We start from the raw sequence: 121,896 nt of genomic DNA, 5'->3' as shown, positions 1-121,896 counted from the left end.
CGGTGAGCGTTGGGGAGCAGACAGTGTGGCTATTTTAAGTAGGGCGGATGGCAACACTGAAAGCTGATCTGCGTGACAGCTCTGTAAGACAGATAATACTGCTATCCTCATTTCACAGATGACACTGAGGCTTAGAATATAAAAACTTTTTCTCAAGAGTAGATCTACCCGCTCTTCTTCCGCCAGAGTCTATCTCTCCCAGAAGCATTTGCTATAACTTCCTTCCTAGCTGTAGAATGCAAAGCAATTGTACACAGTTGAGGAATTATATCAGCAGCGGCTATGCCAAAAGTGTGAGAAAGAGGAGATGTTCCGTTTCTTGTGGCTCCTACAATCACGATGGTTTAGCTGACTTGCTTACCTTGTCTCCCTCTTGAGATAGAACAGACCTCTCTGCGTGATGCTCGGCAGGGTTCTACGGCCATAGAACTAAGACTTCAAAAACAAAAAAATCTCAGCCAATTTTAAAAAATAGACTTTCTTATTTAGAGCAGTTTTAGGTTTGCAGCAAAATTGAGCGGAAAGTACGGAGAGTTCCCACACCCTGCCCCCATTCCCACCCTGCCAGCCTCCCCCACTACTGACATCTGCCTAGTCTTTTATTTACAAGGGTAACTTCTTCCCTGTCCTGTTCCTTTCTCATGTATTGAATCTTGGCTGCAGGTTCAAATACTATCACTCACTGGGTGCCGAGGCCCCGATTCACACCTGGGCTGCCCCGTCCATCAGGGGCCAGCTGTTCTCTCTCTTCGCAAGGAGGACGCAGTGCAGGCAGAGGAGGTCAGAAGGACATGCAGGAAACACGGACGGACAGATGGCTGCGTTCCTGAGTGCTTGCAGGGCCGCGAACTGCTGCAGGTCTGAGGCCATCCCCGCCTCATAGCCCTGTCAGTTCCACCAACCTTCTCCTCCCGGCCAAGGTTGTGCAATTTTCTAGGAATTTCTCAGCCCTGGGTTTCCCCTTTTGCTTTTCAGTTTCTCATTGTGAGTCAGCTCATCTTGCCCTCCAGACTTGCCTAAAAACTCCATATTGGATGTTGAGCGGTGAATAAATTCCTGCCTGCTGCCACGTGCTGAGTCACCAGGGACTCCTCACTGACTCCTGGCTGCCTTTTGGGCTGGGGGGCTTGCCCTAGGGCTGAGAGGAAGCAGCGGGCAGCCGGATAACCACACCTTCAGGCAGAGGCACTTCTGAGAAGCCGTCCTCCATCCTCCGAGTGAAAATGTGTCATCAGCCAGGCGGGTGGGAGAGGTGCGTGGGCTGGCGTCGGGGTGGGGGTGGGGGGGGGGGGGGTGGGGGGGGGGGGGGTGACATCATGCCCGATCTTTCCTGCCAGATTGGAGGGGAGGTCATGCGTAAGCTTGACTTTCGAGGGAAAAGGAGGTGGAGTCATTGATGAGTTTCTGTACTTGAGAGTCAAGGGATGAGGTCACATCTGGGTTTGTCTTCTTTGGAAGAGTGAGGTCATGCTGCTGTTTCCCATATTTTGGGTCCTGGAGTGAGGAGACAGGGTACACTGTGCTAGGATTTGCCTTCTTTAAGAGGCTGGGGAGGTTAGGAAGCTGCAGTGCCTTCACAGGGAAGAGCTTGCTTCTCTCTGGGAAGGTGCCTGAGGAAGCAGCCCTCTGGGGCAGCACAGAGTTGGAGAGCTCTGCTGTTCTGCTCGGGAACACCCAAGGCCACACTATGATTTTCACAGGCCCCTTCCTCCATGAAAAAAAAATTAAGAATTTTCTTTTATGACTGTGTTGGTGTAGAGATGAATAGAATCCAGACTGGAATCATTATTACATATGCCTTATTATATTCATTTTCTTCTGATTTTAAAAGAAAATGAAAACATTCTCATGGGTCTCTAAAAGGTTTCATGGGCCTTAGGCTCTCTCTGCCTAATGGATAAATTAGCCCTGAGGTTAGGGGTCTCCTCTTCTTCAGAAAGGAATCTGGGGCTGGAGCAAAACACACAGGGCACCGTCAGCTCCCCACCCTCACTTTGCCTGACTGAGATGCTCTGCCGGGACCTGGGCTATGAGACCGCACAGAACGCAGCCTGTCTTCTTGTGCAGACAGGGACTGAGCAGAAGCAGAGTGGTCCACCAGGCAACAGGCTTGCTTAAGAGGACTGACGTCCAGTGAACTGCCCTCACGCTAAGTACATAGTTCATCCAAGAGCAGATACTAGTCATCTCCTCGGGCAAAGGCAGACATCCACGGGGGCAGGATTTGGAAATTCGTGTCAGGTGATCAGTGCTGAGGAAGCCATGTAAGGTAAGAGGGATCACATACTGTATTCACATTCATTCATTCAACAAATGTTTATTGAACATCAGCTATGTGCTAAGCACGAGGCCTTGGGGGTTACAAGTTCTGACACTCATGGAACTTTCATAAATATTATACCCTGTACATTCTCCAAGGCATCTATTATAGCCACAGATAAGTGGGGATAAAGGGGAGGGAGAAAACCATTAAGTTGTGAGAAGCCATGTCACCTGCTACCTGCCAGCGGCCTGATGTGCGTTGTCCCTTGATCCTTTACACAGATGTAAAGGTACGTGCATGCCTCTGGTTGAGATACGTGCAGCGTCACGATGGGTGCCACACCTGAAGTGTGATTGTCTGCCCCAGACACACTCAGCAACTGGGCACAGCAGCCAGTAGAACATGGAATGAGAGGTCTGCTGGGCAGGAAAGTTCTGCAAATGGAAGTCAAGTTTCAAGGAGCAAACCTAGCTGGGGTCAAAATCCTGGGATGTACAGAACAGGAATCTCAGATCAGCCAGTGTCCTTCAGGCGGGCACCAACGATCTGGGCACACGCAGTTCCGGAAGCAGGGAGTCAGAAACCACGGCCCTGGAGGCCTGGACCCAAGCGAGGTGAACACCAGTCCTACAGAGGGAGCTGTCTGCTCCTGACTTGTTTTTGCCATGTGCTGGTGTGTGTGTGTGTGTGTGTGTGTGTGTGAACATCAACTGGGGCACAGGGAACCGGATTCCAGGTATTCACAGGAGCCAGGAATCTAGCAGTTTCTGGATGAACCCTGTTGCCTCCTGAGGCAGGGTTAGATTATTGTGTTGACCTCTCAAAAATGTGAAATTGCTCGTTCGTTTTACACTGCCATAGCATCTACTGATTGAAATGATCGAAAATGTACTTAAAAATAATACGAACAGGTATTTTCCTTCACAGGCTTCTTCTACTGTCCTTGTTTTTCTCTTATATACTGAGACTCACGTATAACCCAGTCCTGCCCCACCTAGGCTTGGTCACATAATAGTAACTCAACGGAATAATATGCTGAGACCCATAGTTGCTATCATCTGTCCATTAACTAACCTCTATTTCTGCTTCTAAGCCCAAACCCCATTACCCACCCAAGTCACTTTAGAAATAGATTATTTTTTCTTCTTTCCCCTCTAAGTATCTGACCAAACCAAGAGCATGTGAGTCTTTGGATGAGATCCAGTCTTCCCAATCTGTATGGTCTTCCCTCCCTCCCTCTCTCCCTCCCTTCATTCCTCCTTCCTTCCTTCCTCCCTCCCTCCCACCCTTCCCCCCTTCCTTCCTTCCTTCCCTCCTTTCCTCCCTTCCTTCTGAGTAGTAAGTAGAGTACATAGAACGTAATTTAATCTGTTTTAGTTGATAACGAAAATCCTTCTGGAAATTCAGATTCACCATTAGGAATTATTTTCATTGGATAGAATGGTGAATGTTCATGTATGAAGCCTATAGACTAGTCTGAATTGATAAATCCTTGAGAAATGTCCTGAAAGTTGGTGATGAGCAACCCTCAATTTAGAGTCACTTTTTTTGTGATTTCCCATTTTCTCCTAAAAATCAAAGGCAGAAGAATTTCTGATTAACTGAAGTTTCTGGTTATTTGGTCTCTGGTTAAAGCTTTCTTTGCCACTTTCTTCTTGTCTTTTCCTGATACATCTGGGTTAAAATATTAGGAAGACCCTAACAAAGGAAAAGCCCTGCTCTTTATAAACCATCCACATATTTGTCTGCAAGATCATCTTCATGTTCATAATTATCTCTAGTTGAAAACATTTTATCTTGATTAATTAAAGCACTTCTGCTGCTACCAACAGCAGGGAAGAGTCTCTGGAAAGGACTACAAAGTCACTTGGCCTCTCTAAAACCTCTACTGTCCACAAGTCTAGACAAGCACGTGTCTACCACCACTTTAATATTTTATCTAGCATAGCAGAATTGTGGCAATTACATACTTTCAATTGCTTCTGTCTCACTTGAACTCTACCCACATAATTAACAACCTCAACTTTTAAAAAATGCTTTTCTGTTTTAAATTCCATATATTTTCATTGTAGAAAATTATAAAATACAGAGAAACATAAAGAAAAGTACAAAGATCACCCTTAATCATACTACTAAGTGATAAACATTAACATTTTGGTGAATACCCCTCAAGTATTTTTTTTATTGACACAATTTTTTATATTCAACTTAAGTCTTACATTTTAATAGGGATTTGTTATTTTTCCACTAAGAAATATATCACAGATATTTGTTCCATGCAGGTAAGTATTCATATACAACGTGACGTTTAATGGCTATGTAGTGTCCAGTTGTGTAGATGTATCATGATTTAGTTAATAAATCTATTGGGAACCACAATTAGGTTGTTGTCATTTTTTTTTTTCACTGTTGTATGTAATAGAGACATAGACAGCCTTGTACATAGATCTTTGCAAGAAATCCCAATTACTTCCTTATGGCAAATTCCCAGAAATGGAAGAGTTGGCTGACAGGGCTTAAACATTTTCAAGTCTTTTGCTAAAATACTGCCAACCTTGTCTCCAGAAAGAATGTACCAATACTAGTGAGGCTGAACACTGTTTTACATGTTTAATTGGCCATTTGTATGCGAGCCTTAGGGAATGGTTCATTAATGCCATCTACTCAATTTCCTAATGTGATGGCTATCTTTTACTTATTGGTTTGTAGGTGAGCTAATTGTTATGTAGTTTCCACTGTCAGATCATTTCCAAAAATAAATTTTATGGCAATGTTTGTTTTATACACTTCTTTTTTGTCACCTTCTCTAAGAAGGTTATGGAAAGTGAATGCATGTTAAAAACCCGCCAGATTACTTTGCTTCCAAATTTGCAAGTAATGTTTCTCCTAAGTCTACGCATATAATTATTCCGTTTTGAAATTTTGCAGTGACTCCTTTTCACCTTCAGGATGAAAATGAAACTCACCAGAAAAAAGCAACATACCTGATCTAGCAGCAGATTTCTTCTGGAGCTGTGCTGTTCAATACACACTAGATCTGATGTTAAGCATTCTCATCACACACAAAAAAGAATAACAGAGTGCAGGAGGAAACTGTTAGAGATGATTGATATGTCTGTGGCATAGACTGTGGTGATGAGTTCACAGCTATACACTTATATCCAAACTTATCAAGCTGTATACATCAATTATGCACAGCTTTTTGTATGTCAATCATACCTTAATAAAGTGGTTTAAAAACACAGTAGCCACTAGCCACATGTGGCTACTTAAATTTTAAAAATGAAACAAAATTAAAATTTCTGTTCCTCACCTGCTCGACAGCCACACATAGTGAGTGGCTAACTTTTTGAATAGCGCCGATATAAAACTTTTCCATCACCACAAATGGTTCTGGACACAACTGATCAACAGTTTTAGCTTTTTCCAGTTCCTGTATCTGCTCTCTTCTATACCTCCTAGCCTCAACGTAGAATGCCCTTCTCCTTTTCTTTGTCTGATTCCCACATACCCTGCAGATCAACTTTCACCTACTCTGGAGAAGTGTCTCCTAACCACTCATGTCTCCAGCCTGGATTGCATGCCCTTCTGTGGCCCATTGGAGCCCTGGGCATAGAATGCCCACTACAGTCAACTGCAGATGTCGGTTCACTGGTCCTTGTCCTCTACCAGCTCGCCGAAGGAAGAGTATGTCTTCAACTTCTGATTCCCCAGGACCCAGCTTTGTTTCTGAAAAATGGACAAAGCTTAGTGTATGTTGAATAAATGGTCTGCCCATCATTTGCCCCCATCCTGTACAAATGCAGTGGTTTATTCTTAAAAATTCTCAAGAACTAAAACGTATACCAAAAGAAGTAGTTAAGGAACAATGTATTTATTTTAGGAATACAGTTATTAACTGTAATAAAGTAATGAAATCCATGGGCATGCTTTATGAACCGCTTCATAAAAGATAGTTACAATAGCAATACTATAACCTTTCTCCTGATAGAGATATAGACTTATTACCTTTATACTTCAACAAATATACATCATTGGAATAATTACAAACCATTTCCTCTTAATAATTCTCATAAAAAATAAAAGCTTTTCTGTTATCCTTAGTCTTCCCGAATCTCTCTGGGTTCTTCATCTCCTGTTCCTTCTAAAGTGACAGAATATTGCTTGAGAATGTACATTTGTGAGCACCAGGTCCAGTGTACTTTTTAATCTTTTAATTTAAAAAATCACAATTCATATATATTTCTTAGAGAAAAAAATAAAATACTGATACAGGTAAAAACTAAAGGATAACTCACTCATAATCCCATCACCAGATGACAACCTCTGCTTGCATCTGACATATAATTTCCTTTGATTTTTCTCTATGAAAAGATTTTTTTTTGTTTCTTGCAAAAGTGAGATCATACTGACCTTAGATTTTAATTTTTTCAATTAACACATCATAAATAAGTTTATTTATCAAGAAATATGTCTGTAACATTATTTTAAATGTCTATCTAGTATTTAAAATAACACTGTCCGCTTTTGGGAAGCTTAGATCGTTTCCAATCTTTTTTTTTCCTTCTTGTTAATAGTGCTGTGACGGCTCTCCTTCTGACTAAATGCTTTCCAGGGATCTATAGATCTGAATGTGTTCTCCTCCAAGGCAGAAACGAGGAAGGACCTTCTTTTGGGGCTGTAGAGAGAAGAGGTGATTACAAACCCGCCCAGGCCAACCCAGAAACAAACCAACCAAATTAATGGGTCAGTGGACCACTGTTGGTGGATTCCCTAGAAAACCGTCTGAGGTAAAGCTTACCTGCTAATGCTTCTCTGGGAGGTGCAATGGCAAGGTCGTGAAAATGAGGGAAAAAGAAAAGCAAGGCAGGGAAGGAGGAAAGCGAGTACTTGCTAACGAGTTGGTCACAGCTTCATGGTAAAGCACAGCTGGCTTCTTGGTGACATGGGACAGCTCTGGCAGGGCATAACAAACAACCGAGCCTCGGAATGGTCCACAGCAGGGAGGATCCCTGGGTCTCCTTTCTCTCTTTGGTTCAAGTAAACCCCGCCGGCATGAACTCCCCCTCACTTCCAGGTTGTGTCACCTGGTCAGCTCTGGACAGCGGTCACTATGGGGCGGTGTTTCCTCTAGGTCTGAAAGTGGTTGGAAGAGCAAGGGACTCCCTGGGTGTAGTCAGGGTGAGCATGGGTTACAGAGATGCTTCCACCATGGCAGGCTCACGGGGTCCTGGCAGAACCTGAGCCTCACCCTGAGAGAGGCAGGAAGTGCAAATAAACTAAGAAGTGGTACCAGCAGAGGAGGCGGATAACCTCTGGCTTTTCAACCTGTAGCTTTCCCAGTAGGCCTATGGTTTTGAGAAAAAAAGGGATTCTGCAGAGAGCTAGCCACGTGAAACACCAAGTCCCATTCCCCCCAGGAGGTAGGACAGGAATGCAGCATTGTGAAGAATGGGGAAAGGAAATTCAATTCTGTGGGCAGGAAAGCTCCACCTTTCCTCTGGGGACAGAAAAAGAGCAAGAGGTCAGACGGGGACACTCGGCTGAGTCCAACCACGTCCTCCTCTGCATCTTCTGGTCTGGACCATCCAGCCCACGTGACTCAAGCCAGCAGCCGGGCTCAGCCAGGAGCCGGCTTCGGAGAGGGTGGGCAGATGCAAACTGTACACCTTGTTGTGCCCTGAGACCCACAGCACCTCCAAATGAGCAACCCCAAACCACAAGGGGCAGAGGCAGAGGGGGGAGGTTTTGACTCGAGAATGACACTAAGAGTTCAGTTTAATTGAGTGGTTTCCTTTATGACTTTCCAGACTCTAAACAAGGCAAGTTTCCCACAATCAGCTGGTCTATTAAAAAAATGGCAGCAAAGGAAGAAATTAGGGTGTGAAAGAAGAGGAAGAGGCAGGGACAAAGGAGAATGAGTCTGGGTGGTTTCCCTGAGGTCTCCCATGCCAAGGACAAGTTAAAGCAACACATTACTGTTTATGAGTCTCATTATGCAAGGCCAAGTTTGCTCTGGGCATTGTCAGTCTGCCCACACTTGGCTTCTCCTTGCAGCCTTTGGTTTTCTTCAAGACCAACCAGATGGTAGTTTTTTCTTTTTACAAGGATTTGAAAACAGAGAGGAAGGTCTCAGACAGCCTCTGTAAGATTATCCAGGCTTGGAAAGTAACTGAGGATAGGCTTAAATTCCTTCCTGTTTCCCACTGCCTGAAGGATAAACCAAAGAGCTCTCTGGTGTTGGTGGCATATCGAAGGCACCCTCAAGCTGATCTATCCATCCTCACTTCCCATGCATTTCAATGGCTCTTGATCCTTCCCTGCCCCTAAGACCTCCAATGACAACATGGGCCTCTCAGGCCTCTGTGCCCGCTCAAAAAATCTCTTTCCCCACAGTGCTCTCAATTCTTCCTGGGCATCACCTGCATCAGGACTCGGCTCAGGTTCACCTCCTGAAACCCTTCCTGTCATCAGGTGAATCTGACTGCATCCTCCCTGTGCCCATGTGTAGTGTGAATGGACATCTAGGTGAGCTCTTGGAACACACTGTAGCTATTGGAGACACGGCTGTCATTTCCTACTACATTATGAACAATTTAAACACAGGGATCATATTCATTTTTGAACTTTCAGCATCTAGAACAGTGTCTGGCACCTGGAATGTGCTCAGAAAATGCTGGTTGGTGGAGAAAGCGCCTGTGTTTCCAGCGTAGTACAGTTGGTCCTGTGGATACAGAGGGCTGACTGTTCTACACTATTTTATATAAGGGACTTAAGCATCCATGGATTTTGGTATCTGCACAGGAGTCCTGGAGCTGTGAAAGGAAAATCAAAATGGCACCAGTGTTGGTAAGAGAACTCTCTAAATGGAGCTGGGAGGCCACTGAGGAAGTGTGACTTGTACACATCTCGCCCGCATAGAATCTGAACTTTTGACCACTTATTGTCTTAAATGCAGGCACCCAGAACAACTGCCAGAAACTCACGATGCTTACCCGACCCTTACCTTAAAACAACTGGTGACAGCCTATCCCTTAAGGACGAATATTTCTTTTCTTTTGTCAGAGTACAGCCTCATGGCTTTTGCCTTTATAAGCCCCTGACTCTTTCTTTTCCCTGGAACACTCTTTGGGCTTTACCTGAATCTGTCTCCCAAAATGCAATTTTTCAGACCCCAAATAAACATTTTTCCTATTTGTAGCCTTCTGGGCTTTTTTGGTCCACAGAACCAGTCCCCTACAGATATCCAGGGACGACTTAACTGCATTTACACGTCTGCTACACCACTCATCATGCTGCCCAATGGTAACTGCTTACCTGTGGCTCTCCTGGGATGCTTCAGCTCCTTGAGGGCAAAGACAATGCCTTTGAGACGATGCCTAGCACATTCTAGGTGCTAAATAAGTGTTGGCTTTAGGAAAATATGCAGTATTGTAGGCTACTTTTTACATTATCCAGAGCTCAGTACATAGTCATAATAACACAAGCAAATTTCTTGAGTGCAAGCATTGAGCTAAGCACGTCTTACACATTACACAACTAATCATCACAACAGCCTTTAAGATGGGTACCCCTCCCCCACCACCCTCCATTGTATGATGAGACTATGACTCAAGGAACTAAGTGATTTGCTCTAATATACACATCCGGACAGTGGCAGAGATGAGATGTAAACTCTGGTTTGAATTCAGATGCTATGAGGCAGCCAGCATTTGGGCTCTAGCCCTTCCTCCCCATATCTCCAGTTACCTTTCAGCATCTGAACTTCCAAGAAAAGGGAACAAGCCTTCCTTCCCAAACTCTACCCACTTCTCCTCACAGCCCCCACTAACTGCTCTCCATATAGCTAACCAGCCACTTGGTTGATTGCATTATTACTACATTGTCATTCCATTTTACTTTCTGGCTATCAAACTTTAGGTTGTATCATAGAGATGTTGAAAATAGCTATGACTTGTGGCTGAGGGTGCAAGAATGGAATACTATGCAGCCATAAAAAGGAATGAAATAATGCCATTTGCAGCAACATGGTTGGACCTAGAGATTATCATACTAAGTGAAGTAAGTCAGCCAGAGAAAGACAAATACCATATGATATCACTTATATGTGGAATCTAAAATATGATACAAATGTACTTATTTATAAGACAGAAACAGACTCGCAGACATAGAGAACAGACTTGTGGTTGCCAAGGGGGAGGGGGAGTTGGGGAGGGATGAATTGGGAGTTTGGGATGAGCAGATGCAAATTACTATATACAGAATGGATAAACAACAAGGTCCTACTGTACAGCACAGGGAACTATATTCAATATCTTGTGATAAACCATCCTGTGATGAAAGAACATGAAAAAGAATGTATATATACTTGTATAACTGAATCACTTTGCTGTACAGCAGAAATTAATAAAACATTATAAATCAGCTATACTTCAATAAGATAAAGAAAAAGAAGAAATTTACAACTTAGTAAGGACAGACTTGGTACCAGCATTAGGATATATAACATCTTAGTACTTCCTGAGAAGGGCCAAAATATGGATAACTTTAACATAAACAGAGGCCAGAGAGTTTACATTAACTTTCCCAAAGTCATACATCAGGTAAATGGTGAGTGAGGATTTGAATTCACGTTGGATTCCAGGGCCTGTATTGGAAAGGCAGGTCAGGCCTAGATTGTGGTAGATCTTGAAAGGAAGTCTAAGACTGTATTAAGAAGACAGCGAGAAGGTTTTTGAACAGAGGAGCAATAAGATCAGAGCTACACTTTGGAAAACTAGTCTAGTAATGGAGAAAAGAAAGTGAGGGTGAAGGGACCAGAGGTCTGCGGGGAGACCGTTTAGGAGGCTGTTGCCACGACTAGTTATGCTTAGATGAGCTTTGCTCTCAGACACATTAAGGTGTGTCTTGAGATGACAGGACAAGTGGAAATGCCCAGAAGCTAGCTGGAGGTGAGAGGCAGAAGAGAAGTGGTAATCAGAGGCAGAGATCTGGGAGTGGCTACAGAAAGGCTGCAGACAAAGCCCTGAAAGTGCATGAGGTCACTAGTGGCTGGGAAGAAGGAAGGGGGCCAGAGGATGAGGATTAAGCTTGGAGATCTGGCATTTTCAGAGCGAAGGAGAAAGGCAGGATATTTTGAAGACAGGAGGAATAGTCAGAGAGGTGCAGCTCAGAGCAACGACTTGTGACAAACTGGCTGATAACACAACTTAACAACAGACATGAGAACTCCTCTTATGGGATGGAAGTGTGTTGAGAAAAACTGTGATAAGCTGCCAGGGTGACAGGGGTGAGAGCGAGGATGTAGATAGCGGGAGAACGTTAAACTACCCGGTGCTGGAAGTGAGGAACTTGAGATTAGGGCTGTGGTGGAGCAAAGACCAGAGGGCTGGGGAGAGGGAAGGATGGGTGTGGGGAGGGGGGAGGGGGAGGGGTGATATGAAAGGTAGAGGGGATGGCCAAATCTCTTCGTAGACCAGCTGAAGGGCTGTTACAAAATTAGGGCCCTAAAGTGGCTTTCATGAATGCTCTGTATCTCTCCAAACCTTTGTTAAAATCTGAAAGGCACCGATGTGTGCACTGGGGGAAATAAAGGAAAGTGCAGATTGTCTTTCAGGTGTAGAACAGGGATCAAACAGGGGGAACAGTGAGTATGAGTGGAAGACATTCTATAGAAACAGAGGTTCAGAGCCAGTGGCCTGAATCCATAACCATACCAGAAATTTGTGAACTTTGGGGAGGACACTGGACTTCCAAAGGGCATGGAATGGGGGAATAGCCAATTTCATCTAAATCTTGAGACATTCAGACTCCAGCTGACACCTGTGGTACAACCTTATGGTGGAAGACATGCCCTTCAATAGTTATTCCTTCTGAATGAACTAAATATGCTGGTGGATTTTAGAGAGTGAACATGAGCGAGGAGAGCCCTCAGGGAACTGGTTTGGAGATTAAGTAGGATGCAGGGAGAACACAGATCTTAAGGCAGCATTACATAGACAGCTCACATCAGCTGTAGCAGGCAGGCTGCCCAGCTGTGAGTCATTAGTTTAAATTGTCTGCTGGAGAACATCTCTGGGACTTTTCTGGTCCATTTGCTCATGAGTAATTGTTTCCTAGAAAACTTTTCCAGCCCCCAAATGTTCTTCCTGAGCTAGAAGGATAGGACCTAACAGATAAGGCTGCTGCAAGCAAGGGGTCAGAGGCTTCAGAGATCTGTTCTTGCTGCCCGTCCTGCAGTCACTGTGAGGGTTTGTCAGGAAGGGAGCTAGGGAAGGAGACAGCTTCTGTGCCTGGAAAAAACGGAAGCTGAGGAACTTGGCTAAGGGACCACGCAGGGCTCTGCACTTTTCCCCACAGACACTGATAAGACTTTTCCTCTTATTAATCTGTGTAAGTAACAGACCCAGGGTGTATGCATGTTTGTGTCCACATGCATCCCTGAGCAACTGAGGAAATTTTGGCTAACACTGGGAGAAACATATGATAATCAAATAAAATTTCTGAAAGCACCTTACTTATACCCTGTCAAAAAGTTGACGATTTTTAAGATGTGATTCAATAAAATGATACGATGGCTTTCTTCCAGTTATTTCATAATAGTTATTCTACCAGGCTCTCCCAGCTTGCCCAAAGAAATTAGGAACAAAAGGAGTGAAGAAAAGACTAGCTTTCTCAATTCTCTGGTTTTTTACAGTAATCACCAGATATGCTGAAAGATTGTATGAAGTTTGTGAGTGTACTTGGCCTTTATGGATTTTGTGTTTCTTAGCTACAATTGCTCGTGAACATCAGTTATGGAGAGGTGCGGCCCAGTGGTTGAAGAGGATGGTGTATATAGTGTGACAGATGATATTTTTCACAGGTGCCTCAACACTATCTCCGGCTCCACATATGCTTCTTACAATGTGACACGGACACTCCTCCCATTGAAAGGTGGGGGTCCGTGTCCCCTCTCCTCTGCCCTTGAACTGGACAAGATTTATGGCTATTTCAACCAATGGCAGAAGTGATATCATAAAGTGTGAGGCAGTGTACTTTCTGGCTGTTGGAATAGTCGCCTCGGAACCCTAAGCTATCATCTAAGATCTCTGACTACCCTGAAGCTGACATCCTGTGAGGAAGCCCAGGCCGTATGGAGAGGCCCATCTGAGGTTCCAGCCAACAGCTAGAATCAAATGCCAGACATGGGAGTGAAGATGTCTCCAGAAGATTCTAGCTTCCAGTCACCGAGTCTTCCCAACTGAGGTCCCAGACATCATGGAGCAGAGATAAGCTGCCTTTGCTGTGCCCTTTCCGAATTCCCTATCCACAGAATCTGGGAGTGTAATAAAATAATTGTTTCACCCTATTAAGTTTTGGGGTGGTTTGTTACAAGGCAATAGTAATTGGTACAGATATGAAACCAGGAGCCCTATGTGGTCCCCAAGTCCTCCTGAGATAGAGATCTGGGAGTGGCTACTTTGTGGAAGAGTTAGAGCTTCTTGGAATACTATTTGAAAACCTCTGGACTAACCAAGGGCTCCAAATTCTGTGTTGCTAAGAAAGCTGGAATTTAATAGCTTTATCAAGAAAGAGAATTGTCTCGTTCAGTGTTATGAACTGAATTTTGTCCCCCCAAAAGATGAAGTCCTAACCCCCGGTACCTGTGAATGTGAACTTATTTGGAAATAAGGTATTTGCAGACTATCGACTTAAGATGGCAGCATCAGGGTGAGCTCTGATCCAATATTCTGTATCCTTATAAAAAGGAGAAGTTTGGACACAGAGACAACACACACAGAGATAACGCCATATGAAGATGAAGGTAGAGATTGGGTGCTGCATCTATCAGCCAACGATTACCAAAGATTGCCAACAAACCATAGACTATGGAACAGATTCTCCCTCACAGCCCTCAGAAAGAACCAACCCTGCTTTCACTTTGATCTAGAACTGTGAGACAATAATTTTGTTTGTTTAAGCCACCCAGTATGTGGTAGTTTGTCACGGCAGCTCTGGGAAAATAATACATTCGAGAACCAGTTTGAACAGGAGTGATAGCCCTTTATAGCTCCAAGGTCCTCAGTTAATGCAAGTTAGGCCTCTTGATTCATTCAGCAATATCTTTTCAAGGTCCATCTCATAGAAGTCACAATGGGAAGCACTTTAGAAAAATACAAAGATAAATTAAGTCTTGGTTTCCACAATCATTGGAACACCAACTCTGGAAGGAGAGATATGATAAGTCCTAAAATAACCATAGTACAAGTGATAAGGGCCCTAGATAATGAGGCATGTAGAAAGTGTTAAGAGAAATTCTAAATAAGCCTTAAAATTCTTTTAAAAAGTCTCAGTGATCTTAGTATAAGTAGAGCCAAAATTAGATTTGGATGGACAGAGTTGAAGGTAGAAGAGGCATTTCTATGAATGTCTAACACTCAGTGGGTCCCTGGCTAATCAATTAAAGTACATAGGTAAAGTATAACTCCTTTATTGTCAGGTCTATTTAAAGCATTTATAGAGTCCTAGATACATTTTTGTATAATGATTGTTTCCTCCCTGTACACATGAGAAAAAAAATGTGTATGAGTCTAAACATTTTAAAACAACCTAGAATGCAACTTCTGTCTTACAAGCATTTACTACAAGGTTTTAGAGTCAACTTTCAGGCATTTTTGATGCAAGTTCTTTTTTTTTTTTTAGTTTTTATTGGAGTATAGTTGATTTACAATGTTGTGTTAGTTTCAAGTGTACAGCAAAGTGACTCAGTTATACATATACATATATCCACTCTTTTATTTAGATTCTTTTCCCATATAGGTCATTACAGAGTACTGAGTTGAGTTCCCTGTGCTGTATAGTAGGTTCTTATTACTTATCTATTTTATATATAACAGTGTGTATATGTCAATCCCAATCTCCCAGTTTATCCCTTCCTCCATCTATCCCCTGATGCAAGTTCTTGATCAGATTTATAATTAATGCTCTCAAGAGTCACTAGTAGTGTCTTTTTTTTTTCTTTTTTTTTTTGCGGTAGGCGGGCCTCTCGTTGCTGTGGCCTCTCCCGTTGCGGACGTGCAGGCTCAGCGGCCATGGCTCACGGGCCCAGTCGCTCCCCGGCATGTGGGACCCTCCCAAACCGGGGCACGAACCCGCGTCCCCTGCATCGGCAAGCGGACTCTCAACCACTGCGCCACCAGGGAAGCCAGTAGTGTCTTTTTAAAAAATTATTTTTATTTGTTTTATTATATCAGTTTCTGAGTTAGGAAAAGTTATTTGAAAATAATGGTCTAGTTAGTTTTCCATACTTGAGATTTGATTGTTTTCACATTGTTGGTAGAACTGAAGGGCAACAAATCAGCCTGAAGTTTAGAAGGTGCACTGAGCATCCTTTATCAGGAGGTTCCCCGTTGACTCACACCTCTACTCCCCATACTACCCCGCAACAAACAAAAGCCTTATGTAATATAAATCAGGTATTTAATCCCTCTGACATTTTTCATATTTCCCATTTGAAACCAATTCAGTTTCTTTAAGAGGTTATCTGGACTTAAAATATTTATGTAGCTAAATGTTTTGACTGAGTAGTTTTGACTGAAGCTGAATCTCTAGTTTTCAATTTCACAAGCAGAAACTCATTTTAAACACTTCCTCACTTCTCGTAATAACCTAGAATGGAAAATAATCTTAAAATTATATATATATATATATATATATATATATATATATATATAAAGTACTTTCCTGTACACATGAAGCTAACACTACAACGTAAATCAACTATACTTCAATTAAAAAAAAAGCAAAGGGGAAAAATACTAAAGTTAGGGCAGTCAACATCCTGTCTTTGTTTCTGGATGCATAAAACAACTACACCTGTTAGCCTGCTGATACTGTTAAGGCTTAGAATGTGACTCCCAAGAAAATATGCAAGTTGCATGACCAGAGGCTAGAACCTGGGGAGAATTAAGAAGAAACCCTGAATAAATAATAAGTCCTGAATAAAGTCTTCCTTACCATTCTAACAAGTATCAGATTAATTTTCTCTTTAACATCACTTAGAGGTCATTAATGTACATGGCCTCAGGTTTTTGTTGAGATTGGCTACATCATAAAGTATTTTTCATAAAGCAATTTAAATCATTAAGAAATATAATTTATACATACAACTCAATGGGCATAAATGGAACACATCAACTATTTCATAAACTTGTGGACATTTATTTCTCAAACTTACAATGATTGTAGCTTCACATTTTGCATTGATTTTATCTATACTTGGACTGAATCAGCCTGAGATGTTGAAAGCTGTTCAAATGTTACTTATTTATTTTTTTTTTTTTTTTGCGGTATGCGGGCCTCTCAATGTTGTGGCCTCTCCCGTTGCGGAGCACAGGCTCCGGACGCACAGGCTCAGCGGCCATGGCTCACGGGCCCAGCCGCTTCGCGGCATGTGGGATCTTCCCGGCCCGGGGCACGAACCCGTGTCCCCTGCATCGGCAGGCGGACTCTCAACCACTGCGCCACCAGGGAAGCCCCTAGAGTATGATTTTAACAAAATTATTCCACATAATCTATGTGAAATTAAAATGGAATCCCAAGAACCTTGTAATTCAGATTGAAGAAATGCAATTTTTTCCTATAACAAAATCTCTGCTGAATAGTTGATTTTTTTTTCTTAGAAGAACTATGGAGGAGATATAAAATGCAAAACTTGCATGTTGCCTCTTTGTGTCACTTTCCCCAAGATCTGTATTACATGAAACTAATAAGAATGGAACTAAATACTTTTTTAATGGTGATGTCTAAATGTAACCTGAGTTGAAATAAAATTAATTCCACAACAAGGACCTACTGTATAGCACAGAGAATTATATTCAATATCTTGTAATAACCTATAACATAAAAGAATCTGAAAAAGAATATATCTGTATATATTTATATCTGTATATCTGAATCACTTTGCTATATACCTGAAACTATCACAACATTGTATATTAACTATTCTTCAATTAAAAAAATTAATTCCGTAAGTGTTTAAAAAAATAAAGTCCATCTTCTAATTGTTCCCAAACTTTACAAAAGAAGAATCCCTGAATCAAAATAATCAGAATGGTCATTTCCGTTCAGATGTCTGGTAATAAAATCTTTGCCTAATGTTGTGTTTTTTATGCAAAATCTCCAAACTCTGAAAATACTTCATCACTTATGGTATGCCTGATCACATAAATGTTTACTTGTACCTTGCTTTGTTCAAAAATGTTTAAATATGAAATCTAAAGTATAGCCTGTATTCAAAGATTTACACACAAAAATAATGTAGCTTATGAAGAGCTTTTCACTTTTTCCTACTTGGATATTTAGGATTACATTCAAATGTATATTCAGAAATACGCAGGCCTTATGCTATGGCTATTTAAGTATCCCACTGAGTCTAAAATTGGCTTTAGTGACTACTCTCTTCATATACTTCTCCCTCCAAATCAAAGTGCTTATCATATCTTGCTAGGCAACAATAATGAATAACTGAATCAATCTAGTTAATTTCAGTGTTTATCTCAATATTCTGTACAAATGAAAGGACTGGAAGATGGGGCAGTGGAAGGTGGCAGTGGACAAGAGACTTTTTCTTATGTGCATATTACACTGAAATCACCAGATGTCTCTAATCTGCTGCCCATCTCAGTTCTTGTCTCCATAGTTTCTCCAGAGCTCTCACATACTCCCTCCTAAGTTTCTGATACACACATTCGCAAGGCCTCTCTCACCACACTCACAGTCTTTCCTCATCTCAACAGTTCTTCTCCAAAGGATTATCAGTAAAATAACTGAGTCATAAATAACTATGGAAAAATATGTAAAGTGACAATTTAGCTTCGAAATTTACCCATCACAATTTTCTTATGCATAAGTGGTACATAAAGTTTTCTTATAAAGGGCTTCCCTAAGCCTGGGGTGTATGTGTTTAACTAGGGGAGGCCTTCTGGTTGTACAGAACCATTCTGATTTCTTTAATGACAATCATTACCATAAAAGTATTTACGGAAAGCTGGGCTGGACAGCCATGGTACAATGTGATCTGGCAAACGCACAGAAACTGCACTCCAGATTACACAGCAAGGCACTAATTACCCAAATGAAACTCCAGGGGCACCTTGGGGAGATGCAGTACAGAGAATTAAGGAAGGAAATAATTAGTCACAATTGCAGAAACTAGCTAAATACAAAGTGAAAGAATGCATGCAGCCTATTTCCTGCAGAGTACAGGAAGCCTTAATAACAGAATATGCAAAAATACAAGAGAAATCCAAAAGAGAAACATGATTTCTACAAATGAATAAGAAAGGGACCAATCTCAATTTTAAATTACAAAAATGACTTTATTTTCTGTTCCTATGTACTACATAGCCAAATAACCTTAAGACATTGTATCATGAGTTTACACTGTGACAAATCAACTTTCAAGCATTTTCTTGACAGTCTTAGAGGTTTTGCCAGCATTTGACACAATCTGAACACATAAAGCGAGAGAAAACAAGCAGCAGAAGGAAAACTAAGTGACCACGTAAGGCATTGAGTTTCAACCCTAGTAAAAATGTTCATTAAACAGGCAGAATCGTATGGGAGAGGGAATGGTATTCAGCAGAAAGCAAATTTATTCCACATCCGAAACCACATATAGGGACTGTTATTTAACATGGCCGAGAAATTAAGTTGTTCGAAGTTATATACCCCTTTTTAAGGTCTTCTAAATAAAAAAAATTCCTTGGGGTGGGAGGAGACCCTCTTCCCTCACCCCAAAAGGAATTCAAGGATGTTACCTTTATCAGTGAAAGGCTCTGGGAAGATGGAGTAAGAGTGGACAGCTAGTTTGGAAGGATGGTATGTAATTGTATTAGAAGCATGTCACTGAGGCCTAAATCTGAAAAATCAATGGCACGTCTGGTCGAGACTGTCCAGGCTTTCTTACAATGTATCTGAATAGACAAGAAAAAAAGTGAGAAAATCTTACCGACACTTGAGGCATTCCCCTCACTAATAACTGTGCTGTTTTGCTATGGAACCCTATGTACCCTGAGTTCTGGAGATCCTACCAAAAATGTGAATTGCTTGAATGGCATTATCACATTCAGGATTTATAGCAGAATGTAAATTGAATCTTACTTTAGTCTCTAAACACAAATGGAAATTGTTTTGAGGTTTATCTTATCTATTCACTACTACATATTGCTGACAGTTTTCATAAAGATGGATCATGAGTGTTCACTGTTTTAGTAAATATATCATTACTACTGATCAGGTGTTTGGTATGAAATTAGATTAGAGAGTAAAATACTCCTTAAAAAATGGACTTTTCTTAGAATTAGGAACATAAACAACAGCAAAACCCTTGGGGGAAATGATAACAAGAGATGTAAAGATTTTTTCTTCTCTTTCTTATAACAGAAATCATAAGATAGCATATTGCAGAAATGTGGACTTTCCTCATCCCAAGTAACCCAAGGAAGATTCCAGGTTGCTTAAGCCCCTCTCTATAAAGATGGCTTCAGAGGCAGATAAGGAGGCACCTCTAAATGACCAAAGTGTTCACAGCAGGCTCATGTCCCAAGCCTTTCTGAAAAAGCAGTGCCTGCACACAGGATGCCATGGAAATTGTCAGAACTCATTACAATAGCTACATTGGAAACCTAAGGCAGAGAAAGGTGGGTGAATGAACAATCAGAAAATTTACCAGTGTAAATAACAGGTTTCACTGTATCAAGAACATTTATATTAAAAGTGTTGTATTAAAAACAAAACAAAGTGAAAACCCAACATATAACTAGTTTTCTGAGATGTGGTCTTCTTAGGTGAGTTCCACTGGGATATACTTAGATGCTCTGTTTCAACCAGACCATCTCCAGACAACTGTCTGTTCTACACTTAACCATTAAAACTGACCAAAAAGCATACTCACTATGGGTGTCCAATAGCCGTAGGATTTAAGAGTACATATGATGCTTTTATATTTACATAAGCTGTTTCTCATGAGTCTTATAGAAGTTGGAGAAATAGAGCTAGTTGTTCCTTTTTAGCAAAAGCACTTGTAAAAATACGAAAAGGATTGGGTTAATACCCCTTTTAACACTGAGTTGATTCATTAAAGAACTTTAGAAAAGTCAGCAGTTCATTTACCTGAGTTTCCCAGTTAAAGGCTAAAGAGTAATCTAATGCTTTTCACTTAAGAATGTGAACAAAAATATACAATATTAAAAAGGGTCAGGGTCAGAAAATTTAGACTCAAGATGAGGTTTGAACATTTTGAATTTTTATAAAATCTAACAGAAACCTCTATGAATTTTCCTTCCTAAACCATAAAGTCATAGAACTATACTGATTTACTGGATGTTATTTAGAACTTAGGTTAGGGGTCAGCCTGTGAAATCATTAAGAAAGCGAATCAAATTCTTTTGGCATTTTGAGCAAATTGTCACAAAGACTAATTATTAGTTACTTCAGTTATGAACACATGTGAGATTATGAGTTAACACCAGATAAAGATTTCAGCATAAATATGATTTTTAACCTGAATAGGTCCCTTTTAAGGGTGATACAGAAAACAACTATAAATTTTATCCGGAAAAATAGTGCACCTAGTGTTTTACCAGTAGTTATCAAAGCTCACCTTGCAACAGGGTCATGCTCAGCCATGGACAACCTTCCAGGTTTGTTTGTTTGTTTAAAACAGGTAGCGCTATGTTTCTAAATATAACACATCATTCATAATCAGGATCCTAACAACATTCTAGAATTGAATATTTTATCCTACAAGAAATATAACCATGTTACTATTTTAAACATTTTGTTTCAATTCCAGGGCAAAATAAACCAGCTATACAAAATCACCATTGTAACACTTAAACACAGAGCAGAGACAGCAAAGCATTTTGGTCTACATGATTCAATTATTAAATAAATGAAAAGCATCTCTTCCCCAAATCCTTTACCCCACGAAGTATCATAACATTTAAAACACAGTTGAGGTACATATATCTGCTGAGTAGTTCCCATAGCTGTGTTCCATGTATGACTCAAAGTAGCATTAAACAAAGTCACCAGGATCAAGGGGTAGATTTTAAAAGCAGCATCTTGAAACCCCAAACCATCTTTCTATTTTTCTTCGTTAAGTCACAAAACTTCCTTAGGTCAGACTAGGGTTCCGAAAACAGTGTGAATTTGGAGCATAAAACAAAATTCCCATGATAGGTAGCACTGGTCCTGGATTGAGGGCACAAATAGTGCTTTCATTTTCCTGTTCTATACAGCTTAATAGTCAGTGAAAACTTGTGCCCAAGACCCATACTATGTTGGATGTTTAAGTACAGAGATAAATAAAACTTGGCTAACCACCAGGCAAAAATTATTTCTATCTACTTAGCAATTTATTCACACTTAAAAAAGAAAAAAAAAAAGGAACAGAACCATTTTAGATGAGATACTTTTTTTTAAGCCAAAGAGAGCAGACTTTCTGTGCTTGCATCACTAGCATTTGCAGCAAGGACAGGCTTGAGGGAGATAGATTTATATACGTACATATACGTGGATTATTTCGTGTAACAGGCAGAATTTGAATAGAGATCCCCACTTCCACACTACCCAGAGGAACCAGTGTGCCTGCCTGGAGTGCATCAGCTCTTTAGCAGAGTGCTTTAGTAGCACATTTTTTTTTCTTCCATCAGATGTATTCACATATCAAGATATCAAAGATGATTAAGTTACTAAAAAACAGGCTTCTGATTTTTAAATTTAATTACCTATTTTAATTAAAATAAATTAGCATTTCTAAGGTTGTTCACCAGTACTACATACAATATTGATATTAAATGGGAGGAACCTCTGTATTTCTTTTTCAATGATATTTTTTAAATGTTGGTAAAAATGTAAATCAGTTAAATTATAAATGACCAATTCAAGCAAGCTGACCACGGGAGATTATTGTCTTTACTCACTTACAAAATCCTTGCCTAAGGATAAATAACTGTCAGGTATGTGAAAGAATAGAATTTAGGGTTCTGTTGGAGGCAAGGGGAAATTTCGCAAATAATAGTCTATGACAATGCCCTTATGTGAGTTTACACTCCAGAGAAGTGTTTTCTATAGAATGAAATACTTGGCCAATGGAGAAGGCAGCTGGAATTAAAATAACTAGCACAGATTCCTTGGTACACATACAATGAAAACAAAAATAAGGACCCTGTACAGGTGTAAACAAGCTAAAAATGACCTTGGCAAAATATCTTCATGGATTTAAAAAACACCAAAAGCATGCAACTTAAAGTTCCCTTCCCTTCACAAGAATGAACTGAAAAACCAAAACAAACAAAACAACCAAAACAAAAAAACAGACGGAACCATCTGTTTCTGTCAGTAGAAAACAGTAATAGATACATTAGGTTCCAGGACAAATAAAACTTTAAAATATTAATATTGAAAAAATACAATTAACTTTTTATTAAAAATACATACTCCTTACTCAGTCTTTGTGTACATTTTGTTTTGTGTGAAAAAGAAAAAAATAATAAAATAGGAAAGGCATTAAGACTACCTAATTATTTATACTGTATTTGGTAGAAGCATGTTTCAGTCAAACTTTAAACAAAAATAAGTTATTCTGTTTTCATTTGCTCCCGGACATCAGAAGGCAGGGTTTCAAACAGAGCATCTTCTACAACTAAACCAGCTCGCTTCAGAGCCCGACAGTCGCCCAGTTCGGGAGGGAGAATTTCAAAGTGATTGCCTTTGACATCTAAATAGGAGAGAAACAGTAAATTTCCAATTTTTGGTGAAAGTACTGATAGGCTGTTTTTCCCAATCTTCAGAGTTTTGAGTTTCTTACAGAAATAGAGTTCATCTGGAAGGCTCTCCACTTTGTTACAAGTGATGGAAAAATACTGTAAACTTTGTAGAACTCCGATCTCAGGCGGGATAAATCTAATGTCGTTGTAGGACAAGTCCAGGTATCGGATCTTGTTGCATAGGAAGAGGTGGGAAGGCAGCACCTCTATTTTGTTGTGACTAAAGAAGAGGCGCTCCAGGCTGGTGAGTTTCTTTATGTGCTCTGGGATGTAGGTGATGCTGTTATGCCACAGTTTTAGCACTGTCAACTTTCTCAAGTGCTGGAAGCTAACGATCTCCTCTATAGATTTCAGATTATTTTCCTTGAGGTCCAATTCCTGGAGGCTCAGCAGGCTGAACACGGCGTGAGGAATGCGCTCCAGGTCACAGTGGACCAGCTCCAGCTCTGTCAGGTTGGTCATCTTCTTCAGATTGTTAAGCATCACCAGCTTGGTGCCATCGTTGTGTATGCACATCTTCTGGAGATGGCTGGAAACGTCAACCACTGCCTGTGGGATTTTGGAAACATTGCTTTTGATAGAGAGAATTTTAAGGCTTTTGAGATCCCGCAGAGACTCAAGGGTGATATTTTTGGAAATGTCGTGACTTAGAGAGCCAACCAGGTAGAGCTCCTCCAGGTTCCGGAGGCCATACATCCAGGGGGGCAGCTCCCTCATATCATCAAACTTGACGCTCAAGACCTTGAGGTTCTCCTTCAGGAAGGAGAGCGCTGCGCTGTGGATTTTGACCGAGCACTGGTGCAGAGAGAGCTCCTGGAGATTGTCTAGCTGTGCGATGGTGGCTGGTATCATGACATTCTTAATGATTTCAAGTTTTAGAGACTGCAACTCCGTGATTTCAAAAACAGTGTCTGGAAGGCCAGAGAGCATGATGAGAGGCAATTCCAGGCGGTTATGGGCATTCGTCTGCAGCTTCTGCCTCAGTTTATCTGGAGTCCACTCGTTGTTTAAGTTCAGCTGCTTTAATTTGTTTTCACTCACTTCAGATAGGAACACTGCAAATCTCTTGGAATACAGAGGGTCGTACTGATCTATCATATGAAGCATAAAAGCAAAGTCATTTTTCACGTCTGGAATATCATCAATTCCAGTTTCCTGCCGGACGTACTCAAAAGAGTACTCCCTCAGAGAACGGTAGAACAGCCAGTATAAGGTATAAAGGCACGTCAATCCGTAGATACTTACAAAGCACAAGTAGCAAAAGGAGAGTTTCGAGAACAAGTGTGCCATGGTGTGATTGCAGGAAAAGTTCTTATATCCAGTCATGTCCTGAATGTCAACATTGCAGTCCACTGTAAATTGGACTTTGGAAACCAGGGCGCTATTATATGCAATGATGATTAGGAATTTTATAACCTTAAGTACAGTCTGACGAACATACATGGCGTATAATATATCACCTTCTTCTACATGCAGCCTGAACTTCTTCACCTTCTCAAATAAAGCCTTCGCTTGCTCACCCTCCTTCTTATCTAGAGCCCCTGCAGTGGATTTGTCAACCACAAACTTCTCAGGAATTGACTTTAAAGACTGAGAGTTGACCAGGCCGCCTTCCGGACCAGACGGGGTGGCGTTGGACCTGCTCACGTTCTTCCTGTTGTCCTTTTCTTCTGAATCCTCCCCAGACACTTCAGATAAAGCCCGTGTGGTCCAGGGAGAGTCAAAACACTTCCCCAGGATCGAGATGAAATGTTCTATTTTGGAGCTGGAACCGGGGAATTTGAACCAAAAGTTGCTACAGAGCATGAAGACCAGGGTATGGATGAGGACAAGGTAAGGGAAATACTTGGCGTACCAGTGGAGGGCTCGCTCATAGCACATCTGGTTAATGAAGCTGTACTGCTGAAGGTCCAAATCCGTCTTCAGTCCTTTCATTTCCACAGTGACTGGGTTAGTGGGAGACGGTTTCGGTGGAGGCAGTGGGGTGGTACTGGCCACTGCTTGAGAGACATTCGAAACGGAAGACTGGTTCTGAGAAGCCTGCACTCTTTTTGGAAGGCAGATTATCTTGTCTTGCATGACCTGAAACAAAGAAAGAATATTTTCAAATTATATTACTCAAAGAGCTTTCATAATGTCATTAGTGCGAAGAAAGCAGCAATACCATCCAATAAATGTCCATTTCCTTTGCCTGGAGAATACAATGTTCAATTCCAGCACCGAGATTTTTATTCTTAGCCCACATGTTGGAAAAATGAATTGTATCGATATATCTTTGTTCACCATGTCTAACTCAGGACACAAAACGCAGCAGTTTTTTAGGACACAGAACGATTCACAACAAAATAAATAGTTAAAGAACATTCATGTATTTAAAAAAATTTGCATTTCTTCTCTCACTGAAGCCTGGGAGAATCAGTCATTGGTCTGGGAAATACATCTTCTTATCAGACTCAGTCTTGAATTGGATGGCTCCCAAGACTGATATTAGTTTCTGTACGAGAAGCATTAAAAGGAGGAAATACGGGAGAAATTCCCGTCTTTATTGTTTCCTCTTTTCTTTCTATCCATATCTTAGACATGCGTAGGTGAACGTGAATGGCTTTAATAAAATGGGAATTTACTAAGCTTTTGTAAAAACTATTTCTTCAGAGAGAGATGAAAAAACACAGAAATGTTCGATAGTAAAATAGTTATGTCTAAACTTGCTGCTTTTCACACAAAATATTACATCAACTTCTATCCCTCTACCAATGCTTCAATTTGTTGAAAAGAATATTAAGCCCTAAGAATGTCCAGCAGTCTCATAAGATTGCAGTTTGGGTAAGAGAGAACACATTCTTTCTGAAGATGAGGGAGGATGAGGCAAAATACTCCTTGAATCAACCTGGAGGAATCATCCCCAGGAAGAAGTACACGTAAGTGGAATCATCTGGACAATAAGCAAACAGTTCAGAGAAAGAATAATAACCAAGAAATTGATGGTAATAACATGGAATTGATAACGCAGGGGAAGTCTATTTGTACCTTATTAGGTCAAATGGCTGAAAATCCATAGAGTATCATGGTTTTGCAACAGCAAAGCTCTTTACGTTGATTCTAGAAGTAGAAACTGACTCTATTACAAAGTAGACTGCTATGGCATGAGAATATGACCATAACCTGGTGACATGGGAGATATAGCCCCATAGAGAAGAGTATTTACAAGGTTTGACAATGCAGCGGAGCACCCAACCCTTAGTTGAGTGTCCGATACATAGGAGACCATCAGTATTTGCTGAGAAAGTGAATGAATCTAGAACTGACACTAGTCCTTCCAATTCAGAGTTGCATAGGTCTGGGTGTAGACCACACGTCTCCTAGGGATGAAGATAAGGATGGTGATTATAGTGATGACAGCAACAAACTTTCTGTCGTATTTAATATGCAATCCTGTTCCAATAATGTCATGGGTATTAATTATTTTAATTGTCACCTTCACCTGATAAGGCAGGCACTCCTTTTATCCCAATTTCACAGATGAGGAGACCAAGCCACAGAAAGGTTAAGTAACTTGCTTAATGTTATCAAGCCCAGGCCACCTGGACCCAGAGCCCACATTCTTATTTTATTTTATTGAATTTCTAGGATTAAACCAAAAAGATCTCAATTTGACTTTATCCTAAGTAACAAATTACCTTATATAAATTATACATATTTTAGGGAAAAGCTTTTCTCTCCCCATATCCTATGCAGATAACAATGAAAGAATGAGGTTAGGGGAAGAGAGGAAGTTTCATTTATAAAGATTTATAAAGGCTCCAGCCTAAAAGATATAGCAGGGGGCTACTACTTACTATGTAAATCAAAAGAAGGCAGGGAAGAAAAACAAATGTAATTGCATTCAGAGGGTTCAATGGCTACAGAGGTGTGAGAATGTTTGAGAATGCCTTCAAACATTTTAATCACTTACCTGATGTTAAACATGCCCACGTTTGTGGACATATATATGTCTACTTATAATTATACCCATAAAGTATTGCCAATCCATATGTCAAATATTAGAAAACTTAATTATTTTTCCTTTAAGTTTAAAATAAACATAAAGCTTTCATTTTAATCTCATCTCAATGGGGCATCCTTTATATTTCTTGGAGGTCAAACACTCTACCTTGGAAACCTCTGGAACAGAAAAGAGTAAGAGAAAGTCTTGACAGATACCGGATTATCGTGAAGAAATATCAAAGAGAAAAAGTAAGAAAGTCAGTGTTTGGGGCCATATTCTAGATGTTTTCTCATTCGTGGTCTCATTTAATGCCCCCAATAATCTGTGAAGTAGGCATAAGGTAGGGGCTAGAGACCAGCATGGAAAGAAATGCTTCCCCAGCACCTTCTCCAAGAGTGACACCTTTGAGCTAGTATGTTAATATGACATTGTTAATGGTGTGAGGAAAATAGAGACGAGCTAGAAGGTAAAAAGGCAGGCACCTTCTGGAGGTGCTAAGTCCCTGCCAAGCAACCAGGTGGCCCCATTACTGCCCCCTGCCCAGCCCTTCTCCAGGCTTGCTCCTCATGGGGAAAGACGATAAACCTCTGGAGCTTGGCTGCTACACAGGGTTTCAGGTTATGTCCTGCACCAGGGTGCCCAGCTGAGGGGCAAGTGTGGGCTGAAATCCTGCTTCTGCCCCCCTCGGTCAGCTGTTCAGCCTCATGGGATGCCTTTTTATATTCTGCACAAAGGTACCTGACTGGCTCGCATCTGCCACGCTAGAGAGGTAGGTCATCTTCTCCCCATTCTACAGAAGAACCCAACTAAAGTTCAGAGAAGTTCAATCACTTGCCCACGTTCACGTAGCTAGGAAACAGCAGAGCAGACTAGTATATTTCCACCATTCCAGATAGTCTCCGCATTCCTCCGAGTTTCTGCTACGATGGCTTTAAGAGAACAGCCCAACGTAGGAGGGGAACACGTAGACAATCTCCAGAAGTTCCTCTCCGCCTTCTGATGTCATATTTCTTTCAATCTTCACAAAGATGTAATTTTTAAAATGTGCCTATTTAAATCCCAGGAAGGTAAAGACAGTGCTCTATTTTCCAGAAGCTGTTAACTACTCAGAAATGAGCACAGAGTAGAAAAAGATGCTGGAATTTAGTCACCACGAACAATTGCTGCTCATGCTGCCAAGAGAACACATCCTAAGAAGACTCCAGCAGACACACAGCTCATAGTTGAAGTCCCAAAGAATGTGATGGCCGGTTATCTATCCAGGACTACGAAAAGGAAGAGGGCAGGTTACGGAGTCCAACAGTAAAGAGTGTGAGGACTTAAACAGTGAAATAGCCACAGGAGAGAGGAAGGAAGTTATCTTCCATGGTTAATGGAAACTTTGCAACACTGAGAAGAATTGGGAGAAGCATCAATATTTTCAAGGTAGAGTAAAAAAGAGAAAGAAGACAGAAAAAAATAAGGCAGATAGGTTTCTTTTAGAAAAAGAAAAGGGTAAAGGGTGTTTCTGGGGGATATCTGTAAATAGCAGCTTGTAAGAACTTGAAAGTTTCTGCTTCACCTTTTCTGCTCTTTTGAGAAGCTTGTCTAATTAAACCTATACCTCACTTCTTTTTGCCTTTACCCAGAAATTTAAAGATTAAAGTACAAAACAAGCCTTAAGGAAAGGCTGCAAAACAAATTGCAAAGGCATAATGGTAGGGTTCCAGGCTGCCGGTGCAGGGCTAAAGGAGAGTGCTTGGGGTAAGACCAGGGAGAAAGCCACCGCCCACATCCCATCCTACAAACCATCGAGGCTCAGACCATCACCACCAGCTCATACACACACACATGTCATTATGACGAGGAATCCCATCCTTTTCTTCTAGGGACAGCCCTCAGACTGCCTTTGGACGAAAAAGCATTGAGACTAGAGATACACAGAGTCTTTATATAGGGGGAGGGCGAGAAAGAGGGGAAAGAAATGAGAGTAGGGGGAAGAGAAAAAAATTTAAAAAGCAAGATGAACAAGAGAATCTGATCCACAACATAGCAAGGTGAGAACGTTACTCTCCTAAAAGCAGATACGAGAATAATTCTTTAAAAAAAAAATTTTTTTTTTGATGTGGACCATTTTTAAAGTCTTTATTGAATTTGTTACAACATTGCTTCTGTTTTATGTTTTGGTTTTTTGGCCACTGAGGCATGTGGGATCTTAGCTCCCCAACCAGGTGTCAAACCCACAGCCCCTGCATTGGAAGGTGAAGTCTTAACCACTGGACCACCAGGGAAGTCCTCCATGAGAATAATTCTTGAACGAAATCATCTACTTTAAAGAAAATATCTCAGTTTGGGAATGAGGAAGATAGGGCTATAGAAGGAGGTGAGTCACTGAGGGCAAAGGTCAGGTGAAGCCAGGCAACAAAGATGCTAACCGCCCCCCCACCCCCACCCCACGCTGTATTGGGATGAACAGGCTTGGAGGTAGGAGGAGTGAGTCAGCAGAGCAGAGAGGGGCTAGAATCGAAGGAAATAGCTCAAGCAACATGGTAGGAGGCTGGGGTGTACACTCATTATTTCTATTTTGAGATGTAAATACCTTTCACTCTTCCCTAAACCTTTGGTAAAATCGGCTAAATGCACACATACACCCCTATTATGAATGAATTTTGTGGAAATCACAGCAAAAATAGGACTAAATTTCATGCTTGGATCAAAACTGAACAGACAAGGAGAGTTTGCCTGGGATGCTAAAAATCTATAAACTGTTTCCATGGAAGCAGGAACTGGGACCATGAGAACCTAATTCTTCTATGAGTCCGTCAGAACTTAGGCCATGGACTGGAATTTGATCCAATATCCTCTAGGTCCTACGGAGCAGCTGACATCCAGTAACATAAGTATATAAAATGCTCCTCAAGACTTTACAGTGAAAGTTCCTAGAGGAATAAAAAATATACATGTAAAATTGTTCCATGTCTGTCATAATATCTAGGTAATATCTCTGGAAAAGAAACACAAGGGTTGCAGTGATTGGAGAAACGGGCTCACTAAAGTTGGATTCATGAATTGCCATTTGCAAATTATTTTGAGATAACACCACAGCTGTTTTTGAGATTTTATTTATTTATTTTTTTTTTTTTTGCGGTACGCGGGCCTCTCACTGCTGTGGCCTCTCCCGTTGCGGAGCACAGGCTCCGGACGCGCAGGCTCAGCGGCCATGGCTCACAGGCCCAGCCGCTCTGCGGCACACGGGACCCTCCCGGACTGGGGCACGAACCCGCGTCCCCTGCATCGGCAGGCGGACTCTCAACCACTGCGCCACCAGGGAAGCCCACCACAGCTGTTTTTGAAAACAGATTCTAAGGTCAATGAAATCAACTGAAGTTCTTGCTTTTACTTTCTACAGGGGGATGTCTTTCAAGAGAAACGAAGTAAAATTCAAACTTCTTTAAAAAAGGAAGCAACGCATCCAAACTATGCCCTGAAACGCTGCTCAGATCTAGGAAAAGAAATCAAATATTTAAAATTGTAATTATCACATTTATACTAGCACAGAGATGCATTTTTAAGTAGAGTATGTACACTCTTGATCACATATTGAAATACCTCGCATGGTCAATGTAAACTTAGGGCCTTTTAATAGTAATCTTCACAGTTTTAAATCATTAATGTTCGTCTACATCTTTTTTTTTTTTTTTTTAATTTTTTATTTATTTATTTTTTTATTTTTTGCGGTACGCAGGCCTCTCCCCGCTGTGGCCTCTCCCGTTGCGGAGCACAGGCTCCGGATGCGCAGGCCCAGCGGCCATGGCTCACGGGCCCAGCCGCTCCGCGGCATGTGGGATCCTCCCGGACCGGGGCACGAACCCGCGTCCCCTGCATCGGCAGGCGGACTCTCAACCACTGCGCCACCAGGGAAGCCCCGCCTACATCTTTGATTGTTTATCTTTGATGATGGTTATTTGATTCTCAGTCCCTTTGTTAGAATCATAACACCCATTATTATAATGTAAAACTAAGATCTACTTAATTTAGGCAGTTTCCAGAAAAGGACTGCGGTGAGAAGCAGCAGGGAACAGTGGTAACATGCTGAAACAGTTTCACATTTGCATGAATGAGACACCAAAGGGCTGAGGTTCAAACCAAACCAAACCAAACCAAACCACTTAGCTTCAGAGAAACGGCTTGATATAACAAAAATAGAGCAACATAAATAAAGGCCAGCTTATCTGTTACATGAGGGAGACATAAATGACATCGATGGCGGTGGTGTAGGATGTGTAGAACACAAGTGCTGAGTAGTTCTGCGTGTGCCTCTCAGGAAAAGTCAACCATTGTGGAGGCTCTGCTGTACGTCAGATATGTTAGAGATACCAAGAGCAATGTGCCCTTCCAGGCCAAGCACAGGAGAAAGACAACTGAATCAGTCGTGAGTGTTGCAAGTGCTCAAATTCATGCTCGTCTTTCACAATGAACTTTATAATCAACTTTATAGTCTAGATCCAGAAAAAAAAAAAAACAACTTGGTGGTATTTTTATTGGGATTACATTACATTTATAAATTAATTTAAGAAGCACTGACATCTTTATGGTGTTGATTCTTCCTCTCCATGGTGTGTGTTTCCACTTGTTCAATCTAATTTTCTGTCTCCCAAGAGTGTTTCATAGCTTTCCCCAAATAGATTCTGGACATTTATTGTTAAGTTATGCTTAAACATTTTATTTTTTGCTATTATAAATATTTTTTAAAAAACACACATTAAGCACAGAAGGGAACATCCTCCCTTCACCTTTCCTACTCCCTTGCCATTCCTTAGGAAGCCCTGATAAGCTTGGTGCGTACTCTTCTAGATCTATATCTGTGCATTTACAGAAACATGACATATAAACACATGGGATCTTCCTACATGAGTTGTTCTTGCACCTTGAGTTTTTCACTCTCATAGTATGTCTTGGAGACCTTAGCACATCGGTACATAGGGATCTACTTCATTCTAAGGGCCACATTATTACATGGTATGGATGTGCTATAATTTATTAAAAACATTCCAACGACGATGTGCATTTAGGCAATTTATTAAAAACATTCCAATGACAGTGCCAGTCTCAAAAAAGTACATGCTGCCTGATTTTACATGGCATTCTGCAAATCAGGCCAGAGAACAGATCAGTGGTTGCCAGAGGTTCACTGCAAAGGTTCAGAACCAGGGAATTCCTTGGGGTGTTGAGATTCTTTTGTATCCTGCGTGGTGTTACAAGAATTTATGCATGTTTTAAAATTTAAATAGATACCTTGTTTTGATAAAGAGTGCATTTTAGAAATGCTGTCTAATATTAACAGAGCTCCACTGGCTTTTTTCTGTTTTTTAAATATCCTTCTTTAATCTCTATTTTGCACCTTTGTCTGTGATTTTGTTTTATTTTTTTAGGTGTCTGTTTTATGTATTTTTAAAAAAATCTAAACTAATCACCTCTTTCTCTTACAACTGAATTTAATCTATTACATTATTTTGCTAACCTCACTCATATTGGGATATTTACTGATATTTGGATTTATTTTTTTAACATGTTCATTGGAGTATAATTGCTTTACCATGGTGTGCTGTATAACATAGTGAATCAGCTATACATATACATATATCCCCATATCCCCTCCCTCTTGCGCCTCCCTCTCCATATTTTTATTTCTATATATACCATTTCTTCCTTCTTCCTGTTTTCTGTTGCATTGATAACATCTTCCACATCTCCTGTTTTCCATCCTGCTTCAGCTGGTTGGGAAGGTGAAGATTAAATTTCTGTAATAAAGGTTATCTATAATTTCTCAAAACATATACACTTAAAGCTTTTCAGAATCCCTACCTCCCCTTCCAAGCATGTTTTAACTAGCCGCTGAACCATCCCGTTTTGTTGCTCCCAGAGTTTGTTTTAGCTTTCCTTTGAAACACACAATTAAAAAAAAATAATCTGTAGTTGCTTGTGATTATTTACATATTTATCATGTGCTCACCAATTTTCTTAGATCCTTTATCTTGCCCCTGGGTTCCTTTTCCTTTTGATTAAAGTATCTCCCTTAATAATTCTCTAGGGTAGCTTTGAAGATTTTACCTTTAACCCCAGATCTTCTATAGTTTCACTTTAATTTTAAGTGTATGTAGATGAACACTGCTTGGTATCTGTAGCTAAGGATTTGACTTTCTTCAATTTTGGAAAACTTTAGCAAAATCTCCTTAAATAATTGCTTCAAAACTTGCTTCATCATTTCTTCCATTTGTTTCTGCAATTCCTATTAGATGTACGTTAGAGTCTCTCAACTGATCTTCCACGGGTGTGTGTTTGTGCTTTTTAATACCTGTCTCTCTCTGTGCTGGCCTCTGGGTAACTCGGAACTCTTATCTAATTCATTACATCTTTCTACAACTGAGTACAGTGTCATTATTCTACCTATTGATATTTTAAAGTTCAGTGGCTTTTTTATTTCCATGATTTCTAAATTTTTTATATCCATTTGATCTTATGTCATATCTACCTACTTTTTAATGTTATTTCTTTGACCACTCTAAATCTATTTTTTCTGCTTTTTATTTTATTTTTTTTGAACTTTTTTTTTTTTTTTTTTTGGTACGCGGGCCTCTCACTGTTGTGGCCTCTCCCGTTGCGGAGCACAGGCTCCGGACGCGCAGGCCCAGCGGCCATGGCTCACGGGCCCAGCCGCTCCGCGTCATGTGGGATCCTCCCGGACCGGGGCATGAACCCGCGTCCCCTGCATCGGCAGGCGGACTCTCAACCACTGCGCCACCAGGGAAGCCCTTTTCTGAACTTTTTAAAGTAAATGTATTTATTTTAACTTCACTGCTTGTTTTAAAACTTAGTTTCATCTCAAGTGGAGAGTATCAATATTCCAACTGTCAGTTTTGCTGAGAGAGTTTCTTAGCATAATTTTCTTCACGTGTTCTGGGTGGTAGGCTTGTTCTGAGATTGTTTTCTCTTGCGCACTCTTTTGTGGTTTCCTGCACCCAGCTCCCCAGTCCACCATTAGGGCTCATCATGGTGTTTTGATGTTCCACTGTGATGTCAGGATCTCACAGTTCCAGTCAGGGAGACATGGGCAGGCTGACTCAGTTCCTGGTTGGGAGGCACCCCAGATGCACGGTTTCCTCTGAAGTACCAGCTCCAGCGGCCAGTTAATTGCCATTCTTTTTAGCTTCCTTTTGGGAGTGAGGACCTTTGGCTCCAAACAGTGACCAGGCTCCGGTCTCTTATCTTGCTTGGTGCATTTTTAGTTCCTTTACTGGCAGGAGCTGAGCTCCTGGCCGCTACTGCCTGCGTTTGGATGACAGCCCAGCTGTTGCTTCAGCCCCACTCAGTATTCCATTTGTGCTCCACAGAAGTGTTTATCTTGTTTTTGAGTCCATGTATGCATTTTTGGTACCTCCTTTTATATTTTATCATGGCTATACCTGTTGAACACGGGGAGTGTTTTCAAGCATAACTCCTGCTTTACTATCTTTTCATAAGAGAGAGACAGCGTGCTGTAATATAAAATTAGTCTCAAGACTACCATTATGAAGAATCGACATTGCTTGGGTAGCGCCAAACAAGGTAAACCTGCAATGTCAAATTCCTCTCCCCACAAGAAAAGGCTGGATTTCTTTATACATCTCCCCCTAACAGCATATGCGAGTACTTATTTTCCTACAACCTCAACAATTAAGTACAATATTTTTTCTATGAACTGTAACCCCCAAATTATCTCTCTGGTTTAGACTTTAAATCTTAGTTATGACTCTATTATCACTGAAAGGAGTGAGAAAACTTGCTGCATATGGTGAAACAGCAGGCGTCGTTCCAATATGTTCATGTGTGACCCGGGGGTATTCTCTAGATTGTGATCTGTTCGTTTAAAAGACGGTGCTTTAACTTGGTTATGGCAAGTTGGATACAGACATGTAGACTGGAGCCACAAAGTGGCAGGTGGGCCAACAGGAAGGTGGTTATCTTTTACCCTCCCTCCACTCCATAGATTCAAATACAACTGGTTCCAAAGGGTTGCACCCTGAAGCTGATTGTCCAGATTTGTCCCCAGTCTGATAGAACAAAACAAGCTATCTCTGCTGATCTGAGAGTGACCTAGCAAGAAACAGATCCCAAAGACCTATTCCCCAGGGCTTGTTCGGAGAGATACTAAGGACAGACTATCCATATAGTCTAAAACTATAAGGACAGTTTATAACTTATTGAATATCTACTTTATGCTAACCATTATAGGAAAATCAAGGAGGCATAACTAACGTTCTAAAACTTACTGAATATCTACTTTATTGAATATCTACTAAAACTTATTGAATATTTACTTTATGCTAACCATTATAGGAAAATCAAGGAGGCATAACTAAAAGCACTTACAGTCTCGTTGGAGAGACATAAATAGCCACATGAAAAGTCAAACAACAGTGCACGCAAGGCTGTATATATTCCATGTGAATGATGTGGTAAATGAAATAAAAGCTAAGGCTTGCAGTGAGCAGAGAAGGATTCATGCAGTAGGAGCAACTTCATTTGGGCCTTGAAGCTGCTGGACTTGGATAGGTTTTGCGGGGAGGGTAAGGTCAGAACCTTGTGGGTTCCAGAGACAGGAGGCAAAGGGCTGCATTTGGGAAGAACAAGGAATAAGATTAAAAAGATGGGACCTCCCTGGCGGTCCAGTGGTTAGGATTCCGAGCTTCCACTGCAGAGGGTGCAGGTTCGACCCTTGGAAGGGGAACTAGGATCCTGCATACTGCACGGCGTGGCCAAAAAAAATTTTTTTTAAATAAATAAATAAAAAGATGGACTGTTGCTCTTCCTTTCTGAGGTAGACCCATTTCTCCTGAGAAAAGAGATGGAGATACAAGGGAAGGGAATTAACTTTCATGTCACTAAGTTATCAGTTAATGTACAAACTAATTATGTTCTCTCAGAAATAAGATGCTAGAAGACAAAGCATCTATCCTCAAGAGATGTGAGATTTACCTTCATCAGTGATAGGATTAACTCTGAGAATGCAGAATCTGTTTTAAGGCTAACTACTGAAAATATTTTAAGTACCAAAAAATCTTGTTGAGAAAGAAGGAACTGAAAAGGCAGGGAAGATGGTTTTAAAAGGGCGAAGATTTAAGTGATTTCATTCTCAGCAAATGTCATATTCAAAAGGCTTACTATTCTCCAAGTCCAATACATGTGTATTTGGGGGCAATCACCACTGGAGCACAAAAACAGGCATCCATGATCACCACACACACTGCATCACTCTCACTAACACAAACGAGTCCTTGTCTCCAGGGGAAATGGAAAAGCATAACTGCAAGGGTGTGGCATCATTTCCTGCCTGCTGTGCACATGGTATCTTTCTTCTTTAATGACAATGTTTAAAACTCATGTGTTGGTCAGGAAATAACACCCTGCGTATGGAGGAAGTTTAGACCCAGAGAGTAAAGAGAGAAAGAGAGCGAGCAGTCTAGAGATAATTGACAAACTTTCAGATGTTTATTAATAAACACAAGGGCTGAGTAAAAAGTCTGTTTTTATTGGTTGCTCATTTCCTCAATAGCAACAGGAAAAGGAGAGGCACAAGATCATACCCTGGCACCTCTGGGGCATGAAGGCAATGTCCTAGGGAAAAAAATCGAAGGGGTTGGAGGGGTGAGCTGATTAAAACTTAGATTTTTGAATTAACGAATTCTCTTGGTGATAAGGTATAACAACACTACACTTGCTATAGGATTCATCTGTACATGATTAAAAACCAGACATCAAGCAAATCTTCTCTAGTGAAGCATCATCAGAAATTTCTCTGCTTGAGGAACATAAAATGCCACCAGTCTGGTGGAAGAATTAAACACTGAAAAAGTTAAAGCATAATTACCCGAGTCATTACTATACATTAACAGAACAAACGTATACAGTTAACTGGAGCAGTTTTTAAGTACTGATTTTCCCTCTATCGTAGTACCTGTGGAAACACAGTGTAATTGGCTATTATCATTTTACCTCCTAGACCAATAAGCTCTCTAAAGGCAAGCTCCAACCTTGTTGACGTTGCCTGGCACAAAGTAAGTATGTACTAAATATGAGGTGAATAAACACACACTGTGCCCCCTCCCCAAAGGAAAACAAACCACAACAACGGCAAGTACACACATGTATAAAATCAGATGCCAGTGAACATCTGGAAAAATTTGCCTTAGCTACCTTCCTCTGAGATGAAACAGCTCACTTCACACAACCTCCAAATTGCCAAGTGAGGTCAGCCTAGTGATTCCTAAAGCCGGAGCTAAGTGCTGACTCATTGAAGGTACACAAAGAGAGTGCCAGATCTGGGAGGCACAACCTATTCATTTCATTTCCAAGTGAAAGAAGAAACCATCATACCTACTTTAGGATCCTGTATGCATTTTGATACCTCTCTTAATAAAGGCAATTCTCCTACCACTATGAATATACAGACACTGACTTTTCGAGGGTAAGGATGACTATACATACTATGAATGTGAATTTTTTTTAAACCCTTGGTCAGCCTGAGACTTTCCAGCCATCAAGGATGCTTTCGTTTCCTGTAGCTTGTATTTTAGTTGTATCTATGTTATGTTTTCGTCTCCTTTCTTTTGAGAAAAGCTTCTCCAGGACACAAAAAAAGAAAAGAAAAATGAGGGAGTGGATGAGATTCAAAACTGTCTTCATTTTGCTTCATGGCATTTTCCCATAAGCCAAGTAGACTAATGAATTATTTAATCCATGGCAATTTTTTTTTTTTTTTTTTTTCGGTACGCGGGCCTCTCACTGTTCCGGCCTCTCCCGTTGCGGAGCACACGCTCCGGACGCGCAGGCCCAGCGGCCATGGCTCACGGGCCCAGCCGCTCCGCGGCATGTGGGATCTTCCCAGACCGGGGCACGAACCCGCGTCCCCTGCATCAGCAGGCGGACTCTCAACCACTGCGCCACCAGGGAGGCCCGATCCATGGCAATATAAGATCTAAGTGGAAAGCATCCATTTCAAAGTCAAACCATGCGAGAAAATTCAGTGCATATACAAAAACTATGGATAAACATTAGGAACATATTGTTAGTGATTCATAACCAAGACAATTTGTTTCTGGTGCTTAAAATTTTGAAATATTTATAATTATGCTCTTGAAATAAGAAAAAGCTCTGAAGCAACCCCCAGGGACTGAAACCATAGTTCTATACTCAACTGACTTATCTCTGGACACCCTGCAGTTCACTGATAAATCTGTGAGCAGTAGTAAGATAAAAGAAATTGGGAGAGTCCCGGAGAAACATAAATCCTCTGGACTATCCACACCAATGTACAAACAGCACAAAGATACAGAATTCTAACACTGGAATCATACAAATAAACAAAAAAGTATTAAAAGAATCTTTTTAAAAAAAGATCATTTATTTTAGAAATTTTCTATAGTAATCAAAGAATAATTTGCTCTAGTACTCGGCAAGTGAATGATGTCAACTGCCAGGCTGTGGTAGCTGTACCTTGTTATGACAAGAAGACTTGTAGGTAAGGTAAGAGTCATGACAATTTATCATTTAGGTGTGGTGGAAGGTAGGAGAATTTTTTTCCCAGCCATTATGCTTTTTGGAAGTTAAGCTATTCTGGACTGCAGAAATACCATTAATTTGGTTCCACACATTCCAAGCGAATAGATCTTTTACCATATAAGGTGAATTTCAGTTATGGATTTTTCCTTTTTTCTGACTCATCTAGATGGCTGATCTCTGGGCAGGACTCAAGACTCTTCTTTGTTCCTCCTTACTTCTTTCTAGAAGGAGGGCTAGTAGACATGGCAACATTTAAGGAGTAGTATTAAACCTTGGTGCTCATAAGGGGTTAAGGCTCTGAGTTCAAGCAGGGGATCTCTTGGAATTAGTTTGTTTGGAGTCTCTTTTTAGAGCTCCTCTTAGAAGCCATCACTTTGAAGTCTCTCTTCTTCCTTGAAGTTGATGTGATAGGGTGGGTCTGGAGCTGCCCCTCTCTTGGAAGTGGATTATACCCTAGGAGGGCCAGGGGAGGATAGCTCACATAAGCTCTCCTCTTGGCTTTAGGGAGAATCAATAGTCAATTTCCTCCTCCCCACCCCTTCCTCACCCTGTCTCTTCCTTGCCCAGGTTCCCCTTTTCTTCATCTGGGCAAACAGAGATTAAAGTACAGGGAAAGAGGGTAAGGAGGCTTCCTGTGCTTCCTCCAGCTTCTGGTCCAGGTCTTCAGCACTTAGGCAGAGGAAGTCCTTGTGACTTAACCGAGTTCTGGCCTAGCTCACCAGGAGAGTGATAGTGAGGTTTGGGGCCAGAGCTTAGTTTTCATTAAATGTGCTTTTGCCTGTCTTGTCCTCTGTCTATATAGCTCCTGCAGATCCTCTGGGAGAGGAAGGCAGATAGCTGTGGGAGGGAAGAATTGGGCATGTGGACCTTGATCTCAGACTTCTCTCAATCAGAGGCCCAACTCATCACACCTGTGACATATGGAAATGCCCCAGATGAAGAGAAGGCATTTGAAGTCTGTAGTTTAAAAGACTAAAAATAATAAATTTCTATTTTACCATCATTTTTTTTTCTTATCTGTGAAGTGGAAATGATGCCAAGCCTGCTCCTTTAATAAAACTGGCTCAGAAAGGCCATGTATTTTACCCAAAATCACATGGCAGAGTCCATGCTTTCTGCTTGAAGCTCTGGGGAAAGATTTAACTCTTCTCTTTAATTTACTTGACCTAGCTGAAGTTATAAAAATTAACCAAGATTTTATATTTCCGCTGAGCATATGAGGTTCCTTACAAGGTAAAATGATGATGTAGCTGATGGCCTGCTTATTAGACAAAAGATTTGTGGCAGATACTGCAGAATTTCTAAAAATATTAAGTTAAGAAACTGACCAGTACAATGATACACAAAAGTGATTCAGAAAGGGATCTCTACAACATTGTCTCATCATGCATTAGGTATTTTCTGAGTCCAGTATCCAGCACCAACATTTTAAAACTTAACATCAACATCCCAAAACATAAGCTAATGTATTGGAATTTAAGATTACACAGCCTTAGCTTTAGGTATCGGTGCAAAGAATCTCACTAGCTCTTAAGACTAATATACCTTGAGTAGGGAGATGCCAACTCAAATTTAAAGTAGCTAACTCTAATATTGCCAGTTAACATAGTTTATTTCTTAGGAGGGCTAAAGATTTAAACTTGCTATTACATGATGAACAGTCATGTGTACATTTAAAAGCCTTTACTCCTTTATTCTTAGAAATAAAGTGCTGTTACATCTAAAAAGCTGAAAGTCTTATTTGCTAGACACGTCCATGTGGACATTTGCCCCACAAGTCTTATTATTTGTAACACACCACAACACATTTTTTTTTTCAGGAATATAATTTAAACCATCCTACCTAGAATATCAAGAAACGTGATTTCCCCAGGTAGACTTAACTATCCTTCCTCTTTTGCAGCTATTGCAATATATGGTCATTGCAATATGAACACACACACACACACACACACACACACACACACACCCCGCAGCAATTATCTTCTGTTTTAGAAGGATGTATGTGAATGTCCATCTTTGCAACAGTTTAAACAACTTCAGGTCCAAGACCAAGTTTTGTGTTGTCAGAACTTAGCACAGTGCCTATAACATCGCATACTGAATAAACTGGTACAATGAATGAATGTGTTATTTTGCTTCTCCAACTATTCCTTAAGCTCCTTTGGGGCAGAGATGGAGCCTTAAATTATTTTTTATTCCCAATAATACCTAACGGTGCTGGGAACCTAGTCAACATTCAATAAATATGCACTGATTTATCTGCAGTTTCATAGCAAAAATTTCATTAAACAGAACACTTCTTGCTATCACCAAATACACTCAAGTAGAAACTAGATATTAATCCATCAAGGAACTATAAAAGATTTCTATACTGGATGAGAACTTATACTAAATCACCTCTAAATTCTTTTCCAATTCTGAAATTCTATTATTTTTATTTTTAAAAGACATTTAACTAGTGCAGGATTATAACCTTCTTAGATTAGAATAAACAAATATCATGAAAATATCACCATGACTCAGAAACCACTAAATTTTAAACAAATTTTTAAAAATCTCCAAAAGACTAAAGTATACTAAATAGTTAATGAACATTAGCAAGCCCTCAAAAGTTCATTTGAAAACTCATTGTTTAGAAAGAAGAAACCATTTTCCCACAAAACAACATGGAGGTTTTTAGACTCTCAGGGCAGTTCATAAAATCTATTCCATGGGTACAAGATCAAGTACTAATACTGTTACAGAACTCAATCAACACTCATAATGTGGTTTATTTGGGGATGCCCGAAATATTCTTCTCCATACGACATCTGTATGAATGGGCAATCATCTGGGTAAGAAAAACCTGGTTTTCACCATGGCATTCAACTTTATTATAAAACAACCACATATGGCCAAAACATAAATTCTCAGTTCTGTAAAAATATACTTCATTGGTCTCACTGAAATGATTCTGTAACTTGCTCTACTGAGGTGCCTCAATGTCTATCGTTTCTTAAGTTTCTCTGTCACAACAGTATGTTTTTTTTTATACACAGATTTTGGCTGTAGTTTTCTAACATGTGAGGGCATATAACATATACAAGTCAGGAATTGTTGATCTATTATTAGCACATTTTTGCGGTACATCCTCAAAGGACTTTTTCTTTCAAGTTTATTGCTCAAGCATAAGGGCCTGTCTCCCTTCTCTGGCACTAGGTTTATGCTAATTATTCTAGAGAGGATGCTCCTAGTATTCCTGTCCAGCTCTGCAGAGTGCTGTGGTTAATCTCTGATGCTACTAAAGAGAGATCATTTGCTGCTGGCCGCTTTTTCTACTTTTTGCAGGGGAGATCTGATTTTTATCACCTTGTCGTTAATTATCCCACACAAAGCTTTCCTCCATCAGTTTATGATCCAGTTTTAAATGACAGTTTGTACAATTGTTTTTATTATTAAAAGAGTCAATGAATTCTTAGAGCTGCTGAAGCACATTCATGCATTCACTCAACACACATTTCTTGAGCGTTAGGTCTAAGACACAAAGGTGGGTACAAAGATGTCTCACACACAGATCCTGCCTTTTAGCAACCTGAAGTCTTGAATGGGCCATGAGATATGTTCTTAACATTTGCTTCCACACACTGTGGTTAGTTAAGTGTCAACAAAGAGGTAATACTAATTGTTTTGGTAGTTCTTAAGGTCCCAGGTTCCAGATACCGCAGGATTAAATTCTTTTTCTTAACTCTGGCAAGTCTGAAGCTTAAATCTCAGAAGGCTGACATTTGCAGTAATGCTCAATTTAGGTCAATACTGACTTCAAGTCTTACACAGTGGATCCTAGCAAGAAAACACTGCAAGGGGCTACACTCCCCCGTGCTGTCTCTATATCTGCCACACTGGCCTCTTGTGATTCCTTTGCCTGGAATGTTCTTCTCCCAGATACCCGCATACCTCCCTCTCTCAGTTCCTTTAGTTCTGCTCCAATGTGACTTTTTCAGAGAGGACAACCCTACTTAAAGTAGGACCCCTGTCCCTCTCTCTCCTTACACTGCTTTTTCCTTACAAAGCACTTACATCTGACATTATATTTTAAATGTATCTTTATTATTTTGGCAGGGCCTCGTCATTTTTATCACTGCCTAACCCCATTGCCTGGAACTATTTATTATATGTTAAAGACAAATGCGCATGGTTCTGTCTGAGGACACGTGGATTCTCCTTGTAGCCTCCCCTCCACCAGGCTATTCACTCTCTACAATGGGCATCTGCAATAATAGGAATCTCACTACCTAACATGACATGTTCAGAAAGTTGTTAACTTTTTGAAAGTTGAGTTTGTATTGAGCGAAAATCTTCTTTCCTAAAACTTCTGCTGTTGGTTCTATTTGGTGTTCTAGGACACGTGGAATCAGTTTAAAACATCTACACTTTCCACATGGCAGCTCTCTGAGCATCTCCTGTCTGTTCTCATAGTCCCATCAATCTTCTCAACTTTAGGCTATATATACCTTCAGCCAGGTCTCATATAAGGGTTTTTGGTCTCTCTTTTATGCTGGTCACAATCTCTTAAGTTATGGTGTAAAATACCCAGAAATTAGCACAGTATCTCTGTAATTCAAAGGTCTCAGTCCCTTTCCACAGCCGTTAAATGCTCACTGTACATTAGCACATGCCAAAAATGTCTCATCCACTTTTCCTCACTCATTCATCCCTTCATTCCACAGAATGAACTCTGGTGAGCACTTACACATGACCCACAGGACTGCTATTGTCTTTCATTCTGGGGATGTGGGAATGAACCCTACAGACGAGGCCTGGCCTTATAAAGTTTCTATCCCTAACAATTAGAGGTAATTCTTCCAACTAGAGTTTTGTTTTTGAAACAGAGGGATGCTAAATCTTAGAGCTAACAATTTACCCACTTGTGAAATCTAGAGTTAGGAAATTTCCTGCTTGTGAAATAGAATATTTGCACAGAGATTTATAAATTTACAACTGGAAAAGGGATGAGAATTAGATGGAGCTTCTGAAGAAATTAGTTCATGTAGTCAAAGTGTTTTGTTGTGTGTGCGGTGGGATTGGGGACCCTCGGGGCAGAGGGCTGAACTCTCCATATTTCTCAAGGTACAGTATGTTATCAGGTCCTGCAAAGCCCCTCCCTCCCCATCTCCTTCATCTCCTCTTCCTCCTCTCTGTTTCTTTTCTTTCCTTTTATCACCTTATACCATTCTATTCCTCTTCACCACCATAAGTGAGCACTCTTCAAATAAATTTTGGTATATGTTCACCAAGTTGCTTTTTCTTAAAAAAAAATCTAACTAGACTTTTCTTAATATTGCTTTGAATTTATAAACTAATTTGTGAGGACTGAACATCTTTGTAATATCAAGTTTGTGCCATCCAAAGACATACAATGTCTTTCCATTTATTCAAATTGTCTTATATGTCATTGACTAGGCATTTAAAAGTTTTTAAGTTCTTGTGTATTCTTTTTTTTTTTTTTACTTTATAAACTTATTTATTTTTGGCTGTATTGGGTCTTTGTTGCTGCACGCAGGCTTTCTCTACTTGCGGTGAGCGGGGGCTACTCTTCGTTGTGTGCGCGGGCTTCTCACTGCGGTGGCTTCTCTTGTTGTGGAGCGTGGGCTCTAGGTGGGCGGGCTTCAGTAGTTGGGGTGCGCAGGCTCAGTAGTTGTGGCCCGTGGGCTCTAGAGCGCAGGCTCAGTAGCTGTGGCACACAGGCTTAGTTGCTCCACGGCATGTGGGATCTTCTCAGACCAGGGCTCGAACCCGTGTCCCCTGCATTGGCAGGCGGATTCTTAACCACTGTGCCACCAGGGAAGTCTTTGTGTATTCTTGATTAGCTTAATTCCTAGATATCTGATAGTTTTTGTTGCCATTCTGAGTGGTATCTTATTTTTTGTTAAATCTTTTAGTTGGTATGTATCTTTCTAGTTGGGAGTGTTTTATTTCATAGTTTAAAAATTAGACACAAAACAATAACACTAGATTTAAAGAAAAACTATATGAAGGCCAGATGTCCCAAAACAATAGGAATTATAAAATAATAAAAATGCAGGATTTTACAAGAAAACAGTAGTATAGGGGACAAAGGAGCAGCACTCATTATTTATATTGAATAGAAGACTCCAGATATACCTAGAAACTTACTAGCCTTGTAATTAAAATGTAGTCCAGTGTTGGCCTAATCCTTAGCACAGGGTCACTGTATGGCTGGGAGGATCCAGATGTGGTCAGTGTTCTCAGCGAAATGGGAAAGAAGGGCCTTGGAGAGGAACCAAGCGAGGACAGAAGAATTCAAGTGGATCTGTTCGCCTGATAGGATGAGAGGATCGGGGAGGGTCTCCAAATCAGGGGTCCTGATTAGAAATACAAGATTATCTCCCTCCATATCATGATAAACCCACTTAATAGAGATTTTTAAACATGGATTTTGGCGATTTACAGTACAGGATCCACAACAGAGACTAAATATACAGTAAATCTCATTTGCTTCACATAGGAAAAAAATCCAGTACTCTGTCAGTGCTTTATTATTTGAGGGAAAAGATGTATTATTAAACAATCAATGGCAACATGGTCATAACAATCCATAATAGTGAAATAAAAGGAAATGTTCCCCATTCACTGACTGGCATTGGACGGCATCCGATGATCTAAGAAAGGCATTTAGATTCATGCCCTGTGTTAAACCCAAGCAAGTGAGGTGAAAGGCACTCATATATTATTCTTGTGGCCAGGAATTCACTGCACATTAAGTTGTCAAGGTGATAGATGACAAGAAATAAAGTTCTAGGGAAGAAAAAAGTATCAGTTTGAATAAACCACCATAACAAGGAAGTCCTAACTGAGGCATATTTTTGTTACTAGATGTAACAGGTATTCTGAAGTAGGGTTTCTCTCACAGCATCTACCACCAGCCCTACAGAGATGCGAAAGGTTTTCTTTAAAATTATGTTCACCATCAAATGATTTTTGTTTCATATTCCCCAAAGACTGAAGTAGAATATTGACATGTCGTGGGTACACAGAAACTTTATAAAACATATCGTAGACGAGGTCTTCATTTTAAGCCTACCCATTGGTGCTATCTGCTGTTTCATTAGCATTCTGAATTTCACCTTAAACAATAGGCTAATCTAAGTACGAACTTCTGAGTCTCCATCTGTAAATTCAGATCTGGCAAAAGAAAAAGATCTACTAGAGATCCCGGTTAGTATGGGACAGAGGACTGGGGGAGAGAGGTATTATAGAAGCAAGGATTCAGGGCACATTATCAAAATGAACTACTCTGAAATCCCTCTGCGGTCTATAATTTTTACCACCTGTGCTTTCCAGTGAACTGCCTGTGAGCATTATCGGCTGAAGGCCATGTGCCATGGCGTTGATGCTGATGGTTCTAAATCAGAGAAGCAGTTGAGTATGTACCAAAAATAAAAGTGGGGATTAACTCGGACCAAGCAGCTCAGATGCACCAAACTCTTGTCCAATGTGATCCTGCTGGCGTCAGCCAGTTTGCTCCTGGCGACTGGCTTAGTCCACAAGGAATTTTTTTTTTGGTAGGTGGTTTCAAGTCATTGAAATCATTCCCTTGGCTTCCCCCCCCCCCCACCCAATTCAGAAAGCAGGAAATGTCTTTCCTGTGTATCAGTCACAGAGCAGTCCCCTAGGGTTTTCAGGGGGCTTGTCTTCCAGTTCCTGCTTCTGGTTTCTAACTGTTAACTCTATATTTGGTAATGGCCTGACGATGGGCTGTTGTGGATTTGGTCATCATAAGATAACCTGGAGTCACGGGGCAGAGATCTAAAGCAATCTTATTTTTCCAGGAAGCAACGTGTTGACCTTTCAGGATTTCGTCTATTTTATGGAGTGTTTTGAGTAGTTGAATAATGTTGTTTATTTATAGCACAAGATTGGGTGCTTACACTATGGGTCCTTGAGGGTCTGTGACTGTACAGAAATAGGATACGTACACTCTCCTGGTTTACAATGAGTTTATATTTGTTTCTTTGTTTCTTTCTGATGTAATCTAAGGAATGCTCTTTATGCATGCTCTTATCCCATGGCAGCCTTGAAAATAGCTACTTGCTCAGAAACGAATAAATATTTGTCAGATGAGTAAGACAAGTGTTGACTTTAATCCTTTTACATCAGGGCAAGAAAGAATCAACATCCCATTGATAGTCGATGACTTCCTCCTTCCCCCAGTATCTTTAAAGCTACATAGTGTTAAACCTATAGGCACACAATCTTTTAGGAATAAAGAGATAATGAAATAGTGTTTGCCATTGGAAGAAGCCATTTAGAAAATAGTCCAAAACGATTGGATTCCTAGTTTACCACCAGAGTGCTCTTCTAACCCTACTTAGATTTTGCTTTGTCGTGTTTTCAAACCCCAAGCGTTAACTTGTTTTGTAGTAAGATCAGAATGACTGCACTTTCATTTCACAAAAGGAAAATCAAGGCATAAAAACATATTTTGATTATTGTAAGATCACCTTGGAAATGGGAAAGGATTTTGAGCTTCACAGAGAACCTTTTGTTTATGAAGTTATCAGTCATTAAACCAATTTCAGAGGATTATCATAAGAGAGCTAAAATAAGAGATTAAATTCTCCCCCTTGGAAACATTACTTTCATTTGTAATATGAATACTGAGTGGTTTTACTTTCTTTAGTAATTTATATCTTATTTCTTGTCTCTTCAATGTTCCCTATAGGTTGGAAGTTTTTTTTTTTAATAGCAGGTGTATAGTGAATAATCTTTTAGAGAATCTAAGCTGTAATTCAGAAAAACAATTCTTTCTATAACTTTCTATTTTCTCTTTTAGTCATTTTGCACTTGTTTTTATACTTAAAATCCTGTTTTACGAGCCAAAATTTGGCCACAGGATCTGTGCAACTGTAATGATTCCATAATATCCCACAGCAGGGTGCACAGGGGTGAAAGCCATATCCTGGAGGACTGACCTGAGATCTGAACGCTCGCTGCATCCCTCTTGGCTTTGGGGGCATTACGTAACCTTTCAGATGAGAATTCTCACCTGAAAGATGGGACTAATCTACTCCCCAAGGGTCCTTCTGGGAGCTAAATAAAGTACATAAGGATTCTACACACAGGTAGCACAGGTTCCTTACCAGTATCACTCAATGCGAGTGCTATTGGCATCCTGGATTCTGTGGGAATGCCCCACCCAGTGCAGGATGCCCCCGAAAATGCCATGAGGACCCATAATGAGGGCTTTGTGAAATGATCACACTAAATCTATTGCTGATTTTTTCTTCCATTCCTCTTTTTTAAAAATGTATATTTTGGATTTGTATACTCATTCTTTGAGAATTAGCTCAAATTCACCTCCTCAAGTCCCTAACTTCCAGTAGCTGAGATGACATCATATTTAATGCTCTTGAAATCTATCACCATAAAGGCGCTTACACACCAAATGGCACTGCTTCTGTATTTGTACAGTCTGTAGACTATTAGCAGTCTGACGGCAGGGGCTGTACTGTATTTCTCTTTCAGTGTTTCGAGCACCCCACATAATGCCTGACATATCTCGGGTGCTTAGGGATGTTTGTTGAACAAATGGTCCATCCCATATGAATTCTGAGCCTGGTAACCTTCATATTCTGATGGAATCTTCCTTTGGGGTATTTCACATTTTTTAGAATCTTGACATCTCATACTACACTTCCTGTACCCAGTCAACTGGCGTCCATATTCTTCTTAAAGGCTGTAAGGATAAAACAGGCCTGTGTGTGAAGTGTCCAGATTAGGTCACCCATCTGAGGAGCAGGTACTAAGCGTGCTGGGCAGGGTGCTAAGTGGGATGCTTCTGTGCAGCAGAGAGACATGACGGGGGCTGTGCTCCAGGAAGAGGGTTCTGACCAGGGCTCAGGAAGAGATGCTTAAGTTGTTCTTGAATCCCCTTCTGAACTCACTGTGGCCACATCCCTAAATGATGTTCATCATAGACATTTCCATAGGTCCACACTACCATTTTCATTTATTTTGTTCCAAGTTAGCTACTAGTTCTTATAGATACTCTGTGTGGTTTCTCTTTTCTGCATTTCATCCTGCTATGAAATAAGTAAACAAGAGAAACGACTACATACTCCAATATAAAATTAAAAATTAAAAAAAAAAAAGGAGAAACGACTCCTGTGCTTGTTCATAAGCAGGTCCTGTGGCAGTGCTGGTGCTGTGCGTGGCACAGTAATAAAGACAGACACAGAGTCCTCCTGCAGATCTATGTCACCTCGCTCTGCTATTTCCCAAACTTGCCACCCCAAACTTCGCCCTTCTCTACTACCTACCTTGTTGCCACATCCTGCTACCTCCCTTACCTCACAATCGCTCAGCAGATGTGTCACTTACTATTTCACAGAAGCTACAAGGCACACACTCCCGTCTTACTGTGCCTCTCCTCTCCTGCAATAAAATGCATCTTGTGGAAGGTACGCCCTCCATCCAAATCAAGGATAATCCCACCTGGATCCTGGATCCATCACATCCTTCCTCCTGACCATTCTTCTCTTACCCTGAACTACCGGGTCTTATATCCAACTGCTCACTTCTCCACTTGGATATCTAACATATTTCAAACTCAACAGGCTCAAAAACAAACTTTTTCCAAGTGGCTCAGGCCCCAAAGTCTGAAGAGTCATTCTTGATTTCTCTTTTTCTCTCATACATATCACTCACGCTCAGTTCAATCTTCTAGCAAGTCTTAATGTTTTTTCCTTCAAAATATATCCAGAACCACGGCTTCAGTCCTGGTCCAAGCCATCTGATTCATATCTTCCCTGGATTATTGCACTAGCCTTCTCAGTAATCTCCCTGCTTCAGCTCTTGCCCCCCCCCCGCATACTGTATTCTCAACACCTAGAGTGGTCTTGTCAAAACCTAAGTCAGATAATGCCAACCCTCTAAACATGTCCCACCTTTGTCAGAGCAAGGACAGAACCTTTACAGGGGCCTCCAGGCCCTACATGATCCGGCAGCTGTTACCTCTCAGGCCTCATTCTTCTACCACTCTTCTCCTCACTCTGCTGTAGCCCACTGGCCACCTGGCTTTTCCCTCAACATGCGAGGAATACCCATGCTTCAGGCCTGCGACATCACCAGGGGCCTTCCTAGGATCATCTCAGCATTCAAACTTATAGTATTATCATAAACCTCATTTGGTACCAGAATCACTGGAAAGAAACAGGATTGGAGTCACAGCTTGTCAGCCAGGCAGCATCAAACTCTCTCCCTTTGGGGGAATCTTCACAACTGCCTGTGTGGTGGTCCACACCGCTGCCCAGGAGCTAGTCTCTCCCTAAGCTTCTCCACGATCATCTCAGATGCAAGAAAAAGAGATCCACTGTAGGCAGATTCCGGATTTACTCTGGCTTCGATGCCTTATGCTCCAAAGGAGCCAATAGCTCTTGTAACTCAGTAGATACACCTTCCATGTATCAAGGGACATGCCCAGTTACAAGTGTCACCACAGTCACAGAAATCCCATCTATGGCTTCCTACCAGGCGCTTATCATTCTCCCAGCCCAGATGCAGTTGACCAATCAGCAGCCATTTATGCCATAAGCAATGTTGCCTAGTAACACAGTTAACATTCTACCTTTATCAGGCTCCCAGGGAAGCTGAGCTAGAAAGCTGAGAAAGCCAAATGTCAAATTCTCCTGCAGAAGGGGAGGGGTCCTGTGACTGCTTTGTTCATCGTGTCTCTTACTCTTTCTGTTCCCTCTGTCTGGATGGCTCCTCCCGGGACATCTGCAAGGCCCGTTCCCGCACCGACTTCAGTTCCCTCCTCAAAAGTCACCTCCCAGTGAGGCCACCCTATTTGAGAACCACAACTCTTAATCTCACCTGCTGTGATCTCCTACCATCTTCGTATGCTTTATTTTCTTTTTCATTGTCCTTATTACCTTCTAACATATATAATTTACCAACTGATTTTGCTTGTTTTGCTTGTTTTTTCCCCCACAGAATTTAAGTTCTTTAAGGCTGGGATATTTGTCTTTTATTTCTTTCCTCCGGCACTGATAATGCTTGGCCCCTAGAACAGTGCCTGGCACACAGTAGATTCTTCAACAACTATCTGTTTTATTTATGAATGAATGAATGCCCTTTCTCTCTTTCAAACTCTAGTTTTTCATTGGCATCCTTTTTTTTGGTGGGGGGAGGAGGGCGAGATATTTTCAGCCCACAAATAAAAAGCAGCATGGTGTTAGGGATTAAGGATAGGGACTTTGGGGCCAAACTGCTTGGACTTCAATAAGGGTTTTGCTACTCACCTTGGAAGTTTCTCTAATCTCTCTGTGCCTTAGTTTTGCATCTATAAACGGGGATGATAATAGTATATCCTAGGGTTGGCATGAGGATGAAATGATTTAAAACATGTGTAAAGTGTTCAGAAGAGTGCCTGACACGTAGGAAGCACTAGATGTTAACTATTATTAAAATCAACATTAAAAAGGTCTTTATTTCTCCTCTGCACCACTTCTAGCTATTTCGCTCTCTCCTGGCTCTCCTTCCTCTCAGATGATCTACTTGAAAGTTCCATAAGCCTTTAACTCCCATTCACTTTTCCAACCAGTGACACTAAGATTTCTAATGCCCTAGTTACTGCTTTTCTCCCCTTATCCCGTGAGTTAGTTGAACCACCTGCCATCACTGACCACACCTGAGCCCCTCCTCTCTCTTGGTTTCCCCCCATCCTTATGGCTGCCCCTACTCAGCCTTCTCCAGAGGAGTCTCCTTTTCATTCATTCACTCTTTACTGTTATTCCTGACATCATCTCACCAACCACATTCTCCTGGGGTGACTCCATTCCCGGGCATGGCTTCAACTCTCATGCTGATGACACCCAAAGGGTGTCAATCCTAATGACTGTTTCCTAGAGACGTCATGTCCTTTCTCATATCCATGACTTGGAGCTTTCCTTCCTCTTCCTGGCACTTTCTTCATCCCCAGCTCCCTTTTCCTGACTGGTTCTCAAGTTTTAAGACACCATTTCTCTTGTTCCTCTCCTTTGGAATTGCATAGAGCTTTTCAGAAAAAAAAAAAAAACTCTAGCACAGTATAACCTTTTCTGTTGTTTGTTTATTTAGTTTCCCCCTAGAAATGAACTGCTTACAGGTATATATGTCCTCAAAGTATGGTGCCTGATACATAGGCTTGCAAAAAATCTGGATTCAATATATGAATATACAGTATCTATAGAGAACAAATTATGATTCAGGTACAATTTAACTCAGAACTAAGCATTGGGTAAGATAATATCTCATCAAAATGTCAGTCCTCCCAGAAAATCTTATCGGGGGTAAATGTAAGAGATAAAGAAAAACATTCCATTTTAACAATATAAATGGCACTCTGGCTATACATAATATATTTTGCTATATTCTATATTTTGCTGTGGGTATAAAACCAACTTTGAAAGATAAAGGGCTCCCTTTGATGTTTGTGACATCAAATATTACTTGACTATAGTCAACTGCTCTTTGAGCTCTGTTAAATCTTACAAGTACCGTATTTACCTAATTAGGAAAGTTTGGGAAATCAGGCTTCAGGCTCCCTGCCATGATTGCAAACACCATGCATAAGTACAGAAGAGCAACTAATACATACATGGTTAAAAATCACACACTCTTTTTAAAGAGGTTTCAACGGCTTAGTGACTTGCTCTGGCTCTGTTTTTTTTTTTTTTTTTTTCGGTGCGCGGGCCTCTCACTGTTGTGGCCTCTCCCGTTGCGGAGCACAGGCTCCGGACACGCAGGCTCAGCGGCCATGGTTCACGGGCCCAGCCAATCCGCGGCATGTGGGATCTTCCCGGACCGGGGCACGAACTCGCGTCCCCTGCATCGGCAGGCGGACTCTCAACCACTGCGCCACCAGGGAAGCCCCTGGCTCTGTTTTGACATGAGTCTAGGGACCTACCTGCAAAGTGCATCCGAACACACCGATCATCAGCATGGCCACGGACAAGTAATCGGTAAATACATCCCACCATGGCTTCAGAACCCGGAAGGCAGGCTGCTGCTCAGAGAACTGCCGGAACTCTGTCACCGGAATCATGTTTCTGAGAAAACAGAGATTACTGGTGAATTAATTTATCCTTATGCACAACATACTGCATTGTTAACAGCATTTGAAATTCTGCTTCAACTCGTCGGATTCAGTGGTCGGAATCAGTCCAGGAGCTGTCACAGCACCTCAGAGTTTGAACAAGCCATTGAGAAATCCACCAATTGAGGAAATAAGGAGCCCCATGTCGAAAAATCAAGTACCTTTGCTAACTCTTGTCTAACCAGTGGGTGCCCTTTAGCTCCACATGGACCAGAGAGAGCATGACCAGAGCCACCCGTTATTTCCTGGTCTCCCTTCCCCTAAACAGAGCACAAAGATGCCAGAAAGAGCAGAGCCCATCCTTTAAAATGTTTTTGCTATTTATCTTATCATCATGGGTTTTTGCTTCAAACTATTTTTTTAAGTGTATCCTCAGCATTGGTTTGTATTAATTATTTACTAAGCCCTATTTGTAAAGCCTTTTGCTTGCTCCCTGGGGAAGGCAAACGACTTTGCCACTGGTCCTCTTCTTGTAAAAGGGACAATCTCATTGTGGGGAGGAGGTGTTGGGGAGAACTTCAATTTTTTTTTTTTGCCCTCCCTCTTTTTTTGGTTCCTGTGCTTTTGACTTGATTTTTTTCTCTATTTCCTAAATTTCACTGTGAACCTCAAACTTATCCTCTGACAGTTTTCTCGGGAAACACCTAACTCTATCTAAATGACAGAGGATAAATGAATAGGGTGCACTGAGGCTCTGGGAAAAGGGGAAAAGAGACACATCCTTTTCTTAGCCTGCGTTGTCCTTTCTTATCGCTCAGTCCCACTGCCTGTATTATGATCTAAGACTTGAAGGTAACCATCCAGCTACAGGGAGAAGGAATATTCTTTCCTTATCTCATGGCAAGGAATAAGGGTGGCCAGTGAGGGCCAAAAAGACAGTTTCTCTCCCTTTTGCCATCTTTGGATCCAATAATCTTGCTCTTTCCACCTGCCCTTGTTATTTAGTCTGATTAAAGGCAGGGAAAAGCTACATTTGGTGCTCATTCTTCCAAGCCTTTTTGTTTCCTGGATCTTCTCTTCCCTAATAGTGAATTAAAGGCTGTACAATAAACAGCCTAAAGAAAACCAGAGCCTCTTCTTGGAGCTCACTGCTGTTTATCTTTGGAAACTATTATAATGTGTTCCATTCCATCTCACTGCTTTATCTGACTTTTTCTTAAGCAGTCTTCCTTAACATGACGTTGAAAATTCAACCGCTTCATGCTGCTTTCACCTATGACCTACCTACTCGACATCTTTGCAGCGTTTGATATGATTGCCTCATTTTATTGAAACACAACTTTCCTTTTCTTTTTTTTTTTTTAATGTTTATTTATTTTTGGCTGCGCCAGGTCTTAGTTGTGGCACTCGGGCTTTTCGTTGTTGTGGCATGAGGACTTCTTAGTTGTGGCACGCAAACTCTTAGTTGCAGCATGCACGCGGGATCTAGTTCTCCAACCAGGGATGGAACCAGGGTCCCCTGCATTGGGAGTGTGGAGTCCTACCCACTGGACCACCATGAAAAGTCCCAAAACACAACTTTCTTAACTCTACTTTGTTACCACCACTGGGCTGGAAGTTTCTTGAAGGGGGAAAACCTATATGTTATGCATATGTGTGTTCTCAAAACGTATGTTGCAGGCAAGCCACCCAAGCTAAATGAAAAACTTCACTTATTCCTAGTGTTATTAGCATTTCAGACTAGTCCAAAGTTTGATTTTCCTGACCTTTCACGACCTTTTTCTTCTCAATGGATCATTATAATCTCACGGCCCCAAATGTTTTCTCGTCGCAGCTATCCAGTGGCGGTCACAGACAGGCACGAACTCATCTTAACTTCCACATTCTGCCTAAAAGCTACTGTCTTGTTCTATTTTGCACCTCTACCACTTACCACAGTGCCTGGAAAACAAGAGGTCCTGAACAACTGTCTGTTAAATTGATGGGTGAATTCGGATGCTTCTTCGTGGAGCAATGCTCACTCAATCAGATTGGGGGGGGACCCTAGCCAGCTACAGTGACAGCACTAACAAGTATGGTGCCTGTGCTGTAGTCTACATCCTTTGATAGATTTAGTTATTGCGTCCTTCATGATAACTTCCTGTACATCTTGGAGGGAATTGGGCTTGTTCTTTGAAGCAAGGAACAATTTCAGGAATAAAATATACCAATGTGTATTTTATTGAGAGCTGTGTTCTCAAACTTTTTGACCTCAGGATCCTTTCATGTTCTAAAATGTAGTGAGGAGGCCCTCAAAGAGCACTTTTTAGGTGGGTGATACCTATCAATACTGGCCACATGAGAAATTAAAACCAAGAAATTTCAAAAATATATATTAACTCACTTAAAAATAACAAAACCATTACAAGTTAACATAAATTGTTATTATAAAAAATAACTATATTCTCCAACACAAAAACAATTAATGAGAATAATAGCATTGTTTTATATTTTTGTAAATCTCTTTAAAAGCTGGCTTAATAGAATATAGCTGGATTCTCATATCTGCTTATTCAATCTGCTGAGATTTTTTTTTTTTTTTTTTGCGGTACGCGGGCCTCTCACTGTTGTGGCTTCTCCCGTTGTGCAGCACAGGATCCGGACGCGCAGGCTCAGCGGCCATGGCTCACGGGCCCAGCCGCTCCGCGGCATGTGGGATCTTCCCGGACCGAGGCACGAACCCGTGTCCTCTGTATCAGCAGGTGGACTCTCAACCACTGCGTCACCAGGGAAGCCCGAGATATGTTGTTTTGATTGAAATTTATGAATCAAATATATGTGCAGTTAGCAAAAGGAGGACTTTCTTAACAGACTTTTTATATAATTGGGGATATTAACTTTTGATAATATATCAAACTAACTTGATTAGTTGCAATATGGAATCTGAAAATTATATCAATGAACTTTTCAAACTCCTTGATGTTAAAACTCATTCGTCAGGGAGGACCTTCAAGATGGTGGAGAAGTAAGACATGGAGATCACCTTCCCCCCCACAACTACATCAAAAATACATCTACATGTGGAACCACTCCTATAGAACACCTACTGAACGCTGGCAGAAGACCTCAGACTTCCCAAAAGGCAAGAAACTCCACAAGTACCTGGGTACGGAAAAAGAAAAAAGGAAAAACAGAGACAAAAGAATAGGGACAGGACCTGCACCAGTGGGAAGGAGCTGTGAAGGAGGAAAGGTTTCCACACACTAGGAAGCTCCTTCGCGGGCAGAGACTGCGGGTGGCGGAGGGGGACAGCTTCGGAGCCACGGAGGAGAGCACAGCAACAGGGGTGCGGAGGGCAAAGCGAAGAGATTCCCGCACAGAGGATCGGTGCCGACCGGCACTCACCAGCCTGAGAGGCTTGTCTGCTCACCCGCCAGGGCGGGCGGGGCTGGGAGCTGAGGCTCGGGCTTCGGTTGGAGCGCAGGGAGAGGGCTGGGGTTGGCAGCGTAAACACAGCCTGCAGGGGGCTAGTGCGCTACAGCTAGCAGGGAGGGAGTCCGGGAGAAAGTCTGGACTTACAGAAGAGGCAAGAGACCATTGTTTCCGGGTTCGCGGGGAGAGGGGATTAAAAGCGCCAACAGAAACGGGTGCGAGCCGCGGCTAGCAGCCGGGACCCCACAGACGGGCATGAGATGCTAAGGCCGCTGCTGCCGCCACCAAGAAGCCTGTGTGCGAGCACAGGTCACTATCCACACCTCCCCTCCTGGGAGCCTGTGCAGCCCGCCACTGCAGGGTCCCATGATCCAGGGACAACTTCCCCGGGAGAACGCACGGCGCGCCTCAGGCTGGTGCAACGTCACAGTGGCCTCTGCCGCCGCAGGCCCGCCCCGCAATCCGTACCCCTCCCTCCCCCCGGCCTGAGTGAGCCAGAGCCCCCGAATCAGCGGCTCCTTTAACTCCGACCTGTCTGAGCGAAGAACAGACGCCCTCAGGCGACCTACACGCAGAGGCGAGGCCAAATCCAAAGCTGAGCCCCTGGGAGCTGTGAGAACACAGAAGAGAAAGGGAAATCTCTCCCAGCAGCCTCAGGAGCAGCGGATTAAAGCTCCACAATCAGCTTCATGTACCCTGCATCTGTGGAATACCTGAATACACAACGAATCATCCCAAATTGAGGAGGTGGACTTTGGGAGCAACTGTAGACTTGGGGTTTGCTGTCTGCGACTTATTTGTTTCTAATTTTTATGTTTATCTCAGTATAGATTTTAGCACTTGTTATCATTGGTGGATTTGTTTATTGGTTTGGTTGTTCTCTTCTTTTTTTATTATTTATTTAAATAATTTTTTTCATCTATTATTCTCTTTTTCATTCTTTTTTTCCTCCCTTTTTTCTGAGCCATGTGGCTGACAGGGTCTTGGTGCTCTGACCTGGTGTCAGGCCTGAGCCTCTTGAGGTGGGAGAGCTGAGTTAATGACATTGGACCACCAGTGACCTCCCAGCACCATGTAATATAAATCAGCGAGAGCTCTCCCACAGATCTCCATCTCAATGCTAAGACCCAGCTCCACCCAACTGCCAGCAAGCTCCAGTGCTGGACGCCCCACGCCAATCAACTAGCAAGACAGGAGCACAACCCTGCCCATTAGCAGAGAGGCTGCCTAAAGCCATACTCAGTTCACAGACACCCCGAAACACACCACCGGATGCGGCCCTGCCCACAAGAAAGACAAGATCCAGCCCCACCCACCAGAACAGAGGCACCAGTCCCCTCTACCAGGAAGCCTACACAAGCCACTGAACCAACCTCAGCCACTGGAGGGCAGACACCAAAAACAACGGAAACTAGGAACCTGCAGCCTGCGAAAAGGAGACCCCAAACACAGGAAATTAAACAAAATGAGAAAACAGAGAAATATGCAGCAGACGAAGGAGCAAGGTAAAAACCCACCAGACCAAACAAATGAAGAGGAAATAGGCAGTCTACCTGAAAAACAATTCAGAATAATGGTAGTAAAGATGATCCAAATTCTTGGAAATAGAATAGACAAAATGCAAGAAACATTTAACAAGGACCTAGAAGAGCTAAAGAGGAAACAAGCAACAATGAACAACACAATAAATGAAATTAAAAATACTCTAGATGGGATCAATACCAGAATAACTGAGGCAGAAGAACGGATAAGTGACCTGGAAGATAAAATAATGGAAATAACTACTGCAGAGCAGAATAAAGAAAAAAGAATGAAAAGAATTGAGAACAGTCTCAGAACTCTGGGACAACATTAAATGCACCAACATTCAAATTATAGTGGTCCCAGAAGAAGAAGAGAAAAAGAAAGGGTCTGAGAAAATATTTGAAGAGATTATGGTTGAAAACTTCCCTAACATGGGAAAGGAAATAGTCAATCAAGCCCAAGAAGGGCAGAGAGTCCCATACAGGATAAACACAAAGAGAAACATAACAAGACACATATTAATCAAACTATCAAAAATTAAATAAAAGAAAAAATATTAAAAGCAGCAAGGGAAAAGCAACAAATAACATACAGGGGAAACCCCATAATGTTAACAGCTGATCTTTCAGCAGAAACTCTGCAAGCTAGAAGGGAGTGGCAGGACATATTTAAAGTGATGAAAGGGAAAAACATACAACCAAGATTACTCTACCCAGCAAGGATCTCATTCAGATTCGATGGAGAAATTAAAACCTTTACAGACAAGCAAAAGCTAAGAGAATTTAGCACCACCAAACCAGCTTTACAACAAATGCTAAAGGAACTTCTCTAAGCGGGAAACACAAGAGAAGGAAGAGACATACAAAAACAAACTCAAAACAATTAAGAAAATGGTAATAGGAACATACAAATTGATAATTACTTAAATGTAAATGGATTAAATGCTGCAACCACATGACACAGACTGGCTGAATGGATACAAAAACAAGACCCATATATATGTTGTCTACAAGAGACCCACTTCAGACCTAGGGACACATACAGACAAAGTGATGGGATGGAAAAAGATATTCCATGCAAATGGAAATCAGAAGAAAGCTGGAGTAGCAATTCTCATATCAGACAAAATAGACTTTAAGATAAAGACTATTACAAGAGACAAAGAAGGACACTACATAATGATCAAGGGATCGATCCAGAAGAAGATATAACAATGGTGAATATTTATGCACCCAACATAGGAGCACCACAATACATAAGGCAAATGCTAACAGCCATAAAAGGGGAAATCGACATAACACAATCATAATAGGGGACTTTAACACCCCACTTTCACCAATGGACAGATCATCCAAAATGGAAATAAATAAGGAAACACAAGCTTTAAATGATACATTAAACAAGATGGACTTAATTGATATTTATAGGACATTCCATCCAAAAACAACAGAATAAACTTTCTTCTCAAGCGCTCATGGAACATTCTCCAGGATAGATCATATCTTGAGTCACAAATCAAGCCTTGGTAAATTGAAGAAAATTGAAATTGTATCAAGTATCTTTTCTGACCACAACGCTGTGAGACTAGATATCAATTACAGGAAAAAACTGTAAAAAATACAAACACATGGAGGCTAAACAATATGCTACTAAATAACCAAGAGATCACTGAATAAATTAAAGAGGAAATAAAAAAATACCTCGAAACAAATGACAATGAAAACACAATGACCCAAAACCTATGCGATGCAGCAAAAGCAGTTCTAAGAGGGAAGTTTAGAGCAAAACAATCCTACCTCAAGAAACAAGAAACATCTCAAATCAACAACCTAACCTTACACCTAAGGCAATCAGAGAAAGAAGAACAGAAAAAACCCGAAGTTAGCAGAAGGAAAGAAATCATAAAGATCAGATCAGAAATAAATGAAACAGAAATGAAGGAAGCAATAGCAAAGATCAGTAAAACTAAAAGCTGGTTCTTTGAGAAGTTAAACAAAATTGATAAACCATTAGCCAGACTTACCAAGAAATAAAAGTGAGAAAACTCAAATCAACAGAATTAGAAATGAAAAAGGAGAAGTAAAAACTGACACTGCAGAAATACAAAGTATCATGAGATATTACTATAAGCAACTATATGCCAATAAAATGAACAACGTGGAAGAAATGGAAAATTCTTAGAAAATCAAAACCTTCCAAGACTGAACCAAGAAGATATAGAAAATATAAACAGACAAATCACAAGCACTGAAGTTGAAACTGTGATTAAAAATCTTCCAACGAACAAAAGCCCAGGACCAGACAGATTCACAGGCGAATTCTATCAAACATTTAGAGAGGAGATAACACCTATCCTTCTCAAACTCGTGCAAAATATAGCAGAGGGAGGAACATTCCCAAACTCATTCTATGAGGTCACCATCACTCTGATATCAAAACCAGACTAAGATGTCACCAAAAAAAGAAAATTACAGGCCAATATCACTGATGAACATAGATGTAAAAATCCTCAACAAAATACTAGAAAACAGAATCCAACAGCACATTAAAAGGATCCTACACCATGATCAAGTGGGGTTTATCCCAGGAATGCAAGGTTTCTTCAAGATATGCAAGTCAATCAATGTGATACACCATATTAACAAATTGAAGGATAGAAACCATATGATAATCTGAATAGATGCAGAAAAAGCTTTCGACAAAGTTCAACACCCATTTATGATAAAAACCCTCCAGAAAGTAGGCATAGAGGGAACTTACCTCAACATAATAAAAACTATATATGAGAAACCCACAGCCAACATCGTTCTCAATGGGGAAAAACTGAAACCATTTCCTCTAAGATCAAGGAAAAGACAAGGTTGCCCACTCTCACCGCTGTTATTCAACACATTTCTGGAAGTTTTAGCCACAGCAATCAAAGGAGAAAGAGATATAAAAGGAATCCAAATCAGAAAAGAAGTAAAATTGTCATTGTTTGCAGATGACATGATACTATACATAGAGAATCCTAAAGATGCTACCAGAAAACTACTAGAGCTAATCAATGTATTTGGTAAAGTAGCAGCATACTAAATCAATGCACAGAAATGTCTTGCATTCCTATACACTAATGATGAAAAATTTGAAAGAGAAATTAAGGAAACACTCCCATTTACCACTGCAACAAAAAGAATAAAATACCTAGGAATAAACCTACCTAAGGAGACAAACTACCTGTATACAGAAAACTATAAGACAGTGATGAAAGAAATTAGAAATGACACAAACAGATGGAGAGATATACCATGTTCTTGGATTGGAAGAATCAACATTGTGAAAATGATTATACTACACAAAACAATCTACATATTCAATGCAATCTCTATCAAACTACCAATGGCATTTTTCACAGAACTAGAACAAAAAATTGCACAATTTGTATGGAAACACAAAAGACCCCGAATAGCCAAAGCAATCTTGAGAAAGAAAAACGGAGCTGGAGGAATCAGGCTCCCAGACTTCAGACTATACTACAAAGCTACAGTAATCTAGACAGTATGGTACTGGCACAAAAACAGAAATATAGATCAATGGAACAGGATAGAAAGCCCAGATAAACCCACACACATATGGTCACCGTGTCTTTGATAAACAATGCAAGAATATACAATGGAGAAAAGACAGCCTCTTCAATAAGTGGTGCTGGGAAAACTGGACAGCTACCTGTAAAAGAATGAAATTAGAACACTCCCTAACACAGTATACAAAAATAAACTCAAAATGGATAAAGACCTAAATGTAAGGCCAGACAATATCAAACTCTTAGAGGAAAACATAGGCAGAACACTTTATTACATAAATCACAGCAAAATCCCTTTTACCCACCTCCTAGAGTAATGGAAATAACAACAAAAATAAACAAGTGGTACCTAATGAAACTTAAAAGCCTTTGCACAGCAAAGGAAACCATAAACAAGATGGAAAGACAACCTTCAGAATGTGAGAAAATATTTGCAAATGAAGCAACTGCCAAAGGATTAACCTCCAAAATATACAAGCAGCTCATGCAGCTCAATATCAAAAAAACAAATAACCCAATCCAAAAATGGGCAGAACACCTAAATAGACATTTCTCCAAAGAAGATATACAGATTGACAACAAACATATGAAAGGATGTTCAACATCACTAATCATTAGAGAAATGCAAATCAAAACTACAATGAGGTATCACCTCACACCAATCAGTATGGCCATCATCAAAAAATCTACCAACAGGGGGCTTCCCTGGTGGCGCAGTGGTTGAGAGTCTGCCTCCCGATGCAGGGGACATGGGTTCGTGCCCCGGTCCGGGAAGATCTCACATGCCGCGGAGCGGCTAGGCCCGTGAGCCATGGCCGCTGAGCCTGTGCGTCCGGAGCCTGTGCTCTGCAACGGGAGAGCCCACAACAGTGAGAGGCCCGCGTACTGCAAAAAAAAAAAAAAGTCTACAAACAATAAATGCTGGAGAGGGTGTGGAGAAAAGGGAACCCTCTGGCACTGTTGGTGGGAATGTTAATTGATACAGCCACTATGGAGAACAGTATGGAGGTTCCTTAAAAAACTAAAAATAGAACTACCATACGACCCAGCAATCCCACTCCTGGGTATATACCCTGAGAAAACCATAATTCAAAAGGAATCATGTACCACAATGTTCATTGCAGCTCTATTTACGGTAGCCAGGATATGGAAGCAACCTAAGTGTCCATCGACAGATGAATGGATAAAGAAGATGGGTCACATATATACTATGGAATATTACTTAGCCATAAAAAAAAACCGAAATTGAACTACTTGCAGTGAGGTGGAAGGACCTAGAGTCTGTCATACAGGGTGAAGTAAGTCAGAAAAACAAATACCATATGCTAACACCTATATATGGAATCTAAAAAAAAGGTTCTCATGAACCTAGGGGCAGGACAGTAATAAAGACGGAGACCTAGAAAATGGACTTGAGGACATGGGGAGAGGGAAGGGTAAGCTGGGATGAAGTGAGAGAGTAGCATTGACATATATACACTATCAAATGTAAAACAAATAGCTAGTGGGAAGCAGCTGCATAGCACAGGGAGATCAGTTCGGTGCTTTGTGACCACCTAGAGGGGTGGGATAGGGAGAGTGGGAGGGAGATGCAAGAGGGAGGGGATATGGGGATATATGTATACATATGGCTGATTCACTGTTATACAGCAGAAGCTAACAGAACATTGTAAAGCAATGATACTCCAATAAAGATGTTAAAAAAAAAAAACAACTCATTCGTCTATCTTTCACTTTGAATGGATCTTTTATCTGTGCATGATTTGGTAAAAACATGTGTTGGTCATCTGGAAAATACTGGATCACATAGTTATGGAGATCTTCCAAATGTTACAAATCATACCTAAAAATCACATTCATTAATATCACTACTGCTTTCATCAGAAAATTTTTTAAGTAATTGGAGGCTATCCAACTCATGGTGGTGGACACAAATTTTCCAAAATTCTATTCATCACTTGAAAGTTTGAATTTTATTTGTGGCAGCAAATATTATCAGTTGTTTGTCTTGAGATGTCAAGTTCGCTTCAATCATTTTGAGAAAGTATCTTCCACACAGTCAAGTCTGAATGATCAGTTGTTTTATTCAATTAAAAATGGTATGTTATGATAAAGTGGCTAATTCAACTTTCAACTCCAATAAGGATTTCCCTTGAGACACCCACTGTACTTTGAATTCAGCAGAAGTGCTTTATGTATTCTTCCCTTTCATCACACTGTATATTATTACAATACGTAGTCAAAGGTCGAGAGCTATTAAAATAATAATTTTACTGATTCAATGAGGACATTAGATGAAACTGGCTTTTTTCTTCCTTTAAGTTGTAAAAGTGTGCCAATGAAGAATACTGTACAGTAGAATTTGGTGCCTCTATTTTGATTCACGCTAAGATGACTTACCCACCATTGCTTTTGTACCATCAGTGAAAAAGGCAAAAAAATATCTTAGCATTAAAAATTAGTTTTGATCTTGTGGACCCCCTAAAAATGTTTAGGTGACTGGTGTTCCATGAGTCACACTTTGAGAACCACTGAGGTAGAGGCTCACTGTTCCTTCCTTTACTTATGGCTCACCTTGAAAAAGCAAAGGCCTGGGCACTTAATCATGAGATTCTCCGAGTCCTTGGCTGAGTTGTTTCATTGGCATCATTCTCTTAATATGGAAAATAAAGACAAACTGAGGAATCTAAGAAACTTAAGTATTATCTACTGCTTCCTAATACTGGTACAGCCTAGTTAAGACGGACTGTCAGAGAAACAAACAGTCAAGATGAAACAGACTTTCAGCATTATAACTCTACTCAATGTACTTAACCTCTTTTGGGTAAGTGTGTGTATGTGCTCGTGTATGTACATGCCCTTATATGTACGTACATATATAATACATATAAATGTATGCAGACATACGTATAATACACACACAGATGTATAATACACATACACATAGACTTTATTGTTTTTACATATCACAAGGCTCAAAGCCAATATCCAGCACAGATTTAATCCTTGGAATTATTTTTGATGCAAGGAGGAAGTAAAGGAGAAGTTGACTTAAAAACGCCAAAACTAAACAGAGGGTAGATGAACCTTGTGCTTGCTTAATTGAAAAACAATTTTGTATTCTTTCACAAATTTCAGCATCTCTTAAAGTTGTGTATTACAGTGATGACACAATTTCTCTTTCACTATCATTGTAGTTTCCACACGATTTGTGACCATTTCAAGCTGAAGAAGCCACTTCTGAATAAACTGCTGAGTTTATAGTTTTTTCCCCTAAAGATCAATTAGGATAATTATACTTATATTTAATTTTTTTTCTATTTTAGAAATATAAATGGTTATCTTTATATTTCTTCCAGCTCTAATTTCCAACCATTATGTAAGATTTTAGCTTACCTAATAATGTCTTTGGAAACATGGCATTTCACATTCAATCAAGAGATTCTGGTATCCTATACCAAGGTGAGGGGGGGCTAGGATGAATTGGTAGATTGGGATTGACATATATACACTATTGATACTCTGTATAAAATTGAAAACTAATGAGAACCTACTGTATACCACAGGGAACTCAACACTCTGTGGTGACCTAAATGGGAAGGAAATCCAAAAAAGAGGGGATATATGTATACGTATAGCTGATTCACTTTGCTGTACAGTAGAAACTAAGACAACATTGTAAAGCAACTATACTCCAATAAAAATTTTTTAAAAAATTTTTAAAAAAGAAATTCTGGTATCCTAATTAAAAATATATAAACTTTTATATTATGTTATATATTTGCCTCTGTATCCTTTTGCAGAAATCTATTTGCATTACTTTTATTAAAAATACTTATTACCAAAAGTCATTTTAATGGCCTCATTGTCTATAAAATTTTACCTCTCAAAAATATCACATAACATAATCCTTAGGTAAAGAATATTGGTAAAGTTAGTTGCAAACTCAGAGTTTTTTATTTCTTTCATTTATCTGGTTCTTCCTGAAACAATCTGTCTTCCTCCCTCTCAGGAGAAGTTTAATATCTTCTCCAGAATTAATTACAGAACAAATTCTACTCTATTTGTTAACCCATGACTTTAAGAATACCAAACATATTCTACTTTGATTCAAATCTGATTGCTAACACTGTTTTCCAACAGCTATCAGGTGGGTATATATGGCTAACAGTGCTTTGTTCCACATTTTTCTGGCAGATGGAGAATGGCATCACCTTTAGACAGTACAATCATATACCACTCAAGGAAACAAGGGCCAATTCCAAGTGATAATAGTAATCATATCAGTAACATAGTGAGTGTCCCCTTACAAAAATGAATTTTAAAAATTCAGTAATTCCTGAGCATCAAGTGTGAATTCTACAGGAAAGAAACCCACATATATTATTCATCTACGTGGCTAAATCTAATGGTCAATTCTCAGCCCTCACCTTACCTGCTCTATCTTCAGCATTTGGCATAAAGTGACCATTCTCTACTTGGCTTTCAGGATGTCACAGCCTTTAGGTTTTCCTCCTGTTTTCCATGCTGTTCCTTCTTTAACTACTTGTCTGTTACCTCATCTTCCCCCTGACCTCTGACTTTGGTGTGCCCAATGCTTAGTCTTCGATGCAGTTCTCTCCCCTAACTCACTCCCCTGTGAGCATAGTGCTTTAAATGGCAGACCCAACTGCCTACTCGGTATCTCCATCTGGACATCCAGTAGACACATGAAACTCACTACATGCCACACTAACTCCAGTTCCATTCCCTTATCTCCACCTCTCCCATCCCTGGCAAAGCCCTGTTGCTCTTGCAACTTTTCCCCCTTGATGGCAACTCCATCTTTCCAGGTGCTCAGACCAACGTTTCTGGAGTTATCCGTGAGTCTTCTTTGCCTCTTACATCCCACATCCCATCTGTCAAAAAATACTTATATTCCTTATTGTCTGTCTCCCCTAAAAGAATGAAAGTTTCTTGAGGACAGGAACTTTCTTTTCAATTCTATTTTGTATTTTGACGTGTCCCTGTACCTAGAAAATAATGCTTGGCATATAGTAGGCACTCAATATTTGCTGAATAAATCAGTGAATAACTAGTAATTTTAATAAAGATAGGGGGTGCAATTGCCTTTCGTTTTGGAAAGAATGATTATGAAAGCAAAGCGTGTGTCTGAGTAATGTCATGGGAGGAAGATCCCACAGTGCAGGGCCGGGACATTGGCAGAGCCAAGGCCAGTGCAGAAAAGCAGTGTAAAAGAGGAAGGGCACAGAAATACCATGATTTATTTATGGGTCCTTCTCAGTGGTACCAATCAAAATAAAGTCATCAGAACATGCTCCAAACATCAATTATAAAACAAATTACGTTTCCTCTAGCAATGCAAAGATGGAAATAAAAAACAGGACAAAAGCCGAAGTTTCTAATTTTATAGAAATATCTTTCTTTCTTAGGAGAGTGTGACTCTGGATTGTGTTTTACTCTGTAGTTGTGGTATATGTGACAAAATTTTTTTTAGAAAACTCCACTACAGAAGACCATAATTATATGGTTCTATAGACATATACTTAATTTAAAGAAACTCATAAATGGGTTATAACAGTTCAGAACCCGAAAGGCACTTTCAGAAGTCATCCACTCCATAACTCTCATTTTATGAGTGAACAACCTGAACCAAGAAAGATTATGTGACTTACCCAAGGAACACAGCTAGCGGTGAGCCTTGACTTCTGGTCAAATCTTACCTCTTACTATACAGCTCTTAGTTAACTACATCATGCTGATCTGAATGTACAGAATCTAAAATATACTAGGAAACAAATGGTTTAAATAGAATTTCTCTTTTCATGTCCCTCTTTGAAAATAAAATGAAAAATAAACTATTATTAATACATTTAAATGATTCTTAAGCTATAGTGCTCTTATAGTCCCATAAATGAGAACTTTAGATTCAGAAGGAATCACGAGGCAAGTTGAACTTGCAACCCAGTGGATACTTCTGTACTATCATCTCCTTGAATATTTCCGCTATGCCGTGTGTTAAATTAATGGCCCAATCACATTATTTGAAAAGTATTCAAAATGAGCTTAACCTGTTTTTCTAAGACAGGTGGGGAACAAAAATTATGCCTACCTGGCAATTTTAGTTATCTTTTAATCAGTAAAGATAGAATACCTCTTTCTCATTATACCCTTCCCATATTTAAAGAAAACCCCTTTAGTCACCGTGCTTCAGGTCACACATCTCAAGGCTGCTGCTTTACATACTAGTTTCCACAGTTATCTTTAACATAGTCATAAGCTTTTTTTAAAAAATTAATTTAATTTTTTATACGGCAGGTCCTTATTAGTTATCTATTTTATACATATTAGTGTATAGATGTCAATCCCAATCTCCCAATTCATCCCACCACCACCAAAAATTTGTTATGTACTATTATCAGTAGCTGATTTTTCTCTCTCACAAGCATAATTCATTTACTCATGCACTTGCTATAAATAATTATAGCATTATAATAAATATGTATTAAAATGTATATTAAAATGTACATTAAAAATATAAATTTTAAGATATGTCACGCACCGTGCTAGGTGCTGGTGGAATGGAAGTGAACAAAATAGACAAAGTGCCCGCCTCACCCCTGTGTACTCTACTAGGAGAATGTGCCTGAAAGAAATTCCTATAAAAGCATGAATTGTAACTGCTCTTCTTTGTACATGTGATTGATTATTGTTTCTGGTGCCAATGGTGCATTTAAAGAGGTTGTTGTTTTCATTTCATTGAGGACAAGTTTTATATCTTGTTTAACTTTGTATCTTCTAGAAAACAGCACAATGCCTTAGAATAGACCCTCAATACATATACACACCCAATTGAGCATTTTGTAGTAAAGACCAAATTCTTCTATTATGGTATTATCCTCTGTTATAGTTTGATACTACAATAAATAAGAGAGTAACTATTATCACACAGCTTCACACTGTAAATAGTGATTATTCAAAGAACATCCACTACTGAAGAGACAGTTTGAGAAGAGGACAAGAGTCAGGAATAATTTATAATTTCAAAGTGAAGGGTCATTGAAATTTTTTTTTTTTTTTTGCGGTACGCGGGCCTCTCACTGTTGTGGCCTCTCCCGTTGTGGAGCACAGGCTCCGGACGCGCAGGCTCAGCGGCCATGGCTCACGGGCCCAGCCGCTCCGTGGCACGTGGGATCTTCCCGGACTGGGGCACGAACCCGTGTCCCCTGCATAGGCAGGTGGACTCTCAACCACTGCAAAACCAGGGAAGCCCGGGTCACTGAAATTTCAATGTACAATGTCTGTCACCAGTTATAAAAAGGGTGTGTCATTCGATGACGACTTCTTAGGCACCAACCTGTACCCAATGGCCACATTTTGTGACTCCCTTATCAAAACATTACCCTATTAAGAAACAAGTGGCAGAAAACAGATCCAAACAAAGAAGTGTTATTTATAATATAATGGTCTGGAATACTGCATTTATAAATCTTAGTGAGATCTTGATTTCTTTAGAATTTTTGTCAAAGAGCTTCAGCTCCATGTATATGACACTAATAATTATGTAATGCTTAATCTATACATTTTAAGTAAATTTCAACTCAGAAATCTTTTTGAGAATGAGGCTAAATTGTGATCTAATCGTTTTTTAAACCCTGACCATAAAAGATTATCATAAAATCATAAAATGTTACTCATTCCCTCAGCTCTCTGCACCCCACTGGTCTTCTTGGTCACCTCTTCATTCCACACTCTTTCTACCTCCTTTAAACCGGGAACAATCTTCCAGGAATTAGTGTATACTCAACCCCCCGCCCCCCAACCCCATAAGATTCTAAACTCTTGAAAAGACTGTGTGTTTCCCCTTATGTGATTTAGACGAGGTTTCGGTTCTTACCAGTCTTCACATCCAAAAACTAAGTCTAGATTTCAATTTAGTAAATCTGTAATGATTGTTTTGAAGATGATTTATTTCTTCCTTTAATGGACAAAAAAAGACTGAGGCTTATCTTTAGTCCAGTTTTCCCCCTTGAACAGAGACAGCATAATAGTTCTAAGCAGCTGACACACCATGAATATACAGTGCAGGCCGGAAGATTTAAACAAGTGCAGGAAGCCATCTACCTGGAAGGCAACTTTCTTTCTGAGGAAGGGACAGGGAGGAGAGGTAGGTGGAGAAGACGGGAATATTCCTGCTCTCTAGAACATTAAAACTAAAAAGTTTTTGTGTTTTTTTTTCGCGGTACGCAGGCCTCTCACTGTTGTGGCCTCTCCCGTTGCGGAGCACAGGCTCCGGACGCGCAGGCTCAGCGGCCATGGCTCACGGGCCCAGCCGCTCCGCGGCATGTGGGATCATCCTGGACCAGGGGAAGAACCCGTGTCCCCTGCATCGGCAGGCGGACTCTCAACCACTGTGCCACCAGGGAAGTCCTAAAAAGTTTTTTGTTTATTTTTCACAAAATAGAGCAGTCTGAAAAGGCAGGGATCACCTTTTCTTTCATATTGCATGCTATGGGGCCTAAAATGCTCAAGAGTTTGTTGAATCGAATTCCTAATGATTCTGTGGGGGGAATGTTGCCTTTTCTGTTCCAACAGAAAGTTCGGTGTGTTTTACAAACACCTTTTCACACACATAAGTAGACTGGTATGTATGAAAACAGAGCACCAACCAAAAGAGTGACAGGGAAGTTAAAGCAACTTGTTATCAAAACTTTGCTACTAAGCTTTCTTTTTCAATGGGGTAAAATTTCAAATTTCCAGCCATGTTAAATACAGTAGGAGACAAAAGTAACCCTCCTCAGGAAACAAGAGATTGGCGGTTAAAGTGAGAGATTGAAAGACTAATGGATTTATAGTATAACCATTTTTATCATCCTTTAACTCATCTTTATAAGAATCTGACATTCACAATTTCTTTTTTAAGATCAGGGACCATGGTAGGGTTGTTAATAGCAGAAAAATATTAAATGCTGAATAAATTTCTTTGGGGCTTTTCAAGAAGGTTATTCTCAAGAAGTTAGCTCTTGGTCTGTCTTTTCTGTTGGCTGTGCTCGGTAAAATCCATGATGGAAGGAAGAAGTTCAGATCCTCCAGTCTCCAAGAAAAAAAAAAAAAAACTACAGGAGAAAATCAACAATGACCAGAATTTTACTGTCAGCATATTAAAACTGACATGAATGTACCTGAAAATTGGAATATTAGGTTTTTGTCCATCCAACCAATAAATATTTAACGCAAGGCTTTGTGCCTAAAAGAAAAATATTTGTTGGGTTTGGCTGTAAAGTTAACACATTGATTTAATGGCCCATCTTTTCCAAGTTAGACATTATATGAGTTCCCTCTTCCAACTCTTATTCTCTCACAGCAAAGCTAAATAAAATCTAACATGGTGATATTCAGTTCTCCTAGAGTCTCACATCCTAAAGGCTGGCAAAGGGCATAAGAAGCTTCTGTATATGAAGGCTCCAGGAGAATATGGTCAAAGGCTACTTGCCTCTCACACCTAGACTGTGCCAAGAATCTAAATGAAAAAAGCCTTGGAAAATATAAAATCAATTCATTAAAATACATCTGTTTCTGAAGATAATTATTCTTTTCCAAAAACACATAATAAGACCCTATTTCCCTCCCTCCAGAAAAAGGAAAGAAACTAGGTGATGCACATGATTGCAAAGGTTGAGTGATCTCTGGGGCTCTCAAAAAGTCACTACAAAGGAGATACAAGCAATAGTAGCAGGTCCTTGTGGTGCTAACCCTACGGTAGGAATGTTCTTTCAATCTCTCCTCACTTTTCAGACTCCTATGTATCCTGCAGAGCTTGGCTCTAGTACCACTTACTCAGAGAAGCTGTGCTTGATCTCACTGACTAGGGCAAATCCAACACTGCAGGCTCTCACAGCACTGTGGACCTCTCTTGGTTGTCCCTGTCATAGACACCATTTTCCATTCATTTGTGTGGTTCTGGGTGAATGTTGGTCTCCATTGTCTTCCCAACACCTAACAGTCTTGGCACATAACAGGTGCTCAATATATATTAATCGAACAAATTAATAATTCATTCAAAACAAAGTTCCAAGAACAGTTCCAAAAACAGTTCCAAGTGTGAGATCTCAGACTTATTAATTTGAATACTTTGTCAGCAAAAAGAAAATAGAGGGAAAAATTTAGAGCCCATCAGCTAACTTGGAATAAGACCCCAAACAGTGCCATCTTTATAGACAAACTGTATAGCAATATTTTGAAACTGTTTACTTGCAGTTGCTATTATTAGTAAGAAAGATGGCTTGGGGCCAGATGAGGTCTTCCTGAGAAAACTATTTCAAAGATATTGAGCTCTGCCAAATGTATTTTTAAATGGTTCAAAGACCTAGAAGACAAGATACTAAAGCCCAGTAATATTATCAACTTGCATGGTGACATCCAGTTATCTAAAGCAGTTTTATTCAACAGCTTCATCAGTAGGATGAAAAGGCAGATTGAGGATGCTTGAAAGGAATAAAACTGATTCAAGAGTTGTTAAATTGGGAGGTTTTAATTATTAATCACAAATACTGAAAAACTATGCAGAAAGGTCACAGACATTTAAAAACAGATTTAGAAGGAAAAAGTGAGGAAGAAACAAGTAAAATGTCTTTTTAAAAGTCGAACATTTCAAAGCTGAGAGATCCTTGGAAGTTCTGAAGTAAAATGGGATTTAGGAATGAGTGAATAATCTTTTGGGTGGCTTAGGGCCAAGGGAAAAGACAAGGTTTACGGAACAACTGTGGGGATTTATTTGTTTTTACTTATCCTGTAATGTTTAATCCTATTTCAGATGACCCATGTTAAAAACTTAACAGACCAATGTTGTAGGGCCCTAAAAAATGGTTATACAGACATAAGTTAAAATTGTTTCTGGAAAAACAAAGTAAATGTCTACTCAACAAAGGAATAGAAATTGGTAAGAGATAAGTTGGTTCATTTCTACTCAATGTTCTCAGATATGAAAAGTGTTGGTATTCTTGTGGGAAAGAAGTGTAACCTAGGGAAATGAGGTCTAGAAGGCCAGGATTTTGATTCATCCTTGGTCTTTCCTTTCTGGAGGCTGAGAGAGGGATATATTATCATTAGAGATAGCTACTCTAGAGGCACAAAGTTTTTCAAGGATAGATTCGGTGCCATTGAAAAGCTCTATATTCCTAGCACCTACCACGGTGCCTGGCAGCTTTATTCATTCTTTCTACAAGTACTAGAGTAGCTTTTATCTGCAAGGTATTGAGCTCACTAATGTGGATATACCAATGATTAAGACAGATATAACTCCTGTCCTTATGAACCTTATATCATGATGAAAAGACATAGTAAATAATGACACACAACCATTTAATCACAATTGTGACAGGTGTGATGAAGTGGAAGTTTTGGGTACTCTGGTAGTATACTGTAAGTCCCCTACATACGAACCTTCAGGTTGCAAACTTTCAAAGATACAAACGTGTTTGCATGTCCAATCACGTAAGTTAGTTCACGTGTCTGGCGTACACTGTCACGTGCGTGCATCCTCTACAAGTGGTTGTGTTTTTGTTTACTTACATTGTGTAGCTTACTGATGAAGACCTGATGGAATTGGAAGCCCAGAAAAAGGACGAAGAGAGACAAGAGGCAGAAGTAGTAACTGAAGAACTGAAGAGATTCACGATGCAGGAGATGGCAAGGGGATTTTCTTTATTTGAGAAGGTACTGTTAGTTTTTGAGGCACAGGACCCGAACGTAGAATGGTACATGAAGGTTGTGGCAGCCGTTCGGAATGTAATCCAGTGCTACCGTGTCATCCATGATGAGATAAAAAGAGCTCCTACCCAGATATCACTGGGTCGTTTTTTCAAGAGGGTAGATAGAACTGAATCCAGCAAGGAACCAGAACCTGCGCCATCAACGTCAGGCATGAGTGAAATTGCAGCTTGCCCTCCGTCCCCTATTGCTGACGATCCTTCAGCTCTACCACCTCCCACCTCCTCTCCCTCCTCCAGTCAGTAACTCTTCTTGCCTGTTCACTCGATGCCAGATGCTGTACTGTACTACTGTACTTTTCAAGGAACTGTACTGTAAGATTAAAAATGTTTTATTTTTTGTGTTTGTTTTTTTATGTATTATTTGTGTGAAAAGTATTATAAACCTATTACAGCACAGTACCATATAGCCGATTGTGTTAGTTGGGGACCCTGGCTAACTTTGTTGGACTTTGTTTGTTGGACTTACCAACAAACTGGACTTATGAATGTGCTCTCAGAACAGAACTCGTCCGTATGTAGGGGACTTACTATACTGAGGTACCTGAGCTACAGGGGGTTTAGGAAGTGATGCCTACATGAAAATAGGAAGTATAGGTAGGAATAGTTACTTTGATAAAGTTGGAGCCCAGGACCAGGAGAACATTCTGGGCAGAATGAAAGGGCTGAAATGTGACGGCTTTTGGGTCCCCCTTTGAGACATATCATTTTGCCCTCCATCACTCATTAGAAAGGTTTTGGTTCTGTTTATTCGAATAAGGTTGGACTTGATATCTTCTGTCTCTGGAGACATGAGGGAAGGGGTAGCCTGAGCTCGTTCAGATTCCATGAGACAGAGGGTGCCCCAGGTTACATGTTCTTAGACTGAAAGGACAAAAAGTCACCGGGACTCACCAGCAGTCTTTTTCTAAGGTGGCAGCTATGAGGGCCAAAGGCTGCTCGTCTCTCCTGCATCCGTCCAAATGTGTACCAGCCTGCGGAGTAGTCATCTCACTCAGAATCTGTCTAGAATTCCTCCTTCGGAACTGACTTCTGAGTTACACACAGGAAATTCAGTCTTTGGTCAGAGGACAGTCTCCTTTAGTCTGTTTTATATATATGTTTTTTTCTTTTCCTCCCTTGGGTAGAACCTTCTTCCTTCCATTTCTTTCTTCCTCTTTCCCTTCCTTTTTCCTCCATCCCTCCCATTCTTCCTCTTTCAACATTTGTTATCCAACCACTCTGTGTCAAGTACTGGGGATAAAAGATAAATAAAAAGCGATAGTTGACTATGTGGGCAACAGATCTATAAGCAAGGAGACTCAAAATGTGTTATCCCTTCTTTTTGCTCCTCATCTATTTGTATGGATTCAAACCCAAAGGGTTTATGTGAGCCAGACCAGCACTAGGAAAGAAGCACACCAACTAGCCCTTTAACCTCTGCAGGCAGTTTGCCAAGAGCCCTGTCAGAGAAGGACAGAGATATAAAAGCAAGCATGAAATTTTCCTGGGATGAAGTAAAAATAAAAATGTAAATAGGGGCTTCCTTGGTGGCGCAGTGGTTAAGAATATGCCTGCCAATGCAGCGGACACGTGTTCGAGCCCTCGTCTGGGAAGATCCCACATGCTGCAGAGCAACTAAGCCCATGCGCCATGACTACTGAGCCTGTGCACCTAGAGCCTGTGCACCGCAACGAAGAGTAGTCCCTGCTCGCCGCAACTAGAGAAAGCCTGTGCACAGCAACAAAGACCCAAATGCAGCCAAAAATAAAATAAATAAAATAAAATAAAAAATAGAAATAAATAGGTACCTTAACTTTCACAGTCTGAACTGGAATAGACTGGGATAGATTTTTTGTTACACAAACTCTTGCAACTTGCTATTCAAAACCCAAGAACCAAATAAATTTGGATAAGAGAGAATATTTATTCAGTATTTCCATCCATTATTTCTTTTTGTAATTGAGATATAACTGACATATAACATTGTATTATTTTTAACTGTACAACATAATGATTTGACATACTATATATTGTGAAATGATTACCAGAACAAGTTTAGTTAATATCCATCACCACACAGTTACAAATTTTTTTTCTTATGATGAGAACTTTTAAGATCTACTCTCTTAGCAACTTTCTAATATACAATACAGCATTGTTAACTATAGTCATCATGTTGTCCATTACATCCCCAGAATTCATTTATCTTATAACTGGAAGTTTGTACCTTTCAACCGCCTTCACCCATTTCAGTCACGACCCCCATGCCCACCCCCCGCCCAGCCTCTGGTAACCACCAGTCTCTTCTCTGTATCTATGAGTTTGTTTGTTTGTTTGTTTTAAGATTCCACATACAAGTGAGATCACATAGTATTTGTCTTTCTCTGTCTCACTTTTTTTACCTAGCATAATGCCCTCAAAGTCCATCCATGTTGTTGAAAATGGCAGGATTTCCTCCTTTTTCATGACTCAGTAATATTCCATTGTGTAAAGACACCACGTTTACTTTATTCATTCATCCATCAGAGGACACTTCAGTTGTTTCTATGTTTTGGCTGTTGTAAATAATGCTGCAATGAACATGGGGGTGCATACATCTTTTCCAGTTAGTGTTTTTGTTTCCTTTGGATAAATGCACAGAAGTGGAATTGCTAGATCATATGGTAGTTCTATTTTTAATTTTTTGAGGAAACACCACACTGTTTTCTATAGTGGCTACACCAATTTACATTCCTACCAACAGTGCACAAGGGTTCCCCTTTTTCCATATCCTCACCAACACTTGTTATTTCTTCTTTTTGATGATAGCCATTGATTTGCATTTCCCTGATGATTAGTGACGTTGAGCACATTTTCATGTGCTTGTTGGCGATTTGTGTGTCTTCTTTGGAAAAATACCTATTCAAATCCTCTGCCTATTTTTAAAAATTGGATTGTTTGGGTTTTTTATTTTCCTATTGAGTTGCATGAGTTCTTCATATTTTTTGGATATTAACCATTTATCAGATATATGACTTGCAAATAATTTCTCTCATACCATATGTTGCCTTTTCATTTCCTTGATGGTTTCCCTTCCTGTACAGAAGCTTTTTAGTTTGATGTAATCCCACTTGTTTATTTTTGATTTTGTTGCCTTTGTTTTGGGTCTCAAGAGCTCACTGCTAAAAACACTGTCAATGATCTTACCCTCTAAGTTTTCTTCTAGGAGTTTTATGGTTTCAGGTCTTTAACTTTAACTTTGAATTGATTTTTCTGTATGGTATATGATAGTGTTCCAGTTTCATTCTTTTGCATGTGGTTGTCCAGTTTTCCCAGCACCATTTATTAAAGAGACAATCCTTTCCCCATTGTATATTCATCCTTTTTTCTTAAACTGGTGCTTCTTTCTGGTGAGAAAGTCCATAGCGCTTTTCTAATCCTCAGTGGGATTTGTAATCCCCCAAATACTTAACCACTACACTGCAGTACATCAGCTGTTATGACTACAGAAGAGCAGAAAAACGTGTGTGGAAAGAAAGTAGCTGCAGGAATTAAACTAGAAAAAAGTGGTAAGAACATGAATGAGTCAGCATAAGGGTATAAGAGCTTTAAAAGGTATCAACTTCAAAGAGAAAATGAAATTATTTGGGTTGCCCTAGTAACACCAAGATAAAAATGTGGAAGTGAAAATGCAGGATTTAACACTAGGAAAATCTTTGGCACCAAGATCTCTCATATCATGGAATGAGCTTTACCATGGCAACAGGCAAAAAACATGTAAACGGATTAAAGAAAAAATATCCAAGGGAGTGGAAGCACGGTAATAAAGACAAAGCTGATCTAATAAATAAACTGTACCTTTCTTTTCTTTTAATTCACAGAATTAAATAGGGGGAAGGCAAAGGGTCTGCAGGGATCAAATGAGACTTTCCTCAGTGACATGTGGTCTTAAATGATTTTAAAAGTTCAGCTTAATGTATTATTTTCACACACTTATTTTTCCCCAAATGGTATAGAATCTCTACTCAGTCTAGACCTCTGGTTTTATTATAGGAAAAGGCAAAAGAAATAAAAACAGAAGGAATAGGTTAAATTTTCCATGCCCAATCTCTACTTTTTTGGAGGAGTTATGTCCCTGGCGATTAAGGCAAGAAGAGACATTCATATTAATGTACTACTGCAGTATTAAAGGATTACTCTAGTATTATAGTATTCAGGACACGGCACTGAAGTCAAAGCGTCCAGGTCTGAAACCTGGCTCTGCCACTTGTGAGCTAGGTGACCATGAACAGGTTACTCAATCCTTCTGTTTCCTCATTTTTAAAATGGGGAAAAGGATGGTACCTTCCTTCACTGGGTTTCTGGGAAGTGTATAAGAGGTAATTCTGGCAAACACTAATTGCTGTACTAGGCAGGAAATTAGCACTCATATATGACAACTACTAATATTATCAATAGAGCTAACAATCCAGTTTGATAAGTATGATAGGGAGTTTACTATTAAGAATAAGAATTTCTTGGTGTTTAGGGCCTTCAGCTCTAACTTGAGGTATCAAACTAAAAACAATTCTTTATAAAACAAAAGAAACAAGCTTTGAAAGATCGTTTTTGTTGAAAGGGAGAGGAAAGATCTAACAATGAATAGTTAATATTATTATACCTACTAAATACCAGGCATTAAACAAGTTATCTGTTGAGCTTCCACATGAAACCCATGAGGCAGGTATGATCTTAGCTCTTCAGAAGAAGAAATGTACAAGAGAGACGAATGATTTCTCCAAGGTTACAAAGCCTGTGACTGGCACACCAAAACTTCCCACTCCGCTCTGTCAGATTCCAATGCTCAAACTCATTCTACTTCATGAGAGAAATTATTTTAGTCTCTAACAACCTCCTTTATGGGAAATTCAGCCTTGTCATCCATTGGCCAAAAAGCCTATTTGGGGAGTTAGCTATCTGAGGACTGAATGCAGGGCAATCAAAACTCTAGCCTAAAGTCTGGCACTGAGAGAGAAATCCAGTCTGAGGAAAGATCTTTTAAAAGTTTATAAAGGACTCAGCTTCTCTCCACGAGGGGGTAACTGGTATCGCACTTACACTTCTGTCGTACGTAGAGAGAAAAACACAATTTTACCAGAACCACAGAATATCTTTTATGTTATACTCTTGGTTACACCTATTTTTCGTTTGATGGTAAACCCTTGGGTGGAGAATGCAATCCCCCAATTTCACACTGTTCCAATCTCCTTTAGGGGGACCTGCATGTGACTTTCAGGAACTCAGTGCAGCAAAACAGCAAGAACCTTCTGTACTGAGAATTTGAATACTGGGAAGCATATACCAAATGAAAATAGAAGGACAGTGACTACTTACTTCCTTTTCATTGTTCTTATTCAAGTTAATTTGGTCAAGAAACTTAACTATTAACCATCTCTTGCCCCTAGAAAATTATCAGATCCTCCCTTTCTTGATGTTTCAGCAGTGTTTTGCTTTATTGCAGATATGTCTACAGAGGATTTGTTTTTCTAAAACATGGTTCAAATGTTCATTGTCTTTTTTTTCTAATTAATTAATTAATTAATTTTTGGGGGGGGGCTGTGTTGGGTCTTCGTTTCTGTGGGAGGGCTTTCTCTAGTTGCGGCAAGCGGGGGCCACTCTTCATCGCGGTGCGCAGGCCTCTCACTATCGCGGCCTCTCTTGCTGCAGAGCACAGGCTCCAGACGTGCAGGCTCAGTAGTTGTGGCTCACGGGCCTAGTTGCTCCGCGGCATGTGGGATCTTCCCAGACCAGGGCTCGAACCCGTGTCCCCTGCATTGGCAGGCAGACTCTCAACCACTGCACCATCAAGGAAGCCCCATTGTCTTTTTAAAATTATGATTCTCAATTTCTTGCTTCCACTTTCAGATCACACAATGTTTCCAGAAGCAGGGGACAGAAAATGCTTCAGGTGCACTTTACGTAAAAAATTCCCATAGGTACCTGAAGTCTCTTCCCAATCCCTGGGTTGATTGGGAAGAACTAAGGTTGGCAGCCTTAGTTCTGCCAACTAATTCTTTTTTTTTTAATCTTTATTGGAGTACAATTGCTTTACAATGGTGTGTTAGTTTCTGCTTTATATCAAAGTGAATCTGCTATACATATACATATATCCCCATATCTCCTCCCTCTTGCGTCTCCCTCCCACCCTCCCTTTCCCACCCCTCTAGGTGGTCACAAAGCACCGAGCTGATCTCCTTGTGCTATGCAGCTGCTTCCCACTAGCTATCTATTTTACATTTGGTAGTGTACATATGTCCATGCCACTCTCTCACTTCGTCCCAGTTTACCCTTCCCACTCCCCGTGTCCTCAAGTACATTCTCTACATTTGCGTCTTTATTCCTGTCCTGCCCCTAGGTTCTTCAGAACCATTTTTTTTTTTTTTTTAGATTCCATGTATATGTGTTAGCATACGGTATTTGTTTTTCTCTTTCTGACTTACTTCACTCTGTATGACAGACTCTAGGTCCACCCATCTCACTACAAATAACTCAATTTTGTTTCTTTATATGGCTGAGTGATATTCCATTGCATATATATGCCACATCTTTATCCATTCATCTGTTGATGGACACTTAGGTTGCTTCCATGTCCTGGTTATTGTAATTAGAGCTGCAATGAACATTGTGGTACATGACTCTTTTTGAATGATGGTTTTCTCAGGGTATATGCCCATCAGTGGGATAGCTGGGTCAATATGGTGGTTCTATTTTTAGTTTTTTAAGGAACCTCCATACTGTTCTCCATAGTGGCTGTATCAGTTTACATTCCCACCAACAGTGCCAGAGGGCTCCCTTTTCTCCACACCCTCTCCAGCATTTATTGTTTGTAGACTTTTTTTTTTTTTTTTCCGGTACGCGGGCCTCTCACTGTTGTGGCCTCTCCCGTTGCGGAGCACAGGCTCTGGACGTGTAGGCTCAGCGGCCATGGCTCACGGGCCTAGTTGCTCCGCGGCATGTGGGATCTTCCCAAACAGGAGCACGAACCTGTGTCCCCTGCATCGGCAGGCGGACTCATAACCACTGCGCCACCAGGGAAGCCCTGTTTGTAGATTTTTTGATGATGGCCATTCTGACTGGTGTGAGGTGATACCTCATTGTAGTTTTGATTTGCATTTCTCTAATGATTAGTGATGTTGAGCAACCTTTCATGTGTTTGCTGGCAATCTGTGTATCTTCTTTGGAGAAATGTCTATTTAGGTCTTCAGCTCATGCAGCTCAATACGAAAAAGACAAACAACTAATTCTTGATGTTAAGACATACCCAAACATGTAGACCATTCTGAAATTGTAGCTCTTTTAGGGGAATCTGACTTACGATATGATTTCATGTCAACCTGAATTCTAGGGTACATGTTCCCTTAGCTTCAATTTTTCTTCATATCATCAAATACAACCTGCATATACTTCTATTAGTGCTCTGCTTTCTATTTACATTTAACCTTAATGTTTTCATCCCAACTCCCCAAGTTTCCTCCTTTTCTTGTTTTCCCCAATATAAGTGACTCATGATGTATCTAATGGATCAGATGTATGGTTTGAGAGAGAAGAAGATGACACCAAGATTTTTGACTTGAGGAACAGAAAGGATAGAGGTGACATTTTCTGAAGGGAGAAGGAAACGACAGAAAGAGCAAATTTGGGGAGGGGGGGATGAGGAATTTGGTTAGAGACATGTTAAATATGAGACATCTATTAAGACGAACAAGTGGAGGGACTCCAGAAACAGTTGGATATACTAGGCTAGAGTTAGGAAAGATCTGGGCTGGAGATATAAATTTGGGGGTCATCAGGGTATAGGAAGTGATTAAAGCCATGGGACAGTATGAAGTCACTTTGGAAGTATACAGAGAGAAGAAAACTACCTAAGGACTTCTACAGCAAGGAGCATTTTGCCACCAGATGTGGGATTGAATTACTCTCTCACTTGTTTAGGTTACCGTGAAAATGTCATATTATCATTAACATGATAATGGAACACTGTCTCTGGTGACCCTCTTTAAAATATTAATACTAACTTGTCACCACCAGTGGCACACTATCCAAGCATTCCAGTTTTTCATTCTCCTAAGTGACTTTTATCAACAGCATTATCTTTATCAGATGTACTACATACGTGTCTACTAGTGTTTTTGTCTGTCTCCTGCATTATAAGGTACATTCCATAAGAAACAGGGACTTTGTTTTGTTCACTCGTACCTCCCAGTGTGCAGAACAGTGCCTGGCACATAAAAAGGACTCGGTAAATAGTTGCTGAATGAATGAATGATGAAGAATGAGTATACACGTATTCTGAAATTCTCTCAGTTGTTAAAAATGAATAACTATTATACCTGTTTTACTGCTCTTCACAAATTGAAGGTTTGTGGCCACCCTACATTGTCAGATAATGGTTAACATTTTTTAGCAATAAAGTACTTTAAAATTAAGGTATGTACATTGTTTTTTAGATATAATGCTATTATTGCACACAATAGACTACAGTGTACTATAAACATAACTTCTGTATGCACTGGGAAACCAAAATTTGGTGTGATTTGATTTATTGAAATATTTGCTTTATTGTGGTGGTCTGGAATCAAACACACAACACCTGTGAGGTATGCCTGTATAACAGAAATATTTCTGTAAATACCAGAATTTAGAGTTAGGTGCACTTAGTTTTGAAGAAGAGAACCACCAGATTTGTTTTTGCAACACTCTGCATCTTCTCATGATACCCACACGCTGCTTCAGGGCAGAGGAGAAGCAAAGAAGGTATAAAAGGCCACCTGCGAGATTTATGCGGAGGTTGAAAAGGAAAATTTTTCTCTGCCTTGTTCAGGGAGTTGGGAGAGGGAAGATAGGAGAGGAGTGGGAAAAGAGAGGTTCTCGGCCTGATTTATTTTGAACTTGGGCTCCTAGATAATAACTGTAGCAGTATCATATTCTTTCCTCTACTTCCATTGCCTGTCTAAATCACCTTCCAGGGACCTACTATAGAATAAGGTAAAGACTGCAAGAAGGGAAGGACAGGTACTTACTAAGCAATGGCAGGCAAGAGTGATCATTGATAGTTTGGGTCAGAAGTCTCAATGGTAAATGACTGGCAAAGCACAAGTGCAGGAGGATGGGAGAGTCAGGACTGTGGGAAGCCATGGTGAATCTACCATCATTCTGCAAAAAACATGATACTAAACTGGTGGTAAGAAGAGCCTGTAAGTCAGCCTTTTGCTATAACTAGCATTATTCAGTCCCTTACTGGAGTCTGAGTTCCATCTTTCAAGAGGAATGTGGAAAAATATTAGATAGACAGTTATTTAAGAGCAAGTTCCACCTGCAAAAATATATCCAGATTTCAGTATTTCCAACTCAGCTCTATTGCTATTACCCTGGTCCAAGCCATCATCATCTCTCAGCTAGATTACTGCAATAGCCTCACAACTGGTCTCCCTGCTTCTACCACTGACCCATATACATTTGTCTCAACTGAGCAGCAGAATGATCCTATCAAAATATTGGGTTTCTCCTGTGCCCAAAACCTTCTGACAACTCCGTCTCACTCAGAAAAAGCCAAAATGTTTACAAAAATCCTACTAGGCCCTATGTAGTCTGCACTCTTCCCACGCTCAGCACCAGTGTCATAGCCTCCTTCACTCTGGCTAGCTCCAGCCACACTGGTCTTTCCTGCAGTTTTTTCAACATCCCAGGTTCACTCCTGCCCCAGGGCCTTTGCATGTGCAGTACCCTCTGCCTGGAATTCTCCTCTTCCTGATACCAGAACTTATCTGCATTCCAACCACTTTTCACCATTTCTGTCACTACCACTCTGGGCCAAGCCTTCACCAGCTCTCATGTGGATAATACAGCAAAGCTGATTTCATGTATTACAACCGCAGCCCCGGCACTCCCTTTCTTCCTGCCCTGCCTTACTTTTCTCCATAGCATTTGGCACCTTTGAACATGCTACACATTTTAGTTACTTACGTGTTTCTCTTGTCTCCTCCCCCTTGACCGTAAGTCCCATGAAGGCAGGAATTTTTGTCAGATTTGGACACTATTTTGTCCCTAATGTCCAGGAGAGTGTCTGACCCATATTTGTCATTCAGTAGGTATTTTTTGATTGAAAGAATAAAGCAAGAGAAACAGAATTTAAGGAGACAGGTTACCTAAATCAAGACAAGCAAAGGAATATATAAGTCTAACAGATGATTCAAGAACCTAGAAGTACATGGATAGACTAAGGTACCGACTACAAAGTGCTTCAATTTCAGATGTAAAAACAGACCCTCAAACTGCGGCATGAGAGATTTAGGGTAGACAGGAAGAACCTGTTGTTATATTATTCAATAGACGGTTCTAGAACAAAACCTGTGGGTTGGTCATGCCACTGAGATGTGAAAAATGGGTGCGACTTGCTCTCGGGGGGTGGAGTGCTAGCTGAGAAAGCCCACCGCTGCTCTGCTCCGAGCCTAAGGTGAGTGTTTCCCCAGGAGCCAACATCACTTACTGAAACAGCAGAGTGCCATGTGCTTCCAAAGGGGAAACACATGTACTGGTGCTCAATCAGGAATTATCCACTGCAAAACCTGTTGACAGAATCTGGGCTGAGCCGGGCTCCTGAAATTTATTAGAAAATCTTGGGGGAAACAAAACGCAGGGGACATAGAGTGGTGGCTCTCAATGTGTGGAATCAGCTGGAAAGTTTCAAAAAATACTAATACCCGGGTCCAGTTAAATCAGAACATACCCCAGGCATGAAGTTTCTTCTTTAAAGGTGCCCAGGTGATTCCAACATGCAGCTGAGGTGGAGATCTATTTCCCTAGAAACCTCGTACTTCCTCTTTTTGTGATTAAAAAGTAAACCTATGAACCAGGTGATGTCTTAAGGAAAAACTGGAGCTTTTTCTGTGCCTACCAAAGCAGAGTTCACTTACTTAAAATGCTTTCAGTACTCCATGAACTCATATTTTCGTATCATGTCTTTAGTTAATAGGTACCTCACCTCTCCCTCGATCACCACATCAGAATGACAGGCTTCCCCAGGTGGCCCACCCTCCTGTGGGAAGAGGGTAACGTTTGATGGGGTCATGACCACAACTGCAGTGTCCTATTTTGGAAGGCTGTGGCTGGGTGTCTTCATAGGCAGTCCAAGATCAACACTCTCCCTACCTGCTCTGTTCACTCCTTCACTCCCCGGGGTTATTTATATATGAATCCATCTCCCCGCCCACACTATAAATTCTGTAAGGGCAGACGCTGCCTTGCACATTTTGGCACTCCCAGCCTCTGACCTCGTTGTCTGAGGAATAATGACAAGGAGCTCCACAGGCACGGCAATGATTTACCCCTCCAGGACATTTTCTAATGTGGACGATGCATCGAACACTAGAACTGTAGTTTTGATGGGGTCCATTTTTACTTTACAGGTGTTTTATTTTAGAATAACAGTGAGTGTGGGTCTTACCAGCAAAGATCTCTTTATGGATAAAGAAAAATCCCATCTCCACCACAACATGAGCTAAGGTTTACTATGTGCCTAGGCAGTGTCAGGCACATCACATTATCATATTATTTAATCCCCGAACATCCCTAGGCTCTAGGTACCCTTACGGAAGAAACTGAGACCTTGGAAGGTTAAACGTCCTGCCCAGGGTTACACAGCAGTAAGTAGAAGAGCCTGGATGCAACCAAGGTGATCTGGTTTTAGAGCCAATTATTCTAAGTAAGTCACTAAACCTAACATTTCATGGATAACAGAATTGAAAATTGAATTTCTTCCTGATTTAATTTAGGAATTAGTTGGCAGGAAAGGGTGTTTTCCCTTACTCTAAAGAAGGGTTTCTTAAAAACTGGGAGTGCTACTACTTAACATGTCCTATTAACTTACATTATAATATCAGAGATGCTTTTTTTTAAATTCATATTATATTCAGAGTATAACATATTAAGAGATGTTATCTTTAAACTTTCTGTTTGCTCTTCCATTGGTGCTGACTCCTAACTTTTTGGCTTTAAATCTCTTAGCTCTTCAGTCTCTTGGTCAAGCACTTAATAATTTTAAAGAATTTTAAGAGTAGAATCTAATCTCATCGCATAGCTAAATGAGAGTACAGCTAGTCTATTTTCCTGTTGTACATCCATATTTTTAATAAAAATTTATAGTTTATTACTTGATAATGAAAGATAATACACAGTTTCAATTTTTATGTCAAATACTTAGTTTAGGAAAGATAATGAAGATTTCTTTAACCTTCTTCATAGGTGATTCTAATATAAAAATACTGACGATGCTTAGGTAGCGTTTCTGCTACTTTCCCCACTTTCACTAAATAAATTAGTTGGAGTATGCGATGTTGAGAGATTGGGAATGACTCTCTTAAAATGTCATAGAGATGAAAAATTTTCTCTTTCTCAGATTATAGTCTAAAAACAAACATATTTTAAAACAGGCTTCATTCCAGGTTTCCAAGCAAACACACCCAAATAGATTAACTAATATATCAGAGCCTTAGACTGTTTTCAAATGCTATACCTACACTGCTTATGATGTCATACAAATAATTTTGATTCAGTTTGAATGTGTCAACAGGAAGAGGTCTGGCAGAAACAAAATTCTAAGCAAACTAATTATGAGACTCAAGCAATTCCATTACCAGAAATGCTAGTTAAACCAAACAGTAGTGCGGCCAAAGAACGTCAAGGAACACCACTGTTTTCAAGACTTGTGGTTTCCTCATATAAGGGACCTATTCTGCTCCTATTTGGATGTGGCACAAGGGGGCTTTTTGAAAGCATGGTATATTTCAATCTAATAAAAAAAATCTCAATACAGCCGAGTGAACGTAAAGCTGCTCGCAGTCAGACACTCACATTCCTCAGTCTCTATAAATATGTCTGCCGCTTAACGTCAATAACACACCTTGTTGCCTCACCTAAAACATTCTTGTTTTTGCACATCAAATATTCTAATGTGATCCGGTCCTTTGTGCACGGCTCCAGTTTGGGTCTAATATTCTCTTCCCTTCTATTGAAGAATAGGTCTCCTGAAAATTTTGTAGAAACAGACTGCCGTCATACTAAGCATCTTTCTTCCAAACCACAATGGCCACTGCTGACTGAGCAAAATCTAGGCAAAATCTACTAGGCAAAATCATTCATAAAGGTGGGCTATGTTCCTTCTTATGGCATCAGGGAGATATTAATAGCATTTTAATACAAAACCTCAGGGTAATTTGTGCAAATTCTTTTCTCTATGAAGTGATTCTAGTTTTGTACATTTAGGCTGATATGAAATCCTTAGTCCAAAGCAATATATGCCAACAGTAAAACTAATAAAAGTATTCCTGTTATTGCCTTATGGGTATATGTTACGTCATTGAACATCTGTATTCTGAGAACTCTAAGTTTAGTCATAAGCAGCCACATTAAACTAAAAATGGAAGTAAGTTATCTCTACTTACCATTTTGTTCAACATAACATAATGCAGTGGTTAAAATGCAAATTTTACAGCCAGAAAGACCTAGGTTTGAAATCTAGGTCTGTGGCAATCTCTTTAAATTATGCACACTTAGAAAAATGCTTGGCAGTAAATATGACAATTATCAACCTCATTATTTAATTAAGAAAATATTAGCTAGGCTTCTCTCCTGGGAAGCTTCTGAATTCTGAAAATCCCACTTACTGTATGTTTCACTATATCTACTGTTCATGGAATATGCCTAAAAGTACCCCCAAACTGTGGTGTCCTCTAAAACATCTGGTAATTTTTTCCACTTACCTCAAGATAGGCCAGTTTCTTCAAATCAACCACCTCTAATTTACCTGTTTTACCTGTCTTTGCTGCATGGATATACTGAAACAAAAACCCATGAACATGCCACCCTACCCCAACTCTTGAACTAGATATCTGGAAATTTAGAGGTCCCAGATATGCAAATCTGTTAGATCCTCCCCACCCCATTCCTGACTACGTGGTTCCTGAAGCTTCCTCGGCACCTAGCATCCCTGGAGCATGACCCAAAGCTTTAAGGAAACCTCAATAGCTAAGACTAGTAAAGATAAGGCCAATGGAGCAGTTCCTAAGAACAAGTACCCATCCCTACCCCCCACCTTCAGGTGGTTAGACCTGCCAGCATGAAAATCACACCACCGTGGAAAGGCAGTTCCTCTGACTGCTGCCATCCAAGAACACCGCTGCCTTTCTGGGGTGTACAGGATGGCCAGCAGCTGCAGCTGCAGGACTGATCCGTCCCCTTACAGGAGACTTCCTGGAAGCTGAGTCACTATTTCCAGGAGTAGTCACTGAAAGAGCCTTCATGTTGAATCTTCCTTGCAAGGTGCTACCATGGCCCTGTGCTCTTTGTGGCCTGAGCTATAAGATGGCAACACCACGGTAAGAAAGATCACTTATTGTCTCCTGGTATCCAGTGTCTCCTTTTTACAAGATAATTTTTATGTGCCTGTTCCAGCCCCCTTGCAGGCAGGTGTGACCATGTGACTTAGTCTTAACCAGTGAAATAGAAAAGATATCTTTGATTCTGAGTTGTGTCCTTAAAGGAAAGGAGCTTGCCCTCAACATACCCTCATCCTCACTTCTGAGGAGGGTATGTCACTTCAATCAGACCAACAAGGGATACATGATAGCAACGGTGGAGCATCAAGACATAAGGAGGCTGAACCCTTGCCATTATAGACCCCCATGATCACGTTCCTACTAGTATGGGAAAGAAAGAATGACTTTTCTTGTTTAAGCCACTATTAGGAGGAGGGGATGGGTATCTCTGACATCATTTGAACTCAAAACTCTTAGCCACATATGGCAGTGCTCACACTGGGGTAGGTGAATGCATCCACGTGGGGAGTGTGAGAAGCCATAAGATATACATGTGTATTCTCTAGGTACATAGACTTTACTCAAAGATTCTGGATTAAAAGTGTTATACTGAAACCAACGGGGACATGGTTTCATATGTTTTTGAAAGTTAAAATACAAGATAATAAATGAAATTTGGTGCTGCAGACAGAATATTTCTAGCTCTATTCCAGGTTCCTGAAATAAGCAGAAAATCTCTTCTATCCTGAGGGAGGCTCTGATGGAAAGTAGGAGGTGTATAAGTTGTAGAAAGGATATTTAACTACAAGTCCAAGGTTCTAGACTCAACTCCACTTCTGACTATACTATATGAGACAAGTCCTGCTGCTGCTCTGTGCTTTTAGGTTTATGAAACAGAGCTACATGTCTATGTGTCCAGTCAACACACTGCCATATATATATATATATATATATATATACATACACACACACACTCTTGGGTTGCATGGGGGATAAAGATGACTTAGACATGATCTTGGAAGGCAATGAGATGCTAGGAGTTGTAATCCAGGAATAATGACATCCAAGTGGAAGCCTTCCCAAAAAAGGCCACTCACTACCTGGGCAACCTATTGTGAAGTTGTTTAGTGGAAAAATTCTACAATTTGCACAGAACTCCCAAACAACTTTCTATGGTTCACTATTAAATGAGAAGACAATTATAAATTACCTGCTACTTAGGGAATGCCTCCACATATAAATGCCTTTATAAGAGAGATATAAAGAAGACAAATACACAATGAAAGGAGCAAATGAACACAGACAAAAGCCTAAAGCAGGAGAAACATGCAAAGCAAAGAGCAAATCACTTAAAAAAAACTCTAAACTATAATTAATCTTTTCAGGGAGCTAGCAGAAGATATTGTGTCCATAAACATATCAGAAAAAGCTTGGAAATTAAAAATAAGATAATTAAAATGTCAACATCAGGGTTAGATTATAATGTTGAGAAAATTCATCTTGAAGTAGAACAAAAAGGCAAATGGGGAAGAAACAATAGATATACAGATTACAGATCCAATATCTGAAAAACAAAAATTTCATAAAGATTATAAAGAGGAAGTGAGTAGAGAAATTACACAGAAAATACTGCAAGAAAATCTTCTCAAATTGCAGAATATGAGACTCAATATTTTTAAAAAGGATGACCAAAGTGTCCAGCATGAGGAATAACTAAAGCCCCATACCATCATGAGGTGTTGGACCGTCAAGGATAAAGAGAAGATCCTGAAAGCTTCTGGGAGATAAAGGGGGTTAGAGGGCATATATGAAGAAACAAAATTCAGAACCACTGATATTGTTAGACTTCTCAATAACAGTACTTACTGGATGCTAAAAAAAAAAAGGTTTAAAAAAAAAGCCTTTTGGGCTTCCTTGGTGGCGCAGTGGTTGAGAGTCCGCCTGCCGATGCAGGCGACGCGGGTTCGTGCCCCGGTCCGGGAAGATCACACATGCCGCGGAGCGGCTGGGCCCGTGAGCCATGGCCGCTGAGCCTGCGCGTCCGGAGCCTGCGCTCCGCAACGGGAGAGGCCACAACAGTGAGAGGCTCGCGTACCGCAAAAAAAAAAAAAAAAAAATCCTTTAAAATTCTTAGTGAAAGTAGTTGTCAATTTAGAGTTCAATACCCAGCCAAAAATAACTTTCAAATCTGAGGGTAGAATGAATAATATATTTCAGACACTGAAAGACTCAGAAAACTCACCTTTATGCATTCTTTCTTTTAAAACTACTGAGGGATGTAAAGGCAACAAAAAGTCCCTCCCTTGAAATGCAGACATACGTCCAGCTGCTGACTTGACATTTACAATTAGATGTTGAATAGGCATTTCAAAATTAGTGAGTCCAAAACACAGTTCTTTATTTCAACCCCAAATCTGCTATTCCCACAATATTCTACATTACAGTTCCTCTGGTTTAAAACTTTGGAGTTAATTTTGACCTCTTTATCTTGCACCCAGGTCTATTCTGTCAGCAAAGCCTAGTGGCTCAACTTTTAAAATATATCTAGAATCTGACCATTTCTAATTAATTATACTGCTACATCCCAACCACCAGCATGTCGCATGTGGTTTACTGCAACAGGTTCATAACTAGTCTCCATGCTTCCATCCTTCTCACCTACAGTCTAGTCTCTACCATTTGTTTCCTCAAAGTGTGCCTTTTTTAGAAAGTCAGTGAGGTCAAAACTATTTTCCTAAGAATACTACACATGATTTGCCTTTTTAACTCACATTCTCTGGTGAATGGAGAGAGGAATTTTCTGGAGGTTACATGATGTTAGTGAACAGACTGAATGCCAGGCATTAAAGAAATATGTAAAAATTTAAAACAATGTCATTGTCTTTCTTTGGGGGAAAATATAGTTATTTTCATAAAAAATATATTATTTGTGTTAACATGTTTTCTTATTATTTTAAAATAAGTTAATACTTAACAGTTTAAAATTTCTAATATGGTAAATATCTACAAATATAACCCACATAAAGCTCTTTGGGAGTCTTCAATAATTTTTTAAGATTACAAAGGCCCTGAGGCCAAAAAGTTTGGCTAATGGCTTCTCTATACTGCAGCCAGAGTGATCCTTTTAAAACTCAAGTCATACTATGACCCTCATTTGCTTAAAACCTTCTAATGGCTCCACTCAGAGTAGAGGAGGACAAGACACTTCATGAGCCTACAGTACCTTCTCCTAATAACTACTATTCTCCCCTCGCTCAGTGCCTTCCACCCTCATTGGCCTTCTTGCTGTTGCCCCATCATGCCAGGGATATGCCTTTGTATTTGCTGTTCTCTCCTCAGATATGGATGGCTCCCTCCCTTCCTCCAGGTCTTTGCCTTATGAGCCATATTTTTTGTTGTTTCTCTTTCCAGATATTTAAATACTTGCAAATATTTCCCTATTCTTCTATGGTAGTGCTACCTCTTATTTTTGCCACACATATATTTGTTTACCCTACCCCACCTGTCACGGAGTATGTCCCGAGGACAGTGGCTGGGTTTTAATCTCCTCAAAGGAGAGCAGATCTGGTGGTGGTTTGCACCCAGTTATGGTCCTGAACTGAAAACACATGGCTGAACTCAAGGGATTATCCGGCAGACCTTCAGAAAAGAATATACTCAACGCAGGGCAGAGAGCCCCAACTCTATTCAAATTTTGAAAACAAAGACCCAGTCTCTGTGAACATTTGTGGAAAGTCTGATGACTTGGTGTCAGAAAATTCTTTTTAAATTCATATGCTGCAGGAGAGACCTTCAAGATGGCAGAGGAGTTAGATGTAGAGATCACCTTCCTCCCCACAAGTACATCAGAAATACATCTACACGTGTAACAACTCCTACAGAACACCTACTGAACGCTGGCAGAAGACCTCAGACTTCCCAAAAGGCAAGAAACTCCCCATGTACCTGGGTGGGGCAAAAGAAAAAAGAATAAACAGAGACAAAAGCATAGCGATGGGACCTGCACCAGTGGGAGGGAGCCGTGAAGAAGGAAAGGTTTCCACACACTAGGAAGCCCCTTCGCGGGCGGAGACTGCGGGTGGAGGAGGGGGAAGCTTCGGAGCCACGGAAGAGAGCGCAGCAACAGCGGCGCAGAGGGCAAAGCGGAGAGATTCCTGCACAGAGGATCGGTGCCGACCGGCACTCACCAGCCTGAGAGGCTTGTCTGCTCACCCACCGTGGCGGGCGGGGCTGCGAGCTGAGGCTCGGGCTTCGGTTGGAGTGCAGGGAGAGGACTGGGGTTGGCGGCATGAACACAGCCTGAAGGAGGCTAGTGCACCACGTCTAGCTGGGAGGGAGTCCGGGAAAAACTCTGGAGCTGCTGAAGAGGCAAGAGACCACTGCTTTGGGGTGCGCGAGGAGAGGGGATTCAGAGCACCGCTTAAACAAGCTCCAGAGACGGGAGCGAGCCGCGGCTATCAGCGCGGACCCCAGAGACGGGCATGGGACGTTTAGGCTGCTGCTGCCGCCACCAAGAATCCTGTATGCGAGCACAGGTCACTATCCACACCTCCCCTCCTGGGAGCCTGTGCAGCCCGCCACTGCCAGTGTCCTGTGATCCAGGGACAACTTCCCCGGGAGAACGCACGGCGCGCCTCAGGCTGGTGCAACGTCACGTGGGCCTCTGCCGCCGCAGGCCCGCCCCGCATCCGTGCCCCTCCCTCCCCCCGGCCTGAGTGAGCCAGAGCCCCCGAATCAGCGGCTCCTTTAACCCCGTCCTGTCTGAGTGAAGAACAGACACCCTCAGGTGACCTACACGCAGGGGCGGGGCCAAATCCAAAGCTGAACCCCAGGAGCTGTGTGAACAAAGAAGAGAAAGGGAAATCTCTCCCAGCAGCCTCAGGAGCAGCGGATTAAATCTCCACATCAACTTCATGTACCCTGCATCTGTGGAATACCTGAATAGACGAAAAATCATCCCAAAATTGAGGCGGTGAACTTTGGGAGCAACTGTAGACTTGGGGTTTGCTTGCTGCATCTAAGTTGTTCCTGGCTTTATGTTTATCTTAGTTTAGTATTTAGAGTTTATTATCATTGGTAGATTTGTTTATTGATTTGGTTGTTCTCATCCTCCTTTTTTAAAATATATATATATATATTTTTTTTCCTTCTTCTCTTTTTATGAGTGTATATGTGTATGCCTCTTTCTATGATTTTGTCTGTAGACCTTTCCTTTTACCATTTGTCCTAGGGTTCTGTCTGTCCGTTTTTTGTTTTTTTTTACTATAGTTTTTAGCGCTTGTTAACATTGGTGGATTTGTTTTTTGGTGTGGTTACTATCTTCTTTCCCTCTTTCTTTTTAAATTACTTTTTAATATTTTTATTTTTAATAATTATTTTTTAATAACTATTTTATTCTTTATTTCTTTTTCTCTCCCTTTTCTTCTGAGCCGTGTGGCTGACAGGGTCTTGGTGCTCTGGCCGGGTGTCAGGCCTGTGCCGCTGAGGTGGGAAAGCTGAGTTCAGCACACTAGTCCACGGGAGACCTCACGTCTGCATGTAATATCAAACGGTGAAAGCTCTCCCAGAGATCTCCATCTCAACGCTAAGACACAGCTCCACTCAACGACCAGCAAGCTACAGTGTTGGACATCCTATGCCAATCAACTAGCAAGACAGGAACACTACCCCACCCATTAGCAGACAGGCTGCCTAAAATTATAATAAGGTCACAGACACCCCAAAACACACCACCGGAGGCGGTCCTACCCACAAGAAAGACAAGATCCAGACTCATCCACTAGACCACAGGCACTAGTCCCCTCCACCAGGAAGCCTACACAACCCACTAAACCAACATTAACCACCAGGGGAAGATACCAAAAACAACGGGAACTACGAACCTGCAGCTTGCAAAAAGGAGACTCCAAACACAGTAAGTTAAGCAAAATGAGAGGACAGAGAAACACACAGCAGATGAAGGAGCAAGGTAAAAACCCACCAGGCCAAACAAATGAAGAGGAAATAGGCAGTCTACCTGAAAAAGCATTCAGAGTAATGATAGTAAAGATGTTCCTAAACCTTGCAAGTAGAATGGAGAAAATACAAGAAACGTTTAACAAGGACCTAGAAGAACTAAAGACCAAACAAACAATCATGAACAGCACAATAAATGAAATTAAAAGTTCTCTAGAAGGAATCAATAGCAGAAAAACTGAGGCAGAAGACCGCATAACTGACCTGGAAGATAAAATAGTGGAAATAACTACTCCAGAGCAGAATAAAGAAAAAAGAATGAAAAGAATTCAGGACAGTCTTAGAGACCTCTGGGACAACATTAAACGCACCAACCTTCAAATTATAGGGGTCCCAGAAGAAGAAAGGAAAAAGAAAGGGACTGAGAAAATATTTGAAGAAATTATAGATGAAAACTTCCCCAATATGGGAAAGGAAATAGTCAGTCAAATCCAGGAAGGCAGAGAGTCCCATACAGGATAAATCCAATGAGAAACATGCCAAGACACATATTAATAAAACTATCAAAAATTAAATACAAAGAAAAAATATTAAAAGCAGCAAGGGAAAAACAACAAATAACATACAAGGGAATCGCCATAAGGTTAACAGCTGACCTTTCAGCAGAAACTCTGCAAGCCAGAAGGGAGTGGCAGGACATATTTAAAATGATGAAGGGGAAAAACCTACAACCAAGATTACCCAGCAAGGATCTCATTCAGATTTGGCGGAGAAATTAAAACCTTTACAGACAAGCAAAAGCTAAGAGAATTCAGCACCACCAAACCAGCTTTACAACAAATGCTAAAGGAACTTCTCTAGGCAGGAAACACAAGAGAAGGAAAAGACCTACAATAACAAACCCAAAACAATTAAGAAAATGAAAATAGGAACATACATGTCGATAATTACCTTAAATGTAAATGGATTAAATGCTCCCACCAAAAGACATAGACTGGCTGAATGGATACAAAAACAAGACCCATATATATGCTGTCTACAAGAGACCCATTTCAGACCTAGGGACACATACAGACTGAAAGTGAGGGGATGGAAAAAGATATTCCATGCAAATGGAAATCAGAAGAAAGCTGGAGTAGCAATTCTCATATCAGACAAAACAGACTTTAAAATAAAGACTATTACAAGAGACAAAGAAGGACACTACGTAATGATTAAGGGATCAATCCAAGAAGTAGATATAACAATTGTAAATATTTATGCAACCAACATAGGAGCACCTCAACACATAAGGAAAATGCTAAAAGACATAAATGGGGAAATCGACAGTAACACAATCATAGTAGGGGACTTTAACACCCCACTTTCACCAATGGACAGATCATCCAAAATGAAAATAAATAAGGAAACACAAGCTTTAAATGATACATTAAACAAGATGGACTTAATTGATATTTATAGGACATTCCATGCAAAAACAACAGAATACACTTTCTTCTCAAGTGCTCATGGAACATTCTCCAGGACAGATCATATCCTGAGTCACAAATCAAGCCTTGGTAAATTTAAGAAAATTGAAATCGTATCAAGTATCTTTTCTGACCACAACGCTGTGAGACTAGATATCAATTACAGGAAAAAATCTGTAAAAAATACAAGCACGTGGAGGCTAAGCAATACACTACTAAATAACCAAGGGATCACTGAAGAAATTAAACAGGAAATCAAAAATTACCAAGAAACAAATGACAATGAAAACATGATGACCTGAAACCTATGGGTTGCAGCAAAAGCAGTTCTAAGAGGGAAGTTTACAGCAATACACTCCAACCTCAAGAAACAAGAAACAATTCAAATAAACAACCTAACCTTACACCGAAAGCAATTAGAGAAAGAAGAACAAAAAAACCCCCAAAGTTGGGCTTCCCTGGTGGCGCAGTGGTTGAGAGTCCGCCTGCCGATGCAGGGGACATGGGTTCGTGCCCTGTCTGGGAAGATCCCACATGCCGTGGAACAGCTGGGCCCATGAGCCATGGCCACTGAGCCTGTGCATGCAGAGTCTGTGCTCCGCAACGGGAGAGGCCACAACAGTGAGAGGCCTGCATAACGCAAAAAATAAATAAATATATAAATAAATAAATAAAACCCAAAGTTAGCAGAAGGAAAGAAATCATCAAATGAGATCAGCAATAAATGAAAAAGAAATAAAGGAAACAATAGCAAAGATCAATAAAACTAAAATCTGTTTTTTTGTGAAGATAAACAAAATTGATAAACCATTAGCCAGACTCATCAAGAAAAAAAGGGAGAAGACTCAAATCAATTGAAGTAGAAATGAAAAAGGAGAAGTAAAAACTGACACTGCAGAAATACAAAGGATCATGAGATATTACTACAAGCAACTATATGCCAATAAAATGGACAATCTGGCAGAAAATCACAAATTCTTAGGAAAGCACATCCTTGTGAGACTGAACCAGGAAGAAATAGAAAATATAAACAGACCAATCACAGGCACTGAAATTGAAACTGTGATTCAAAATCTTCCAACAAACAAAAGCACAGGACCAGATGGCTTCACAGGTGAATTCTATCAAACATTTAGAGAAGAGCTAACACCTAGCCTTCTCAAACTCTTCCAAAATATAGCAGAGGGAGGAACACTCCCAAACTCATTCTACAAGGCCACGATCACCCTGATATCAAAACCAGACAAAGATGTCACAAAGAAAGAAAACTACAGGCCAATATCACTGATGAACATAGATGTAAAAATCCCTAACAAATTACTAGCAAACAGAAACCAACAGCACATTAAAAGGATCATATACCATGATCAAGTGGGGTTTATCCCAGGGATGCAAGGATTCTTCAATATACGCAAATCAATCAACGTGATAAACCATCTTAACAAACTGAAGGAGGAAAACCATATGATTATCTGAATAGATGCAGAAAAAGCTTTCGACAAAGTTCAACACACATTTATGATAAAAACCCTCCAGAAAGTAGGCATAGAGGGAACTTACCTCAACATAATAAAGGCCATATATGACAAACCCACAGCCAACATCGTCCTCAATGGTGAAAAACTGAAACCATTTCCTCTAAGATCAGGAATAAGACAAGGTTGTTCACTGTCACCACTATTATTCAACATGGTTTTGGAAGTTTTAGCCACAGCAATCAGAGAAGAAAAGGAAATAAAAGGAATCCAAGTCAGAAAAGAAGAAGTAAAGCTGTCACTGTTTGCAGATGACATGATACTATACATAGAGAATCCTAAAGATGCTACCAGCAAACTACTAGAGCTAATCAACGAATTTGGTAAAGTAGCAGGATACAAAATTAATGCACAGAAATCTCTTGCATTCCTATACATTAATGATGAAGAATCTGAAAGAGAAATTAAGGAAACACTCCCATTTACCACTGCAACAAAAAGAATAAAATACCTAGGAATAAAGCTACCTAAGGAGACAAACTACCTGTATACAGAAAACTATAAGACCCTGATGAAAGAAATTAAAGACGACACAAACAGATGGAGAGATATACCACGTTCTTGGATTGGAAGAATCAACATTGTGAAAATGACTATACTACCCAAAGCAATCTACAGATTCCATGCAATCCCTATCAAACTACCACTGGCATTTTTCACAGAACTAGAACAAAAAATTTCAAAATTCATATGGAAACACAGAAGACCCCGAATAGCCAAAGCAATCTTGAGAAAGAAAAACGGAGCTGGAGGAATCAGGCTCCTGGACTTCAGACTATACTACAAAGCTACAGTAATCAAGACAGTATGGTACTGGCACAAAAACAGAAATATAGATCAATGGAACAGGATAGAAAGCCCAGAGATTAACCCACGCATATATGGTCACCTTATTTTTGATAAAGGAGACAAGAATATACAATGGAGAAAAGACAGCCTCTCCAGTAAGTGGTGCTGGGAAAACTGGACAGCTACATGTAAAAGAGTGAAATTAGAACGCTCCCTAACACCATACACAAAAATAAACTCAAAATGGATTAAAGACCTAAATTTAAGGCCAGACACTATCAAACTCTTAGAGGAAAACATAGTCAGAACACCCTATGACATAAATCACAGCAAGATCCTTTTAACCCCCCCCAGAGAAATGGAAATAAAAACAAAAATAAACAAATGGGACCTAATGAAACTTAAAAGTTTGCAGAGCAAAGGAAACCATAACCAAGATGAAAAGACAACCCTCAGAATGGGAGAAAATATTTGCAAATGAAGCAACTGACAAAGGATTAACCTCCAAAATTTACAAGCAGCTCATGCTACTCAATATCAAAGAAACAAACAACCCAATCCAAAAATGGGCAGAAGACCTTAATAGACATTTCTCCAAAGATATACAGATTGCCAAGAAACACATGAAATGATGCTCAACATCACTAATCATTAGAGAAACGCAAATCAAAACTACGAGGTATCACCTAACACAGTCAGAACTGCCATCATCAAAAAATCTACAAACAATAAATGCTGGAGAGGGTGTGGAGAAAAGGGAACCCTCTTGCACTGTTGGTGGGAATGTAAATTGATAACAGCCACTATGGAGAACAGTATGGAGGCTCCTTAAAAAACTAAAAATAGAACTACCATACGACCCAGCAATCCCACTACTGGGCATATACCCCGAGAAAACCATAATTCAAAAAGAGTCATGTACCAAAATGTTCATTGCAGCTCTATTTACAATAGCCAGGATATGGAAGCAACTTAAGTGTCCACTGACAGATGAATGGATAATGAAGATGTGGCACATATATACAATGGAATATTACTCAGTCATAAAAAGAAATGAAATTGAGCTATTTGTAGTGAGGTGGATGGACCTAGAGTCTGTCATAAAGAGTGATGTAAGTCAGAAAGAGGAAAACAAATACCATATGCTAAAACATATATATAGAATGTAAAAAAAAAAAATTCATATGCTGTAAGTTAAACTTCTATCTCCTTTCAGAAGATATATACGATCACTCTAGATTCCATTGGAGATCCCTTCACATCACTGAAAGTAATTAAATTTTTGCTTGTCTTCCTTGTCTTAGCTGAAATATCCCAGTTCCTTTCATTTATTCCACATAGATTCAGTTTTTCAATGCTGTAACCCTCTTTGTCATGGTCTTTTGACTCTTTTCCAAGTTTTTCATCTTCCTATTTATTTGTGTAGTCGTAAATTAAAGTGTAATAGTGTGACATCAAAAGAACCCAAATCTACTTTTCTTTTATTATAACGTACTGTATGCTTGTAATACATACTAATACGTTGCCTTATAAAAAACAAATTTCCAAATCTGTTTGTGTAATAGAACTTGCAACCTCCTTCCAGAAATTAATGTTCCTGATACAATGCTTAATTAATTGATTCTCATGAACTTTAATGACATTAAGAAATTCTGGGAATTTAGTTACCACCCAAGCAGTTGATAAACTGTCAACCAAGAGTTTAGTAGCCTTTATCCAAATATTATTTTATTTTGATGTTGAATCTAACACTTTTCTAACCATTTTCTTTTCCTATAAAATGTCCCTACCAAGTGCAAATCTTTGAATTAGCCTACTAGAGAGCTTTTTTTTTTTTTAAAAACAGGAAATCTATTGTGACTCTTTGATACATGCTAAGTACAAAGTTTTTTGTTTTTTGTTTTTCAAATGCAGGGATCAATAAACTTATTCTATATAAGGAGAGACAGTAAATATTTAGGCCTTATAGGTCACATCTGGTCTATGTTGCATATTCTTTAAATTTTTTAAACAACCCTTCAAAAATGTAAAAACCAATCTCAGCAAGTGGGCCATAGAAAAACAGGTTGCAGACCCAAACTATGCAGGCCACAGTTTGCCGATTTCTGTTGTAATGGTTCTTGGAGGTCCCATGGATATTTGCTCATCTCAAAAGAGCAGCCGCTGGATCAAGGAACTTCATGGCATGTACGCTATTGAGATCCTTTGCTTCTCTTCCTGAGCCTGGGATATTTTGCTGATCTACGGCAATTTGAGCCCTTGAATGTCAAAGTCTAGTGGCTATCTGAAAGCACTCCTGTTCTACTGGGCTTATGGTGATTTACTATCTAAGTTGAGAGCTTGGAGAGTAGGCTGGGCCATAAGAATTGGTTAAACTTGGGGTTGGAGTTAAAGCAGAACTCCTCCCCAGGATGAGATCAGAGAGGTATTTTGATACCTGAATGAAATAAAGAACTCCCAAGAAGGGAAGTCAAGGGTAGAACCCAGAGTTTCCAACCCATATTTTAAATTTGAGAACTTCCATGGCCAGTGTTTTGAATTTGACTCATTCAATGGCCAAATGTCTGTTATTATACTAAGAAAAACAAAAGCCCTTATAAAGTAAGTTTAGGATGAGCAACTGTGCATTTTTAGCGAAAAAGGTATCTAAAACTTGGAAGTGAGGCAAAGGGAGGGCAGAATATCCTTTTATTATTATCTTGAAGAACTGTTTAACTGGCCTACGCAAGGATAATTTAGGGAAATACTTTTTTTTTTTGACTTGCTAATTACTACTCATTACATTCCAGACTTGCAGATTTTTGTTCGGTAGAAAAGAAAACCCAAAACATATGTTTTTTATTGCCCTGAAGGATGTTACCTAGTTTTGTATCTAACCTAGCAATGTTATTCTAACATTCCTTTTTTTGTTTGTTTGTTTGTTTGTTTGTTTTTTGCGGTACGCAGGCCTCTCACTGCCGTGGCCTCTCCCGCTGAGGAGCACAGGCTCCGGACGCGCAGGCTCAGCGGCCATGGCTCACGGGCCCAGCCGCTCCACGGCATGTGGGACCTTCCCGGACCGGGGCATGAACCCGTGTCCCCTGAATCGGCAGGCGGACTCTCAACCACTGAGCCACCAGGGAAGCCCTAACATTCCTTTTTAAAATAGTTCCTGGAATGCTCTTTAAACCAAACGCTTTGCCATCTTGCCAACTCCTTCATTAAGGAGTTGAATAAATCTTTGACATGTTCGTTCTATGTTCATTTGAGTCATGTTTAACTTTTCGAAAATTACCCCTTGACAACATTCACAGAAGTCTTATTGTGTTTTGCTTATAGTAGGTTTGTGTATATACTTGCACTTGTATTTGCATTTGTCTAACTTAAAAATGTACGTAGGAATTGGTTCAGAGGTTTTCTGTATATTTGCCTGTTTCTGTAAGTGGTTATTTATAGTGCTCTGTTTTTTTGTGGTCAGTGATTTCTTCGGGCACCTACTAGACGTATAGCTTCTCCCTTGCTTCGAATACCTCTAAGAATGAAACTTAAGTGGTCACAGAAGTTTGTCCTGTGTGTGCTAGGAAAACACCTCCTTAACAAATAGATTCGCTTTGAAATGAAGGGAGAAGGGGAAATCTGCCTGGGTGATTTCATAAGAGTGTGTAGGAAAGAGTTAAGGGAAATTTCTCCTAGGTCTGATAGTGAATTAAAAGAGTAGTTCTAATAGACCAAAACAGATAGAATCTACAGTTTAAAAAGATAGTCCCTCTATCACCATCCTGGGCAAAAGAGTAGTGCCTGAAAGAATGTTAGCCAATGAAAGGTGTTTTACTTTTAAAAGTGCCTTTCCCTCTTTCCAGAGGGAAATTAACAAGACTGTAAAGACTCAAAGGAATGAATTCACATATTCCAAGCAGGAGATAATAAACATGTATATCTAGAATAAGAGAATATGAAAAATATTCACCACTGTCCCACAACAAAAAGAAGAAAAATGCACAAAAGGGAAGTTTGGAGGTAGTGGTGGTATCCAGGTCACTAATGATAAGGAACTAAAAAAATATGCAAATAGTTTTCTGGTCAGCCTTCAGTAGCTCTTTCTATATTTCTCAATCAGAACTTTTAATTCAAAGAGATTCAGTAGTACTTTAACAGTACTTCACAAACTATGACTGAATTATATAAAATTCAAAGTTCAATTAATATTCCTGACAATGAGTACTTGGACAAGTTAAACTATTTTGTTAAATTTCATTTAAAAGACAGTTAAATGTCTTAGCCCTGATTTTATTCTAGTTTGGGAGATGATGAAAAAATTATACTTCATTTATATCAAAATGTTAAACACAGAGACACCATATGACCCAGCAATTCCACTTCTGCACATATCTATCCAAGAGAAATGAAAACAAATGCCCACACAAAACCTTGTATATGAATGTTCACAGAAGCATTACTCCTCATAACTCCAAAGTAGAAACAACCTGAATGTCTATCAATTGATGAATGGAAAAAGAAAATACAGTATACCCATATAATGGAATATTATTTGGCAACTCAAAGTGATGGTGTAATGATACATGCTACAACTCGGATGAATCTTAAATATATGCTAAGTAAAAGAAGCCAGTCACAAAAGACTACATATTATGTGATACCATCTACATGAAATGTCCAGAATAGGTAATCCATAGAGACAGAGGATAGATTAGGGGCTGCCTAGAGCTTGGGAGAAGAAGCGGGGGTATGGTGGGGAGTAATAGCTAATGCTTACAGGCTTTTTTGGGGGGTGATGAGAATGTCCTAAGATAGATTATGGTAATGGTTGTACAATTCTGTAATTATTCTAAAAAACCACTGAATTGTATACTTTAAACAAATAAATTTTATAGAAGGTAGGTTATACCTCAATAAAGCTGTTAAAATGTATTTTAGTTCATGCATGACTGATCTGTCCTCTGATAGGATGCCTATTTAATTGCAAGTTACTAACTTCTTGATATTTGTCTCATAGGTCAGATCATTTTGTTGTTGTTGAATTATGTTTTATTTGGCAGATAAAACTGAGGACACAGCATCTCAGATAGTTCTAAGAGACTGCTCCCTAGATCATTATTTACACTAAAGATTTAAGTCTTTGTAGATATGTTCAACAACACTGAATTATAACTAGTGCCAATTTATTTAATGTTTGTTATACTCCTGCAGTAATATGAAACCATGGAATGTCATATTTCCCAGATACATTTTTAATATGAACTGTGATTATATCATTTTTAAGTGGCAATGTAAATTGTAATTAAACATAATTAATATTAAGACCTGGGACTAATATTATAATTAGATAACGAATAACCTTTGGCAAATACTATCATATGATGGTTTTAACCTATGTATCATATCTATACATAAATATAATTTGTTATTCATAACATTTAAATAATAATACGATAATTGTCTTATATAACATGCTTTATAAAATTAATTTTATCTTAAAAACCAAAGCATAACACATTAAATGCTGTCATCCACCATGTTTTTAGTTTATGTGATTTATATGATAAATAACACATATTGAGATAAAATTATTTTTAATTAGCTTAATAGAATAGGTAACTGGTAACTGAGGAAAAAAAAATTTCTCAATATGAAGCTGTAAAATTATTTACTTACCATATAGTCTACCTAGTTGCTAAAAGATATTTTTTCACTCACCCAAACCAAATGTGTTCTTTCAGAAGGGGCAATTAGCTTTCCTGCTTTTGTGCTGATTTTTGATAATTCAAAATTATAAATAACTGAAAACAAACAAGCGGAATAATAAAGAGATTCCTGGCCTCTAGAGAAATTAAAATTCTGAGATTTCTTAAACACTTTCTTAGTTGTAGTTAATAAGCCAGCCATCAATATGGCCTTCTTTTATCATTGGGCATCTACATTCTTATCTGGCAACATTTTAAAATGTTGCTTTGAGATTGTTTCAAATTTGGAGCAATAGAAAAAGGAGCAGTTTTTTAATATTCAAAACATGTTTGAGACACACTAGACAGCCTCTAGGGAGCACCAAAGGTGTGCTCCCTCTCCTATAATCCAGGATGTGGCACTCATAAGTAAAAAAGATGCTGGAAATAATTTGTTGTAATTGATTTGCTCCTTAAATTCCTTAATTAGGTCAACAGTAGGCTGTTCTGCTTATTGAAGTACATTTGGGGAAAGCTGTCAAGTAAAAAAAAAGTTAGATAAAATGTTAGTGATGTGATTATGTTATCAGATACCCTTTCAGGATAAGTAAAATCATCTTCAAGTTCAGGTACAAGGGCTGACTGAAACAGTCACTGTCAACAGATTTACTTCAAAGATTTTGTTTGTAAATTTTAAATACCCACATGTCCGTTAGAGATTAGTGGGGCATTTATCTTTATTTGTTGCTTTGTAGATTCCTTGGGATATGGAATCCTGATTTCAAACACAAAGTCTGTAAGGAGAGATACTTTTACTTCTTCCTTTCCAATCTTTATGTCTTTAGTTTTTTTCATCCTTATTGCACTGGCTAGCCTCCTGCATGATCTTGAATGGGGATAAGACTTGTCCTTGGAAACCAGCTAAAGAGGTAATCAGTTAACTGTCAACTGTTAGGCAAGAGTCTAATGACCTTGAACCCACATTTTTTTAATCTAACCTAACAATGATACCTAACCAGTCATATGCTTATAAAATGTCCCTAGTCAGGATGAATTTTAAAACTGACCTACCAGAAATCTTTTCTCTTATATGTAAGACTAAAGTAAAACTTTAACACATAGTCATAAATGATTTGTCCAAAAAGTGTTTTCTAACAGTCTATTCAGTCGTACAGTTATCTATCACCATCTCCTTAGGATTAATTTTACTTTTGCCCTAATGGCATGTAGCTAGTCTTTCTCCATCTTGCATTTCATTCATGTAGTCATTCAACAAATATTTACTGGTCCTTTGCTAACATATACTGTTCTAAATACTGGTCATACAAAAATGAACATAACAAAACAAACAAAAATCTAGTATATTTGTATGGTTGGTTTATTTAGTTTTCTTCAGGTTACAATTCTATACTTTCTTTAAATGAATTTCACTGCTCAGTTTTGACTGTTTCCTTTCATTTTTATTTTATTTTGCCAAGCTCATTTCCAGTCTTTCCTTCAACACTGTACTCCTCTATCCACTGTGGAGCCACTCACAGAAATATAACACGTTATGTTATCCAGATCCTTAGATAAAATGCTTAAACACTCAACACACATCCAAACCCTAGACACACCTCCAGCTGCTACCTCCTCAACTTTAACCATTTTCTGGTTACAGGGATCCACATAGCTGTGCATTAACTAGAAAGGTTTTTTGTATGCTGTACAGTATTTCCTAACTTTGCTGACTTTAAGAACATTATCCTGGACCTTGCTAATTTCTGTACAGTATTTCCTAACTTTGCTGACTTTAAGAACTTTATCCTGGACCTTGCTAATTTCAAGGGCAATAATACAAATTAGCCTGCTGGTTTTTCCTAGCAAAGCTATCCTCATAGTTATTTTTAAAAATCAAGGTGTTATTAGCTAAAAAATCCCCTATTGTATTTTTCCAGGAGTTGGATTTATAGGTTATATCTTTCCCATTAAAAAAAAAAAAGATATTTGAACCTGTTTCTAATTTTTATAAATCTCTAAGGTATATGAGGAAGAGTAGTTAGTAATTTTTATTGATTTGACAAGTTCCTCATATATACAGGGAGAACACAGGACCCAAAAGCTTTCATCTATTTAGCTTATTTAGTGACTTTTATCTGGGATTGGTTTTGATGTTCTGACTTCATATTTTATATAGTACTCCAAATTTCCAATTACATATAGAAATATTTCTGTATACATATTTCATGACCCTATTGAGAAGAATAACTTCTAATTACACTCTCAAATTTCATTTCTAGAATTTAAAATAATAGAAAGGGAAATGGATACACTCTAAGATGTTAGAAACTTTACTGTAAAATGTACCGTTAAATATTTATTCCACAACTGTTTCTTGAGCAGCTCTGTCCCAGGCACTGTACAGGTGCTGTGGATACAGAAGTGAGCAAGACAGAAATGGCCTATATGGCCTCTGCCCCCGTGGGACTTTCAGTGCAGCTCCAAAAATCAAACAGAGAAAAGAGGTTGAAAAACAAGGATGTTTCTGGAGGTTTGAGGGGAAAGGAGAGGGAAAAGAACAATATGGTTAAAATAGAAGCTGAAGAAGAGGATCAGCTGTTGTCGGGGAAGGAGCATGCAAAGGCTGAGAGCCTCCAAATGTTGAAAGAAGCCAAGCTCCTCTAACCCTAACAGTTCTGAGGTTCCACATCAAAAGCCCAGGCTCATGCTCCCCAGGGACCCAAAGCAAGGAACCGAACATGAAAAAGCTGAGGGACTTCAGAAGCCCCACCCCTACCCCCAAATATCTACTTGTTATGAGTTAAAATCTCTTAGATAGAGAACATAGTATTTCATAATAATAAATAACTACTGTAAAATGCAAATGCTCTAATAAATACAAACTAATTTATACTCATGTGTAATTGACCAGTCACAAGAATGAATGTTTAGTATCAGAGCCTTCCCGGCATAATAGAAGTAAGTAAATAAAAGATGCTGAGTATTTAAAGTTTGGGGAGGGCTTCCCACCCAGAAACAAAACAACACAGGTAGAGGTGGTTTTGGAAGATAACTTAATGAATTTAATAATTTTGCCAAGATGAAACTGGGACAATTGGAAGACATATTTTTACGAACATATTTCAGCTTGAGAGCCAATAAAGTATACCTCTTTATAAAGGAAAAAAAATGTATATGTATATACTATTCTTCATGTCTTTTAGTTCCATATGGCTCTTTTATGGTTTTCAAACATAATCCAGAATCATGCTCTACCATGTGTTCTCAACAGGGGGGCAATCCTGTCCCTGTCAAAAATTGGGTCTGTGGGGCAGGGTAAACGAATCTTCAGGTTTGTAGCCTGCCAACAGGCCACAGTACATAAATGGGTATACCAGTGTATCTGTGGCATTACAATGTATCTAAAAAAAAACTCTGGAGGGAGGGTAGTAATGAACTAAAGATTGAGAAATGCTTCCCTAAGAGCTTCCTTATTCTCTCTTGTGCTTCCAGCCCTCGGGCAGTGTTTGGGTTTAGCCAAACTAATTTTCTTCCTTGCTCTTCCGACGGACCCCTCTCCAGTAAGGGCAGAGCTTGGGTTCTTCTGAGTTCTTAGAAGGGTTCTTTAAAGAACATATAGTTCTCCTGGATGCCTTTGACCCCAAATACTTCAGTCATCTGGAACACTTTCAGTTGTTTCTCTAAGCTTTACAGCATTTTTCTTAAAATTGTTTTTTGAATTTCGCCGATTTCCTCTTTTCTTTTTTTAACTCTGTTCATTTTCTAAATATTACCATGTCTCTACCAACTGCCACTCACAGACTATAGAATATTTTAAAACGACACCCATCCAACACTAGAAAGGGATCCTAAATTCACTCCCAGAACTTATGACAGTGTGTTACAGTTCTAAGTAAAGAGCCCAAGTTATTTTTTGTTTCATGCCTGATACTGGAAATGAGTTCAGTTATTCTCTATCTTTTAATATGTTTAGGAAATTTTCAATATACCTGCCAAACCATCTACTTTAAGAAAAGCTCTGAGATTACCCTCTTGCCCTTCTGTGCCAGCGCTGGGGGCAAATGGGAGTATATTAATGTTCTAGATGTTCAAGGCCACACAGGAGAGGCAGAAAACAGGATAGTGCATTTGCCAAAAAATACAAATTCCATCCCATTGAAATATGGCTAGTAATGTTCTAAAAAATGTGCAGAGTGAGCAAAGGAAAAACTACATAAGGTGAGTAAATGTATATAAGTCAAGATTACAAAAAAAGGATATGACACAAAAGGTAAAGATGCTAAAAACCAGATAAGGTCTTTATACAAAAGAGTGAATCACTGACAACATCGACTAATCGCTATATGCACATAAAATACACAAATGCAAAACAAAGCAGAAATTTCGATCCATGCTAGAATACAGTAACCCCTACTATTTACTAAGCATCTACTAGGTGGACAGGAGCTGTCCTTCACAGGTATTGTTACATTTAATCTACACAGTGACCCAGCTAGGTAGGCTTTATTAATAACCCCATTACACACAAAGAATATGGGGCTCAGAGAAGCTCAATAATGTGAGTTAGTTGGCACTTGTATTGTGCAATAGCGCCAGAATTTGTATCAGCTTTTCCTATCTTGAGGCCATGCCCTTTAGCCTATGCCAGTCTAGAATGATTTACATTTTAAGAGAAATTAAGCGAATTCGAGGTGCATAGTGATGTCACCTCACATATTGGTTGCAATATGCTTTCATGAGTGTTCTGGGGCTAGAGATATAGCCAGCACTCCAGGGACTGAGTATAAAGTCTTTGGGAGTGTGTTGCAGCCCATGAGGCCATCATTATCATGTGGATGAGAAGAGCTGATGAGCAGGAGTGAAATGTTCATTAGGTTAAGCTCTAAATCAGTCATTTAATAGAAATCAGTGGCAAGAACAGGGATTTGGGAAACAGATGGCCCTGATTCCAAATTCGAATTCTGCTGTATACAAGTTACATGGAAAACCCTGGACAGGTGACTTAAACTTCCTTGATCTCCATTTCCTCATACAGTCATTATGGTAAGTTAACAAAAATTTATGTAGGAAAAAGGAAAAGAGGCAGCTTTGGATAAAAAAGTAAATTATTAAGACTAGAGGCTTTGGATATACGTATTCGTATAACAGATTTACTTTGCTGTACACCTGAAACTAACACAACATTGTAAATCAATTATACCCCAATAAAACTTTTAAAAAATATACTAGAGGCTTGGCTTCGTTCAAGCATTAACTTAGCTGTAGAGTCTTGGGTAAGTCACAAACTCTGAGCCTTTTTCTTCTGTGAAATGTGAATGGCCATCTACCTTAAGGGTTTGTTGTCAGATTCTGAGATAATGTGTCAGACACCTACAGCAACTAGACCGTATTATAGTGGTGCTCCATATTAAATTATTAACACAACACTTGGCAAAATAAGTGTGTGTTTCCACTCTATTTCTTTTTAAACTTGGGCTTTATTATAAAGTCATTGGTGACTACAACTTAAAAATACTACAGACTATTAAGAATCATTAAAAATTTGGTAAAAATTAGATACCTTAGAAGTTAAAAGTATTGCTAACTTTGTAGTTTTTTAAAAGATAAACTTCCTATAAGTGGAAAACTATTCATTCTTTTCTCTTACAGTTCCTCATACTTTTTACTTTTACTAAAAGCATTCCCTTCTAAACACACACTTCATTAGGTAAGTGCCTAGTCAATCTGAGAAATAAGAGATTAGTACCATTAACAAAGGCTTTGATAATTTTATTAATAAGAAAGTTGTTAAACATGGTTGCTATCTCTGATATGGTTGTTGGGTTAGTGGGCCTTATCTGTGGTCAGTCTATTATGTGAACCATGAAAAACATCCATCCTTGCAAAGCTGCTTCCCACCTCTCCCTCAAAAGCAAACACACTGACCTAAAGAGTATATAATCACTCGAAAGTAAAGCAAATCAGGGTCACATCCAGGGTCTTCCCTATTTAAGCAAGTCACAAGAAATGCAAATATCACAGATAAGAGTTGTATACATCTAATCTGTTATCTATGTCCACACACCCAACACATGGTTTATGAATCTGAGCAAATTTTGGGAAGTTCGGCTTACCTTCGGGGCTTACATAAATCATTAAAAAATAGAGAGAAAAACACATAAAGCTGATTGGCTCTGACGATTCTGCAGTATTGTGCCGAGAGGGTTAAGACCACTTGTCCTCATCTCTCATCTGGATGGCATTTTAATGACTTGTCCATGAAGAAACCTCAGGTATGCCTTAGGAAACCACTACATACCTGTCCGGAAATGTGACCGTTGGTTAAGGCTACATTTCTTACACTATCGATGGCTTGTAAGAAGCGTGTGACTAAAATAGGGCTGCCATTTCCTTTACCTATTCCTCCCCCATAAGGCTGCATGAAATAGTCATTCAAGTCTCCCTCTGCCCAACACCGGCACTCCCACACAGGTTGATCGGGTCTTACTTTTTACTTTAAGGTGGATGGGGACTTGAAAGTGTTTCCTAACTGGTTTGCTGGGAGTTTAAAATGCTTAAAAAGAATTCGAAAGTGAAGTTTGGCCCTAACCCTCTGAAATATCCGTCCTGGGATGTGGGCTAGGTGTCCGTGGCATTCAAAGCTAGGTACATGAGCGAGGTTTTGAAGGGACTGGAATCTGATGTACCCCGGCAGGCGTGGGTGGGGGAGGGAAGAACTGGCGGAGGGAGAGAAGAAGGAATTAGGGTCTACAGAGCACATCCTAAGGTTGCGGAGTTGCTAACTCCATCCCTCACCATCTCGTCGTTGAGAACCAGCTGGAAAGGGCAAGACCGGCGAGCCTGGGTTTGGGTCGAAGGCAGCGGTCCTGGCCTCGACCGCCGGCCTAGACACCTGGCTTCTGGGGCCCGCGCGATCCGGCGAAACCCTCTCTCCCCTAGGGTCCTGCTGGGGAGCAGACATCACGCTCTCGTTCCCTTCGGAGACCTTCTAATTCCTCTCTCTCTCCGAAAGTGCTAACTTCAGGGTTCGGGGGCGGCAAGGGAAGAGCAGACCAGAAGGGGCAGGCCCTGGGGTCTCAGGAGTTTTTAAGGTAGAACGACGATCGCTCCCAGCGTGGCCCCGTTTTCTCCTGGTCCCCTGGCCCCATCCCCCCAAGTCCGCAGAACCTGCCGCGCTGCGCTTGGCGCCAGGCTGGGGTCTCTCGCCCGACGCTGGGGCTGGCGTGGGGAAGGGTGGGGAAGGGGTTGGCGGGTCCCCGAGCCCCAGCAGCGTATGGCTCCAGGGACCACACGCTGGGCAGGAGACTACAGTCTGCCCTCCCGAGAGCCGGGGAAAGGCAGGGACGCGAGCGAGGCGGGGCGAGTCGTGGCCCCAGCGCACCTAGCGGACTGAGCCGCCGGTCCTCGGCGGGCCGTCCCTCTCCATCCCATCCCTCGGCGGTCCCCGCCCTTACCTCTAGGCGAGAGGGTGCCGTCTGCAAAGGGTGCTGGGGAGCGGCGAGCCGTCCCCCGGCCGGGCTCAGCGGCGGCCAGCGACAGCGGGGTCGCTCGCGGGGCCGCTGCTCATGGCTCGTCGCGCTCGGAGCACTGCGGCTGCGGCCACGGAGGCGCCTTCCTCCTAGTCCTCTTCGCGGGCTCCGAGCCGGGACGCAGCTAACGCCCCAGCCTCGCAGCCCTCCGCCCCTCCGCCTCCCCGGCCGCGGATGGAGCCGCCTCCAGCGCCGCCCTGCAAGCAGCCGGGCCAGCGGCAGCCAGCGCCCCCCAGCGCCCGGCCCCGGGGTCGCCGCGCCGCCCACCGGTCGGCTCCGCCGTCCCAGCCCGCTGTGACGCAGGCCACCGGGCCCGGGAACTTCCTCCCCCGCGGAGACCACCCCAAGCCCGGGCCGGCCGCCAAGGGGACTTCCTTCAGAGCACGGAAGAAAATCTCCCGCCGCTTCCCGGCGGGGCCACTGCGGCCTTTATGACGCCCACCTGGCGGCCAGTGCCGGGGGAATCGGCTGGGGCTAATACCTTCCGCCATCCCTAACAATCCACGGAAAACCCGAGGCTTCCCTGCGCTCGGCGCTCGCTCCACAACCGCAGCTCCTCCCCTGGGTAAGTTAGAGGGGAGCAGCTACCCCTAAAAATAGCCCTTCTGGGAACTCCTCGGAAGGACCGGGGTCAGGATAGAGATAATCCCTCTTCATTATCATCCTCCCCGCACCGAAGAACAGAACGGTGGGAAGGGGTGGTGGGACGCACCGAAGGAGACAGAGGACAAAGGCAAAACCCAGTTTTTCTGGACCATAAAGCCCATGAGCCGGTCGCTTGACACCTGAGCTTCCTGTCCAGCAGGAACCCCCAAGTTCCCGGACCTTAACAACAGGGCGCTTGGATCTCTCAGCCGCAGGTTCCAGGGACGCTGAAATTGAACGCTCTGCCTACAGTTTCGTGCTGTGCATGAAGGAGTTGACCAGGCACGTCAAAACCACCTGTTGTCTAAAGAGTATGGGGGAGAGGTTTTCCCTTTTTTTTTTCTTTTAAATGGATCTGAACAATTTTTTTCTCCACCTTTCCCTACCCAATTTCAGGATGAAAAGCGAACTCTGCCTTCTTGAAAGTTGACAGTTATCTGTATGGAAAATCTGCCCAGTGGAAAAGTGTCCAGAAAAGATTACTAAGTAATATAGGGTCTTCTGGGATGCATTACCAATACGAGCTTTTCTAAGAGCACCAACAATTAAACTATTGCTTTGTCCTGGCATTCAGGGAAAGACAGGTGTATGCCGAAAGAGGAATTCATAGACAACTAGTCCTCTTTCACTAGTTGGTTGGTTTTTACACAGTTGGTTGGTTGGTTCTTAAGAAAGCAGGCACCTCCTTTTACCCCAAGCCAAAACTAAAATGTGTCCAAAAGTTGTTCTTTTAGGCTTTTTACTGATTTCTCCATGTTCCTCTGGCAAACTCCTACATTTTTTCCAATTCCAGTACTGTGGTTGGGTGTCTTTCCCAGAAGACAACCTGAAACCCTCTCAGGCCTTAGGAGATGACCCGAATACTAGCCTTAATTAACCTAGATCAACACAAAATTCTAGAGTGGAGCCATTCTCCTAGGTAGCAGGCAGAAAAATTCCTGGAAGTTTCCTGGGGAAAAGACAGAGACTGATTAGCAATTTGCTAAAAAGTACTGAGTACCTTGCAGGCCACCAGGTACTAGCTGAGGTAGTTCCAGCTCTTTAATGCCTTGCTGGGATTTAAATGCACAGTGAGGTGAGTACTAAGGGCACTAATGTCCTGTGGAGGGCTTTATTCTCCAAGGGCTTTCTGAGTGCACCCCTATCTTCCTTGTGCCACTGGCACCCTAAACTCAAGCTTAGTCATCCCTGAAATGCTCCCACACTACCCAGTGTCAAGGAACCACAATTCTAGACTTTGGACACAGGTGAACCAGGAGGAAATCCCTACTCTTATTGTGTAAATGTAAGGAAGTTACTGCTACATTTTTTTTTCCATCAACAATATTAGTACTATAGGGTGCTGTGAGAATTAAATAACATGCTTAAATCACCAAGAACAGGGCCAAGCACTTTATAAGTACTCAGTAAATGGTAGCTGTTGTATTTACTATAGTTCATTGCCCTGAGAACAAAAGGACCAGAAACAGAAAGGAGGTTTGGAGATGGATTTGAATCCCTGCAAGTTGAGTTCTCCCACCCCATCCCCGACAGTTGCTTAATTGTGATACTTTTGTCTACTCTGTGCCTGCTTTCTAGTAGGGTGAACTGGACAGTTCTGCGTGTAGTCAGGTGATTCCCGTGCACACTAAAGTCTGAGAGGCGCTAGTCTGAAAGCCGCTATGTTGTACTGCTTAGGTGTCCTTATTTTACAGAATGTAAGCTGTAAGTCTAGTCACCTCACTTCAGTCAACCTACTGTAAGTCAACACACACACTTATCAAGCCTTCTGTAAAACACTAGATGAATCAGCAATCAGCCAACTTTTGTGAAGGCTGAACCCTGAGGGTCTCAAAGAAGTGTAAGTCTTATTCCCTGACTTCAAGGTGTTCACAGAGCATGAGAGGGAATCTGGCATGCATATAAGTCAAAATAAACCATTTTTAACTAAATGTGGTTGGAGTTCAGAGAAAGGAGAGGGAACTGTGGGCCAGAGCCACCATCTTGATCTTTCACTGAATACCCAATTCTTTAGGCCAAAATTTGACATTCCAAATGGGCTTCCAGAGTGAGTTTCCATACTTAGACTCCACACAGAAGCTAACTATGTACTGGTTGACAAATAGGGAGCAGAAGTAGACCTTTCTGAGCAATGCATGACCATGATGAGAAATTTGGAATGATGTAGATCTGGGCTCAAATCCTGTGTCCACCGCTAACCAGCTATGTGACCCTGAGCTTCATAATCTTTGAAGCCCAGTTTCCCCATCTGTCTCTTAGAATAGCAATACCTTCTTTTGAAGGTTCTAGTGAGGCTTAGAATATCTGCAGTCGCTCTGGTGGATTGTATGGAAATGTGATTATATTACATTGTCTTGTTAGCTACAAGAAAAAGCAGGCTGGACTATATCATTCCTTAAATCACATTTCAAAAGCCGCCTTCTCTGTGGAGCTCTGCAGGCTCCAGCCAAGTGTAATTCTCACTTCCTTATGCTCCCACAGCACTTATTTTTGAACCTCTGTTTCAGAACTTAACTGGTGTCCTGCCATTTATTTCTTTATGTTTTGCTTCTCTACTGTATATTCATCTCTACATCAACACCTAGCAGAGAGCCTGGCATTAAATTTTGAAAGAACAAGTTTAAAAATGTTTCAATTTCTTGTACTGGTTCTGACTTTCACTATAATTTGTATTAAACTGCAGGCTCTAAAACCTGAACCCTTTTGCTCATAGTTTATACTAAAATTATGTATTTTGAACATGTATCTGCTTAAACCTTGATTTTTCAATGCTGGGCTTATTCTTTAAGACCAACCTGCTATGCTTGTTTTGTTTTGTGATGTCAGTTGATCCTTCCCAGTAATAGTGAAAGTAAAATCTAAATTCTAAACCAAAACCACCAGCAGGATTTTACTCAGCATTCTCTACCCACTCTGTGCACATCTGCTCCCCAGACCTTTTCTGAGCTTTGTGGGAAAGATCCTGAGCTAACAGGAAACATGGTTGTTTTAAGTTTCAGCTGTTAACATTGTTGCAACCATTACCACTTTCTGAATTAATAGCTGCAAGATAAAACCCACCTTTAGCAACAGTTTTGAAATCCTTGACTCTATGCCAATAAAAATGCTAGGGAAACCTTCCCTAGAAAAAGTCGTGTGAGCAGGAAGTTGCCCAAGAGGTAATGTGGTCAAATGTGGTCTTGACCCTAAAAAGGCAGAAGAACTTGTGCCAGAGGAGAGGGTGGTGTCATTGAGGACTTAAAAATAGGATTCTAGAAAACTTTGGGTCAAATTCTTCTAAAATCAGCCCTGTATAATTTATACACCTCCCTCCACACACATGCACACGCGTTGGAAGTGGTTGGTACCACTAACTTGTGGGATATTCTTTGGAAATAATAATAATGAATAAGCACTTACTAGGTACATGGTATGTGCTAAGTACTAACTTTATATGTATTGTCTCATTTAGTCGCTGTCATCATCCACTAGTAGGCAGTGTTATTTTCTGCTATTGAGAGAGGGGAAAACTGAGGCACTTTGTAATCAAGTAACTAGCCAAAGGTCACATGACCAATGAGTGGATGAGTTAGGATTTGGACCCAGGTGAGTCTAATTTCAGAGTTCTCAGGCTTAACCACTACTCAATCCATGGAAAAGGAATATTTATTTTTAAATTGAATCCATCAAGTATATTCAGTAAGGTTAACAATGTAGTTTTTCAGTAGTTTTTGAAATTGCATTCATTTGTACTTTTCTCAATCATGTATTCATATCCTAAATGTGCCTTCCTGGGGTGATTTCACAGCTTACGCTTTAATTGAAAAGCATTTTATGACTGAAAGCAAACTTAATGAAAGATCATGAAGTGTCTGTGGTTCTGAGTTTAGGCAATATGAAAGATACCAGGCAGAGAGCCTCATTCTTAGAATTATTGTTCATATGGGCCAATGATGAATAACTTTCACATGATAGATATGTAGTATAAGTTTAAAGTAAAAACTGAGTTTGACATTCTCAGGAGTGACTTTTTTGTACCCAAATATCACTGCTATCACTGCATTACTAAATAATATTTGCTTGTTTCTATTTATTAATCATGTACAGCCGCTGATCTAAGAACCTTATATGTACTAACTCATTAATTAAATCTACAAATGACTGGCTCTGTCCATGAAGTAAATTATTTAAAGATAATGAAACACTCTTAAGGGGTTTAGAACTTCCTTAGTTATTAAACAAAGTACATTAGGATTTACCTCTTATGGAAGGAAACTCATTTTTCTCCCAGGACTCAACATTTTCAGCCTTTTCTCAATACCGTATCACATTATGCACGTAGAATGTACCTTAGAACATCTCAGATCACATTTTTACATCAACTTGCTTCAAATTTCAGTGACATCAGCCCTGACAAAGCACCTAATTTCAGGCCTAAGGAATTGCTTCTTTCCTTTGACTAAAAAGCCTCTCTTTCTCTCTCTCTCTCTCTGAGGCATGAAGATCCATGGCTCAAGACACCTTATCAGGGTAGTGAAATTGAAGATGCCCTTGTTACTCACATAAACATGACTCTCTCTTTGGAAAAGTATCATGGACTGTGCTTTGTTTACTTAGAAGATGCTACAAGCGTGCCTGGATGCTCTCTTCTTAAAGCTTCCACCCATACTGACACAAGATACATTTTCTTGAGCCTTTTTTCAGTTCATTTATTAATTTCCTGAATTTACTCATGTTGTTTACCTCTCTGGGAAAAAATCAACAAGAAAGCCTGGTTAGCTTTCTCAGTATCAATGATAATGATCATTTATGATCACGTTTATTGCTAGTAGTGAAAAGAGCATAAACCGAGATTAAGAGACCGGGAGTCCAGGTGTGGTTCTGTCATTGACTAACTTTGTGACTTAGGACAAGCCTCTTAATATCTTTGGATCTTTGCTCTCTTGATCTGAACTGAAGGGGTTGGAATAGGTGATTTTTTAGGATTTATTCAGTGCTAGAACTTTTCACATTGATCTTAAAATGGTACATAATTTATCCTCCCTAGATTTCAGTCAGTAATGCATATGATCACCAATATGTAACCAAAAATCCAAGAAGGCATCCAGTGCTGTTATCTATGGGAAATATGTCTAGAGCAGGGCAGACCAATCAGGCAACATCTTCTCAAAGCACCTCTGTCTTCCACTATCCATTACCAGTGAGACAGAGCCATTCCTCTACTGAGGCATTTCCAAGTAGCATTCTGTAGAACCTTTGAGTACCCTGAGAAATAGGCGTCTGTGGTCAAAGTCGTTTGGGCAACACTATATCCCTCTTGGAGATTCACAATGCATATTAACATGCTTAGGGCTCTGAGAAGTCCTGCATTAAAAATACTTGTTGACTTTGCTGAACCTAGCATGTCTCTAACTTCATTTACCATGGAACTATTTCCTTGGTCATATCTATCAACATTCCAAGAAGAATAAACTCTCTCAGAATAGAATATTTGAATTGTTATTCTAGAGTTAAAGACTTCAGAACGGTCGTAAGATTTTCCCCCTTTGGAAAGAGAAGGGAATTATAGGCCGTGTTAACTAATTTAATGAATGCCTACAAAGATGAGCCCTCTTGATAGATGCGATCTGCAGGCATTTTCCTTACAAACAGCCACAATAAAGTGCCTGTTGTCTTCAATAGGACAAAGAGCCCCCATTCTCACTGGTAATAGTGTAACCTTGTTCCTTTACACTGAGGAATATTCCCTTGCCTTTATACGTTTGTACTGGCCTCCAGGTTCTTTGACATTCTTTTAGAAATAGTTGAAAGTGGTATAAGACAAACACATTCATTCTGTGCACTCGAAGAGGTATCATAGAATAGTTTATCAATGACCACTGGGAGACAACTCTCCATGGGTCTCTAGTATTTCTGTACATCTTATGAGCAAGACACTCACTGCCCTTCCAGACTAGATTTTCAAAGATATTTGTATAGTGAACAGCCTTTAAAGATAGTGATAATGTCTGCCTCTAGAGCAAAGGGCATGCATACTTACTGTCCAGTATAATAAAGGTAATGTCTCTCTCCAGAGCAAAGGACAGGCAGACACACTCATTATAAAGGGTTCACATTCTCTGAGCTCATGGTCCCTCTCTTATAACACAACCTACTGTTAATGTGTTAGAGCTCAAGGAACGGACACATAAAAAATGCTGATACTTCTGGCTACTGCTGTTGCTATGAGGGATGAACATGTTTCCATCTCTGATCCAGGAGCCTCATGTCTTCTACCAGAATCCAAGAAACTGGAGCAGGCTGATTTTTTAGCTTGCAAATAATAAAAGTCTCAGGCTTTTCACAGTCCTTAACAGTAACTGGCTTTTTCCTTCTTATGATTGGACAGTGGTGGGATAACTTCATGTCCTTAGGTGTTCTCCCTCCCTGGTGCTGTGAACATACTCTCCTATGAGTGCTTCTCTAGGCCTGTTGTAACATTAATAGCTGTCCAGCCCACTTTCTGAGGAACATTCAGTAGAGGGCTGATAGAAGTGATGTGCTCTGATTATGGGATATCAAAGAAAAGCACAATGAATTTCTGTCCGGCATGATAATATTTCATTAAAATGATTAGAAACTATCTTACTTTCTATCTTATTTTAAAGGAATTTAAAAATTAATCCTCAGTGAAAAGGAAGTACCATCTTACAGTAAAGAATGGATAAGTATGTGTCTGAGGGCGGGAGGGGTGGATACTTCTGAGTTAACTGCACTGACTTCTTCCAAAAGCAATGTAGATAAAGGAAAAGACTAGAGTTTGGGACTTCCCTGGTGGCGCAGTGGTTATGAATCCGCCTGCCAATGCAGGGGACACGGGTTCGAGCCCTGGTCTGGGAGGATCCCACATGCTGCGGAGCAACTAAGGTCATGCACCACAACTACTGAGCCTGCGCTCTAGAGCCCTCGAGCCACAGCTACTGAGCCCGCGTGCCACAACTACTGAAGCTCGCATGCCTAGAGCCCGTGCCCCACAGCAAGAGAAGCCACTGCAATGAGACCCCATGCACCGCAGCGAAGAGTAGCCCCTGCTCGCCACAACTAGGGAAAGCGTGCGCAGCAACGAAGACCCAATGCAGCCATAAATAAATAAATAAATTTATCAAAAAAAACAAGACTAGAGTTTGGATAAGATAAATTGCTTCATGTGGCCAAAGGCAGCATGATTTTACCATAACATGAAAATAACAGTGACCAAGTTTAAGAAACTGAAAACATCCAGATTTCTTGAATGTCAACAACATTCTTCAGTTTGTAAGATACTCCCTACAACAGTCTATTTACACCTTATCTGATGTCATTTCATATTAACTGTTGATTTCATTGGCTAAACCAGAACTCAAAATTATGAGTTCTGTAATTATGCTTTTGACCAGTTGCTTTGAAACAAATATTTTCTGATCAAAAGGGTTTCAGGAACTTTAGAACATAACAATAATAGGTTTGTGAGCAACCTGGTCTGGAATTTTTAAGAGGTAGTCTGATAACTTGCTACAGTGATTTGAATGCCACAAATAGGGTAGTAAATTAACATTTGTTAAGTGCTCTCTGCCAGGCAGGGTCTAAAGCATTTTACATGTATGATTTCATTTACTCCATGTAACAACACTATGAAGTAGGTACTATCACTGTCCCCATTTCACAGATGGGGAACCTGGGGGCACAGGTAGGTAATGTGACTTGCCCAAGGTCGTGCTGCTAGTAGGTGGCAGAGCCAGGAATAGAATCAAGGCGCCTACAATGGAATCAAGCCTACACTCTTACTCTACTCTTGTACTTCCTTTCTGCCTTATATCATCAGAATTTTTTAAACTTCTAGAAAATGTGATTTTTTTTCCTGTAATGCTTAAGGGAAATAAACATCAATTTCCTTGCTTCCTTGGAGTTTTATCTGTAGATTGTCTTCCCAGATATAATGTTTTGTTCTTCATTTCTCCGTAATGAATATATGTCAGGACCACCATTAAGGATGAATTATGTCCAACATCAGCCCATGTTGACTGAGAAGAGAGACATTGTGTAGCTCATTTTGAGCAGGAACACACTCCAATTAAGCCACCTTGAAATGTTCCATTTTGATGCACCTTAAACTCCTGATACAAGAAGCATTCGAAAAATCTTTTAATAATCTAAAACAAATACAAAATTTTGAGTGTTTGTCTTTCAGTCTGTATCCAGAGAAGGAAGAAAAAGTAACAATACTTTTAAAGTTACCAGTTCTTTACTTGGGCAAACTTTTAAGTTTTCATGATCAGGAGTGGTGCTACTACCAGTCCCCAAATCACCCACGGTTGCCACAGTCCCCAGATGGACACATTGTGACCCTGTCTAGGCTAACAATCACATCACATCACAGTGCTTTTCTTCAAATCAGACTGGCAGCTTATCCCAGCTAATCTACCAAGGAGAATGGAGGTGGGCAATAATAGGGGACTTCTAAGTGCTTTAAGGGGAAAGGAATTCTAAAAATCTTGGCTGACTACTACTTAGATTGATGAGATCATTTAATATACAGCATTTGTAGATTGCTGGCCAGCCTCTGGAACTCCAAAATGATTTCTGAAAATTTGTGATAGGAAGGTTTCACGTGAAACTCTCTGCAAGGTTAGATCTGTTCAGTGTCTGGCTAATGAAGACAAATGGTATGGCACAAATTTCAGCCGCAAGAACAAGATCCACTTCTGCATCTCCTGCCACCATTTTCAGAAGAAAATGCAGGAGTCATCATGGTCTTTGTGGAACGACTTCTGTGGAGATTGGTCGGTATTTTTCTTTCTGTCAAGGACTGGAAGAAGTTTCAAATCTGGAGTGAATCTAGAAGTTTAAGAGGAGTGAGTTGATGGTTCACAAAGCTCCTTGGGAGCTTCCTGGTTGTGATCTGCTGCTGGCTTCCTTACTGGGAGGGCAGGGAGAGACAGAAGAAAGAGGCAGACCACTCCAGATTGGTAGGTGGCAGGCTTCATACGGAGATTTACTTACAAGGCTTGTCTTGTGCAGATGCAGGACAAGTAGATTTCTGCACCTGCCCGCTGGAATCTTAAGAGTTTATATAGAGGTCTTAACTGGGTTCAGTCGCGTACACAGTCTAGATAGTCTCATCACCACGTTATTATTTCAAGGCTTCATTCTTGGGGCAGCTTCTGGGAATGGCGGAAGCAAGTGGAGCGCATATTCCAAGGACAGGGGAGGGGTGGGATTCCTCCAACTGCTCGGGTCCAGCTTGCAGGTCAAACCAGTGGTCACATCTTCTCAGTGACCTCCCCCAACACAAGTATGGTTCCATCTCCTGACCTCTGTGAGACCTCAAGTAGCTGCACAGAAATAGTGTAATCCCTTAACTAAAAGGATTTGGATTTATCTGGATTTTAATCCCCATTGTATGTTTTTGTAACTAATATGATAACTGAATGCCTATGGACCCAACATTTTTTGGCCAAATCACCTTCGGAAATGTTGCAGTTGTTTGCTCTGAGGGGACACTCTCATCCCATTGGCACATGCCTTTGTAACTCTTTACTACCACCTTGATTTCGTACAGGTCTTCACCCTACCTTCTGCTTCCTCTCATTTCTCTTTTCTCATCTCTCCACTCTCCTCCAAATTTCGTCAGCCTTTTAAAATGTCCTATTCAAATTCTCTCTCCATAAAGTTTTTTTAAAAAAACACTTTCTTTTCTGTAAACTCTTACAGTAATGAATCATCTTTTTATCTTCCATAGCTGTGAGAACTTGGATAAGCTGCTTAACCTCTCTGAGCTTCAGGCATAGTTTAACAGGGATAGTTATAGTATTTAATTTATAGTGTGTCTGTGATGATTAGATTAGCACAGTGCCTGACACATTGTAAACATTCAATAAATGTTAACTTTCATTAATATTCAACAGCTAATTACATCTTCTTTTTTGACACTTTACATTTTTTTTCTGTTTCCCACATAGTTGATGTTCAAAAATTACTTGTTCACTTAATTATTTTAATAAAATGTCAAAGGAGGAGTCTTTCTGTCAAGTTTTTTTTTAAGTATATTGACAAACATGAAGAGTTGCCAGTTGCCAATTTTCTTAAAAGTCAACTTGATATATAATAAAAAAATTTTAAAGTAAGCATAATGAGTGCTTACTGCCTGAGTAAACTATATATAATTTTTACTATTTCATTTCTATTTCAGTGTAACATATCATCCATGATACATTAAAATAATCATCATATCCCTTCACCCCCAAATTTAAATCCATCAAATTTTTTTTTGAAAAATTCTTATCTAAAATATCTGTCATATTGCAGTACTTCCTCAGATATGAGCGATTCACTGTTTTAATAATTAGTGTGGAAAGAAAGTACACACTGAGAATTTTGAAATATTACTTTTATTGTTTACTTAAATCTGTATGCAGGAAGAAATAGCTGGTTTTTCACACAACAATATTACAGGTTCTCTTTTATACATGATTTATACAGGGATACATCATGAATTTGTGATCTACAAGGAGAGGAAGGACCTTGAACTCAGAAGTGAACACATTTCAGAAAGTTGTTTGAAAGGTGAAAACTGACAGTATTCATTTTAGAACAGAAAGAGTCTTCCATTTGAAGACAAGAGGAGTCCACATATTTTGTTCAGAAGAATGAATGGGAATATGGCATTAAAGATCAGGACAGGGGTCCTGAAATTTGTTCAAGAAGTGAAGCATTAAGATCGTTAATGTTAGTTGAATTTTTTTTAACTTTTTATTTTATATTGGAGTATAGCCGATTAACAATGTTGTGATTGTTTCAGGTACACAGCAAAGCAACTCAGCCATGCATATACACGTATCTATTCTCTCCCAGACTCCCTTCCCATCCAGGCTGCCACATAACATTAAGAAGAGTTCCCTGTGCTGTACAGTAGGTCCTTGTTGGTTATCCTTTTTAAATATAGCAGTGTGTACAGTTGAATTTTTAATGTTTAGAATACAAAGTTCTGTTAATCACAGGGGACCCAATTTGTCAATATTA

The 121,896-nt window shown here is 40.3% G+C and overlaps 1 protein-coding gene across 2 annotated transcripts; it reads right to left on the bottom strand.

Annotated features, from left to right (window-relative positions):
- Nucleotides 1-18,603: 18,603 nt before the first annotated feature.
- Nucleotides 18,604-110,421, bottom strand: LRRC8C (leucine rich repeat containing 8 VRAC subunit C). Of its 2 annotated transcripts, none has more exons than XM_027114278.1 (3): nucleotides 110,161-110,421; nucleotides 52,593-52,734; nucleotides 18,604-25,161 (listed from the first exon to the last, which is right to left on the bottom strand). In XM_027114278.1, exons 2-3 carry the CDS (start codon nucleotides 52,728-52,730, stop codon nucleotides 22,891-22,893), a joined length of 2,409 nt encoding a protein of 802 aa, XP_026970079.1. In that variant the 5' UTR covers nucleotides 52,731-52,734; nucleotides 110,161-110,421; the 3' UTR covers nucleotides 18,604-22,890. The 2 variants fall into 2 exon arrangements, with proteins under 2 accessions (XP_026970079.1, XP_026970080.1); XM_027114279.1 differs by lacking the exon at nucleotides 110,161-110,421 and adding an exon at nucleotides 73,881-74,397.
- Between the last annotated feature and the right edge of the window lie 11,475 nt (nucleotides 110,422-121,896).

Source organism: Aethalodelphis obliquidens, unplaced genomic scaffold (assembly GCF_003676395.1).
Source record: "Aethalodelphis obliquidens isolate GAN/ISIS:26980383/991018 unplaced genomic scaffold, ASM367639v1 scaffold13, whole genome shotgun sequence".
NCBI lineage: Eukaryota > Metazoa > Chordata > Mammalia > Artiodactyla > Delphinidae > Aethalodelphis > Aethalodelphis obliquidens.
The sequence above is the reverse complement of the archived record's forward strand: the minus strand, read 5'-3'. Positions and strand labels throughout refer to the sequence as shown.

Excerpts from the sequence above, each read along its gene's own strand:
- LRRC8C (XM_027114278.1), bottom strand. The coding sequence starts at position 52,730 with ATGATTCCGGTGACAGAGTTCCGGCAGTTCTCTGAGCAGCAGCCTGCC. Across the intron at positions 25,162-52,592 it reads TGTTCGGATGCACTTTGCAG|GTCATGCAAGACAAGATAAT; the intron begins GTAGGTCCCTAG and ends TCTTTGTTTCAG.